We start from the raw sequence: 108,305 nt of genomic DNA on the forward strand, positions 1-108,305 counted from the left end.
GTATTAGCGTTGATTACAATTCTGATTTTATTTATTTATTTATTATCCAAGATGAAGATTTGATGATGCTGGCATGTTTTAGATCAGAGGCAAAAATGACCCTCCACACTCTCATAGACAAACATGTTGGAATGAATAGGAAACATAAGTTAGTTTATGCTTGTGTTTCTGCGAAGAAACTGAATTGCTCTGCTTTGTTCGTTAGTTTGATTAAACAGACCTATTTAGGTGCTGTAGTTACATGAGTCCAGGAGGAGTCTGTAACGAAAGGAAGGAAGGAAAAAGAAAGAAAGAAAGAAAGAAAGAAAGGAAGTATGTGACTTGCATTTTTTTTTTTTAATATTTTCTGTTAGATAAACAACCAAAATATGGGGGGAAAAGAGCATAATGTCCACTAGGACAGTAAAAAAAAAAACACAATGCAAATATGCAGACATTTTTTTATTTAATCTAATAAATGTGCAATCCTTTTGTTGAATACAGTCTTTTAATATGTGACAGATTATTTTCTTTGTTCTTTTTTTTAAACATGTGTGGACAGAGCCATAAAATTAATACTGAAATTTGTGCTTAATGTGGTTTGGCAATTTTGGTCATTCAGGAGGGTCAGGTAAACAAGGCTTTCAGACTACTGGTTTGCAAACCCTGTATATCCTTTAACAATAATTTGGCATTTACTTAAGTCCATCTTAAATGAGCTTAACTTTTTTTTCTTTAACTTGCATTTGTTGATGCAGCAGCAAACTTTGTTCACCTTCAATGGTTGTGACAAGTGTTCCTGAGCCCATGCAATGACTTCCGTCACATAACTGTGTCTGTTTCCCATGCAGTGCCACCCTAAGGCCCCACAATCTATTCAGCATTCATGTTCAGCTTTCTCCCTTACATCCAAATATCCAGCCTTATTTGTATTCCAGGACAAGACTTTCGGACGATAGCAAAAGCACTCTTCTACAGCCAGCCATGTCCCCGTTTTACTCCTTTTTTTCAGTCCCTTTATCTTTCCTTACCATGCTCACTCCACACTGCATGACAATAATGGCTCAACAAGCACATCTCCACCTTCTTCCTAAATCCTGCTTTCTCTCTTTCCCATTGTCTCTCAGTCCCACTTCCAACATTGTTGGCATATGACCTATTGCTCCTGCCATCAGGGAAGTGTGGGTGTATGACTTATTGAGCGTGGTTGTGTGCATGTGAGTGTGGATGGTCATTTAGGGTTGTGACCCTCCAGCTGGATTCTGTCTCTGCTGCTAAACAGTGACTCCCCCCCTCCTGTTCTCTCTCTCTGCTCTGCCTGCACAGACAGCAGGGCGTGCTGTAGCATACCGATGAGCAGACAAATGAAGAGGAAAGAAGTAAAAGAAGGGATGGGTGGTGTAGAAATTAACGGTGGAGGTAAGGATGGGTGGGACCTAGCAAAAGGCCAGAAGGAACACGCAAAAGCAACACGGAGAAAGAACAATAGGGCAATATAATGCATAAAAAGAAAGCTACAACAGCAGAGCAACTGCAGGAAAAGGACACGCATACTGTGAAATGTCAGGGCTATTTAATTCATTAGGAGACAATGATTATGGTGCAATTCTGAATGTCATCTCCTGGGTTAAACCTGCCTTACCAGCCAAATGCTGGATATAGTGTTTACTGACTGGCAATATGGAAACATTTTTGAGAAAACAGAGTAGGAGAAGCAGGGAAAGAGAAAAAGAAACTCATCAACCAGCCAGAGCAAACACAATTTATGGGACCTCCTGGTGGATAATTCTCAGAATATGTTGAAGAAATTGCAAAATTGTTAAGTTTAAAAAAAAAAAGTGGTAAGGTGCTCTCATTCGTCTATTATTGTTGTTTACTCTTCTTCTGAGTCACATGGGGATAAAGACTTTTGTGCACTAATAAAAAGAAAGCTAGTCCATCATGTATCAACACCAGGCATGCAGCTGTAATCTTCTAGCTCACTTGATCAGCATATGTTTAGATACAGAGGGTTGGTGTGGGTGGGAGGACCAGGACAGAGCCTAAAAAGAAACGTATGCAAAAGAAATCATCCACATCAAAAATCATATCTTTAAAAACCAAAGAAGTGTAACAGATAAGAGTAGTAATGAATTATTCTGGTATTTTACATCTCTTTAGTTATTGATGTTTCTAATTCTGATGTTTCTTTAGCTCATTTCTATTTTATATAAATGTACTATATACATCTATTCTGGATTTAGGCTAGTATACTCTTGCAAATGACATTAGAAATCTCAAGAGTCCAGTTTCCTTGGTTGAATGATGACTAAATAAAAGCTTTTGCCTCATGCTAATTGAATCCTTACCTGAAACTGTCAAACCAAATAAAAATAAGTTCTCTCAGAAAGGGGAGAGGCAGTGTAAGATTTGAAACTGAAGTCAGATTAAATCTTTTCCAAGTGAAGCAACATCATATATGCTTATAGAAGATATTCTCTCACCTGCTATTGTCACAGTTGAATAGGCTTTTTTCCAAAGTGATTAAAAAATATTTGCAATATTGGAGTCCTGTTTAGAGGTCCTTCGTAAACATGACATATGTATCAAAATGATGCATGTGGAAAACAGGTTTGTTGTGAGAAAGGCCTGTGGATGAAAACTGATGTGGATTTGCTAAAAAAAAAAAAAAATTAGATGAAGGTTATATGACTTAACCTACAAATACAGGACCCTGAGAAGACGTTTACTAAGTCAAAAACAGTGAAAAAAGAAGGATAAGTAAACTGTAGGTTTTTAAGATTTTTGTTGTGTCACTGATTGAAAAATATAAAACTTAAGCTGGTTAATAATTTGTTCTGCGGTGAGGTGAGAGTTGTGAAGCTGCTAACTCCTGTATTCTTCTTCTGTAATTCATTTTTAATCAGTAAAATTGTGTTTCTTGGCAAAGTTCAAACAATTATTTTTCATAAGTGTCTAAATACTAAATCAAATGTATGCATTACTGTTAGACTACCAGGACAAAAGCAATTCATTCTCCATCATACATCAAATGTAAGTCGCTTTGGATAAAAGTGTCTGCTAAATGACTGTAGAATAGAATAGAATAGTAGAATAGGATATGTTTCAGCAGGATTTTTTTCTAATCAAAAATGGGGACTAGAGGATCTATTTATAACAAAACTGGTCAGAGATGGTTTTGTTTCTCTGAAGTAAATACTCATTGCTGTCTAATTGCTGTGTCGTTAAGATATAACATAGTGTAAGCATTTGGCAATAGAAATTTTAAGAGCTACAGCCATAATTCATTTTCACTGCAGAGTGCAATCTCCAGGCCCTATCCTCTGAAAATAAGATTCCTTCTTTCTGAGATTCTCTTCACTGGAAAAACAAAAAACCTCTCAGGCCATGACAGTGAAAAGACGTACTTGGTGGACATGCCAGTCTAGAAGATGTGAGCTAGATGATGAGGAGCCAGAGAGACAAGTGCAGAAAATGAGATTCTGTGCCACAGTGGGATGAGAGATATGGATAGGAATACTCGTCCAGGTCTTTGACACAATGAGTAGAGCCCTGTATGACTGACTCTACTAACGATGTTCCCACCTTCATTTGACTTTTGTGCTGTAGGTCCTAAAGGGTGAGTGATTAGTATGTGTACCATATGCATGTGTGTGAATGTAGCAGTTATTGTATTTTACATGGTGCGTTAGGATAGACAGACAACACAAAAGAAAAAAGATGCAACGTTAACTAAAGACATAAGAAATACAAGAATTCGGATAGATGACAGGTGTCTATTCAATTACCAAGGAGGGATTAAAAAAGATAGAAAGCAAAATGAGAAGCAAGACTGTCTGATGTGAGGGCTGCATGAAAGTCAGACAGGAAATTAGGGTGGAAGAACTGAAGGAAAGTGAGGCAGAGCAAGTGACAAAGAGAGCTGGAGCACGAAAGAAAACAGGGTGCAAAGGGGGATATCGAGGTGTCAGGAACTGATGGCCGGTCATTGCATGTCATTGAGAAAGAGACAGAGAGGTAATGAGAGCTGTGGTGGAGTGGAGAGAGGCCAGAGGGTTGAACGCAAAGGCCAAGTGAGAAATTGAGAGGTTGAGCGTGGAGGGGAGGGGGAGATGGATAGGCGTGAGAGATGACACTGCAGATGGGTGAGGAGGGAGAGGAGCACGAAGGAATGTATGTGAGTGCCTCTCCATCATGTGGAGTAGCTGAGTCTGATGGCTTGGTGTCATGGCCCAGACGGGCTCTCACACAGCTGCGCGCAGACAAAGTGCATACTTTCAGATCACACATCAGCCAGAGCCCAGATGACTATCTGATGACAGGTAGCTGGGCTTTAAGTCTCACTGGTGGCAGGCAGGAGTCCTGATGATCACTACATAGTGGAAGAAAAAAAGAGAAAAGAAGGAGAAAAAGAAAGAAAGAAAAACAAGCTGTGAAAGAGGAGGTATGTCAGTCTGAAAGGAAAGGAAGAGAGATGCATAAATAGAGAAGTTAAAAAGATCTAAAAAGTATTTGGATGACAGCACTCAGGGAAAAAGAGACAAAGGGGAGAAGAAGGGCTTTAAAAAGACAACACAATAAACACACTGTACAGCAGGAGCATATACAGTAACCCACAGCCTGCCAATGGACAATGATGAAAAGCTAGTAACGCTTAGATAGAAGCTTTGACAGCAACACTGATGGCTCAAATAAAATCATGTCATTTCTCTCTTTTTTTTTTTTTTTTTTTTGGTAATTTTACTTAGTTTTATTGCATCCAACTCCAGGAATGCTTGAGTATGACAGTAACTGCTGCATGGAAATCTGGGTCAAACATGACATTTAATAACCAGGGAACAAGCTGATAGTGTTTGATCACATCAGCCTATTGTTCTGCCACAGATTATAGAGACAAATTGTGGCATGAATGAAATTTAAAAAAAAAATTCTTCCTAAATGTCTGTAAAACAATGTGCACCGGTGAAATAAAACTCCAGTATCTTACGCTGTTCTTGTTGCTTTTTTCTGTCTGATCACTCTTGCACACACTCTTTTTCTTTCTACAAATAAACACTTTTTTTTTAACAGATGCTCACACACACACACACACACACCTGTGCTGTGCTTGAGCCCATACATATCACTGAGCTGTACCTCTACTGCCATCTAGAGGTTATACGTGGATTACAGGCTGCATTCCACCACAGTGTGATGCAGTGATGACAAACTGTGCTTGAAGAAAGACCATTTCCTCTAAGGCTATTTCTGTGAGTGGCGACAATAACTGGAAAATCCAAAGATGTTTTTTTTTTTTAAATGTTATCTGCACATAACAAATGACATGCCATTTGTTTACCCTAATGTGCTTGTCAGAAATGTGTTGCAAACCAGTATTGCAGCAGTTTTGAGACATTTTGAAAAAAAAATATGTGCACAAGGAACAGGAACCAATTAGAAATTAACATTTGTTTTCATATTTGTGTGTATGCCTTACTTTTTGTTTCTATGCCTGCATGAAACTTCAGTGAGCTTTTTACAACTTTATCCTCATAAGATCTGAAACATGTGAGGGCTTAGTTAAGTATCAGTGGAGCCATTGCCGAGACACAGACTAAAACTGTATAGAATACCTTCCTGTCCCAAGGACACAGCTCCTAAACCAAATCTGAACCCACGTCACAGAAGGCTTTAGCTTATAGTATAGCTTAGATTAATGTTAAGACTGGAAGCAGGTGGAAACAGCTTACCTGGCTGTCTTTTAAGTTGTGAAATCTGTCTGCTAGTTTCTCAAAAGCTCACAAGTTTACACACTGCACCTTCTTGTTTAATCTTTCCACAAATAGAGAAATAAAAACTGTAACTTTTTACCCCAAGCAGGAAGTACAGTGTTTCTGCTTCCAAAGGCGATGGAGGAGAGTCAGTTAGTGTGGACGTTGGGAACTTGTTTGGTCAAAGCTCCAGTGGAAAGTATTGAAATATATTCTTTTGACCATCTCACAACTGTTCACTGATCATGTTTGCTTGGACTGTAGTGCACATCATTTGAGGCCATACCCAGATAAATGTCACAGACCAAGTGAAAACCAAATATGCCAACCTTGACTGCTGTAGGTCTAAACAAAAAAAAACATGACAGTTTTACCACCCCATATGCTGCACTTCCCCCAGGCTGCCAGTTGTTGGCTCAATCAGCCAATAAATTTGAGTTCCTAAATCCTACCAAATGAAGTTTAAATATAAGTTCAATATAGAACAGCTGTTCCCTCACATGTGCCCTTATTCCTTGATATTTGGGCTTTCTATCCTGCTTTGCCTTGTCACTTCCATCTTTCCACATTGCCTCAGCACTGTTATCACTACACTGACTCAATAGGTTTCTTCCTTGCTATGTTTCCATTCAACCCATTCTTTTAAACTAGCCTCTGTCACTGGCCCTCAAGGCAGATTTACATGCATCCCTCCTGAAAAGCTTCAGCAGAAGTCTCTGCCACCTGCTAACTCTGCTCATCTAAGACTAACATTTAGATTCCAGAGGGTCCTATCCCATCCCCTTCCTTAAGTTATTCCACTCTGTAGTTGCACATCACAAAAATGTCAAACCATTAGGCACCAATATTCACTGTTGGTTTTGAGGGTAAATAATATATCATAGTCAATAAGTAATTTCTTTTACCACCTCCAAGGTGCTACTCATGGCATCTTCCTTTCCCACCTCCCCTTTGTCAAACACTAAAGTCTTAGCTACAGCTGTATGATGTGAAATGGCATTTAATTAGCTTTGTTGATTTGTTCATTCATCAACCCAGACGGTAAACATTCCTGCTTTTTATCTTCCCCTGCATCAGGCGACACTACCCGCTAATGTTGATTATTTATGGATTAATTGCCATCTAAACACAAATCTGTCACTGTTCATGAAGACAGGCAAAAAGGCACCAGGGGAGGCTCAGAAGCATGCATTTTTCCTTTATCATCTAAATTTGTCATCAAGATTTACATTCTGAAGCATCTGCACATACTGTAAAGAGCATACATGCATACACAGGCACAGCACTCGGGGTGGACAGTTTCTGTCATCGCAGCACTTCCCCAAACAGGCTCTGATTAAACAGCAGCTTAGAGTGCTTTAATTTCATGGAAGAACAGACAGCAAGGAAGGTAGTGATGGAGGGAGGCAGAGGGAGTGTTTGAGTGAGAGAAGGCAACAGATGTGCGGACAGGGTGTGGGAAAAAGGTGGAGGTGGGGTACCGATAGGAACAGAGAAAATGAAACAAGCTGCAGCATGAGTGGAGATTGAAATGATGGATGGGAGATGAGGGAGAAAGAGTGTGACAGTAAAGAGGGGAGATTACTTAAGCAATGGAAAACAGCAGTGATGGACAAGGTATGGGGTAGAGGGGAAGGACATGGTCAGGTGAAAGGAGATAAAAGAAAAAGAAAGTAAGAAAGTGTGCGTTAAATAAAGAGAAAGATCTGAAAGCCTGTCCAGAATGTAAAAAAAAACCCTTGAACAGGAGAAGAGGTGAAGCCAGAGAATATATAAGCTGCAGGCAGGTGGAGAGCTTCAATATTTCAGTCACATAAAAAATTTAAATCCCAGCTAAAATCTGTGAACACGGCATATTTGTGATTGGTCTTATGTTCCGTCACCAACATGTTCTCTCATTTTATCTTCATCCCCACGCAAACACACAGCCTATAATACTTTCATGACACACACATGCTTCCAGTTAACGGCTGAATGGAAAGTGGAGGGAGATTATTAGGGGGGAATCAGCAATGGGGATGCAACCACAGGTCCAAACTGTCACACCCTGTTCTGAGCAAACACAAAGTGAGCATTTGTGTCGTGAAAGCCTAGAATAAATGAAAGGAGTTAAGCCTGCAGCAGTTTAAATGTGCACAAGTGTGTGCTCATGTGAGCATTCCTCTAATTTAAAATGTATTATTCTATAGGTTTTCACACTATGGCAGTTCAAAGGGATTTAGCATTCAGAAAAGACAATATAGTCTCCAAGTGCACATGCACAGGCTACTGAACAGGGCTTTATGATATGTGTAAAAAGCACTTACAAATCCTTTTGAAGAGCTCACTGTGACCTGGTGGAGAACTGAGCAAGCTGTGAAACCAGAGGAGTGCTAATATATGAATATTAATGTCACACTATTTTGAACAGCCCATACTGCAGATGGACTTTACAGTTAAATGATTACCATTTGAGTGTGGACACTTGAGCTGCATACACACTGCTTTTCACCTTTACACTGTTGGACTTGACAGAATTAATATCACAGAGATGTTTCAGTGAACTGAACGTGGACATCAACATCAAACACCATAGCTTCCAGGCTCTCGATCTGTAGTGTTTGTAACTTTGAATCTTTTATATTTTTGATCTTCTACAACCGCCGAGGCCAATTTAGCAATTGCACCAACAGAAAAGAGGTTTGAAAATGTTTCCGCATGTTAAATAAGAAGCACAACGCTATGTCTTGTGAAGAGACAGCAGCAAAGAGGAAAATTCAGCAAAATACCAAATGAGAACTGGATATTAGATTACTGGCATCCGCAGATCAGTGTGGAGGGTATTAACTTCAGCTAAAATGATCAAGCCTAAATAAAAAAATTAATAAATAAAATAAAAAAAAACACTTTCAAAAACTTTCTGAATAAAGAGTGTGAATGTGTCATAGACTCATTCACACTATTGAGTTCCTGTTGCAAACCTTCAGCGCTTAACTCCTCTCGTACCATTTGCGCCACTGTGGTCGTTCAGGTTTCAAAACGTTCGGCTTGTTTTGTAAATGTGTGCCTTGTCTTTTGCCATTTCAAACTTTTATACTTCTTGAGTTATTTAGCATTTTGTAAAAAGATATACAGCTAGACTTCTCATTGCCCCCTTCTAGTCAAATGCTGCATTAACCTCACCCACTGCCAAAATTTCTCCTCATCTGCTTATGTACCAGGGTGGCCTTTTGGTTAAACCAGTAGGGTTTGGTTCGTCACAGGTTTAAAACCACCGCAATAATGTCCTGCCGTGTTTACTTTCAGCCCTTTTAAACTAACTAATTGTGCTTATTGCCCTGAGGTGGGAGCAATCATTGGACAAGTCTGCAGAAATAAGACAAAGTGTTTGTAGTCAGAAGAGGGCTCATTCAATCAAATGGCTAAAACAAAAAAAGTTAGAAATAAAAGAATAAAAATAATAAACTCACGTACTACCCTTAACCTGGATTTCATGTGGTGTCTGTGTAAGGTTGATTACGACGTAGCTGATGTTGGTGAAGTGTGCTCTCGCACTTAAGCATAGGGGGTACGTGTAATTTTTTGTGTGTAATCCTGAACTGACCAGTCGCAAAAGAGTACTTCACATGACCGTCTGCATAGTCGGGATGCACGTCAGCTTTGGAAGATGTGCATGTCGAGCCCGCAGACCTAAGTGGCACCTACAGATGTCGTAACTAACCTTACACAGATGCCGTGCGAGTATAAATCCATCTTAAAGTTGGACGCCCCGCAAGTATGAATCTAGCTTTAAGCTGGATTTATACCCGTGCAGTGTTTACCTAAGGTTGGCTATGGCGTCACCATCGTAGGTGCTGCGTAGGTCCATGGAAGCTTAACGCGCACCTCTTCCATAGAACATGCCCCATTTAACAGAAAGTACACTATATTGTAAACATTACAGAATGAGTCAGTAGAAAGTTTGTTAACATCAAAAACTGCCATACTGTTTTATAGCCCAGTTCACTGGGGGCACTGATTTGGCGTGGGCTAATAAACAAGACTGACCTTAGTCCTTTTTGACTTTGAGGTAGTTTAGGATTTTGATGATAATGTTAGATTGTTTCTGAATTAAAATCCAGGCCATCCATTCTGTTGCAGTGGCAAGCTTTTGTTTCAGCACCACCGGCAGCAGAATTGTTGTGTGCCATGAGTTTTTTTAAGCAGTGACCACATCATTTATGGGGTTGTTTAGTGTGGTGGGTAAAACTAGTTTTTTAAACCCTTATACAATTTCATTTTTATGTTGTGATCCACAAGTAAAAATTAAATATCAAGAAAATTAGTGATAATAGCATTAAACAGCAAAGAAACATGATTTAAAGGACTGTTATGATGTTGTTATCATCCCTATATGACATCATACAGATTGTACCAGCTAATTACAGTAGTAACAAAATATTTTTGTTATTAACCCTGTGTTTGATTGTGCTGCTATGCATATATATTTTATCTGTGTGCACATGACTTAGGAAGGACTTAAGAAGGTGCCCCCAGACGCCTCAGTGTAATTTGAACCCTGGTCCTGATGTATTTGGCCAGTGACACTTTTTAAAAAAGAAAGAAAAAAAAAAAAAGAAAAAGAAAAGAAAAAAAAAAGTTTAGTAGTTAAATACAACTTTTTAATTCCTTGACTTTTCCAAGAACTTTAAATGATCTTTGGATATTGTGTTGGGAAATACCTCATTTCTCAAATTTAACCAAAGAGTTTGACAGATCTTCGGACATTGTGTTGGAAAACATCTAATGAAAAAAAACAAATCAATGAAAAAAATCAATGAAAAAAAATTAAATATGTATAGTGACATTGTTTTTCTGTAAAGAATTTTGTAATGTTTTAAAACCTTATTTGCACTGATGCATAAATAACATTGTACTTGATGGCAAATGTAATTATTTTTCTCTGTGGTTCCTGTAGTTTTCTAAAGGAACAACTAACTTAAACTCTTGTTCTTCATCAAAACTACAAATATCATAAATAGGACACGGTAAAAATATAGTTGAAGACTATGGGGAGTGTTAAGAGCTAATTTAGTTATTAATGTCCAATGACTTTTTCAAAGGACAATTTATATTCAATAAAACTATTCATAAAAGCAAATTCAGGTGCACCACAGGGAACCCCCCCCCCCAGAAAAAAAAAAATTTAATGAATAAAATAAAATAAAAAACAAATCTTCATGGGTCTTTTGGTCTGAACTTGTAAATCTGGGACAGATAATACGCACACAGAGCAGACAATGAAGTAAATCTGAGCAGTGACCTTCCTAATCAGCAATTATAATAAGATAATTATAATAAGTCACAAGATGGTCATGGTTGCCAAAGGAACAGTGAGGCCACAAAGCTGCCGGCGATGGCATAAAAATGGCAGGGTCACAAGATGGCCACTGTTGCCATAGGTACAGTGAGATCAATAGGATCTGTTGCCATTAGAATATATGGGCTGTGTTTATTGTAAATAAGCAATAGACAGGTTGGCTAATGCTGTGCTAATGCTAGTGTAATGCTAATGCCTGGTGTGTCTTTGTTACCAAAGTCCTGAGGAAATAGTTTGGTCCTTCAACTCACTTTCATTATACTTAATATTCTTGCACTATAAATGTGACTTTTCTTATTTTAAAAATAATGTGAAGAATGTAAATGAAGCACAGCCTTTCCACCATATGACTAGGTACCATATCCTTGACGAGATGCAACACAATCCATGACCTCTTTCCATCGGGCCCTTTCTCATCATACAGGATACACTATGAAAATGATCCCACTGATGTTGGTTGTTTCTTAGCACGGGTTTATGAGCTTTTGCTGTCTTGTACATCTCATGGAGACCAGTATTTCTCCCACTTGCCAGGATGCCTGTGTATGACGTGTCGAAATAAATTGATTGTTTTGGTAGAAACCACCTATAAACTAATTTGGTAACATGTTACTTGTTCTGAGTGGTGTGGTTCTGAGGTGGTAAAACAGAATCAGCTCTAAATAACAGATGCCTTTTGGAAATTAAACATTCCTCTCTGGCTTTAAGCTTTGTTTTACATATGTAACCAAGTGCTATTTAACCCAGGAAAACACCAGAATAAAATCATTTAAAATCTTTAATAGTCTAGATGTTGGACATATAAAGAGCATGCAGTATTTCTGTACTGATAGACTTTAGACCAAAGAAATGGACCAAAAAAATAAACAAAATAAGACAATACAATATTGTTGGGGAGGCTCAATTAGGGCAGTGTTACAAACCAAACTACCATACATGGAATTAAAAACCAAATGAACATGCAAAAACCACTCTGCCTTTAAACCCCTCCCCGTGACTATATAGGGGATCTCTATGATACAATCCAATGTCTAAACAAAAACAAAATCAACCCATCCAATGGATCAGCTGAACAAATATAGAGGGGAACTAAAGGCCCATTTATGCTCGACGCAGAAGATGGATACGCAGAAAGTGGAACAGTTTCATCCATCTTCTGCATCAGTTCACTCGTAATTTGGTCCGTCTTTTAGGGAGCTTAGTTATCCGTCGCTTGACACAGAAAACGGAGCAATACCACCAGAAGTCAAGGGGGCAGTTTTCGTGGTTTTTGTGCTAATTTAAGAGCAGTTAAAACAGACCGGTCAATTTTGACCCAGAACACTAAAGTAAGGGGCGGGAGGGTTAAAGGGCCAGTGAAGGCAACTATGGATTTGGATCTTAATCCTCTCATTGTTAAATACATATTAATTGTATTTTATCCGTACTTGACAGCACCCCCAATTGGTGGGTCTAACACCTGAGTTATTACATGATAGCTCAGGTCAAGAGTTCTCTATAACAGCTGGTTCCATGTCTTTAGACCCTTTTGTTGTTAAATTATAAGCTTTCAAATATGCACTGATGTCAAGATTCAAAGGTCAGTTTTTAAAAAAAAAGAAGTCAAGTAGAGTGTTCATATTGACATAAGCTATTCTCCAGATGAAAACCCTTCAAGTTATGCATTCGATTCAGTGAAAGCCAAAATTGTATTCTTCTCATTTCATTGATCGAGATCTTCAAAGACTCAGTTTCCGACACCACTTGCAAAATCTAGTATAAAAAAATTAAGCTTCATATATATATATATATATATATATATATATATATATATATATATATATATATATATATATATATATACACACACATTTCTTGGGAAGTATTTTCTGAAAGGAGTAACCTTTAGATTTATAGTATTATTCACAACCTGAGACGTTCATATAAGCTCAAATGTGAAAGAAGACTTAAAATATTGGATTTGGGGTTGGCCCCCAGTCTATGACTCAGAGTCAGGGTTAGATCACAACCACATATGCACACATGCATAGGCTTCTATTTCCATAACCCTTGAGAAATAATATGAAAAAAAAAAGAAATTAAATGTTTTATTGAAGTGAAATTGGAATGTAAGTGCATTTTCAGTGAGAAAGAAAGTTAAAAAAAAAAAAAAAAAACTACTACAACATTAAAGTTTTTCTCTGGGATAGATGAAGTATTTTTCATTTAATTTTTATTTACAGAAGGCAAAAGCATATAGTTTTTAAACTGGACAAAAAATTGCTTTCATAATGAAATAATGCACTGCTGGGATTATAATACAATGGAGTCCAATTTGATTAAATAAATGGAATTAAAGCAGGGTTTAATGAGAGATGTGATCCTGAAAAACCCAGAATAACCCCATGTTGATCATGTTTTTAATAATAATAGTTCAAGATTTAATCTGTACATACACACACACACACATACACACATATCCTTGTAGGTACAGTAAGTATAATTTCAAGTCGCCCTTGTGACATAAAAACCAAGCCAAAATATTAAGAAATAAGAAAAAAAGAGCAGAAAACTTCCTCTATATTCCTGAAATATATCTAAAATAGACATAGACAAAGCCCATAAAACTCCTAATATTGCTGGCTGACAGTAATTTGAAATGGAACTGTAAGGTTTTACTCCCTCAAAGTTGCAGAATGCCGACATCCACCGAGGTAAAGCACCAGAAAAAAGGGGAAAAAACACATCAAACTCCAATCTTGACTGAGCTCAGGGTTTTTACTCACATGTCACATACATCCAGCATCCACTTCTCCATTTTCTTTCTAAATATATAAAGGCCAAGGCCTAAACCATTTAGTTACAAACAGGAGTGTATTCACAATTGAGACCCATAAAAACATTCACTACAAACTAACTTACACCACATCCCCAAAAAATACACAATTACATTCCTCTTAAACCATTTATTTAAACCAACAAAACCACTTAAACTAACAAAGCAAAAATTAAAATAAATTACTACTGCCCCGACCTCCCCGCTCTCCTCTGGCCACTTGGTTAGTGCCATCCAAGCCAATTAAGCACACCAGGCCCTGGTTAACAACACTCATGGGTGCGCCTCCATGATATTGCTGATCTCCAAATCACCTCAGAGAGGGAGAGAGCGAGATTAGAGACAAACCAACACATATACTGAAAATAAACCAAATTAATGTATTAACCAACCAAATAGGATAAATCTTTAGTGGATCAACACATTAACAAAAACCAAAGAAACACAAATTTATGGCATCAAGGTGCATGTAGTGTATGCATGTGTGCAACCACATACAGAGCACCTGCTTAGTGAAGGGTTGTCTGTAGCTCCCCTCACAGGAACGCATCCCATTGACGGCAGACAGCCCAACACAGAGTTACAAAGCTCATAGAAGCATCATAGCAACCACGTTAGCAACAATCTCACGAGACCTGAGAGAATCTTTGTGTAAAAAAAAAAAAATCTAATTAATAATCTAATTTGTTTCAGGTCCAGTGGTAACGAAAAGTTGCTATTTAGTTGTTCTTTTGCTCATAGTCACAATTTAAATGTCTTCCTGAAAATGTGCCATAATGCTGAGGATTTGAGGTCTGCTGGCAGAAGGATTCCCATCTGACAGGACCGGGTGTCTTGCTTTATCAGTGCAGCTGATCAGCGATATGGAAAAATGATAACGGCCCACTGTCCCGTATGAATGGGGTGATAAGGTCAATTCTGCCAGGTGAGAATGTCTAATTCAGGAGCCAATTCAATGCAAGCGCCTCATTGGTAGTTCAATATCCTACTATACTTCATGTTATTAACAATATTAGCAATAAAATGATCATAAGAGCATAAAAATTTTTTCAGTCATGTATGTGAAACCATCCAAGAGTCTGTGGGTTTCATTTAAATAAATAAACACACACACACACACACACACACACACACACACACACACACACACACACACACAAATGATGTTATTAGAGAAAAAAACTTTCATAGTGTACCATAGATGATTCAGTGAAATTAGGATTATTAAAAACTTTTTGTTTGTTGTTTTAGAACCAGAAGTCTTGCAGACAACACAACGGATCAACACCAGTGACTTGGACATTGATTGGCTCAGAATTATGAACTAATAATTGTGCATTATTTTTTGTAGTAAATCATACAAACCATTTGTGAGAGCAGCCTGAGTACAGATATTTAAATTGATGACTAGATTTTTTAGAAGCTGACTTAAGGCATTTCTGCTTGAAACATGGCAGTGAATAAAATCATTTAATAGCAGCTACTGTGTATGAGGTTCAAGTCACCTCACTGCCTCAACCTTTCTTCACTTACTCCCTGTCTGGTGGCTGTGTATCCACAATTTCTCTTTCATTCATCTCCATCTAACCTCTGCCCTCTCACATCTACTTTCCCACTGCATTTCGCCCTTTTTCTATTCACCACTGACCCCTAGTCCTTTCCCTCTTTTTATCTACTGATCCTGTCAGTTCTTCTCATCTTGCCTTCAGTTCCTCTCATGTTTGCCCTTTTTTCCACTTGTTTCCCTCTTTTTGCTCAGTCCGCATATGTCGCCTCAACAACTTGCCTTCATCTTACTCTCTCTAATCCATTCCCTTTTTCTCATTTGGACAGATGAGGAGAGATAAAGTAAAGATACCTGTTTTGACTTGCAAATGTATCACTATTTACAACCAAAGTTTGTGTGTACCCCCTGATCAGAAGCTCAGGGAAGCAGCACACAGTGTCAAAGTGGATTTATTGCAACCTTCTCAGCATTAAAACTCTTTAAAACTGCTGCTTTACATTCAGATAGCATGCAAGTTCCTGCTCAAATGTTCTCACACTACTTTAGTCCAGATATCAGCAGATGAACAGAAATGCAAGTATGGAGAGAAAATGCTTATAGTCTGCTCCTTTGAACTGTGTTTTATGGCATACTGATTAATGGTTTTCATCTCAATCTTAATTTTTGTGCTCCTGTCTCAAGTACAGCTCTGCACAAACTTACTGCACTAAAAATAATACAAGACTTGACACACTGACCAGACCTCCCCACAGTTTTTTTCCCCTCGAGGGGACAATAAGACAGCACATCAACCTAATTTGAATAATGGTCTTTCATTATGCTCTTGTATATGACACGCTACAGTGGGCTGAAAAGCCTGTAAAATGCTAAAAACTTTACACTTTTCCCTTGTCGCCCTGCCTCTCATAAAAGATGTAATACCCAGCCATTTCCATCTTTACAAGCGCTGCAGCAATCATCATGCAATTAAAAACGCATTCAGGCAACATCCCCATTAAATATAATGTTGTGAAAAACAAAAACTCAGTAGATAGAAAAAGAGGCAGGAGTCAGAGTCGTAGCCTTTTTGGTGTAGACTTAGCTTGAAAATGCTGAAAAACAAATTTTTCAGTCTTAAATATGCATTTGTGCATTTGGGCTTATTTCTCTAAATTTAATCCAATAATGACGATGACCTCGTGGTCAGCTTACACTACTCGATTGGAAACCTCGGGATTGGCTGAACTGGTCTTTCTCCAAAAGGCACATTGAAATACATTTTCATTTGTATTCCTACATTACTTCACAGCTGAGAAGCTGTCAGTTTGTATCTGTAGATGGATTTCTCCCATCAGTATGTGACTTAATCACCTTATTGTCTGCTTCATTAACAGGTACTTTGATTATGTGATTAGATCAGTTAATTACTTCCCCGAGTTCTGAAAGCAATTAAAAAATTTGAAACAACAAAGGCATTTCAAAAGACATTAGGCTGGTGCACCAGTGTAACTTTTAGTTTAACTAATATACTGATGGCAGATGATGAGGTTACAGTGATGTCTTTTTACCTGCAGGTAAAAAGTAAAGATAGGACCACAATACAGCAGAATATGTCAGACACGCACAAAACAATTTCACTCATGAAGCCTAACAATAGAATAAGTATAGACATGAAAAGTCTCTAAATATTCTTAGTAAAAGGACAGCACCACATTTGGTCAAACCAAACATTGAATAAGAACAACAATCATCAATGTGATGACTAGTCAGTGTCTTGTTGCCGAAAGTCCTGGACTCCTTGTAGCTGTTGATTCGATCATGAGCTCATTGTGCTAAGCCATCTACCTGACAGCTGAAGCTTGGCCAAATATGTGTTACACAACAGCACAATGATTATACCAGCAAATCCACACCAGAATGGCTATGGAAAAAAAAAAAAAAACTTTAGACAAAGTCCAGACCAAAACATGATTGAAATCCTGAGCTGCTCATGAACAAATGATCAACCTCAATGAAGCCACATTTTAAAGAGAAGTAGGTCAAAATCCCTTTAAAACAATGTGAGACACTGAAAACATTATACAGATTACAGACAACAATTACTTACTTGAGCAGGTATGGCAGAAAAACGTGGTTATTCCAGCTATTGATTCATGGGGTGTAGTTTAGCTTTTTTTTCTTTGTAATAAACCATGTTTTGTTCTTATCATCTAAGGATTTATTTACCGAATTTGAAAACCTAATAAAGGGCTACACCATCCATTCTACGTTGGTCATCTCCAGTACTTGGACTGTGCTCAATGCTCAGGTCTACAGTCATAGCTGACTTTAACAATAGATTTTAAAACTCTGATTCTCTTTTCAAATACACAAAATTGTGGGTTTGTTTAGCAGGAATTTGAATTTAATAAACAGGCTGCTGGTAAAAAGTCCAAATCTTAACATAAGTTTTAGTTAAGGAGCTGGCTTCACTTGTAGCAACTAAATCTTTCATTTTATATGATTCACCTCTGCAGAGAAAATGAAAGTGTTTGCTAGAATTATCCAAACACATCAGACACTTAATGATCAATGTAATACTAATGAAAGCCTTGTGCATTACCTCAAATTTTCCAATATTTTTGACCAGCGGCAGTTATTTAGAGATGATGTTTATTCATAACCTTTAAATAATTACCCACCTGCCTTCCACTGGCTTTATTTTTGGCTCCACTTTTAAACGTTGGTTAGGCTGCTTAATTATGATTCCAAATGTTTCTGGACAGCAGGTGATTACTGATGGCACAGGAGAATTTACATACATCTATTTACATGTTTAATATGCAATATTTTTCATGCATTTGAGAAAAACTACAATCTTTTAAAAAAAAGACAAACAAATATGGAAAAACATCAGATTCTGCAGCGGCATTGTAACATCTGTCCAACAGATCCCTTCGTGCAAACCATCTATCTTAACAAAGCCCCCAAGAGTTGCTCTCAGTAAACTAGCTTTTAATTACACTAGAACATGTAAAGGAGTGAGTGGTTGTAGGAGCAAAGGTTGATGCTAGATCCAAATTGTTAAATGTTCAGAAACATAGTCAAGGTGCCATATTATATCCTGTAGATCATGTGTGGGTTGTATGTGTGTTCCAGTTATTAATCCACATGACAATAAATCTTATTTGCAGTGGCCACTAAAATTAACCAGGCAATGCCAAGATGGAAACTAAATTACGTGACAAATGTAAATTTGATTTATGGTAATTATGCTGCAATCAGGCAGCCTGGGCTGCAATGTGCATGCAGACTAATTCACCTGCCACCAAACTCATACATACCAATGAAGCTATCTTAAAAATATATAAACAGAGATTTATGCACCAATGAAACAGATATGGCAATATTGCAAGCCTGGGTGCTTCAGGCCCATTATGTGCATTGCATGCGTGTACATTCATATATATGCACTTCCATAAACAATGTACTGTGTGTTTGCAATAACTGTAACCTCGGTTATGAGTTAAAATTACCAATAAGTAAAGTTAATTTTCTGAAGGCAATATGCAAGGGATTATACTGTAGAATTGAGATTTAATGGTTTTGCAAATTACTTTGTCCATAAATTTGTGTATATATACAGTCATAAACGTGCAGCATGACTAAAGGAATTGTGTGTGTGTGCTGTGCGTGTGCATGGAAGAATGTCACAACTTGAATGTCACTTTAAAATCTAACCAAATGACTCAAACTACTAAATTAAAATAAAGTGAGGCAAGCAAATTATGCAAGCACACAAACACACACCAGATAAGAAAGCTGCAACAAGAGACCCATATAGCAGTACTGTTTAATCGTAGAATTCATATTATTCCCCTTCCCTCTTTTTCTTATCACGGGCTTGGTTCTTATTCATTTTCATAAGAAAACAGAGGAAGAAGACCAAGCCTCTCTAATAGCTCAGTGATTTACATGATGAAGTGTTTGGCCCTGAAGACACACTCTAGAAAAGGGGATTGGAGATGGCACATACAGGTACTGAACTTTCACATAATTATTCAAACCCAAACACACACACAGGAACGTGATTTGTTTTTATATTATTAAGGCAAACAAATCACAAGCAAACACAAACACATACACTGATCACCAAACACCAACATATAGAGAACAAACAAGGCAGGTCCTGTAATAAACAGATGAGTTAGCACTTGTGTACTGCTTTGCTTGTTTGGCATGCAACTCAATTTGAAATGCTAACACTGCGATGCGCTCAGGGGTGTGCAGCGGCAGGGCAGCATCATCAGCCCACTTCCTCGTAATTTAACTCCCCTCTTTTAACACAGCATCGCTGAGCAGTGGCCCCATATTTTACACACACCGAATAAAATTAATTGGGAATTTTCTGGGCACACATTTTTTTGCATGCTGGACTTACTTTGAATTGTAGATGATGAGAAGCAAGAAGTGGAGTAGTTGTAATGCACTGCAGTATATTACAATCTGTTCATCTTTCTGTTTCTATTTAAGACGAATGCATGTGAGCGTATGTTTCGTAGAGATGCACAAGAAACTAATATTGCACATCAAACATTAAATAAATTTAGATAAACACAATTCCACACAAGGATGTTTTATTACAGACAGACATGCATGTATGCCTGAAGAAATACACTATAGTTAAACAGTAAGGAGTGAATACAGGCTGTGCATAATTCCTAAAATGCATGTCACTAAGTACCACCTATAACCATCTTGCATTAAAACTGTTCATCCAATTTATTAGAGGAGCTTGGAGGGGGAATTGGTGATTAGGCCACAGGACTAACAGCCCGGCATTTATGCTTACTGGCTGTTCACAATAACAGGTGGAACTCACAGTGAGAGCTCCAATTAAAATCAAAATCAACCTGCCTGCTTGTAATTGCTTTTCCACCAGCACATTATATGTGTGTTTGTGGGAAGATGGTGCTAAATTTAATGACATCTAAATTTCAAGAGTGGTTTGGCTATTAGGCATGTTGCCAGCATTCACTCTTTTAATCTACGTTGTTATGATTTCAACTGATCTTTATGGCTGTGCAAGCACACAAAGAATAAATCCTGTACTTGCCTCTGCAAGCATGTGTGTCACAAGCCAGAGTGTGTGTGTGCCTTTTCTCTTTCTCTCCCCCTCCCTTGGATGCCAGAGTACTTTGTGCTTCTGCAGAGATTAGACTCAGCGCCCAGACCCATCAATATCTGTGAATCCTGTACTGCTCACAAACACACACATGCAGTGATGGAGTGCGTGGAACAGACCTGACACTCTCACTCACTGGTGAATGGCTGCACTGATGGGCGGAGGCTATACACACACACACACACAGCTGTTGATGGAGCAAAGTCATTCCCTCTCCTCACCTCATGCCCAGTAGCTGGCCAGAAGCCCAGTCAATACTTGCCAATTGGCCCCTCTACCAAAGCAGCCAACAAACTTTTTGTCATAAGTTCAGTATGGTATGCACACTCTTTCTCACACAAACACACACAATCAATATAGATCCCCTCCATAGAGAATTAGTGGGCAATTTCCCTAAAATTCAGTTTTTATGAGCTTCAGAAGTTGGTTGTTCCTCACAAATGTTCAGTGCTTTGTCATTTAACTTGTCCTTGGACTTACAAAGACACTTAAATTTCCTTTTCTTCACATCTATCATTTTCATTATTCTCCTTAAACTAAACTTTCATTATTCTCCTTAAATATACATCACCCGTCTGATTACTTATGTTTAAATGATAATGTAATGATTTTTCTTAATTATTGTCTTTTTCATTTCTTGCTTAATTTGACTCTCTTCAAGTCAAACAGAGGTTTCAATGATATCCATTCTCTCTCACAGACTTTATATACTTCATACAGAGCTTTCATGGGGCACACTGTTGCTGTCTGCTTCCTTTCTTGACTTAAAAATGAACATCCATCACAATTTTGTCTCAAAATTCTGACTGATTTCAGTCTTTTTAATGTGTATCCATACACCTTTTCCCCCCTCATGATTGCATTTTTTTTTTATTATAACTGAATTCAAGATTGTAAAACAATCAATCTGCTACAAGATGTAGTCCTTAAATGGCTGTAAAAAGACTAAGTCTGCAGTGGTAAATAACAGAGCCCTTGATTCCAATGATCAATATCCCAATGGACTTTTTCTGGACACAGGATTACTGCAAGTGCTCACGCATGGAACGTTGCTCAAAGATGTTGAATTTCTGATGTTAAGATGTCACCCATATTATTTAATTACTATTAATTTGTTATAACAACCAGATTTTAGTCCTAATGTAACTGGTGACTTCAAATAAAAAGACTATTTCCATGTCCAAAGCAAGAAACACAATGGACAATGAACTGTTGCCAGAATTAAAGTCTTAAAATCAGGCACTGGCTCTAATTCTTAATTTACTCTCCAATTGCTCCTCTAATTAACCATGATATATGAGATGCATAATCTGGAACTCTAGTCCATTTACGTTTATATTTCCCCAGTTATTTTTGGCTTATTGCAAATACCGATACTGATATATGTACATACATTTTCTACCTAATTACTGAAAGCATCCAATGTCCAATGGAATTAAAACATGGTAAAGATTGTTCATGTGATGACCCATTAGCATGTTTAGTCATCCAGCCTGATAAGATTTTAATTCTTAGAAGACATAATAAGCCTCAGAAGCAAACGTGCATCCTTGATTGGTTTTGGATTAACTGGTTACATTTGTTTGCTCAAAAAAGAAACTGACAGCTTAAGGAGCCGCAATAATCCTTTTGCTATTAAGTTTTTACAGTCAGTCATGTTCATCAAATAATATTATCCCTTTAAGTGAACACAATCAAACCCTCATTTAAAATTATTTACGCACACTATGCTTCAACAGTAAATTCATCAAATACTATGATGTGGACAAGAGGAGAAGGAGTGTTCTGTGCCAAACATGAGTGCAGATAACAAAGAAAGCCAATAAAATGTGAAAGAGAAAGCAGAAGACAGTATTAAGACAAATGGACTTCTAAACTATCAGACACACTGAGGATGGCTACTATTATCTGCTGTCTTTTGTCAATTACTACTTGACTGTGTCTCTTCTGTCCTCTGAGCAGCCTCCTTATAGCTGAGAGAACTGTCCACACAAAGACCAATCGCTACTGTCTGGTATACTACTAAAAGAAGACGCATGAGCAAAAGCAATCAGCAAAACCTTTGTTTATTAATTATAAAGTTAACTGTCTTTTGAGTTTAAAATCTATACAATGGTTAATAAATGGGACTTCACAACATTAAAAATAGGCAAAAATACTGCAGAGATCTCTGATTTTCAGAACCGCAGTCTTACAGGTTTTAAATGCTTCTCTGCATGGATCCAATGGCTTGTTGTTAAGTTCTCCACAACAGCCCATTAATTTGGGTCAGGTAAGCTGGAACAAGGAAAAATTTAAAACCTGCAGGACGAGTAGAGCAGCGATGTCAACTCAAGGTCCAGAGTTTGACACCCCTGCTCTAATCCAACAGAAAAATGTCTTTTCTTTCTTAGCAGGAAAAATAGACAGAATTAGACAATTTTAAGCATCTCAGAAGTTAAATATGAGTCATACATAATTCTTTCGAGCCTTTAAGAAAACACCATAAATACACAAAACACTGTCCAGAGGCAAAGAAATAAAATATGAAAAAGCAGAAGTTCTATAAATCAAGTCTTGCTTACTTGGCGCTCTTCTTCTTCTTCTCTTTTTTTTTTTTTTTTTTGCTTATTGCAACCGTTATTGCTTTGGAAACAACATTTTGAGTATGCTTTGTAGTTTTCACCTTTAAAAATTGCAAACTTAAAATGTTTGCAAAAGGTAAGCTTAATAATAACAAATTCATTTTGATCATGGACAGGCTGTTCATTCTCTGGGATCACAACTTAAAACCTTTTTTGTATTATAGATGCCCCACAGCAACGTTTTAATTAGCAGACTACTCTCTACAATGAATGCTTTATGAAAGGAACTTGAAAAATCCATTTTTAAAGCATTTTTTTTAACCTGACCCCTATTCCCTTGTGCTGCCAAGTATTAGAATCATAAAAGAAAATTTACCAACTGTTTCATTCTGAAGCACAGCGGGAAAATAAAGATAAAAGAAAAAGATTAATATTAAGTGTTCGCTTCTGTCTCCGTCCCAGGGTCCTCATCCTCACTTTAAATTCCCACCCCCTCCTTTACATTTTTTTTATCATCCATCTTCTCCTTTTAAAAATGCTGTAAATCACTAAGTGATGAATGTGAATTAAAAAGAGCTTGTAAAAATGGGTTGCTGCTACGTCCCAACCTCCTTTTCTTGTCCTGGGTCATTATTAGGCTCAGAATACTAAAGGTCATCCTTTCCCGAGTGTCTCCTTGACCTCTGTAGTTACTCTGGTTCCAGCCTGGTTTGTCTCCAAGCTCCAAATGTCATCCTATGGATGAGGAAGATGAACAGTTGAAGAAGCAAGTTCCTTATGACTTCCAAAATTTGTGCTCTAAACTAATAGATGAGATTATTATGACCTATGTGAACCTGCAAGATAATTTCAATAAGATTCAACACTCCAATTAAATTGTAGCAAAAAGCTCTAATATTAAAAACAGTCTGTGTTTTCTCCTTGCTCCTAAACATTTAAATAATTAACAATGTATCACTGGATAACAAAGGATGAATATTTTTACAGTCTTTCTTTAGCAGAATTGCTCTCCTGGTAACCATTTTCCAAAAGTATAATAAAAGAAAGTAATTAAATACAGCTTAAAACCTATGCATTTGATGCAAGTAAAAACCTTTGTATAATGTATTGTATTGCACATAGATGCACATGTATTATTCCTATATATGGTTTTCCTGTTTTGCATTTTGGTAAGTTTGTATGAATTAATTTGTGTCACTACCTTTATGTGAGAGTGCATGTGTGTTTTGGCCTGAGGCTAAATTAAATGAAGCAACTGTCAGCAGTCAATGCCCTGGGCTAACTTTATAAGGTCCTCCTTTGACAAGAAAAAAAAAAAAACATAAACATGCTGCACCATGGCTTGACACTGGGTTCACATTCATTTCATCAGCTGGGTTCTACCACCCACCAGCATGCTGCAGAGTGGGAGGCTTGGGTTTATCAAAGGTGGCCTGCATCATAGTACTGCTGAACTTTGAGGATCAAAGGCTGACATCTTTCTTGCGTGGTTCTGAAAAACCTCTTTATACAAATGACGATTCATTTCAAACACAGAAGTTGTTTCATATAGGTTACTGCAGTGCATGGAGATGAGCCACGAGTGTTAAGTTACCTGTCCACAAAGGCCGACAGTCTCTCCTAGCAGGTAGCTAAGAGCCACACTGCAGTCTGATGATGATGACAGGAGGAGGAGTCTATCACCATGTGTGCAGATCTCCAAGTGAGTCACATGATCAAGGTGCGGGCGGAAACTATGTAGTAGTTTTGGTGGATTTTCATTCACTTCTTCATCTGACTTGAGGCAATATTGCTAATGGACAGAGAAGCAGACATTAATCCCGGCAGCAGGAAGAAAATTTCCATTTATGGACATATAAACTTCGAGCTTTCATATCCGAAATTCTGCAGAAAATAACTTGCCCTTAGGCAGCAGTGGACCTTTAACCAAGAAGATGATCCAAAACATACAGCCAAATAAATGGTATACAGAAAACATTTTCAACATTTCAGAGTGGGCCAGCCAGAGTCCTGACCTCAATCCCATCCAGAATCTGTGGATGCAACTAAAGGCCAGAGTGAAAGCAATGAAGACTTCCAAGCTTAAAAACCTGGAGGGTTTTTTCAAGTGCTTCAAAATCACAGCCGAAACATGCACAAAGCTTTTATAACACAGTAAGAATTATTTTGCTGATGACATCTTTGTTTTCTTCTTAAATGTAAAATATAAAAGAAAATAAAGTTGCAGATCTATCATGTTGGGTTACCATTTTTGTCGCTTACAGGCAGAGGAACCACACTGGTTAAATAAAAACTCACTATAAATCTGACATAGGTATGAAAAATTTTAGGGCCTAACTGTAGTGTTTGTATACACAAACAACATGGTGCATTATTGCAGAGTAAAGACGTGTGCCTGAATTGAGAAGCCCTGCTTCTTAGCACACAAAAACGTACTCTATGCAATCATGCTAGTCATCCATCCAATTTAAAAGCATGCTCCAGACTTGCCGAGGGACACGATTTCTTACCAGAGCACTGAGCTTGCCCAATTTCTTCAACTCTGCTACATATATACATAAATCTCCATAAATTAAACTGGAAGCCAAATGAGACGTAGCCATCTGAATTCATCCCCTCTTATAAACTGTGACAGAGAGCCGAGCTCTGAATTTTGTGGCAATAATACCCAAGAGGGTGTTCTTTTACAGCAATTATGAGCATGACGGTGATGCAGCTACACCTCATACCAATGGTACAGTCCAAGTCTTCATAATCCGGGTCAAAAAGTCAAAAGGTGTCTCTGAAGTACCAGTAACTTCTCATTTTCTAAATATGAGATGTGTTCATCATGCTTCTGTCCATTAACATTATTTGTCAGTGTGTGTTCTTAATCAAAAATTAGAGAATTCAAAATGCAAACACTGCAACCTCTGATGTTCAAGCTCTGCAGTGGCAGTGTGAACAAAATGCATGACGTCATGGCAACACCAAGGCTGCACCTATAATAGCTCTTGTCTTCATCCCTCTCTATGTCTAACTCAGTGTTTCCCAAACTTGGGGCCTAAGGTTCCTAAGATAGGGCCTAGATTTATGTAGGTGGGGGGCCAGCTAGGCTAAATAAAACATATAATTTTTGCCCTACTATTTGTTAAAGTATCAATGTGCAAAAAAATGATGAATAACAACAGACATTTTAGCAACCAAATAAAAGGCCAAAAAAACAAACAAACAAACAAAAAAAAAACATGTGAATACATATCTTGCCTTGAGCTTGACCAGGTAATGGTAATGGTTAACACCCTTCATATGATTTAGCATGAAGCCAAACAAATTATGCCACTTGGAGACTTCTCATCCTGATTACCAAGAAAAGTAATTTGATTATTTTAGAAATAAACTACTCAACTGTCATTAATAATAAAGTTGTTTTTAACTAAAGCAGCATCCTTTCTGTCAAATGCTCAACTTACCTCATATAAAGTAGTGAGCAGAGTTTCTCGTTCTATAGCCTCACACTATAGTGGAGAAACTGATAAAACCATATCAGTGGTGGAAGGAATTAACTATGATTAATGAAGTATAGCAGCCAATAAACCAAAGATACCAGATTATTTTTCTGCTAAGCAATCCTATTTCATGGCTCTTTTTTTTTTTTTACTAGTGTTGTTATGGTGTTGGGATGGGGGGGCTTGACATTGATGTTATCAACGGTGTCCTGAAGAAAAAGTTTGGGAATCATTGGTCTAACCAGTCTATTATTTTCCCAGCCTTTGTCACTTTTTTGTCTTTTTAGAAGATATACAAATGCAATGGTGGTATTAAAAATGCAGATTTATTGTCAATACATGCAGTGTCAACTTAAAAAAAACATACCTCTATGTCCCACGTCTTGATTGTTCCTTCTCTATTAGCTGTAACTAAATATTTCCCACAGGGGCTGACCGTCATAACAATAGATCCCAGGTCCCTGCTGTAAGCTGTGAACCGTCCCACCAGACGACTGTGCTGGATGTTCCAGAGTCTGACCCTACCCAAACCATCGCAGGACACCAAATCTGCACCACCTGATGAAAATGCAGGAATAGTCATGAAGGGAAAACTGCCCTTGAATAAATATTGGATGGATCTGTTTGGTAGAACACAGTATTGTAGAAGTCAAAGATGTATTGATTTTGGAAGCAGCTGATGTTTCATATTTCCCCTGTATCATTAATAGTAAATAGATCAATATTGTTTTTAAGAGGGAACTGGCCCTCAGGCCCATCTCCTGCATCTTTGGGATATAACTAGCATCTTTAAACCTTTCTACTGGTATTTCATTTGAGTGCAAAAAAGTGTATGTGCTTCATTACATTTGGGAGACTGTTCCAACAATTTTATAGTGGATCTAAAAACATTTTTTTAAATCCATAAAAAAGAAAGTTGACCTTCTGAAATAAGTAAATATTCAAAGAATAAAAATTATTTCTTTGAAATCTCTGCTATTGTTATGAGAAAATCCTGAAGTCTCAATTCAAGTATCAGTTCTGTATGATTTAGTGACACCTAGTGGTGAAGCTGCAGATTACAGCCAAATGAATATCCCTTGTTTTTTCAACAGCCAATAAAATTTTGAAAAACTGCCTCCTTGAAGCAATTTCTAACTGGGTTCTGTAGAAACATAGCAGTTTAACATGGAACCTTTAATAGAGGATAGCATGTGCTGCCTATAGAGATGACTCATTCTAAAATAACAGCAAATTAATATTTTTACATTATTCTGCAAAAATGAAAACATTGCCATACAAATTAGATTGCATATCCAAATGCAACATTATTTAAATGTAAGACTACATCTACTGAAGGTAATAGTGTTGATTTGTGTTTTATGTTTTGCTTTTTTTTTACCTGTAACTGTACTAACAGACGTACGTCCTGGTATGAAAAACAGTTTGGTGATGGCAGTGCAGTTCTCTGAGTCCATCCAAATCAATTTAAGCAATGAGGAAATGAAGAGAGAAAAAAAAAATATTATAAACAGATAAAGGCATAAAAACAAGACATTTCAGAATTAGCAGGACTCATCGTAAGATTATTCATTTTGATTGAGAAGATGGAGAACAAATGAAAACACATAAATGTAGAATAAAACACTGAATTGTCTAAATGAGACCTTGCTGCTTTTTACAGTCTTTGTGGTTTGTGTCTTGCTGCAGTTTCTTTAAAGCTTTTTCTGAGTTGCTGTTCCACACTATAATCTCTCCGTCGACGCTTCCTGCACACACCAGAAAAGACAGAAACAAAAGATGACAACTCATCAAGAACTGCCTTAATATAATCAATTTAAAAAAATTTAAACACAAATGATGCCCAAGTTAGTATGTTTGCTCACTGCCCTCACAGGCATGCTAAGCATCCTACTGTCACTTTCTCCACACACAACAATCTTGTTGCTGAATCATGCAAACCAGTCTCTAAAACCACTTTAAAACATCAACATCTGTCCCTAGCTGCCATCTGCTTCACCACAGAACACTTAGGAAAAGTGCTTTTTAATTATATATATTTAAGAAAAACTGTGCATATCTGTGTGTTTATCAAGTGAGGCAGGAATGTCATCAGCTGTTTCCACAGTCAAGCAGCAGAAGTTAATGAGATGTGTGAGGAGTGTTGGCTATGGGAGGTGAGTATGGGGGGAACAAGAGGAGGTGTAAGGTTTATGAGACTGTGGGTCACTTGCATTATTCCTGCAGTCCAGGGGCAGCATCTGTATTTCAGGTGACATTTATTGTATCCTGAAAGTGTGTGTGGATGTGCATGACAGCGATGGACAGAAAGGGTATATATGCCTGCATCATCTACACAAGGTTAAGCTTTAAGATGCAAATGAGTTAATCTCCCTCATTAACTCTCAAAAATGCCCTGATGCAACAAGCCCAGGCAATTTTGACAACACATAAACAGTGAATGCTATCGTGCACAGTCCTATTAAACAAAGAATATGAACATTAAAATCAATGTTACACAAATTTTTATGCCACACGTGATCTCTCTTTATAGCCTTGTTTTTTTACATTACCAACAACACAAATAAAAAAAAAATGACATTTCTGAGATTTGGAAAGACATGATATGACATTATTTCCAATTATATCAACTCAATGAATATATCTGATCTCATTCTTCTTCCTCTTTCACCGCATTAGTTATTGAGCAAATTTTCTCCACTCGCATTGATACTACAACAAAAATATATGCATCAGCTGCTCACTAAAAGAAAGTCATTGTTGTACAAATACACTGATTTCTGCACCAGCAATTTCATTTGTGAAACATTTTGGTCATCAATCAAAGTTCAGATGAGTTGGTATTTTTTCACTTGGAAGTTATTCAGTCACAGAGGATTAAGGGATCCAAAGAAAGAAAAAGGAGCGAGGAGTTGGGCTGTGACTGACGGAGGTACACAGGACCCCTGTGTACATGTAGCCTGCTGTGTAGCTGTGTGTGCGTGTGAGGCAGTGTCTGTGTGTGAGAAGTGAAGCAGAACCTTTGCAAAGACTCTGAATATGAATGAGGAAGCTTTAGTCCCAAATCAACCAAATGTTCCTGCTTCAAGCTAAGACGCTACCAAACAGATGCATGTACACGCAGTCATAAAAATGCACAGATGCATGCAGACGGTCCTCCAGAGCATGAGCACTAGAGTCCAAACAGAACTTCAAATTGACTTTTGTTACTGGTTGCTAAGATGCCACCACTGCTTTCACTTGGCAGCACTAGCACAACTAACACTAACTTGGCGCCACACTTGCTTTGATGAAAATACAAAACAATATTACTCTCTGCAACCCTGAAGAAATGTGCTGCCAAGTCTTACTAACGTGTTTTCGCTTTTAGATGCAGTAGTCACGTTTAGTGGATTTGTGAGGCAACAATCTGCAAAAATAAATCATGTGAAAAGTAACACAGAAAGCTCACATGCACTTTTTTACTTGAAAGTGTGAGTAAATAAGTGTGGACGTCCAAGAAATGCAGATTTGGGGTTGAGTCAAGCTATTCTTGAATATGAAAGATATAAACAGGAGGAATGAATGAAAGCATTAAAGGCAACCCATTTTTTGCCTTTAACATCAGTAGCATTGTAATATAAGATTTTATTTATAAGATAAACAGTCAGGTTACAATGACCTGCAGAGCGAGGAATAGAAATTAAAAGCTGAAAACATACTAACTCATATATAATAATGTCAACATATGCAAATCTGACCTTGGAGTTTAACAACATGCACAAACAAGGGCACACATAATGCTGGAAAGGCTAAAAGTACTTCATCTCATTTTCCCTTATTCCCACTCAGAGAGCTCTAATAAGCATCTTTTAAATTGGGCATTTGGATTAAATTGGTGCTGGATGGCGCAGCGGGGGAACTGTGTGTATCTGTGTGTAGATGGAGAAATAAATGCAGCAAACTAAACTAGGAAGATGAGGTTAAAGAAAAAAAAAAAGAAAAAAGCAAAAGTGAAAGAAGTGTGCCAGTTAGAGGCTGGGGGGAGGAAGAAAAGCATGATGGCAGAAAGAGCACTGAAAACACTGACACAGAAACTTTGAAGAAGTTTCAGAGTTCTCAAAGTAGCTCCTGAATTGTGCTTTTGTTCCAGCTCCAACTATTCATTTCCTTGCAAACCATTTCTCCCTTCAACTTTGAGAACACTCCTCTTACCAGCTTTTCCACCTCCATCCTCCACTTTATCGCTGTCAGTGCTTATCATCTGTGAGGCTGATCTGTCATTAAAAAGCCGGAAAAGGTCTATAGTTTATGTGTCGCCTTTACTCTCACTTAGTGGCAGAATGAATCTGAACTTTCAATATGTGAGCCAAAGTGGAACGACTATACAAACTGAAAAGCGTGCTGGAGCAAATTGGGTGCAGAGTGTTTGCACTTTGATGGTAATAGAAGTGGACCACTGACTGGGGGATTGCCAGTTCAATCCCACAGGCAAAAAAGACTAAAGATGTGAAGACCGCTGATGGGCCTTGCTAGCATTTTAATGTAATATGTCTTCACATGGCACGAACTATAACACAGCCACTAATTCTGTAGATATTTGAGATGCCAAGTTGTTGTTTTTTTTTTTGTTGTTGTTGTTGTTTGTTTGTTTTTTTACATACTGGACAAGATTTTTATTTTATAGTGGTGACTGACAGTATTGTATGCGATGGCTTGGCAGGTGGAATCAAGAGCAGGAGGGTTGACTTTCAGGGACCAGAAGGCCCATAAAGATAATATGAAATATCTTAAAAATTAGGTAGACATACTTTGGATGCCTAAGTTTGCACAAACTTAGAGAAATAAAATCAGGAAGAAAGTGACTGGAAGAGAAAGTGGCTCTAGGGGTGCCCAGTGTCTCTGCATTTTAATATGTGCTGATGTGAGCTGATGTGAAGGTCTCTGATTTCTAAGGTGGGAATCATTAAATTTCATGCTATGCAAACACATACTGATCAGCTACATAAGCCATGTGATTTTAACTAGACAAACTTAGTTTGGTGTCCAAACTCTACTTAAAAAAGAAATACTCAGCGTGAAGTTCAGACCTCTCTATTCTGTAAAGCTTTAGTTTTGTGCACAAACAAACCGAATATCGATCTTTAGATCGTATTAGATCTATTAATGTAATGCCTTTATTAGCCATTTAACTAAAAATCTTGTTTGAAATGTGTTAACAGGTTCTCACTTGTGGAGACAAATGTCAACAGAAAAAGCATTTTCAGAGGACTAAATTATCAATTTGTCTAAAAAAGAGCTACTAAGAAACTTGTAATTCTACTTGTAATCTAAGACAGGGAAACAGGAAAGAACATCTTGTCTTGTTTTTCTGATGAACGATATAAAACTAATTCCCAGAAAAGTTGCGTCATTTTCTAAAATGTTACCACACTGTAATCTATACATTTTTTTATAATGCTTGGATATTTATTTAATATGTACAAGAACAGTGACAGTGCTGTGTTCTCAGTGTCTTCACTTGTCAGCTTTATTGCAGTTATGAAATATAAATAAATGTAGAATTAGCCTGTAAGATACTGTAAGAAAAGACTGGGCATGTTTAACCATTGTTTTTATCACCTTTCCTTTTAAACATACTTTTTAATTGTTTGGACTCTGCTAACTGATGTTAATTGCTACAATTTGCTTGACAGGCCATGATTATTATTATCTGAATTTCTTCTTTATAATGCATGATTGCATCTTTCTCTCTTGCTCTTTATCTTTTCCTTATTTAAGGAATTTTGGCAAGAATTTAAAAACTGATTTACAGGGAAAAGAGCAGTGGTAGGAGTGAAGCTTGAATTAGCAAAAAGTGTATTTTTAAATAATTTTGCATGGTGAAAAAAGTTAATTTTCCTCTGGGCTGATGTGCAGACCCAATCAACAGTTGTCCCCTTTTTTGCTCTATTTGATATTCACACAGAGACTAAAAGCAAAGGTTCACATACAGGTGTAATCTCATTTGCTTTACTGGGTTCTCTTTATCTTCCTTTAAGACCTGTATGGAAATCAGATGATCTAAGTTAAACATAAAAGATTAAATATACTTTATTGTCCAGAAATATTTTTTTCTATGGATAAGAAGCGTTTGTATTATACAGATCATATTCCTGCATAAACAGAGAAAATTACAAACAGTTCATAGGCTTTTGAGCATGCCAGTGATAACAAGTTACACAGAGCTGTAGAGGTGTATTCTGAAATATATTTAGTTTCTTTCTGCCTACATGCTTGCACTTACACACATAAAACAGAGTTATTTCCAGCTGAGAGACAAGTGAGGAGCTTGAGTCCTTTGATAACAACACCGCTTACTATAATCAGCGTATAACTGCTTCCAGTTATTTTTTCATGTCACTGAAGTTTCTTTTCAAAGTTCTCTTTAATTTCCAAGCCTTTGTTTTTCCCCATCATTCTCCTTCTTCTGCATGAGATCTCTGCTCATGCTTAATCTGAACTGTGAGAGTGTGATTTATAAAAGAAAGCAGAGTGCATAAAACTACAGGCATGAACATGCAAGGTTACGAATTTTTGCACACTCCAGTGAGAATGCAAGTTCAGAGAGAACACCCAATGCTAGTTAGTTAATAAATGTCAGGTTTCTATTTTTAGTTCTTCAGCCAAAAAAAAAACACTGCTGGTGTACACAAAAACACACACCTGTGACAAGAGTCTGTGGAGGCTGGAACGCAGCACAGAGGATGCTGCCACGATGCTGAACACCCCCATTCCATTCGAAAGGTTCAACAATGGACCGTGAGAAGGAATGCATGTGGAAAACTGTTAACATCCTGCGGAGACAAACACAAAGAGGATGAGGTGGTGAGAAGTGTCACAAAATGTGTTACATGCTTGAATCAAACACAAATTCAATATAAGCTCATGCATCCTTACTCAACAGTGCTGGAGCAGTATTCACATACTTTGCATAGCATACATCTGAATACCATTACTGTGGAGAGCAACCCACTAGAACTAAAAAGACTTATATAAATAAAATTATACAAGATTGATCTTTACAGAATGAACTTAGCTTGACTTTTACCAGTAAAACTGATGCTTTTGGGTTATTTTACAGCTGGTGTATACTTTCTCTAACACTATATAGCTGTACATTTTTAGGGCAGAGTCCAATTTAAATACTTTATTAAATGTTGTTTAGCTAAATGTGAATATACATTAACCTGCAATGGTACATAAACATAGCAGATTAATCTTCATTCATCTCAGCAGATATAAACCCACATTTGCAGTGGAAGAAATTGTATTAAGGGAAGTAAAAGAAATCATAGTGGTAGAGGGGGATAATTTAGGACTGGAAATAGGGAAACAAAAAAGAAAAATATTATTTTAAACCGGTGATGTCAACAAGTGGTTATTGGTACACTTTAAAGAACAAAGATTGGCAGATGATTTCCAGTTTGTCAAAATGCATCAGAAAATGATTGAAATGTTCATATTGTATTTTAAGAGATTTCCACATTTCTCCTTCTATAGTGCAGAGTACCATGAAAGGATCCAAGGAAATTTCAGAGATCAAAGAATAACTTTGTTTGCATTTTTTCTAATTAATCTGGCTGCTATGTTCTCCACCCATGTGGAGGAATCGGAAGAATTGGGGGGAAGACACATCCATCACTTCAGCAGAGCTTTCCCAATTGGTAAAAAGTTCCCTGGTAACAGAGTGCAAGGGGATGATAAGATTCAACCTGAGATGCTGAAGGCTCTGGAAATTGTGGGGCTGTTTTGAATTACATGCCTCTTCAATGTTTCCATGGGACAAGAGTGGCAGATTGCAGGAGTGCAGGATGCCAGACTCGCTGTTGCAGGTTATTAAATCTAAAGCAAGAGTTCCATCTGAATTTGGCATAAAGTTTAACTTGTTCAAGGTGTGTGTTTGACTCCACTAAGGCTGCCCCTTGTAACCAATTCCATTTGTTTTGTTCATGGATGGAATCTCAAGGTGAACTCGGGGAGAGGATGGTGTCTTTGGGAACCTCAGTGTTCCATCCGTGCTTTTTGCAGATGATGTGGTTCTGTTTGCTTCTTCAAACTAAAATAAACCAACCAATAAAGGGTGCAGTACTCCCTCCAGGGAGGATATGTGCCTTGAGTTTAAGTATGGAATCTTGTTCACAAGTGATGGTAGGATAGAATGAGGTCTGGAGAGATGGGATGGGGCTTTGTCAGCAGTAATGAGGCTGTGTTGCCGTGAAGAGTGGAAAGGCAAAAACCTTAGATTTACCAGTTTGTCTACATTCAAACACTTACCTATGGGCATAAGGTTTGGTTTATGACTGAAAGAATTAAATCATGGATAGTGGCTGAAATGAACTTCCTTTGGAAAGTGAAAGATCAGGTAGGGAGCCCATACATCTGGAGAGAGCTCTGGTTGGAGCTGCTGCTCCTCAATAGGAAGTCAGCTGAGGTGGTTCTGGCAACAGGATGCTGGCTGGTCGCATTTCCTTGGAGGTTTTCTGGACATATTAGACAAAGAGGAGACCCCAGGACCTCCATACTGCCCCCTCAGACAAGCTGAAGAAAATGGACGGATGAAAGCATTGATGGGTATTTACAAATTAAATAATATAAGACAAAACCAACATTACTGCAGTTACTGGAATTACTGCATTTTTCCCCTATGATTCCATGTTTTTCTAAATTGAAAAAAAAACTAAAGCAAAAGTAGCAGTAGTTGTGATCCTTGTGGTTGTTACAACAGCACCACAGCTGTGAAATTACCCAGAGTACAATATGCGTGCAGCAAGATTTTAACCGGATTCTGGACTGGTGACCTTCAAAAAAGAAAAGTAGCATTTTGTCGCAGTCTGGACCAGGTGTACATGAGACAGCTTAGTTCATAGAGACCCACTGTCGTATTTTCTCTGCACCGCATTTAAACTTTGCTTTCCAAATGTAATGCATAATGACAGCGTCCCCTCATACCCCACTGCAACAGTGGGTGTAATGAATATGCATCACTTTGATATTCATTACCTCAGGGGGGTCTTTTTCAGTACCTGCAAAAATTTCCTCTTATGTGAACTTTTGTTCTTTGTCACACATCACTTCTGTTATTTTTATTTTTTAGAGGTACAGTAGCCCATATAAAATGAAATAATGATGCACTATGGCTTCAAGCTGAGGTGTTTGTCTGCCAGTGGGATGTGGATATTTCAGCCTGCATGAGATTGTTGGAGCTGCAGAAGGCAATAGGTCTTTGAATCTGATGCCATGCGACACATCGCTGTATGGATTAAACTATGGGTAGGTTGATGTGAAGAAGCAGGAAATTATATGAGTGATGAAAGTCATAACGACACTATTTTCATTTACTGCAGTTGATCTGTCGCCTCTGTTCTTTTTACCACTGTGACACCCCAGAGAGCAAGAATGTATGTGTAGGTATTGCTCATGTTGTGGGGACCTACATCTGTTTACACAGGGACTAACCATTATTATGGGATGGAAAAACAAGTTTAACTAACAATAATGTCATGCTGTAGGGTTAATGTACGACTGGGTTTATGTCATTGTTAGGATTAGGAAAGTAACAGATCTGGTAAAGATTTAAGTAAATCTAAAAGAAATTATTGCCTGTCCTCTGAAGTCATGGAAACACATCCGTGTGTGTGCCGTGTGTGCGCATGTGTGGAGATGAGAGAGAAAGACGGAGAGAGTGGAAGTCGTAGAACTTGATGATAGCACACTGCTGAGTTCAGCTCACTGGGTGTGAAATGATGATGATGATGAAGAGCAGATGTGATGTGAGTATACAAATGACACATCCACACACATTCACACAAATATGAGGTAGTGATAGTAAAGCGAATGTGTGCGCCTTGGAGCGTATATGACTTGTTAGGGTCCAGATGTCTGGTTGGCTCTGAGTTGTTGGCAGGCACTCACAGCAGGAAAGGACAGATAGAAACACACACACACACATTTGTACTTCTATATTTGTAAGGATACTCTGGCATAGTGTTGTTTTTTTGCACCCTGACCACATTAAACCAGATATGCTTAAACCTCGCCTTAGCACCTTAAACATCTTCTGAAAACAGTGTAACATACAAATAAATACATATATAAACTTTTTCACATGGGAATGAAAAAATGACATTTACAAATACACAGCTGTAGCACCTTTTCCAGCCCATCACCAGTATGCTTCTTCGCAGCAGCAAAACCTGCGAGATGTCCACAGCCCGACCCAGGCCGGCGTTCATTCTATGCAGGCAGTGGCCACTAAAGTCCCATACCTGAATGACACACACACTAATGTGCTTAAATTAGAACACAGTTGCCAAGACAACAAAACATGATAATGTGTGTTTCTAAAACAATGTGCCAACATGACATTCCAACTTTATTTTCTTGCCAGAAAAAGCAATTAAAAATACCTATTAGCATTTTCTGTTTGATTTACAATTAAAAGAAGTGAAGCTGTATCTTTTTTCTTTTTTTTTTTTTAAGGATGAAGGGGGAGTTTGATGCTCCTATCCACATTGACAGCTCAGTTAATATCTCATACTGTCTCACACAAATTTTGTATGATAGCACAGTTTTTGTTTGTGCCATTCGACAAAGAAACACTGATTGGCTCAATGGGGACACTGTAATTAAAAGGTCAAAATTTTAAATTCTGAATGGCATTAACTGCTACGCCGCAGGTTCAATGCTGATGAAAATTGAAGAGATGATGCTTCTTGCTACTAATTGGCCCAATGGGTTCCTACTTTTTCTGCTGAGAGTGACGAGTGCAGCGGTTTCAAACAGCAGAGCAAATATATGTTGATGCGCATGGCTGCACTCGCATAAGAGCTCATGGGGTCAAAAGCTGATGTGGGTGATTAAATTGATTGATTAGAAAATGCCTAATTATTCTATTTATTTGTTGTTTATTTGCCTGGAGTTATTATGCAGTGCTGAAATTTGCGAAACTACAGTCACAAAACGCCTCATGCTTAAACTAATAAAATTAAAATCAGAGGAACAAGAGGTTGTGCAAAATATAATTTTGCCTGCATGACACACACATACATACACACACATACAGCATGAAGAGTATAAAAACTTTAAGATAGAATTGTCACATTAAGTAAAATCAAATCAAATTGTTTTCATAAAACCGTTTTGATGCTAAAAGCAGCACAAAGTCCTTCACATAATAAAAAAAAACATATTTGCGTATTCATTATAAACAAGTCTGAACTCAAATGCCTCAGATCTAAGAACCAAGATCATTACTGAGGATGTTTCCTTCCTAATGATAATTTGTTGCTAGATTGGGTTGAGATCAAGAGAACATTTCAGAATAATCCCCTTCTCTTTTTTTCCTAAGCTCCTGGGTTGCTTTCACAGTATGATTTGGGTTATCAATCATTTCCTCTGCATGCACAGTGGTGTGGTGGTTAGCACCATCACCTCACAGCAAGAACCTTCCTGATTGAATCACAACCAGGATCTGTCTGTGTGGAGGTTGCAAGCTCTCCTCATGGGTTCTTCCCTGGTACTCCAGCTTTCTCTCACAGTGCAAAAACATTCATTGGTGACTACACTAATTGAGGAGTGAACGTGATCATGCATGGTTGTGTATCTCTGTGTTGTGCCTGCAATGGACCGTCGACCTGTCCAGTGTGAACCCCACCACTTGCCTGCTAGCAGTTGGGATAGGCCCCAGCTCCTTTGCTACACTGAATTGGGTTAAGTGAGTATAGAAAATGGACAGATTGATCATCTGCATTGTTAAATGCAGTTCAATCAAGACAGCTGAATCTAAGCAGACACTACTTCTCTATACATTTTACAATTCACCCAGCTGCTTTTCATTTTTGAAGGGTAATCAATAAACACTTGAGACTTTTGTTCTTGAGGCCTTTAAATGGGTTGTACCTTGTTTAACCTTAAAAGAAAAAAGTATTTTCCTTATGGTACTCCCAACACCCAACAAGCTTATGTGAATACACTCAAATTAAATCGGAGAGTTTGAACTTTAAGTTCATATTAATTATATAACAGACTCTTTAATTTGCTTTTGGTAATACCTAAAGAAATCCTCAGTGTCCAAATACAGTATTTCCAGACCATTCTGCTTGTTTGTTTGCTTGTTCATCATATCTGTCTATCGTTTTATATGGGCCTTCTCAGTTTGTCAGTGCCTTGAGCAAATGCAGTAAAGTAATAATTCAACTGCAACTTTATTTATAATGCACTTTAAAAACAACAAAGTTGGACATGCTGCTAAAATGTACACAACACATTAACAATATTGAAATAAATAGCATATGAAAGACATGAAACACTTTTAATGTGTACATTTTCCTTATTGTGATTGCAAATTCCTTGCAGAACTAATATATCTGTCTGCTGCGTCATTTTCAAATCTCTGTATCTTCGCATCTGAGATGATTTCTCTAGAAGCAGTAGTCTGCAGTTGTATGATTTATAGCTGAGCCAAAGTATGTGTGTGTGTGTGTGTGTTTTGTTTATGTATGTGTGAGGGTCCACCAACTTTGACCTCTCCATCAGCGCCTGCAGTAAATAGTCGGGTCTGAGTACCATCCAAGGCCATTGTGGAGAGTGGCCTGTGTCAGCCAGCCAGCAGATCACAGAGGAGGCAGAGTCGCTGCTGACCACCTGCAGAAACACCAAAAAACACCAAAAGATCTGTTTAATGCTACAAGAAGATTGCACTGATGTTTCCTTGGTGTACAACTACTTATAGTGAAAAGTTACCGATAACCCAAACTCTGCTGCTGAGAGTAAACATTTACATTTATTTTTGTTTCAAATGAGAAGTAATAAAATGATAAAATGATAAAATGTCTACCTTTTTGCATTATGTGAAACTAACATGCATGCTCAAAAAAAACCCAAAAAAGTGTAACAATTTCACATTTTTAATTTTGTTTAATTATTACAAACGTGACATTGCACAAATATGTAATATTAAAAATATTCTATAAGGAGACTAGTACTGGAAAGCATCACAATCTACATAAATGTTCAAAAGTAGTGTATTTTTATTTCCAATACATACCTGTCTAAACAGACTGTTATACAGTACGCATGTAACAGGATGTTCATGGCTGCTGGTCTTCTTCTCCACCTTCAAGGTCTCCAGCAATAGAAGCTGGCTGTTGAACGAAAGCAGGAGGTGCTGGTGCTCCTCTTGAAGAAACACGACTACGTGTGTGTTCTCCTGTGTTTTGGGGAAGACACCAGCAAGACGGTGAATGCACACTTGGCTGGACAAGTCCCACTGGCAGAGCACCTGGAAAGATGATAAGTAAAGAGCTTTTCAATATGTTAGAAGGGCAGATACATCCATGGTGATCCACATACTGCCAACCTCTGAGGCTATGACTAATGACTAAAAGCCAATTAGTGGCACAGCAATAGCATCAGCAGTATCAGTAGTTACCAAACAAATACATTAATTTCCAGGAAAAGTGGCTTTTCCAGATATGCCTCTCCTAGACATTAGATAAGCACTTAGTAAGAAGGACCTTGCCATATTGCTTTACGGTACAAAACAAGAGAGCTGCTGCTGTTTCAGGAACTCTTCCAAAGATAACTGAGGTAAAGCCTTCAGTGTTTTTTCCTTTGGCAGATGGTGTTTGAGCAGAGGGCAGATGGAGCATAAATCATCGCTAACATATTCATTTTCCTCAGAAAGCTAAAGAGATGGCAAGAATTTAGAGTGCAACAACAGGGAGAGCAGAGGCAGCAAAGGCATCAACATCCTTTTCACATCAGAGAAAAAATGGCTCTCAATGAAATATGGTCTTCCCTCTGAGAAACACCAGCTCTTTGTAAAGCAGGCTACAGGTGTAGCTTGCTTATTTCACAGTTACAAGGCTCTTAAGCTTTACATTATCTGTTCTAGCAGTGCTGTTCACGCAGAGACACACTCCTACCTTGTCTTTGGAGAAGCTGAGCAGTTGCTGCTTGGTCTGTGTGAAGTTAACAGCGGTGACTGGGCTTGAGTGACCAATGAGCACAAACAGTGGCCCAGATATCACATAAGGGTTCCACAACAGGACCTGATGATCCACGCCTGCAGTGGCTACAACCAATAAGAATGACAAATTAGCCGCAACTAATTGCTAGAAACCATACTGTTTTTTAAACCCCATACAACCAATTCAGAGCTCAATGAGGCATTTGACAGTTTTGATGAAGTGTTTGTGTGTTTAATTTGACTGATTGTGAACAGTAGTGGCTCTTAAGTGGAAAACAAAATAGCATTTCTTACAAAAATACTCACACAATCCTCATAGAAAACCTGTCTGCTTTTATATTTAGCTATTTTAACTGCCCACAATGGTACATAACACATATTGCATAACATTTTCCCTTTTTTCAGTCATTCAAATAAGTGCCTGAGGAGAAACTGTCACATAGAGTTGAGAGTGAAACCTTTAAAAAGAGGTTTGTTATTTAAAGCAAAACAAATAAAACTGACTTTAAAAGACAAGCTGGGGGCACACAATATTCATTCGTACATCATATGTATTATCTAACACAAATTTACCTATCAGACTGAGTTCACAGTGGTAATCCACATCCCACACACCCCTCTTTGTAGCATAGGAAATGGCTCGCAGACTCCGGCTTTCCTTTTCCCTCCAGCCAATCACCATGCTGCTTTCTGGCTTGGTGCTGCATGACACAATGGCCTCAAGTGAGCCCAGGTAACGCACTGCAGGAGCCAAGAAAGAACCACAACGTCAACAAAAAGGTGTGGTGTATAACCTAGAAGAATAAGCTGGTACATGATGAAGTGAGTTTAAATCATGATGTGAAGACTATATATATATATATATATATATATATATATATATGTAAATTTAGTTAAGTGCTCTAAGTTAAAGTACCTTTGGCAAAAATTGTATGTTTGTTGCATCTAATTGTCCATTGTCCATCTAAAGTGTTTAACGTTTTTTACCCAGTTCACAAAACAATGCTACCATCACTGTGTGTGTCTTATGGCATCTTATGGTGATATTCAGTGCTTACCTCTTCCATGCATGCTGTTGACAATGTAATTGATGCTAAAATGTTATATTTTTGCATGATCAGAGGATTTTACTTGTCAAACTGAGGATTGGTCAGGTGTGTGTTGGTAAATTTAGAAAAGTCTGCCTTGTGCCTTTTAACAATGAATAAGTTGCTGCAGGCCACTCATCCATGAGGCCCAATCAGTGGAAAACTGCACTAGAAGTCCCATTCACTGTAATTGGCTTATTGGTTGTCTGTCTGAATCCTGATAAATAGGTTTGATGCTCCTGTGTTACATTTGAGGCTAATGCATCCACCTTCCATCCTGTCTCTTCTCTGAGCTCTCTCCAGCCATTAAAAGTTGGTCCAGTGTTGATTTGTCTTAACTGTTGCTCTATCACTCTCTTTTTTTCTTTATTGCCTCCTCCGATGATGTTCTCTTGGATTTCTTTACTAAATGGTGCACATCCAAAACAGCCAATGTGTTGATATCCATTTGCTGGTGTGGGATATGGAGCTATAAGTAAAACACAGCTGTCACATGATGCTCTGGGCAAAAACACAAAGTTGTGAAGTGCGATTCCTCAGCCTCGAGATGCTGCAGGGCAATAAAGGCCCCATATGTGCATTATAAATGTCAGTGTGCTGTCAAAACGAGTCAGGAGGTTAGAAAGTTATGTGGTGTTGCTTCTTTATTTAATATTTATAAGAGTCGTACAAGGGGGGCATTCACTTCCAAGCATCACCCCTCTGTAAGGGAAGTAGAAAAATAGTAGAAGCAAAATTAATATATATATTTTTTAGCCCGAAACAAAAATAACAAAATTTACTAATTCAACTAAATCCATTACTACAAAATGTTTGGTTGATGATACACTGTTCATTTTATTATCTACCTGCTTATGCAGAAAATGAAAGGAAGATGGATATCTAGCCTCTGAAATGGTTGTGCTAAGTGTGGAATGACCGCAGCCCTGCTTTAGGGTAAACCAACCAATTCACAGCCACTTGGCACAGTGTGGAATTAGGCTGGTTTTATTTGCTCACTGGTGTTACAGAAAATGAAATAGCTCTTGCATCACTATCTATCTCAATTAACACGCTGACTGAGAAGAGCTAAATTGGATGCCACGTGTCTCTATTAGAATCTGCTTGGCATTCAAAGGCTGCATGAATAAGAGCTGTGTGTGAGATGGCATGTGACAGTCAGGTCAGGGATGGGCTGCATTTCTAGGGTAAATAATTATGTCTGATTGCCCTTCATACATCACGTCTTTTCTCCTCTTTGTGAATCAAAAGAACAGTGGAATTTAGATGGATTTGATAATGAGACTTTTTCACTGACACATAAATCAAACTGCAATGCAGACAGATACATAACATCTGTGTGAACCTCCTCCTTTAGCAGGTGTCAGAGCTAATCTAATTTTTTTTTTTGTTTGTTTGTTTGTTTTTTATGAGTTTATATTATAGAAGCTGTAGGATTCACTTTTTATTTACATCAAAGCAAACCTCGCTGATTCTGTAATAAACGTCTGAGATTGTATGCTACCTTCACACTTAAACTCAGTTTGTTTTTACATCTTTGGTCACAACATTACAAAGATATGTTAAAACTGGCCTCAAATAAACCAACATTCCTACATCTCTTCTTCCTTGTCTTTGCAATCCTGTGTCCACCCCAATTTCCCCCTAATTTCTTTTCATTTACCCCTATGTACCACCACTCCTCCCTCCCTCCTCTCTCAGGTGGCCCGTGAGCCCCACAGTTTGGAGGTCTGGATAACCAGGCGTGTCTAATGGTACACAACCCACTCATACTGCAGGGCAGGAAACTTCAAAAGAGAAGCCCCAGGACCCCAGAGGTACTGTATGCAAACACACACACACACTCAGCTTCTTCCTTTCCTTTCTCACACTACGAAAACACCACATACACATATACCACTCTGACATATACTTGCCTTTTCTAGTGCAAACTCATAGCCTTAAAAATTTCATTCAACCCACGCTTTGTTTTGCAGTTGTCTCCTCTGTTTCCCCTTTATTGTTATCCCTTTGTTTCCCTATTTTTTGTGCTTATTTACAGAGCATGAATTTTATTATTTTTTCCCTTTTATTACTATTCCCTTTTCAGCCAAGCCAGTCTCAAAACGCTGCCTCTGTTGAATCATTATGCAGTAGCCCATAACTCTTCAGAAAGGCTCTGTCTGAATGATGCAGTCAAGATAAACTGAGTGTCCTCTTTGTTCCCCCAAACTGAAGTTGAAGTGGGGATTTTCTACGGGCCAGATTTCACACTTAGAACTTACTACACAAGCATGTTAGCATACAGTAAGTGACTAGGACTCAACTAAGCATTTTTCCATGCTGTTGCGTAAGCAGGCCAGTGGCTCTCATCCTAGGTGTGAAGGTGAAAGTGTGTGGTTAAGTACCCTGAAACCCATTGTCATCTCAGCCACTTTTTTGCCTGCTCTGGGGAAAGGCATTTTTTTAACCTGAGGTTTCAGGTGAATGTTGCTTATGCACAGTAATGACAAACGGCTGCAGCCATTGGTCAACGTGAAATGCCAGCTAACAGCAATCGTTAGAGCAATCTGGCTGTTCAGCTTCTACTTATCCTAATGGAGCAGAGCTATTAATGGAACCTGTTTCTGTTCATTTGCATGGGTGTGTTAACAAAGAATCAAGCCAAAGATTAGAACCAGCATTGGAACATTAGGCTGTCATTAAAGTGGGAGGCTTTAAGTTATGCTTTATGACTGTGTTGGTTTATTTCCTACCTTTTCTGACCCATGAAGGTGCGTGTGCTGTATGCGTCACGATATAGCAGGAGCAATATTTGCCTTTGACCAGCTCATCCCACTGGATAGCATCTGCTGAGTCAGACTCTGTCTTTGAACTGAGTCTTTCAAACAGTGAGATCTGAGCTGAAGTGAAATATAAAGCACTGACCTGGGAAAACACACACAGCAAAGCTGTTAAGTAATGGACCACTTCCTCATTCACTCTTCTCCATCCTCTTTCTTTACTTGTGCATTACCTGTCCCCCAATGTCTCCTATGGTAAGGACTGCCTGGTTGGGGTGAAAAGGGTCTACCCAGTAGTCTAAACACCAGGGAGAAAACATCAAACCCTGAAGATTTTAAGAAATGATAAGAAATTACACATGAAGCCATGCATACTGAAACGTCTCCAGTTAGAGTGCATGTATTCTAAATGCTTAATGTCCAAACATGAAGAGGAAAAGCTGGCAATATGACAGAAACACTAAAATGAACAGACCCCAAAAATGTATTCTTGTCATTTTTTTGAGAAGTGTTACAGCTATACAGCCGTTACCTGAATTTTATAATTGCAGCTGAAGTCCTGTTTGGACAGTGTGTCATAAAAACACACCTGTTTACATGTAAAAGACACAGCTATCTGAAAACAAGAACCACACTGATTAGGAGAACAGTGAAAGATGCTTACATAACACTGATATAATCATTGTCTCACACTGATGATCAGTGTAGGATTTTATTGTATTTCATGTATATTATTATCCAGCACAATTAAATAAATTTATTGATCAACAATTAATCAATCCAGTGATAATTGGCTGTCTTTAAATTAGTATCTGCTCTTGTAACTGAGACATTAACACTTTACAATACGGGCCACAAAATGTGTTTTGTTTTCTTGGTGATTCAGATTAACCAGCTGGATAATGGTACCAAATCTGTAGCAACTCCTTTCTACTATAGCTTAAAGACTTATCTTGAAAACTTTTACTGAGTACTGAATGAGTATTGAATAATTAATAATAATTATCATTAACTTACCATTTGTTAACCTTTTTGAGGACTTGATTGAAGTACTTCAGGCGCCACAAAAAGGTTAACTAAAGGTAAGTTAATGATTTGCTAATTGACCATTAAGTAATCATTAGTTAGTTTATCCAGTTTTAAAGGAATCATTAGTCCCTGATTAGGTTGCTATTAATTTTATGACTAACTGAATATTAAGTAATCATTCAGTAATTCATTCGTTCCTTATTAGTTACTGAGCAACTAAGCTAATTTTGTGACCCCTATTGTAAAGTTTTACCACTGACACTCATCATTAATTTATTTAAATAAAAATGAATAAAGGGACAAGTTACAAGCGGCAGAATGTTTCCACAAGGTATGCAATGACAATGAAAAAAAAAAAGTTGTTGGCTTCTGATCATTTAGAAAGCAATCACTTAACCATGTGCACGTTTTGCAGAAGCACCATGTCGGTGACCCAGAGGTCTTTAGGTGTGACGCTGCTGTTTTGCAGACGATGAGTCTGCAAAATGGACATGTCTTCTCCATCCCGCTGCACCACAGTTCCTCTTTTACTCACAGTGAGATACTGACCTGAACTCTGCAGGTACAACACCTGGGGAGACCAGAGGTTATCAAAAAATTGGGGCAGATGTACAGATTGGCTAGAGAACACAAAGACTCCCTTTTTTTTTTTACCTCATACTGCCATTATAGCAGCTTGCACAACAGCTTTAATAAAGCATTTTAACTTTTTACATTAAAGTGTGGGGTTAATTAGTTAAACTGAGGCTTTTAAAAAAGATTTTAAAACATTTATTACATCATTTACTTCCTCTTTGCGCTGGCTATTCTATACCAATAAAACTATGCTTGGATTTGTCCATTAAACATGTACTCTTCCCTAAATCTTCCTCTTATTGGGTGCAAGTGAATAAAATTGAGCGAGCCTTATTCTCTGCTGCAGCCAATAAAACAAAAAAGAACTAATGAATTGCCGGATTTTATTGGCTGAAGTGCAAGAACAAAACAGCTCTGCAAAAGAAAAAAGAAAGGCTGGAGATGATTGCATCCAAACAATATTTCTAATGAAAGAAAGTTTTATTATACCTTTTGGAACAGAAGTCAGAGTTGTGATCTTCTACCACTCTTGTTACTGCAGTTTTCCCCACAGTCAACAGAACATTTCACATGAACATTCGGACTGACATGTCATGCATTTATCTCAAATTATTCTAACTGTATATTTTAAAAAACAGAAAGGGAGTCACTTAAACAATATGTTTGTTTGGCTTAGCTTCAAATTGACACAACAGACACTGGCATCTAGTTTAAAATATGTGTTGTGTCCTCTGACATACCACTGAAGTTGAAATATAGAAGAGCAACTGAAAGCAAGGCACTATATGTGGGCAGCATCTGGTGAGCTATGGTGAGTGTCTACTTTCAAAGCTCAACTGAGGGGTAAACCATGACCTGGAGAATGTGCTGGAACATCTATTCCAATTCACAAATTGAAGGACTTATGATTTTTATACTTTTATACCTGATAGCACAGTGGACCTTCTACACCTTTGCTGCAGGCAAAGAGTCACATGTCGAATGTAAGACTACAGCTTACTAGGTTCTAACTCCATTTTCATTTTCACCAATTCCCGAAAGAAATTTCTGATCCGTGTGCAGCAAAACATTCTGTATTTCGAGCTTCTCGGTGTGTTTCAGTAAAAATAGCTGCTCCATGCAGCAGACATAAAACCAAAATATTTAAATTTCCCTAGAAATAAAAAAATAGCTGAATTATACTAAAAGAACAGACTAAAACAGAGTCGTTTACAGAATTTAATTAAGTGACAATATTCTGTCGGCGTTTTTATAGGGTCAAAACCTTCCAGCCATGTAAAAAACAACTGACACAACACTGACATTCAGACATCCTCAGGATTCAAAGATTAAAGTAGAAAGCCTTCACTTTATCCACAGCAGTAGGCACTTTATACTGGCTCCTTCATTTGCATATTAATTGATAAATGTTAAGGCAGTCTGCAGCCATTTATCTCAAAAGAGGTGTGTCATTTTGATGAGCAGGCCCCTAATACTTTGAAACGTTTCCTAGCACAATGTTTAATAATGTGGATTTCCCTCCAGTCAGCAGAGTTTTGCATTCTTTACTTGGCAAATGTGAAAATGTTTCTTTTAGATAACTTGCTGCACTGTGTCAAAGGTTCAAAATGGGTGACATGTTCAAACCATAAAGTCTGGGAGAGGTCAATGGCCTTTTCACCTTTTGAATAGGGTCTCGATGTGGACAGATTAAAGTGAGCGGCGGCTTCCAGCGAGGCACGCTAATGGCTCTCCGGTTCTTTACTTTCTCAGACAGCTCCAGCATCAGAAATGAGCACAACCCTCCCCAGTCAACACGTCCTTCTTCCACACCATCACTGCCCAGGAGGAGGCTGTGATGCACCTGAGTGGCAACCACACTGTCAAACAGGAGCCCATATTCCTCCTTGGACCCACAGCCAACTGATGTCCAAGCAAGATTGACGAATTCATCTCTGGACAAGGAGCAAGGTATACCTGAGGAATCCTGCACATGAGATAAACAGGATTGTTCAGGTACTGTGCAATGCACAGTGCAGTGTGTTCCCTCCAAACCCTCTTATTTAAGTGTTATGTACATAAATCTAAGTTACTATAACATGAAGCTGTTAAAAAACTGACTCCAGACTCACAAGGAAAAGGCTCTGTAATTTCTTATAATCCTCAGTGTTCAACCTGCTTTCAAGCTGTGCCACCTCCATCCTCGTCCCCATGGTTACAGCTCAGACCTGCCAATCAATCAACATACCAGACAAGGTCACAGACATAAAGTATGTGTATGATTTGCAGAGAAGTCTCAGTCAAATAATCTATCCTGCAGCATTTCTAGGGGTAACATGACAAAACAGGATGTCCCCAGTTTGAGTAATCCCTTCGTAACCTTCAAAATCTATTTCACAGCAAGCTGTCGTGTCATAATGGTCAGAAAGCGGGATCACAGTAGCAGACTTTTTCCTTTTTTTGTTGGCTCTTTTCACTCATTCCAAACAGGCCTGTGTTGAACAGCATGCAGAGGTCTTTCATTTCCCCCCAGCTCGATGGCTTTTGAAGGTGACTGAATAGGTCTCCGAATTATGTCTCAGAAATAGTTTGAGCACACAGCAGGTTGCTAAGGCATGTCAAGCCTCTGTTATGTCAGTTAGTGTCAAAGAAACTGGAGTCAAATTGACGACAGCCATAATAGCTGTACGTATGAAAGGTAGGATTTCTTAAATTAGCCTCTGCTGCAAGTAAAGAGATATTTAAATTTTATGAAAGAGATGTAAGATGATTACATTTCTTTTCAGCATTCTGAAAAACACTTCAAAGGGCAGCAGAGGACAGCGAGCACAATCAGTGTAATATTTAGCCTGAAGCAAGCATTTATGAGACAAACTCATTGGAAGCAGCACAACTGAACAGAGATTTAAATGACAGTGTGTGTAATGAAAGCAAAAATCAATGCGTCGCTGCATCTATTGTTGTTTTTTATGAACGTGACTAACTGCACTGTAATCTTGATGTGATACTTTTATTTTCATCTTTGACAATAATAAGAATACTGCAACAAATGTGCACCCGCAGCTGTAATAAATTAAAAGAATTGCGATACTTTGGTAGAAATTTTTCATGTTTTGATTATGAGTAAGACAACTTTTAATCAACCACATCCTGAGTATAGCATTAGTCTGGATGGGACTGTGCAGGTAGCATATATATTTATTTGTTGTTTTTTGAGCTGATGGTCCACCCTGACGGACTTTTGAATAAAGGCAAAACATGTGAGATTTCACATCTTAATGTGACTGTCACTACGGGACCTCCTATCAGTCATACAAATAATCTGTATGAAAATCTGGTAATAAAGCCCACTCACCAGAGTTGCCTCTTTTATTCTAGAGCAGACATTTCAGGTTTGGTCTGTCCTCTCCAAACGGTGTTAATGTATTGAGGTATTTGCAGGATTTTCAATTAAACATCACATAAAGAACAGCAAAGCTCAAGGCTGCAAAGGCACAATAACACATGCATATATAATTTATCCAAAACAGTTTTAATCATAAAGTTCTAACAGAGTTGAACAGACTCATAATTAAGAAAAATCCACACTCACCAAGCCGACCACTTTAATCTTATCGTCCACAGTAAACTGTGCTCCAACATGTAAAATCACATGGGTATGACTATCCTGAAAAAATAAACTAATTAAAAAAAAACTACGTGTGTTTCTTGGCCTTATCAGTTGGAAATTTAGCCAATTTCAGCCTGAGCTTTGTGTCCTTACAGAGGTTTGTCTAAGCCAGCTATGTCTAAGAGGCAATCAACAATTACAACCCTGGCTGTAGCATGCATACTCCCACAGAGAGTGGCATGAGCCACACACACACACACACATACACACACACACACACACACACACACACACTTACAAATTTACACACACAATTCTTTATTATCTCTCACTCTTTTGGACTCAGGCTAAGTTTCCTGGCAACCAAGTAGTCAAAAAGAGTTGTGTTTGTGAGTCCAGGCGCTTTCATTGTATGTATCCCGACATGAGTGTGTGTTATTTCTATTCAGAGACTAGGCACAAAAGAGAACATAATCTGTGTGAGGTACAATAACGCCCCAGCACAACCTGCATGTACACAAAATCTAGAGGGCAACAACACAGTTCACAAGAACTCATAAAAGTGTTCACGCATTGAAACCCCTGAAAAGTACTGATGTCAACTTGAACCTTAATAAAAATAAAATACGCTTTACTGCGCCATTCACATGCCTTTGAGATGGCCACCTGGGGGGTCACTTGCTGCAATGCACATACACAACAAGAGGGCTGGGGAAAAAAAAGTAACTTAAGGGCTTGTTAAACTTAAACAAATAGACAATGAGCATGAATGCACAGAAAACTACACATTCAACATTAATACTCACATTCCCTTCTATCCTCCTGCCTCAGTGGCCATGACCAATCTCCATGTGTGAATTAATGGTCTGGAATAACTTGAATTATATGATTATGGCAATCGTCAACAGTGACAGGATCAGAAAATTAGGTCTCAGCAATTTCAATAATAACGCTTTAAAAATTAACACTATCACAATTGGATTACAGCAGTGCATGCAGGAACCAGTGCAGAACCCAAAATAGCCCAGCATAAATCCACCATGGAAAATCCACTATTATACAGGGAGAAGAATGAAGTTGCTAGAATGGGGGAAAAATTGGTACGGATCTTAGCATTTGAAGGAAAGAGGTGCAGTCGAAGAAAAGAGAATGCAAGGGCAACTAAGCGTAAATGAAGCACTTTCCTTCAACAATGCAAATCTGAGGGGAGACCCACTTCTGAAAATCCTTTTCAGAACTCTTTTATTTGGTGATAAAGTGTTTTCACTTTCCATGACTCTTTTCTAAGAGTTCAAGGAATTCCACATCTTCCTTTATTCATGTTTGGTTGAAAATATGACAGTTAATCAAAAACATTTGTTTGATTATAGGAAGTGTGAAACAATGATTTATTTCAGTTTTGCTGCTCACACATTTCCTAGTTCCTGGATGAAAACAATGCGTGCCTGCTAGCCTAATCTACCAGATATTTAAAACAGTGTTTCTCAGTTCAGGACCCATTGCCCTGCACGTCTTAAACATGTTCCTCACCTTCAGTACCTCATTGTTGTTTTCATAATGAAATACTTTTGGAGCAGTGTGCATGGCCCCTCTGGTGTGGCCCAAAGATGCAAACTCTGGTCAGCTTGAAAACTGTGTGTCTCATTTTGCTTGCAATTGTATCCTGGAGTGGTTAACTTGCAGTGTGAAAGCAAACGGATCATCCAACAAACCAAAGTGAGGAAGTGACGTAAACACATCGTAGTGCAACATGTCGACTAACAAGCAGCTTCTCCTGCTGTTCATGGACACATTCAGGGAAAAACCACTTTAGGCTGGAACACCAAAATAAAAACAGAAACCCCAAGACTGCATAAATGAATCGTTTTCAATCCTGGCCAATCAATGTTTTAGATTTTCTTCTTTCTTGTTGGTCAGTGATCCTTTTGAGGAATATTTTCCTTTGCTGAGCAGTTATAACCGGCGGTTTGGTTCAATTTCTCGCCCACCAAAATAAGTCTCTCTGACTAATGTGCCCTTAAAGAAAGGGGTCTCTGGTTTTTAAGATTTTCATGACAGGTTAAAACCTAAATTAAGTCTGAGGATATATTTTCCTCTTACATTGTATAATTGGCACTTTTTCCTCAAAACAACCTAATGAAGAGTTATGATGAAGATAATATTTTGGGTTTCTAGAAATAAAGCTGGAACAAAACTGACAAAACAAACTTCCTAATAAGCTTCCATCAGTTAATAAACTTAAAATTTTGGATCTTTCACTACCTATTGTTTATATTAAAAAGTGAAGTTCTTTCATAGAACCTGGTCAAATGTTAGGAATTCAATCCAACTAGCTCATAACTGAAGTCAGTAGAAAAACAGCACAGATGCTGACTTCTTGCTCCCTTGAGCGGTTGGTGCTTATGATGCACCTGGATGAAACAGCGAAGGCCAACAGCAGCACAGGATAAATAAAGTGAACACAGTCTGCATTTCTAATACCCAAATGCTTTACTTTTCAGACTCGATTTCTCCACATTTTTTTAACCCATCTTCTATTGACAATAATGTGTCCTGACAGGTGCAAGTTGGAATGACATAAACAATAACAAGGAAAAAAAAGTTTCTAACCAAACAATGCCAGTTCTCAAATGAAAGTCTTTACTCTTTGTCTAAATAATCAATGATTGATTAACACTACATTTAGACTCTGACAGAGTAACTTTAAAAAGTAAAATATTTCAGGCAATTCCAGCCATTCAGTCTGAAACAAATGCCCTGCTCTTATCAAATCCATAGAATAATAAACTTGCTAGGACAAAAATGCAATAATGCTTAATTTTGTCTCATTTCTGATTTAAAAAATAAAGTGTGTATGAGTATGTCTTCCCAGGAAGCCTGAAAACAGTAATGAAGGCCTGCTGTATCATGTTGGTCTGGTGGGTAAGCCGGTCGACACTGAAACACATTTATCACTCCGGAAACAACCGTGACAGAGACACAAGGACACACGTGTCAATCACACAGCAAAGGAACCATGGCAACAACATTAGGATTGATCCAGGAAATACTTTGATCTGGCTGGAATGGAGAATGTCAGGCTTCAGAGAATACAAGCCTGCATGAATCCACAGGAAATGGGTCAAGGGAATTATTGGTGGATTTGATAGAAGAGGCGCCTGTGATCAAACAACGAGCATTTACATGGTGCTGACAGTGTTATTCTGGTGTGTGAGCGTACAACCTTTAGATGTGTTGGCGGCACATGTGTACAAAAAAAAGGATGAACAAGTGATTTAGAAGACAGAAGAGGTGAAAATGAAATAAAACAGACAATAAACTAGAAAAAGTGTCACATGTTCCATCTTTAAGGCAGGTTTTGAGTCGGTCACTGAAGTTCTTTGAGTCTTTCAGAGACTTTCTCCTGCTCTTCCAGTGTTTAACCAATAAATACAGACAGCCTTTCAGTTCCACTTATTTCACAGAGACTGATTTTGTCGTAGGCATGTTTTTTTCTTCCTAATGTATCCACTTACCCTTCTGTTCTCATACTGGTATTTCCTGAAGATAGTATTAACTGTGCCTAGCAGCTCCTTGATAACTCCGGTGATGTTTCTGTGGATGACACACAAGTAGGTGAAAAAGAAAAAAAAAAACACTCTTAGAATCTGTTTTTGTCAGGCGGTGATACCCTGAAACTATAGTCCTTTAATCTTTTCTTCCTCTTTTTTTACAAACATGCCTTCACCTTCAACCCTATGCATTTGAGACCTGCAGTTACATAACTTTAATTTCTCAGCCTTCCCTTTGAATTGATTTGGTCTCTAAGCCCTCCGCTGGGTAAGTAACTTAAGCAGTGACTCACTGAAAGTATTGAATTGGATCAAAATGATGGCAATGTGGGCCAAGTAGATGAGACGTTTTTTACTTTCTGTTTGTAACGTATGTGCTTGTGTGTGTAGAGATGTGGAGAGGGATTTTAAATTGCACATGTGGACGCCATCTCCTCCATATAAATCTAACATTTCAACAACTTTTAAGGTCAACAGTTAAGTCGCTATTTGTGTAGGTTTGTGGTGAAAATTTCAAAGTTTAGCACAACTGTTTACCACATGTTTGGGGATGTTATTTTCATACAGTTAATTAATAATACAGAAGATGAACTGATATGTTTTAATAAGCTTTTTTTTTTTTCCAACAAGCATGCAAAAGTTTCTGAATAACTTTTATCTTTTAACTAAACCTTAATAAATTTGTCAGGGTTAACATTTTTAGGTAAAAGTCACATTTCAAGACTTCAAAAATACTCCGACTCCTCAATTCCCACCCCAACTTTCATTAGCTATAGATTGGCAGCTGTATAATGCTAAACAAAAAACAAGAAAATTTAAATAAAGCAGAAGATGGTTACCTTTACAGATGGCAAAAAAGAAAAAAAAAAGTCAATTAACAGGGACAGTTGAGGTCAAGTTAAGATCTGAAAGACTGAGAATTGCTCATGTGATTGTAAGGAAGCTGAAATCTAAATCCCTGCTTGACCTTAAAAGACCTTCAGGAAGATTGTGCAGACTCTGGGAGGGAGTGCACCGTTCTACTCTGCAGCTACTCTTGCAGAAGTATGAGCACAGCTGAAGAAGCTTCCAAAAAAATCTCTTTTTTTTTTGTATCCTCACCCCAAAATTCTAAATTAAATATTGTTTGATTTACTTTAAGTATTGGTTTTTAGCAGTCATGAGAACTTGTATGTTTGAAACAAAATGAAGCTGCAAGATTTAATGAAAAGTACAGCTTTCAAACTATTAATCAGAGGAGTAAAATAGACATGTTTAAATCTTGTGTGGCACAAGCAATGTTTTGCCTCTAGACTGAAAAATGAATCTTGTTACATATCAGCTGAGATGACACTGAAAGTTTATAGATGGACTTATATTGTGCTACTATTAAAAAGTAACAACAAAAAAATTATTTAACATAATCCATGCATTTTAAAGACAATAATGACACATACAAATAAAAAATAATTTGAGCACAGTTACTAACATTGGTGAGTTCCACTTTCCCATTTTGGTCTTCAGTAAAGAAATTTAGACTGAAACTTTGATGCAGAATTTAATCTGATTCATCTTTTCAGGACACATACTATTCACACAAAAAGATCTCTAACTTCACGGCCTGTATAGAATCTGCTCTATCACTGATTTCATCTGCTAGCATGCTGAGGGTGTGTTTCAGAGCCCTTCTACAGCTCCTGGAGCTCAGGCTCTCAAGAGGAAAAGAAAAATACTAATCTTAAACTCCTCAGTGATGAGCACATCGACAGTCATGCAAATGGCTCCATGGGACTGAAACAGAGGCAATCAATAACGGTGGCATGTGTGAAAAGCAAATGTCTTCATCACAAATGTAGAAAATGCACAGACTGATTACGTGTGTGTGAATGTGTATGCACACACTTTAACGTAACTGTAGAGTTTGTTAAGCGAAGATTAAGGCAGAACTTGGGATGCGCCATGCTGGAGATACATTTAATATTCAGCCAAACTGTGTATGTGTGTAGGTGTGTGTGTGTGTGTGTGTGTGTGTGTGAATTCATTACTACCATCAATCACTGTACTCGGCAAAAGGAATTCAATTACATAAAAAAGCAAAGGATTTCTGAAAACAGGAATGAGATGATTTGTGGGGAAACAGCTCCCCCTAGTGGCTAATTGGGCTAATAGAATATGGAATATGGGCAGAGGCGTCACAGAAACTGAAGTGAAAACAGGTTGGTAATCCACCATAAAATTCTTCTTTCCTCTTTAAATTCACAATTATTGGGTATCATACCTTCCATATTACCGACTCACAATAGCTTATTTTTAACTTCTTTCATAATGGTGCACTAAGTCAAACCTGAGTTCTCCTTCTGAGTTCTGCCATGAGAATCACAAGCATACAGCCAAACAGAGGACTCACTGTCAGCTTTCATGTTTCGGGGACGGCACTTATCAAAACTAGTGTACATTCACTGAGGTGCTTCATCTCACAAATTAAAAAAGTAAATATAACATTGAGAGTTGTCACAAGAAAGATGGCAGCCTGTACAAAACATAAAAGACTAAAAGGGAACTTTACCTTTATAAAAGCTGCTTCCAAGGTGTGTACCACAGATAAATTGACTCCTAGCCGAAAGCTTTAATGCACAAACAAACATAAGCCTGCAGCCCAGCACACAGCCCTCACAGCTTAGTGCATATCAGGGTCTTGCATCCATCTCAAAAGGAGCATATAATCCTACCACATCAAAGATGGATGCTAAAGTATTGTATTGTGAAGAGCTGTGTCAAGTTTTTTCAGCTCCATTCTCCTTGTAAACTTCATGGGAGCTGAAGTCTACTTCCTTTCAGATGGTATTTTGGTAGTAGCCTCCTCCTCTATAGCTCAGCTTTAAAGTTCTGCTTGTCAGTTTTTCACTCTGTGATGTGAGATCACATTTAATGATCAACTTTATACAGCAACATAACAAGAATAATAAAATAAATAAATACAAACAACTGTGGAAATCCTAAAATAACTCTGGGGACAAACACTGTATATTATGGAAACAGAAAATATTATTCTTATTTGCACTTTGTTTCCTTTAGGATAAGCTTATTTAAAATAAGATGCATGCAATTTAGATACAAAATGTTGGGACAGATGGTGAAAAATTACCCACTCATTTAGGTTAACTGGAAGCAAATCACTTATGATGTTGTTAATCAGATTCCAAAGTCTTTCAGAAGAAAAGATGGGGAGCTGTATGTGTAAATACTTTAAAAAGAGCAGTATCGCTGCAAAGGTTGAATAAACACACCCTGATCTGGTTCAACATTAGAAGTTAATCCTCTCTTATTCAGGCCATGCTTAACCTCTGATAAAAAAAAATTGAATTCAAAGCTGTCCATACTTTTTGGAGAAATCCTTCTAACAAACACGCAATTAAACCAAAGCAAATACAAACTTTCCTTGATGGAGGGAAGAGTAATATAAGTTGGTGTTATCTTTAAGCCCTCCAGCTGCACTGGATTAAAAAGAAACCAAAATATTTATGTAGATCATTGCATGGCCCATGAACACTTGAAAACCATTCTTAGTAAACGCAGCTGAGACTGGACCAAAAGGAAAAAAGATGCCATAAAAAACAAACACACCGGCTGCTGCATGTGTGACTGTCATGTCTATGAAGGCACCATTAATGCTGAAAATGCAAGAGGAGGCTCTTGTCTGCTGAGTATCTGAAATCTTATATCAAGAAAGAATACTGAACCCTTTACTACCAAAACTCCAACAACTGCCCTATCTATTCAAGACAACATTAAATACAGAATTTACTCTCCTTTTTTTATTCAGGAAAGATGTGGGCTCACATAGTGAAAAATCCTTGAGTCATAATTCCTCATTTCTCTTCTGGTACATCACAAAAAGTAACAAACAGACACTTCAGTCAAGCATTTAACTTTCATTACATCCTCCATCTTTTGTATTCTTTCCTTCCTTCCTTCTTATATCAAACACTGACCATGTTTACTAAATTATTTACCCATTCATTTTTTGCCCACGGAAACTCTACCTGCCTTACCGGGTTAAAGACAGGATACAACACTGTGAACAGAGCCATGAAAACCACTGAGGCGGTGTCAGCTTCATTCTTCACTTGTTCCACGGTCATCCTTGACTAATCGATGGCCTTTGGTGCATGTGCTTGTCCACCGGTGCCAGTTTCACTGCAATCAATCACTCATGGAGACTGACAGAATGGGGCGGACAAGGATGTGAAGAAGAAGACAGCAACACAGGTAAACAAGAAGCAGGCAGAGACAGATAGTAGTAGAGGGAAGTTACGTTACACAGCAGCCACATTGCTATATAGTCAGTGTGTACACAGTTCTACATGGTACAGTGGTGACAAAACTGGCAGCAGTCATACCTGACAAAACAACACACGCTCTTAAACTGCTGCAATGAAAATATCACTGTAGTGTTTTTATACTGCATATTACACCAAGTCTTTGTTTTACAAAAACTAAGCCAAATCAGTGCCCATCCATGTGAAAAAGTTAAGAGTCCACAGTGAGACAGATTACTCACAAGTGGAAATCATTCTAAAAAAAGGCTGCCAATATTCCCAGGAGTGAACGTCCCAGCAGGCTTACCCCAAGGTCAGAGAGCTACATCTTCAGACTCCACAAGGCTTAGTTAGCATGCTAAATGTTCATTTTCACAACAGTAGAAAACCTGTTCACTCTTAAAACCAGACGGCTGATGAAAGCTGAAGTGACAAAACCAACATGGATGTTTGGTCATAACTTGCAGCATATGAGCACAATCACCTCTTAGCAAGTCTCACACACAGAAGTGGAGGGGTGATGATTTGAGCTTGTTTTGCCGCCACAGGACAAGAACACTTTGCAGCGATTAAGTTATCCATGAACTCCTCTGTATCACAAAGTCAAATGTGAAGTCAAAACCTTGGTTAAAATTACTCCATGCAGCCGGACTGTGATCCCAGACACAGCGACAACTGTACAAAAGAGATGCTGAAAAAAAACTAATCAAGATGCTGTAATAATCCGATCATAGATCAAACCTTAATCTGACTGAAATACAGCACTGGGTCCTTCAAAGAACTGTTCATAACTGAATGCAAGTGAACCTTAAAAAAATAAAGCAATGTTACAAAACGTAGGTCAAAGTTTATTCAAAGAAATGTGAGAGCCTGATAACATAACTGAAGTACAATTACTTCAAGTTATTGCTGCTGAAGGTGGTTCAACAAGCTTCTCATGCAGTTTCTCACACAAGGTTTTTGCATTTTGGCTTTCAAAATATCGATGTATAAAAACATATAACAGTTATGTGTTGTTGTTCAGCTGAGATTGTTACCTTATGTCATGTTGATCCTAAAAACAGAATTGATAAAGGTTGGGCTTTTTTCACAACTCTATTCTTTGTATTCTTTAGTACAACTAAAAAGGAATAAATCCATACAAGCAAATGACTATTTGAAAGAATGAAAATGAGTAGAAAAAAATATATAAATAGTATCTAATATATTTTTAAAGAAAAACAGCTGGCATATGAAAATATAACAAAACCTGAGTATTATACCTGAGCAAAAGCAACAGTGCTTCATTCTTTGAAAAACAGCCCCTCACTGATGCAGGAATAACAAGAGTAGGAATTTCATGTACTGATGTGGTGGCCAATCAGCATTTGGCCAGTTAGAGGTGACAGCAACTGACTTGACCACAGTCGGTTCAATCAGTGGCAGAGCGTAGGAGACGCACAACACTAAGGACATTCATGTGGGAGGGCGTCAGTACGTACAGGTGAAACAGGAAGTAGGCGTACCCCTGCTGTTAGAGGATGGAAAGCAAAAACAGCTAAGGCAAAAAGCAATAGAAAAAAAGCAGTAGAGCATAAAAGATAAACATTGGTAAAGTTTTTACAAATTGACATTATATGACATCTAAAAAACTCATATGGGGGTAAAAGTCATTTGTACAACACCTAAATGTAATTAGATTTTTGTAGAATGAATGCAGGACGATTAAATCACAGGCCAATAATTTCCTACGATAAATATTGGGGGAGTGTCAGTAACTGTTCTAAATAATTGAACGTCGGTCTCTGACCCTACGTTGAAATTAATTTCAGCTATCCCCTTAATTAAATTTATACATAATAGAAAAAAACACTTCAACTAATTGCTAGTTGACAAGCTTCTGAAAATGATGGAAGAAAATGCATATGTCGCTTACTTAGCTAGACTAAAACTTGATTTTTAAAAAAATAAATAAATACACAAATAGATTCTTACGTTATTTGCTTCTCATGTGTTACTGTGTCAGATAGCACGTTTTGTGCCTGACTAATTGTCGCTAAAAGCCGGCTTGGCTCAAGAGTGTTTGTAGTCCTTGATTTCAGTTAAGTCAGAGAAAGGACACCTAGAGAGACTACAAATCCCAGAAACAGGATGTAGCCTACGGGGCTTTAGGTCTTAAAACGTTTCTGTCTATTAACAGACTTTAAAACAGGTATTTTGCTTATTAATTTAGGAAAGCGCACAACAGACAATTCAAGGAGAAGAGCTCATGTTTGAAATTAACTTTTTTTTTTTTAGGAAGCACCGACCCTCTGCTTTTACACACGTCAAGAAAGTTCAGTACTACTTCAAATTAAAATTATCATAAGGTGCGTTAACATTATTCAAGATGCATCGTCTCGTGTTTTTTGCGTTGGATAATTTAACTATGCAAACCGCTGTAGTTGCCTAAGTTAAATACGGAAAGTTAAATAAGTATAAAATATACATATATATACGGGCACGACTGCTCTCGCTTTCCGTACAAAACATATTCCGGGCCACATAGCTTACGTTATATAAATGTGTCATTTATTTAATCCTTAACACAAGAGTCTTAGACAAACCATGAAGCCACCTTTAAAAAGATTTAAATGCATTAAGATTAATGCAGTTTGTGTAAACTGGTAAAATAAGTTTATTAATTACATAGGCAAATGTAGAAACGGAAAACCGTGACTTATTTTATCTCAAGTTTCTACTCTTTGGCTGACTCTAATTGGACCAATCGGCGCGAAGGGGGCGGGGCCTGCGACAAATTAACAAGCAGTGAACTGCGGATGGGAGCAGCAGAGAAACAACGCTTCTCCATCCATCCATTCATCCCAACCTTACACCTTTTATCGGTAAGAGCCGTTTTATCCATCATTATCGTGGTGGTTCAAGTAGAACGTCTGTACCCATTTATCCAACTGACATGACAGAATAACAACCTTATAGCTTTTGATTGACAAAAAAAAGGAGGATTTCATAGACGGAGTTTTTCCCGTGAAGGTGTATGAATGTGTAGGTGTGATGTGGCATTTAATGATTTAGAATTAAGGTATTACAATGTCGTATTCAACACGTGTGGGTTTTAATTAAGAGGGCAAGAAAAAACGCAAAGGCAAATGCATTAAAAGCACACCGATTAAAGCCATTGTCCATGTGTCCACCACCCAATGCTGTTTGATTTATGTCGCGATTTGCATTGCTTTTCCTGTTTTTCTCCCACTGAAATCAGTTTAGTCGTTGCGATGAGCCTCTTGTCCTTGAAATGCAGGCAAAGGCGCATTAATAGAATATGCGTGTAAACTAACGAGGCAGGTTGTTGTACCCTGGTCCTACTTTATCCCCACCCCACACTAGCCTACACACAAATACATAAAAACATTACTTGTTATTCGTGCAGGTGTTTTCACCGTGGTTTGGAGTAAAATGTTGATGTATGATGCAGCTCATGAGCTCAGAAATTCAGATGGTTTTCTACTAAAATTAAGACAATAGTCAATCTAAACACATTATCCCACTTGTTTTCATTCTCCAGCAAAAGGCTATTTTTTCATTTGGTATTTGTTATATAATTAGATGGTCTTGTATGTGATATTGGTCATGCAAAACATGCAGCTCAGATCAATGTTCTTCATGTCTCATGATCTCAATCCACCTCTGTTTATCTCTACTCACCTAGATAATGACGTTTTAAATCCTTATTTAGGCTTATGGCTGCTATTGCGTATTCAGGAGGAAAGAATATCCTTTTAAGTCATAATCCCAAAGAATTAATCGCATATGCATCTGAATCTACTTAATCTCTGCTGATAGCCAGCTGTTTGCTCCCTGCCAGCCTACAGTGTGAGCGCCTGTTACTGTGTAAATGTGTGTGTGTGTGTGTGTTATGCCTTTTCCCACAGCATGCTGCATTAATTGCATTTCAATAATTAAATGTCTTCCAAATCATCCAAGCAAAACCAAATGAGCTGGGAAGGAAGAAGCAACCGCCTGGGTGTAAACGTGCCGCACCAAGGATTTGTGTAAATCTATGTGTTGCAGGATTAACACAGAAAGTTTAAATGCTTTGTTCTAAAATGGTTTATATTATCGCTTTTTTTTAAATGGTTACTGAATGGATTGAAAACACTGAAAAAAATTACTTCTTATTTAAGGAATATTTTCCACATGCATGATAAACATGCTGTAATAGGATAGTCACCATTTACATTAAATTAATTCCAAGAAAAAGTTGAAAGAAAGCAAAAGAAATTGAGATAAATTACTTATTTTCTGTCCATTTATTCTCTTTCTAGCTGTTTTCACATGGTAGGTAAACCCACAGAGAGAAGCATACCACCTGCACATGCAAGCAGCTGGTTTGTCCCCAATACATTCTGCTGTAGCAGAGACTCTGGGGATTTGTTCATACATGGCTAGATAGGAGGATAAGAGTACAGAGAGTTTCATGGAGAATAAGGCCGGTTTACACATAGAAACAGAATAAAGCTGAAGGAGATTATATATTTGTCTGTCAATGCATAATCAGAAAAAATGACATCTTAACCTTTGACATTATTATCTTTTAAAATTTGAAAATGATAATATTGAAACAAATACAAATAGCACTGTTACCCCTCAAAGGCATTCTGGTTTTGCTGGGGACCTCTCTGTGTAGAGTTTGAATTTTCTCCCTGTGCCCTTGTTTGGTTTTCTCCCACAATCCAAAGACATGCATGTTAGGTTAATTGGAAAGTTTATTTTAGTGCTGTTATGGCAGCATATCCAGTGGGAACTCTGCCTCGTGCCTGTTGTTTGCTGGAATAGATTTGCAAGTTGTGGATGTTGCACATCCCTGCAGAACTTCAGTCAAAATTGTACTAATTTAATATGCAGTGCATGCACTAATAAAGCTTTGCATGCAGTCCGGAATCGATATGTAGATTGACTGTTGACTTTGAAGGGCGAGTGTCGAGAGAGCAACGAGAGCGGCAGAGAAAGATCTGTGTTTGGAAGACAAGTGAAATGGTTCATTTTTCATACAATCAATGTGCAAAACAAACACACTTCTGTTTACAAAACAAATCAATATTTTCTGTTACAGAAAACAATAAATTCATCTATTTTGAATATTTCTGTTTAGTCCTATGCTTTTTCCATTATAACATACCTTCATCGCTTCTCTGAAAAAGCGGTCCATACTCAGATTTTCCTCTTCCTCAGGCCTTTTCTTTTGTAGTCAAATAGCTCACACACATACTCTTGCTCTCCTGTAATTGTTATTTTTAAACAATCCATGTCCTGAAGCAAGCAGCTGAAGCCAGAGAAGTTGATTATCTCCCTAATATCTTCCTCCTGTTTCCATCCCACCCGTCTCACCTGGCTTTTTATTCAGAATCACCTTTCTGAACTTCCTGTTTAAACTCTGATACTCTCAAACAATAAAGAGACACACATAGATCTCCATCTTGTTATTGTATCTTTTGCTACATTTGTAATGAATATTCTCCTGTTTTTTTGTTGACCTTTATGTCTGCTCATCTTTTAGTCTTGTCTCTGTCTCTCTCTTTCTCCCTCTGGGTGTACCAGTAATTAATATGGGGGTTGTTAACCACTGTTTGCCCTCTCTGGAGCTCACAGCGAGCCTATCTTGGGACTTAAGTCGAGTTCTATGGGACATTGCCCTTATTTATCAGTGATTTGGATAAGTTCTGAGGATGGGCTGTACAAAGGTTATTTTCTCTGTAACAAGAATAGTGCAAGAATAGGCTTTAATAGCAAAAATGGCTAATAGAGAACTACTGAAGAGCAGTTCTTATTTTTAAATGTAGATAGAATCTTCTAACAGTCTCCAGTAAAGTAAATAAGCTCATTCGGCTTTGTTTTAGTCTCTAAATAATGATTGCTAATGCAAATCCACAGCAAGATTCTGAGGCACTTGCAATACGTCAGGGTTTCTCTCTTCACAAACGGCCTTGTGTATGCCGGCACAAAGTGCATGCTGACTTCTCAATTACTTTAACACTTGATTAAGATTTCCTTTTATGATATAATTAATGGAATTGCCCAAATACAAGCTGTAAACAAGCTCAGTAGAGTCTAAGTTTCTATTTCTATATGGTGTAATTTTGTGCATCTTTGTCTACATATAAAAAGACTAAACAATTAACTCTTCCATCCTTTGAATTAATCTAATCTTCCTGCATCCTGATGTGTTTGAACTGAAACAAGTAAGGATCATTTTTTACTGTGTGAATTATTTGCAGCCAGCAGCTTATGTAGGGAAAGCTGCTAAGCTTTATACATCTTTTGGCAGAACGTCCACTGATGCAATTTGTACCTTCGACAACTGGTCATGATCTGTTTTCAAATAGGACTATATTCAGTGAAAAAGTAACAGTTAATTAAAATGCTATTAGTTATCGATAGCTGAATTCTGGTTTGTAGCTTCAGTTTCATCTCTCTGGTCTCTGAGACTGACAACATGAGTGGCATGACACTATACCATGTTGTATTCCATACCAAAACCTTTGGCTAGAAATTTTGACTAGACATGTATAAGTAAAACAAAATACTGTTTATATTCACAAGAGATCACATTCTCCTGTTGGACTAGATCAGTGGTTCTCAAATTTTTTCTGCAGTGCCCCCCTTTGGAGGACTAAACATTCCCAGCGTTTGGCAAAAATTAATTGATGTATTACTGCCACTGAGTGGTCTGGAGTGTGGACCAGAATGTTTCCAAGAGCTCAGGTTGTCAAAACAGTAGTTTGTCTGCTACATTTTCCCAACCCCATCTCTTGACATATCCCCCCCGGGGGGCCCGCCCCCAGTTTGAGAACCACTGTACTAGATAAACAAACCATTTTCAACAATTGTTTAACCATGCATTGCAACCACACACCTCCACTTTGTTAGTTAGCCATGTGCAACAACTTGCGCAAACTAGCAGAAAAAGCCTCATTTAAAAACTGGATCCATTTTATTATGTGATGTAATGAAAATTCCCACTACCCTATGAAGGTAATTCCTCCTTCTTCCTCACGGGGTTCAAGTTTCTGAACTTTATTGTAGCTAGTGTAAATATTCTTTTCCTCTTTTTGTGTTTTAAACCTCAGTGAGAGACAGGTATGTTATCAAAAACCACCACAAAAAATAAGTAAGAAAATGTGTGACTTGTCTGTTATTTTTTGGTTGTAACAATGCTTTTTGGTAATAAATAAAAAAAAAAAAAAAATCTTAAACTGTTAGAAAGCTTGTTTATTTCCCTTTTTTTAAATGGCACTGCATTTGTAAGGAAATTGCATTTGTGGGGAGATCAGTATAGTTGAATAGTTGGACTTTGCCGATGGAAAAACTAATCAAATTTTTACTGCTAATGCCAAACAGCTTATTCTGTTATTGACTCTTGTTTGGTGTTGTTTCCTGAATTATTGAAGTTTAAAGAAACATGACATATTGCTAATTATAGAAATTATTCAGTTAACAAACCAAGGCCTCAGCGGCATGTTTCAATGAATGTCTTTTTTTCTTAAGACTTCATTTATTCAATCCAATGGGCAACAACAAACGAAACAAGAGTCAATAGCAGAATAAGCTGTTTGGCTTTGGCAGAGAAGAATTGGCATTTTTCCATGGGTGAAACTCAAAACTCAAAACTCAGCTCTGCTGGCCATCCCACAAATGCAATTTCTTGACTAACGTGGCACCGTTTAAAAGGGAATTAAACACTCTTTCCAGTGGTATTAGATTTATTTCCAACTGCATTGCAACGAAAAAATAATCCACCAAACACATTTATTAATTTTTGTGCTATAATGGAGACTGACACAGATGTTTAGGGAAATATGTCTAATTAAGTTAACAGCCCTCATAGACATTAGTGATTTAAGATTGATTATGTGGTTTTTATGTAAGTTTAATCACTTTTAGTCTGTGTATGCATGTGTCTTCTTGCATTTGACTCAGTTAAAGTTTAAATTTGAAGTAGCCCCATATGGCATCTCTAAAGATAACTCATGAATGATAATCACAATCCATTATCTCTGTACTGCAAAGCTCTTCATAAGTTAAACATTCACAGTGAAATCATACTAAGATTACTCTGCCGTTTTATGAAGAGTACCCATTGCAGAAATTCAAGGTTTTTCTAGGTCAGTCATGATCATAGACATCATTCTCAGCAGTGTATCCCCAGAGGAAACGTCCTTGATGAAATAGGATGTTAGCATTTCAGCATTTGTCAAAGCCTCAGCATTTTGGAAGTGTGAGCACCAAAAAAAAATGGTTTGTGATTGGGCCGAAAGAGGAAAATGCTGTCTTCTTGTTTAAGAGAAGAGAAGAAGCAGGCAGGAGGTGTATCCTGTTTTTGCACAACTCCAAATGTAGTCCCAACTGTGCATCTTGAGAGTGTGTGTATTTACAAAGGTTGTTAAGTTAGAAAGCTAAAACTGACGTGCACAAATCTGGCAAGCTGAGAAGTTATTGGAGATGGAAAATGCTGAGTATATATGAAAAGAGAAAATAGTTTATTGTCCTGTGTGGGAGGAGTGTGATATGTTTTAAGGGGTTAAAAGTCTTCCTGTCAGCTTGGCAAAATTTAAAAATGCCTGTCACTTCTTGTTGCCTTGGTAACCGCAGTTTGCAAGTCTATGCAGAAACTTCAAAGTGTTGGTGTGTTGGAGCGTACCTGTGGATTTGAAACATGAATGAGGGTCTTCATGTGTAGTGTATTCCCCTGGCCCCAGAGGCATGCTGCTTGACGGTGTCGAGTTTAAATGGCAGTAAGGATTATGTACATCCTGCGGCTTTGGATGACGTCATGTTTTAATTGTCGAAATGTCAACTGCCGATCTATTCTGTCTGAGAATTAGGATTACAGAGAGACATTAAAGCCTGCTTTTAAAGGCCAGCGGGTTCAATCGTATGGAATTAACCAAGCTGTCATGATTAAACTCTTCTAAATTAAACTGCGAGAGATTTTCTGACATATTCCGTCCTTTTAGTCACGGGAGGTGTTAGATTTCCACGTTTACCTGGGAGGTATGCTGGGAAACCCACCTGAGTAGGCTGGAGCCAAAGTTGCGCTAATAGTCCCCAATGGCCAAGCTGGCAAAGCGGGACCCTCCTGCAGACAGCGTGCCACAACTCCAAAGGTCAGAATGGTGTCAGCATTACAAGTAAAAGCCAGCCACCCATGGTGCTGCTATCCACTCACACATGCACACTTGCACACACACGCAATTGTGCTTTAAAACACTCTCCCCGGCTCAGCTGCATTGGTGAGGCTTTCCTTACAGAAAACAGGAGCGACTGTCTCTGGAAAGTTCAGTTCCCACAGCTCAGAAGGTCAGAAACATTACCTGCATTTACATCTCTGCCAGCCTCCTCCTCTGTGGTTCCCTCTCCCCATTCGTACAATGTCTGACTAACAACATGACATTTGAGAACAGGCGAAGGTACATGACTTACAGGAATACATATGATTTTGAGTAGAATCCTTTTTGTTTGTTTGTTTGTTTGTTTTTTAAGTCTTTGTGAAGTTGCTCTAATTGTGTAGCAAGGCTATTTCCAAATATAACCTTTACATAACACATAATGAAGGAATGCATCGAAGGATTAGACTGAAGTCTATGCTTGCTGTCAACAAATCCCATGAAAAAACCAAAACAACTAATATAACAGTACATAAGTACTTTAATTTTTACTGGACAGTTGATTATTGTATTTATTTATCAAACACTTAAGCTAATTTTTATTGACTTTTTTAAAGCAAATGCAGCTCAAATAGAACAAAATCACAATTAGCAGGGGACTATTTTATGAGACAAATCTCAGTGGGTCTTTTCAGATTTTGGCTGCACACGTGGCATATTGAATGCTTGTCTAATGAATTAGTTGTTAACAGTACTGAAGTCACATTTTTTCCACTTGTATTTAAGATGTGCAACACAAAGTGGAAATCTGATCACAAGGCAAATGGCCACACAGAAACGCGTGCACAAGGAAGGCTGACGTGTTCTACTGTGTCACTATTTGACTTTGTAAAGTTTATTAAATTTTCATCAAGCTGACTTCAACAGATGCAAATCCTGCTGGCAGTTTTCATCACCTTGTCAAAAGCACACTGTCAGGACACTAATAGATGGAACGCTAATAAGGTATTCCACTTTGTTGATTTATCCAGGCATTATTAATTTAAGTAAGCCAAGTATTTGTCTCTCTCGTTATTTCCTGACTTTCCTTGCTTTCCTGAAAGTGGTTTGGAACTGCTTTTTTAGCCATTTCCAAAACCTTCAACTGTTTTGAAGGTGTAAGTCTTTCAAAAGAATTTGCATTTATCTGGCCCCTGCAGCCTTTGCAAACAGTAGAGAAACTGGATAATTCAGTAATTGTTTGAAAGTATATTTAGTTGTGCTCTAGTGAGGTCTGCACTCCAGAAGGACAGTGTTTTGCAGCTAGAGTCGCCGAGTCTTGTGGCACAGCGATCTGCATCGGGCTTTTGATAAACACACAATGCACCTTAATGAATAGTTTTGTTATGGGATTTGTGGACAATAGGAAAATTGTAGCAGATTTGAAAATGATGCATCTCTCTGCAGTATAGTGGGTAGACTGGGTCAGTTTGGGAAGGGAAGTTGTTTGTCACATGCCAGAGCAGAGGAAAGGACAGGACAGAACAGGATGGGGCACTAGTTTTCTGCCTGTTTCCCATTGTTAACGTTGTTGACAGTTCGGTCACCTGCCATCTCACACATACAGCATCAGCCAGCAGATTCCAGGCCTGCTAATTGGATCCTTTTTTACAAGCTACTATTCCAGCAGCAGAGAAACAAACAGCAAAATTAATGTTATTGTTGTGTCTTTATCACTGGATCCGTACTCAGTATTTTTCTCCATGTGTTTTGCCATTTATCACTGACTTTTTTTTTTTTTTTTTTTTTTGTCTGCTCGGCCAGCAGAAAACAAAGTTGCTTGGCAACAACAGCACCAAAGACATGGCAGAGTGTGTGTTTATTCCTTGTAAGTGTAGGAAGGTAAAGAGGCAGAGAAGGTAGGTAAGGAGAGATAAAACAAAGAGCACGGACGGAGGAGGCAAGTGTAGATAGATAAAATGCAGATAACAGGAAAACAGAAGGAAAAAACTAAAGATGGTTGGAGGTTGAGGTCTTTATAAATCAGTGTTTCATTTTAGAGTCTCCTCCATTTATGATGAAAGCTTTCAGCACACACATATGTAGGAAAAGGTTGGCACACATTTTATCTACAAACTGCCATCCTCAACCTATGGTGTCTTTGCCATTTATGTTCTTTCTTACAAAAGTTAACAAGTAAAAAAAATCATCATAAACTGTTATTTTTCAGGTTAAATTGGCACAATGATTGACGGATATTTTTTTTGTTTTCTTCCCTTTTACATTCCACATCCCTGCTCTCTTTCATTCTTCTGTCTCCTCCAAAAATTCTCTTCATCTCCTGTACTTTATTCTCTCTTGTGCAATAATCATCACTGTCTTCATTTCTTTGTCTCCCATTTCCTGTTGTCCCTTCTCCTGAATGCAATCCCATTCTCTCTACTTACTGACTGTCCCCTCTACCAATCATGTCCTGTCGTCACATCTCTTCCCTGATCCCTCTGGTTTTCTTCCTCTTTTTCCTGAACCCTGTACCTCATCCATCCATCTTTGCTTTCTATTTTTCTTCCACACATGTATTCCCATCCTTTCTTTTTCTCCTTTTTTTGTACACTTTTCACCTGCATATTGCATTTTTCCTTCTGTTTTATTCACTCCAATAATCCCTCTTTCACTCAGCTTTTGTGGTCTGTGCTGCAATGTTGATCCTGGACGTTTTGTCCCCGCTCCTCCTCCTCCTTTCCATCCTGTTGCCGGGCTACGGTTGCCGGGCGGCGGACATTCCAGAGGACACTACATCAGAGTTCTCCGTCAGACTGTACCACCGGCTGCAGGCAGCGGGGGGTCAGGAAAACATCATTTTTTCCCCACTGAGTGTGGCCATTGCCCTGGGCATGGTGGAGCTGGGAGCCAGGGGGGATTCACTGGAGGAGATTCGACAGACTGTTGGATTTAGCCACCTGCTGCCAGGTAAACACAGGTTCACAACCACAGGTGGGAATAGAGAAGGAATTCAGATTATGAAAAAGATACGTCTGGCTTATTTTAACTAAATTTATGTCAGGCTTGAACCCTCTTGAGGAGTTTTTCCCCATCTAAAATAGATGTATCAGTATGTCTTCTGTAGTTCTGAAGGCAGTTTTCCCAAGTTAAAGTCTTGAGGTTATTTTCAGTTCAGCAAAAAATAATAATTGTTTTGTGTCTAATACTTCAGATAAAACCATTTTATCTGTCATGTTTATGTCCACTACTTGTAAAGACATTTAAATCAACCAAACCCCTAAAAACAGAAAATGTTTATAAAATTCTGAATAAAGATGCCAGTGAGACCCCAGCTGTCCATATTTTCTTCAGTATGATATTAGAAAAATATTGTACTTTTTCATTTCTTATCCAACAGCCATTTTAATTAGTCACTTGAATATGTATGACTTTCAAGCACTAACTAAAAAATCTAGAGAAAATGATCATTGATAATACTTCAACTAATTCAAGTACAGATGAAATGATTTATCCATCAATAAGTTTAATAACTGCCAGAACATTTCTTAAGATTATTTTATTGTGTTCCTGGGATGGAATTTCTGAACATTTTAGGCATTTTTAGAAAATCTACTTGAGGTTTGCAAATGTTTCTGCACATTTCTGCACACTGTATGAATGTGTGTCTCTGTTTTCCAGGCGTGGAGTTTTCTTTGCTCCAGAACCTGACTGAGGCTATTTCGGATGATGATGCCCACTACGTCATCCGATTTGCTAACAGCCTTTTCCTTCAGGAAGGCGTCACCTTTAATCCCGAGTTTCTGCACATGATGAGGAAATACTTTCGAGCTGAAGTGGAAACGGTGGACTTCAGCGAGTCATCAGCTGTTGCTGAGCAGATCAACAACTGGGTGGAGAACCATACAGAGAGTGAGTCTGAGAGAGAGGAACAAAGACAAGAACGGGAATAATACTGTGTCAGTGCCGCCTTACATTTATGTTCCCCATGTATCTTGTCAGAGAAGATACGTCAGCACTTGTTTAATCACATTCTTCAACATTTAAATTCACAAATCTGTCTTTGCTCTAATTTCAAAAGCTGCACCTATGTTGATGCAAAGAAACCAAATGTAGATTCTGATGCTGTTTACAAATCGCTCTGTGCAGGTAAGATCCGAGCTCTGCTGTCAGCTGAGGACTTCAATAGTGTGACCCGCCTGACCTTGGTGAACGCTGTCTATTTCCGAGGCTCCTGGAAAAACCAGTTCAGGCCAGAGAACACCAGGACATTTTCCTTCAGCAGAGATGACGGCTCTGAGGTTCAGACCCTCATGATGTATCAGCAGGGAGACTTCTACTATGGTAAGTGTGTGTCTGTGTGTGCATGCTTTTGTAGGGTTTTACTTTTTACTCTATGTGGATCAATTGATTTAAAGCTCTGAGGGTATCTGAAATGATATTTTTTAATCTAAAATAATTATGTAAAATTTTCATCACTTGTAAACATGCAGAGCATCTTTTTTTTAAGTAGCTTGAAAATAATTTGACAAAATACATCAGACATATTGCTGTGTTTATATTTTGCATGAAACTATTTCTACTTATAATTAAAACGCTATTCATGTTTTTGTTTGTGTCTGTCTAAAAAAGTGTTATTATGGAGGGTTATGATATTCTTGCTGCTGCTAAAGTTGGTATGTTTCAGATATTTTGTGACCATCTGTAAGACGGCAACAACATTGCACATTTGCATACTTGCATACACCTACACACCACACTGTGGATCAAGAGGATGTGTGTTTAGTGTGCTGTATATGTGAAATTATATATTAATTTATATTAATATTAATATTATTAATATTATATATGTATATGTGAAAGATAAGGAAAGATGATAATTGCCGTTTTTGTCATTTTTCTTAACAATCCTCATCTCAAGCTGCAAAATCTGAGTGTAATAATCCTTGGTTTGGATTCAAAGTCTAGCTGGATTCTTTTAGGTTTTGCTTAATTAGATACAAGAGCACAAGTATGGATGCACCTCAGGGTTGTAAAATCCCTTTATAGTTGCACTCAAAGACACAATCCTTCCCTGGTTAGCTGGAATTTTTGGGGGGATTTTAACAGAGTACTGTCAACACTAGGCGACTACATGAAGTGTGTATGTATGCAATCAGTTTCCTACCAATTGTAACCAAAACCCTGGAGTTTAAACTCAAGTGTTTTTTAATTAAAGCATCAGGGAAATGACCACACTGGAATCAATACAGTTAATCAGTGTACCACAGTATACCACAGTTTGTGGATGTTCCTCCTGAATGATGGTCACAAACCCATTACCAGAGGCAAATGTGTGTATCCTTGGCTTCACACAAGTACATATTTTTCAGTCCAGTTCTTTCTCTTAATCAGGCGAATTCAGCGATGGCTCTCAGGAAGCTGGTGGTGTGTATCAGGTTCTGGAGATACCTTATGAGGGAGAGGACATGTCCATGATGATCATCCTGCCTCGACAGGAGGTACCGCTGGCTTCCCTGGAGCCCATCATCAAAGCACCACTGCTGGAGGAGTGGGCTAACAATGTTAAACAACAGAAAGTGGAAGTATACCTTCCCAGGTGAGAAGTGAAACACATAAAAACTTGCAAATATTTGTTTAAATATTGCGCTTATATCCATGCTGGATTGATGCCATTTAGGCTGTGGTATCTTTGCATGAATCAAATACATAATTAAATGAAAATACTTAATTAATTCCAGAGGGGAATTGCAATGTTGTAATAGGGCTTATTTTTTGTTTTTTGGGTTTTTTTGTGTGTGTGTGTGAGATGTTGAAGACTCTTTTATGTTGCATACAAACATATAGCCTTCAAAATTATTCCTTCTACATAGAATTTGTAAAAAGCGCATTTAAAGATGTTGCTCCCTCTCCTTCTATTTTCCAGATTAATAAAAAGGATTAGAAACAGGACACATTCATTAACTCATGGGAGCAAAGCCATAAACAGCTGTCAAATCTTAATTATTAGATAATTCAATGCACAACTTTATGAACTTATCTGTTGGTCACATTTATGTTGTCTTGCACAGAAACAATTATACGCACAATATTTTAAATATATATTTAGTAAATCACACAGCAAAGAGTTTCTCTTCTAGCTATTTATTCTGTTGCTGTTTTTTTATGATTTATATTTTCCTCCATATCCCAGATCTCTAATGACCACACCTAACTGATGTCACTGTTCAGGTTTAAGGTGGAGCAGAAGATTGATCTGAGGAGCACCCTACAGGAGCTGGGAATTAAGAACATCTTCACCAATGATGCTGATCTCTCTGCCATGACAGGTGACGTATGATCTATACAGGCATTTACACACTTCTGAACACAATAGCAAAATGCTGATGTACTGACAATAATATGTACATACAGATAGAAGTAAAATAGCTAAAAAGATTCAGTATAACATTTATTTAATCACCATCTTGGCAACAAGAAGTAGCCTTCAGTAGAGGCATGTTTCTAAGGTAACCAAGATAACCAGCTCTCTGTGGGCAGGTCAGCGCTGTCACATCATCTATTAGAAATAGAAAGAGCCACATGTATAATCTTATATAGCAAATTAGTTATGGTTAAACTGTCAAAGATAACTATTAGAAGCAGTGGAAATCAGTTTATTCTGACCAGATCAAGACAGGTTTACCTTGTGAAACAAAAAAAAACAGGGCCTGAGCATGTCTTGTACCAGCTAAAACACACTCAGTTCATGATTTAAGCAAAGGATGAAGTCTGTTTTGCAGGGAGGTAGATAAAAGAGGGGAGGTGAAAACGATTCCCATCAGTGGGGAAATAATTGTGCAAAGAAATTCTGTTTCTAAGCAGACATCATGTGTTATGAAGGTGCTGCTTGGTGTGATCCAGCATGTTCTCCTCTTATCACTATTTATACAATTTAGAGTCAACATTGTCACTTTTCTCTTATTTTTGATCAACTGTGTGAGCTGTGGGCATTTATCTGTGTTTTCTAGATGGCAAAGATCTGTACATTGGGAAGGCAGTGCAGAAGGCCTACCTGGAGGTGACAGAGGAGGGGGCTGAGGGAGCTGTTGGGTCAGGTATGCTATTATTTTTCTCTCTCTCTCTAAAAAGTCTTTACAAATTCCACACTATTTGTTTGATTTGAATGGCTCTCATGTGGCTAAATTAGCTTCTAGTTCACAAAATACTCTCACTGAGTAACAATTATGCAACTCTCTCTACCTTTCTTCCTGTAAGGAATGATTGCCCTGACCAGGACTCTGGTGCTGTACCCACAAGTCATGGCAGATCACCCATTCTTCTTTGTCATCAGAAACAGAAGGACAGGTGTGTTTACCTGTAAATGTTAAAGTAAAATTATAGTAGAATGAAATCAGCATTGCTATTAGTGTACATCAGGGGTGCCCAAAGTCTGTCCTCGAGGGCCGCTGTCATGCAGATTTTCCAATGTTTCCTGCTTTAACACACCTGACTCAAATTAAAAAGATCCAACAGCCTGTTAAGTTTTGCACAATGACTCATCAGTTTGGTCAGGTGGTTTTGGAGCAGGGACACATCAAAAACCTGCAGGATTGTGTGCCCTGAGGACCGGACCTGGACACCCCTGTTGTACATTGTAGAAACTTCCAGATGAGGTGGGTGTTTGTGGTGAACCTAAACTCTCCTTGACCCCTCAGTCCACTAAGTGTAAATCCAATTCTCGGTTTATTTGTAAATCTCCTGTGGTGCCGCTTTTCAGCTTTACTCTTCACAAAATTCATCTTTTACTGTTTTTTACACATTTCTGTAACAAAAGCAGAGTTGTTAGCTAATTAGTTGTCAGATACAGTTGGTACAGATACAGATGGCATGGTTGGAGTTTGAAGCTATTACATTATAGTAGGCTTATTTATATCATTACAGTTTTGGGGTTTTAGTACAGAGACTGTTTAACAGCTCAAATCCTCAGTGCATCCATCCTCATTCTTTTAGCATATCATCGGTTTCCCCAGAAATCTCAGAATTTGCTTTATTCAGGCGTTAAGTGGTTTTGTACATGTTTATGCTTTTCTCATTAGCAATACTTTCCTTTGATAAACATGTTTGTGTGTGTATATCTGTTCTCTCCATCCAGGGTCCATCCTCTTTATGGGCAGAGTCATGACCCCTGAAGTGGTCGACCCCAGCGACCATGACTTTGATTCCATGTAACCGGATAGTCTCAACCAATCAGATCTTGACATTATAAATGCTACCTATTCTCTATCACCATTTCCAGCTGGGTTTTATACTCTTAATGAAAAAAATATATATTAACCGAATATTATATGATATATTATATACCAAAACATGACATACAACATGTGAAGTGACTGTGTTTTTATACTGGAAGCTTTAAACTCTTGGATACAGACATGCAGACAGAGGAAATTGTAAATATTCTCTAGTAAAGTTTGCTTTGTATCAGCGAGAGGAACACACGGTATGTAATCCACGCACAGCCCCTTTAAGTTCAGCAGCTTCTTACTCTCTTGCACCCATACATGCAGCACAAAAAAAGGAAAACTGATCCTCTTCCAAAGTAGTCTCACCCTCTTCTTTCTTAGTATGTAGTCCATGTACGTTCCAAACATTAATTACATCCCTGTACATTCAGCATTGTGTTCTATATATACAAATATATGCTCAGTATTAATTACAGGATAAATATGTGCACACATTTCATCATAACACAAGAAATCTTAGTAATATATCTGTTCCACACAGTCTTGAGACATTTTTATGCTGTAGGCACATGACTTATTTGCTGATGAATTATTATGGCTTATCACATTCAATCTGTTAATTAAACGCAAGCTGGGCATCTTACAGGTGAGTAGAAGGGACTGCAGAACTAGGGCAGGTTGCTATAGTGATGGACCAGAGCATTCAGGCACACAGGAGAAGATCTGCAGCCTTGTTGTGGATGTACATACGGGAAGAAACAGTAACACCAGCTGTACTGATTCTGTTATTTAATAAAACATGAATGTGTTCCCATTAAAAAACATATAACCTTCTTTGGGTGTAAAGTCTTTTTTTTATGTTAAAGAACACTGCTTCTTCTTCTGGCTTTAAACGACGTCACTGCCACTATTTCAAAAGCTATAAAATTTCAACCCAACTTTCCAACTTCTGCTTGGTTTACACCAGCTTCTTCAAATGAAAGTTTAGAATGAGAAACATATGAGGTTTCGCTATTAAACCGTCAGTTCCTGAATAATAAAAGAAGGGAGCTCAGCAGGAGTTGTCTGTTCAGCCGGAATGCATTGTCCCATGGCAGATAGCATCCTGCCAAGGGTTCTTGGAGTAAATTCAGGCCTGTATCACCTACAGTAACACAACACACATACAAACACACTCACACAGCAGGAAACAAATCGTGTTTGTGGTTTAAGCAAGAACAGTCATGACTGTAAGCATGGAGAGATGCCTGAATACTGATTTCTACTTTCTTTTAAAACTGGTGCAAAAAAATAAACTGATACACAAACACAGATTTTAAATCGGTTTTACAGTACAACCAGATTCAGTAGGCTAGTAAACAAGGTAGATAATATTACCATGTTCAAAATTGTACAGATGCATTTAGATTTTCTATTTTATGTGTAATAACATTTTATTTTGCCACATGAAAGTAAACAGGCAACTGTAATAAATACTTAAAAGGATTTGACAGACATACATAATTTTTACTTTAGATGACGAGTCTTGAAAGAACCAATCAAACCAATAAATGTAAGAACATATTTCCTGCTGCTCAGAATGCATTTGAATCCCCTGTAACTTCAAAGTTTTAATTCATCCAGTATAAATTATAAATAATTTTAATTTTTTTCATGCCTGCAGCATGTAGTGTGATGTAAAAAATAGCTGTGCTATTTGTGCTAGGAATGCCAGCTCATGGTGTAAAAAGTCATTTAAAATCTAAATTATTGTCAACAGCTGGTACAACATAGATGCCATTTATTGTGTGCACCCTCCTTAAGCCTGCTCCTACCCAAGAAAACATACAGAAACTAGAGATGAGGGACTTTCCTAAAGGTATGATTTCAAATGACAGCTTGAGCATATTGTTAGATTAAAAAGTCACTAATGGGCATTTACGCAAACCCTGCTTTAGAGATATTTGTGTAATTATAATGGTTTAGTCCGTTGTTTCAGCTCACTTCCTTCATGTTTACCTTTCTCTGTGTGCTGTGCCTCTAGATTGTAAGATGTGGCAAAAAGGTCATAAGCTGGCCTTAATCTAAATGTCAATTTAGATTTGAAGGAAACTTGATTAATCTGAGTTTGGTCTGACACTTTTCCTATAGTGAACACCATAATTCAAGGTGAAAAGTCAGGTTTAAAAAAGTTGTAAATGGGTCACTTGGGCCAAGCATTCTCTGTAACCAGGGATTTAATTACTGCATTCATAACAATGATCCTTCCTTTTCTGTGCAGTATTAGAGAGTTTCGGATTAACAAATCCCTTCAAGTAATAAGTAGGTTACATAACGAGTAAAACAATGAGCTTACTGCATTATATGGTTTTAGTATCAAGTTCAGATGCTCTAAAAACAAGTTTACATAAAACACAAAACCTGACCCCGGAGCATTTAAGCACGTCTTTTGTACTCACACAAAGCAAGAAAAGTCTGCTTTGTTTAAGGTTATCAAGTTGTCATTGTTTCTTTGAAAGTTGAATATGAATTTCGAGAGCGGCCCGTGCAGCAATGACCCGCAACAGTACACCTGAACCCTGTTGCCAGGCAACCGGCGGCTTGGCGATCAGTCGGCGTCCTGCAGCAGCAGCGGCAGCGTCTCATTCACCCAAAGGAGCCGGTGTCAGTCTCTCGGGCCAAAGTCGGCGAGCCAACAGGACGGTTTCTCTCTGTGAATACTAACAAAGCCAGCGGGCTCCATGGGTAACAGCTGCCGGGCGACTAGGCTGAACCGAGCCATTCATAATGTGTTAGCAAAGGCCAGGAGGACTTATCACAAGCCGACTGGGACATGTCAGAAAGGTAAGCTAAACCAATTGCATATTCTGTGATTTTTGCTTGTTTAATAAGCTACAGTTACCATTTAAAAATGTAATTTTTATTATTTTAAAAATGGTCTAATTCTTATGTTTGGTCCCTCTTAAAAGGCCACTGAAGAACATGCAGTGTGAATTATACAGACACTAGGATCAAAACTATTCCCTGCATACAACAACGATTAGAAGCTCATAGCACCTGCTCAGGTGTCCATGGCTGCTATGGTAACGGGTCCTAATCTGCATTGTCAGGCCCAGTTCACTGTAACTCTAACCACTCGGCCGGTGGTCAGGGTTTCAGCACACACAGGGCTTACGTTACGAAGACACTGCCAACAGTTTCCCTTTATACAGGCAGCAGCAACAGGATAATCTGTCATGGAGACCTCATCTTTCTGTTTTCTTATTCTTCGTTCATCGGTTTTCTCTCTCCATCAGTTCTTCAGGTGTGAACACTCTCAGTGGCAGTTTTCCTAAATCCCACTCTTCCCAGTATTCAGACATCGGAGTTACACACACGCCTCTCTCTGTGGACCACAGTCCTGATTCTGGACTGGTGTCTACACCTGTGAGTGAGACAAGCACACACACACACACACACACATGCACAATAATCTATTCTGGTTCCCTTCAGGTATTAGATCTCCCATCCTATCTATATTTTTCAGCCTTCACTGTTTTTAGTGCTCAGCCAAATAGTTTCAGTTTATTCCCTGCTCTTCTACCCCTCAAGCCACAGGCCTCCCACCTAAACTTCCCTCCTAAATGATTTTTCAGCCACCTCACCAAGAGAATTCAGACAACTGATAAAGGGTTTTTATCTAATCCTCTCTGGGATCCATGCAGAGGAAGGAATTGTGGTTAATTAAGCCCTGGAATCCTGTAGACAAAACTAAAGAAATGCCTGCTGTTATATGTTCATTTTTATTTTGTGTGTATGAGGGATGCTTCTGTTTTACTAGAATATAAACTTTGAACAATAATAAAGGAAACTTTTTATTAGAGTACTTACTTGGACATATTCCCTCATTGCTCAATGCATTTTTTGTCTCCTTGTTTGTATTGTAAACTGTGTCACCCGTTTTTCAGCATCATCAGATCATTTATGTTTTTATTTGACATATTAAATCCACTTTACTCTCTGTCTTAGCTTGTTAGTGTTTTTAAGCCATCTTAAATTATGTGAATGTCTAGATTAACAGAAAAAGGTGTGATTTACACAGAGGCAAAATCCAGGCAAACAGGGTGATGGTAACTTTGTTAAAAATATCAGATAAAGAGAGAAAAAGTTCTGCCTTGGATTATCAATAACAGCTTAAAACAAAGAAAAAAAACAACACTTTTTTAATGCCTGTCATTCTGACAATCACTAGGTTAAAGTGGTGGCTTGATCTGCTGTTTAATCATGTACCATGTGATGTGATACATGCAGAGACAGATGGATGCTCTGATGCAGAATAAAAAGAGATAAGGAATAATGTACATGACAGACAATGTGTCATCAACAGATAATAAAATATTAGCGACGTTTGTCAGCCCTCGAGAAAAGCTAAGTGTGTCTGTTAACACATGCTGCAGTATTGGTTAATGGTCTCAGTAATGACCCTATGATTTTGCCATACTGTAGAGCTAGACTGATGGGAAGCGATGGTAGATTAAACATAAGTGTGTCTCCTGTTCTCCTCAGTCTTTCGCACAAATCTCTCTACTTTTGCTCAGCAACTGTGCTGAATTCCAGCTGAATGAATTTGACTATTAATGAGTGACATTTGATTAAACTTGGGGGAAGGATATGAGTCATTACTAGTGTTTTCTTCAGTCAAAGCACACTCAGAATGCTGTACAAGCCCCAGTACATTTGTATAGTGAGTGTATGTGTCATGCCTGATAACAGAGTGGCTGTCAAACTTGGTGATCGCACATGAAAACCTATTTTCTTTTCCTTCCTGTTAGCTTCCATCAAGTCGCTTTCAGTTCGTTTCTTGGCATTGCCTGGAGCAGAGTGATGTCACAGGTGACCAGCTGGCCTGCCCCCGGGTTAGAGAAGGTGTGTGATTATTATAATACAACTCTGTGTGACTTTTGCATTTAGACTGGCAAAAATATTTGCAGCTGCTGCAGAGGATTTTTTTTTTTTTTTCATTATCATTATTATTTTCTATGACAGTGTTTGCAGACTTTTTTTCTTTGTGTTTGACAACCTAAACAAAAAGGGCCATCAGAGGAGGAGCTGTGTCTAAGAGAGAGAGGTGACATCTGTTTGGAGAGAGGAAGGAGGAGGAGAGAGGAGGAGGGACAAAGATGGGAGGAGAGACTGCAGGAGAATTGGGAAAACTGCCTTGTAAGTGAACATGACGGTGTGTGTATATGTTCCTAAAAATATACAAAACAGGAGAAGCAAGCATGAAAGAGTGAGAGGAGGTAGATGAAGTGATGGTTCTGCCACCTGTCTCTTCTCAGGAGATAAATTTGTCCTACCAAGACTTAGGTGATCTCTACCAGCGGGAGAATTTTTTCCGGATCCTCCGCCGGTTGATTCGTGTGGAGAAACTACAGCTGATTGACAACTCTCTCACCAACCTGAGTTCTGTACGTTTGCCAAGGTAAAAGAAAGGAAAAGAAAGAAAGAAAGAAAGAAAGAAAGAAAGAAAGAAAGAAAGAAAGAAAGAAAGAAAGAAAAACTTTTCTGCTGGCAAAGTGGAAGCAGTACTGTTAGTGCATATTATTGTCCCTTTTCTATCTCTGCAAGCTTAAGGCCATAATAGGTGGCACTGATCACTAAAAGTGATAGTTTTTGTTTCCTTTGCGTAGGTGCAGAATGCTAAATCTGCACCATAACCACCTGGTGTGTCTGCGTCAGCTGCCAAAGCTCCCAACAGTGGAGCACCTTTTTCTGTCGGAGAACGCCATCAGGTCCCTGGAGGGTCTGGGAGCTCTGCAGAACAGCCCGCTGCGCTCCCTCAACCTAGCCCGCAACCCAGTGACCTTCACTCAGGACTACCGAGCACGGTGAGAAGACAGGACGTGTAGATGTGTGAAGGAGGATAAGTCATTTTACTTTAACTTCATTCTGTCTTTTTGCTTCCTGTGTGTGTGCAGTGTTTTTTCTTGTTTGCCAAATCTCGAGGTTTTGGATGGAATTCCCAAGCTGCCAGAAGACTCGCTGCCTCTCAGATTAAAGAACCCAGAAACCACCAGGATGTGTTACATTTTATGACGCTTCCATAGCTGGATGCACGCAGACTGACTTTTTTGGTTATTAACCTCAGCAAGTGCTCCACACTTTGAAGCCAGACTGATCATTTCATAGTTCTGCTGAGAGGAAAGTCAGCAGTAACAGTATTTTACATAAACTGTGACAACTGTTGCCGAAGAACTCTTTCAAGGCCACACACACAAAATAGTAGCAGCATTTTATGATAATGTGCAAGTTTCTTTTAATTTCAGGTACCAATATTATTGGTTATATTTTTAAAGTGAGATTATTTTGTCTACATTCAAGATATTTTGGTAATAAATTTTAGAAAATACTGTTCAGTGTTCCGTTTTTAACTGTGTGTAGTGTACTGCAGAATGAAATCCATGTTGAATGATTGACGCACTTGGGCTAGATGAGAGGAAAAGCTTGACGTCTCCTAGGACTCAGCTGAGTTGGCACTCTCACACTTCCCACTGCAGCAGACTGCACCAAATGTGCAGGAGAGAATCTTGTTAGTTCCATGAAACAAAGAGAGACTCACCTGAAAAGTCAGACTCAAACTAGCGCCATCTCCTAATTAAGCCTCAAGTCGTTCCACAAATGCAGCTCAGCCATTTTTAATGCAGACTGATTCCAGAAAGACTTGCACAGTCTCACTTTGTGCAGAATGTGTAACAAGACAAAATGAATGGATGAATTAAAAGTGGATGAAATAAGTGAGATTAAAGGCAAAGTGTCAGAGCACCGTTCTTGTCATCAGCATATCAAACGCAGCTGATAGATCTGTAAGAAGAATGTAAACATATTTTTACCAAAAAAAAAAAAAAAAAAGCAGCAAAACTGCAACTATTAACAGAACCACACACGTTGGTCATGTAGGTTTTCCACTGTCAGATTTGTTCCACTTTCGATATTCTCATGGGAGCGGTAGAGCAGTGTTTATGGAGATCGCTTTGGGCTTGATAGATTAGGGTTTAAGCTCACTGCCTGGCGATTATTAATTGGAATTTGAATTGATGACAGCATTAATTATTGTTCTTTGATCCTAAGAAATTCTTTAAATTCTATATTTAATGTTTTACATAAATATCTTTATCCCATATTTCCAGTTTACTGAAGAATAAACTTTAAAAGTGACTATTTTAACATTAGTCTGACCACATAATAACTACATTTTAGTAAGTTGGTTAGTTCTACTTAGTTAAGTCTAAGTGAACCCCACTGACCTAGTAACCATTGAGTTAAATAAATATCCGTTCATAAAATTGAATTCAATGAAAGATACTACAAGTAATACTTTATATCAAGATAATATCTTTACTATTATATCTGAACAAAAATAACGCGAGTGGGCAATGATAAATGTGCCAGTAAGTGAAAGTAAAATATAAATATTTCCCATTAGGATAAGTAGCTTATAGTCAATTTGATCATCACAATAATCTTCAAAATGCAGAAATGTACAAATAAAAAGACCCAGCTGCTGCTACTATGCTACTACATACCACTGTGGTTTCTAAATCAGGGTTGTAAATGATGTAGTTAGAGTTTTTTTTTCTTAAATATGTTGCAACCCATTGCATATAATGTTTTACTTCTGCAATATTATGGTCTTTTTTATTTTAGAAACAGTGAAAACACAGTTATGTCATTTTAATAGATTATTACATGATGTAAGCAGCATAAGTGTGGACTTTATCTGTTGGAAGGATTTTTTTGGGAGTCCCATTTCGACCAGTTGGACATTCTTTGAAGCAAGACTTAAGTTTGGCAATTTGCCTGGTCTAGAGCAGACTTGTTCAACAGCATTGTTACCATGGTAACTAAGCCAGGACTTATTTAAACCACATTGATGAAAAAGAATAATCATTTTGATGAGGTCAACTCGTCAAAATAAGCAAAGCTTTCTTTAATCCTGCTTCATAAAATACCTCTCAGGTCCTGTAGCTGAAAAACAAGCCAAAATCATCACTACTCCACCACCATGCTTGAAAGTGGTTATGAGGTAATTGTGCTTATATGCTCCATTTGTTTTTGTTTTTGTTTTTTTTTTTTTTGTTTGTTTTGTTTTTGTTTTGTTTTTTTCAAACATGGTGTTATTGTGTATTATGACTAAACATCTCCACTTTGGTCATTTCCTAAGTCTTGTGGTTTGTTCCAGTATCTAAGCTGAGCTGCATAAGGCTTTTCCTTCCTCACAATCCTTCTAAACAAGTCATACTTGTTTTCCTTATTGTGTTGTTATGGACAAACACAAATCCCTCGATGCTCCAGACCAGCAAGCTGTTAAAACTCTGGTTTTTATAGCAGTACTCGTCCAGCATCAGTTAATCAAGTCAATTTTATTAGCAACACCTGGCTGCTTACTGCCTCTACAGGAATTAGTTTTCACGCACATTGCGTCTGCATTTTGGATTAGTTTTTAACACATAATGACAGTGTGTATTTATAGGGTGTATTTACCTAATTTGCAGACCTGGTTAGACCTACATGATTTTATAAATATGCCCTGAATTGTAAAACCTTAGAATTTTAAACAGACGTACTTTCTTTTTGTTATGACAGTATTGGATATAAAGAGGACATCCATTTTTGAGACTTATTAAATATTTAAGGTTCAGACTCGTTTGGATAATGGCCTCTTGTGTCTTCCCACTGACTGGGTAATGACCCATGAGCTTGCAGTGAGTCACACAGACACCCACACATATACACACTCATGCAAAACATGTAAACAAAGAGTAATCCCTGATTAATTTCTAAGCATTTGCAGTGGCAGAATTTATGTGTGCACACATACAATTTTATACATAGTACTGCAGTGGTTACATTCTAGGTGTACTGAGAAGGAGCTCTCATGTTGATGGGTTACACAACGTGCCCCTTCCCACTGTTGATTTATTCATACATCGCAGGAGTGTACTCTGCTTTAATAATGGTTTCATTTTCAGGATCCTCCTGCAACATAAACACACTTTGTAAGGTTACATTACAGAGCGTGAACATGAATACTGTCACACAAGCAGCTCAGCAACTACTTAAGCATTTAAACATCCGTTATGGTTTGCGGCACACATACATATATAAACTGCACTTACATCTACTTTGCTCACAGCGATGCAGAGGAATGCAATTTAGGCAGCAATAGCTCTCTAACAAGTATACAGCCTGGCATAAACTACCAGTTACATGGCTCTTTGGGATTTATTGAAGTGTGGAAGACTGTTTGTGCTTTGTTATGTTCAACAGGCTAAGTCTCCATTGATGGATGAGAGATGCTGCAGAGAGACAGGATAATAAGCCCTATACTGCAAACAGGATCCAGATCAAGATGAGCGCCTGGTCTTTGTATGTGATGACTCTATGCTGTTAATTCTCCTGCTTGTTTTGTTACAAAGACTTTTTCCTGTTTTGCTGTACATTAGAATGGTTTAAGAAAAGTGGGTTGGAATAAAATATATATGATTCAGTAGCTTGGAGCTTCAGCTTTAAATAAATCTTGCAGTGGTGTTAAATGGAAGGTTTGAACATCAGTAGCAATCATGTGGGCATTCGTCTCAAGATAGATCTGGGCTCTGGGCTATCAACACATTAGATTTTCCATGCCTGCTAATCCATCCGTGAAATGACAGAGAGTGGTGCAAGAATGTGAGGAATGTGGAGGAGTGATCATCTCTGCCATTGCATGTCACTGTAAAATCATATGTGTGCATATGTCTCCCTGTGGCCTGCTATTAGCACAGTAATGAGACACCTGTTGCTGTAACAGTCCTTCAGCATCTCACCGTCCCTCTGGGGGAGAGCAATCAGCAATCTCACAATAGCATAGGGGATGCTGATGACAGGAAAGTGGGAAAGAGAGAGACAGAGAGAGAGGGGGGAAGGAGGGCATGGCAGGAGGCAGAGTAGGAAGAAATAAGGAGCTCAAGGATGATGACAGGAACTGAGAGGTAGAGCAAAAACTGAGGCGATGAGCTGACTGAGTGTGTTTGCTGGGGGTAAATGTTGTTTATTAGAGTTATGTGCATTTTTCAGTCATCTGTCTCTTATTTGATCATTACTCATCCTGATTTAGCTGTTCGTGTCATGTATGAGTGCATTCTCACTTCTCTCTTCTCACCCAGAAAATGATAGGGTTAGATTGGGAACTTTTGGAGCTACTGTGCACCTGACACAGGAAAATAAACATAATGAATATGTTAGATTATTAGTAAGAATGATTTTGCTTCAGTTTAAAGGTAGACTTGCCAGTTTATGGGTGTACAGTAAGGAAAAATGCATCAATTTATCAGGTGCCAAAGAAGTCATCTGATGTAAAAACAAACAGCCAATGAAATTTTTCTTCAGTAATTGTTTACTCAGGAAGATCCTACATTGTGTGGATTACCATTGCTGTACAAATACATCGCCCTTTAATGCTGTATGTATAATATTTAATACATACAGTTTCTGAGATCTTTTGCATCACTTTGGTAACAACTTTGCTCAAAACCCTGTTGTACACAATCTCATACTTGTCATCTGCCCCCTAGTGGATACCTTTTGCAATACAATAAGGTTGACATATCACACGGTAATAAACGGTAAATATACAAAAATCATTTTGTTATAGGGCCAAAAAAAAGACTTTAAATAATAATAATAGTAAAAAAAAGTAGAATTCACCCCCGCCCCCATTTTTTTCTTGGGCCAAGCTTTAAAGTGTTAATTGTTGACTACAAAATCTTACACTGAACCAAATTATTCTGCAAAGTTTCATCAGTTTTTCTTCAGTATTAGTGGCAGTTTAACTTTACACAGTCGTCATATTTGGTGGCTTAATCATTTTTACATCCTTTTTATAAAAATATAAAAAGCTTGGATAAGCATATATCACCAACATATGATTTTGGTGAGATGATGTATAAATAAAATTATAATCAAGAACAGCATAATGCTGATGTAGAGCAAAATATAGAAGCATATTACATCCCGAATTCACTTGTACTTGGGCATTTTAATTTAAACAAAGCCTGGATTTGATTGTCGACTCTTGGGGGGATCAGTCAAATTTTAAGGGTGGGCAATGGTTCAAAAACCTCTTGGTTTGGTTAAAAGAATTAAAAGGAAGCATAGACTTTGATTTGTTTCAGGGCATTTGCCTGCTGATTGGGCACACATCGCATGAGCTGGTAGCTCGTAACACCAAGACTGCACTGGTTATTTATTCCTGTCAACATTAAATGGTTTCCTGCAAGTACAGAAAATGACTGCACAATGCTTGTCTGATACCCTTTGACATCTTTATTACACACAACACCTAGATGACAAACATGGTTCAATACAACCACAATCCATCCTTTTGTATAAAAAAAAAAAAAGAAACAGGTGTACAAATTTACAAACATTTGACTGTACATCGTACAGTACATTTAAGACACTTAGTAAACTGCATTGGGTTTGTGAATTTAATTCACGCAGGCAGCTCATTTAAAATAGTCACACACTCACAAACCCAGGCTTACCCCTCTTCTGTCCTATTAAATGGCTTTTCTAATGGAAAATGACTAAGATCTAGCAGAGGTTTTTTTTTAGAATGGAAAGGCACATGTCAGCATAACACTGTGTAGAGCAGCTTCACCAGAAATGTCCTTTTTGATTGGCATTTGCTGAAATATCCAGTGAAATTGTTCCTGTGTCAGCCTTTAACTGGTTAAAGCCTTTGCATCCAACTACTTCCATCAGGGGAAGAAAAAGAGAAGTGCTGCACATTTTTTGATTGTCAGAGTTGCTTCCACCAGCAATAAATAACAGAAATGCCACAAGTGATTGGAATGCAAGACGTAAACTTTGGGTCTGCATTAAACAAACAACAGAGTCTGAACATGAGGACAAAATTATGGCATAATTTATCTGCTTTCTTTACAAATAATCAAAAGGCAGCAAATTGATAAAAAATACATTCTCTGAACCAGATAGACAAGCAGGCAGACATGCGAGTAGACAGAAAAACAAATAAAAATACAAATAGAAATACAGTTTATAGGCCATTCACGCCCTACAAATTGTGTCCATTTCCACAGTGTACAGTGTTTGCATCCCTGCCCATCTTCCAGGCATAATTTCCAGACTTTCCTAAGTGGAATTCTGAATGAATGGATGGTTTTATTCCTTTAGGAACTTACAGAAAGGCCCAAATGGCTCAACAAGAAGCCAAAAAAAAAGGCACTGGAGCTGATGTTTGTGCTCATCCTACATTTCTGCCCTCCGATTCTTTCTCTTGTCTCGACCAGCTGCATCTTCATCTACCTCTTCTTCCTCCTCCTCATAATTCTCTTCCTCATTATCCTTTGCTCTGGTTCGGTGATTCCCCTCTTTTCTTGGTTGATCCTGGGTTTTTGCTCCAACCTTCAGAAAATGACAAGCACACCGAATGACTTAATGGCCGTTAAACAATCTTGTGTAAACACTCAATTTCTACTAAAATGCTGAACGTTATTGTCTCAGACATTTATGGGTATTTAACTTCAAGCAGAACACTATGAGAGCCTTTCATAAACAACACGCTGAAAATTAGTTTGTGTTTTCCTATAAGGTCAGAGGTGAGGTTTTAGTACAGGAAGTAGTAAGGAGTTTAACGTGTTCCTTAAGGACATATGAGCACTGTGAACTGCAATATAAAAAAACACAAGTAACTCTTTCTGAGTAATATGTAACCAAGAGGCAGCCCTTTTATAACTTCCAGTCACATCGATTTCTTTTAAGAACAAAATAAATAAACCAAGCTCAGGTGAAAACCTGACACCCTGACAAACTCAGCACCTGACTGCTCTCATTTATCACAACTTGCACAAGCCCGGTTCAAGTTACAAGGACACAAAACAGGCATGCACAAAAACACACACACATACGCGCGCACGAATCCATGCAGCATTTCTCCATTTTTACTTATAATGTCGGTGTACCCTTGTTGGTGGCTTGTGGAGGAAGCTGATTAATTAATTTGAAAGCTGGTTCTCTCCTACCTGTTCTACATTCTCTTCATTATATGGATCCTCTCCTTCCTCTTCAACTCCCTCCTCTTCCTCCTCATCTCTCTTTTGCCCACCGTTAATGTCCTCCTGCGCCTTTAAAGCAGCAAAAAAAAAAAAAAAAAACGGAAAATTTTACTTTATTAAAAGCAGTTCTGTTGTTATTGTATAACACAAACCTTTAAAATTCTGGATCAACTAACTGAAAATAAATATACTGGTTTTATTATCTTGGTGTTTTGGGACATAAAATACTTGTTACCTCGTCTTCTACTTCTTCCTGGTACTGGTCATCCAGTGTGTCTTCCTGTTGATCTGGGTTTCCAGCCATCTGAGAGCCAAGAAATAACACACACATACACACACACACACACACACACACACACACACACACACACACACACACACACACACACACACAGTTGTCAGTGTCTTCCTACCATGCTGAGCCTCTGCTTGAGTTTCAATGTCTGTAGTTTCTTGCTTGGAACTCACTCCCAACCTTTCCCAAATTTTGTACAAGTTTTTTTGGGAAGATAATCTTTGTAGCTTTTGATTATTTGTCTTTTTTCTTGTATGGATCTCTGTGCCCTGACTCACCACTAATTCCTCCTCCACAGCAGGATGTTCAGGGCCTGGGTGAGTTTTTATGTGTGTTGCCGGCTCCTCTTCTTCCTCTTCAGCAGCCCTGCGCGGTGCCTGGTCTTCTTCAGCTTCCTCAAACTCATCCTCTCCCTGGTTGTTGGGGTCGTCTTCGGGGTCAACATCACCATCAACAGCACCCTGCAAAAGACCAGATGAGGTCATAACAAAAAATAAATAAATAAAAAAAAGTACATTAAAGTAAGGACTAGAAAAGTGTCCTGACAAGAAAAACATGACGGTGCTTTAAATACGGAATAAGTCCTGGATAATGGATTCCAGCATGATCAAACTGTAGCATTGAGGACTGAAAACTAGATATAATTTTGTAAATCGATGCATGACACATAGCAGACTTTTGTTACTTGAGTTAGTGAATGAGCTGTGAGGACATGTTCTAACAGACGTGTGAGCAGAATGGAAAGATAAAATAAAAATCACCTGATGCTGTGGCACTCTGTGATCCACTTCTTGTTTTTCTTCCTCATCCTCGTGTAACATATTGCCATCTCTCTCTGTTAACGCACCAACTGTCGACAAAACCATTACACCAAGCACTTGTCATTATATTCTTTTTTTAAAAGGCATGAGAAACTATTACTTGAGCCAACATTTTACACTATATTTCTACCAAGATTAAATAAAATGTTATTAGAACTTAAAAAACTGGCTTTGTGGGAAGCTTTCTATGGCCATGTGTCCTCACCTCAAACTATTCTAAACTAAAACCATCCCCTCTTTATTTTACCTTCCCAATTCTAAGTGTGACTGTTGTACTTAACAGTGGAATATTCCCAATTTCATTCAGGATCCACTCGCTGTGCTGACACACTGAAGTGAGTTTAAACAAATGCACACAGATGATATGAGGCTTTGGTGTGACTACTTAGCACTTTGCTAATACTCCACTTAGTTAAATAAACCACATTCTCAGTAACTGGACTTGACACGTTACCCTGTTTGTTATATATGAAGACATAGCAGTATGAATCTGTGGTTTTAAGACACACTGCAGCTCCAAAACCACCATATCAATGTTTGTATCCGTTATAAGTCCAGCATAAAAAAATAATAATACTGAATGTAAATACTTAACAGCTGGTAAGGGTCAAAGGATCTTTTGCTCTCACCTTCTTCATTGTCATTATGATGGTTTTCTTCCCCTGGACCCATATCATTGTCCATGTTTTCATACTGGGTCCTCTTCCTTTTGACAATAAGTGGCAGTTAGAAAGGTATAAGCCACATTAAAACACATCCATCAAGCTGGGAAAAAATGTAACCAAACTACACTTTTTCAACATCTGAGCCTTAGCCACAGCCTTTGTTTCACAGTTGTCACTGGCTGGATATGATCTGTGTGTAAGATTTGCTTGATTTGTCCTTAAGGGGGGAAAAAAAAAACTTTAAGGGATTTCTAGTCTGGTTTGGAAGCTAACCTTAGGTGCTCCTGTCTCAGCAGCTGCTCCCGTCTGTCGGCCTCCCTGTGCTGCTGCACCTCTCTCTTCTGCTCCTCCTTTAGCCGCTGCTCCCTCTCCTTCAGCACCTTCTGCCTCTGGGCCTGCATAGCCTGCTGTCGCATCTGGAGCTGCCTCCACTCCTCGGCCCTCTGAGCCTCCAGGCGCTGCTGCTCCTGCTGCTGCTCGTAGGCTGACTTCACATGCTGCACCTGGGCTGGTGCCTGGCGCTGCAGCTGGGCCTCCTGATGCAGCACTTCGTGGGCATCCTGAGAGATTATAAAAAAGAAGGAGAGGGAACAACATGTAAAACCAGGACAAAATTTTTTTATAAGTCTAACACATTCAGTTGGTGCCACAATAATTTGACACACAGTGTAGTACAAGTGATCCTTTATGAGATAGAAATTACTGCATGATACAATAATACACATTGTACAAGCTGAGTGGGATCTGATTTGATCATTAGAGATGCCCTTAACATGACAAGAATACAGTTACTAATCTATAATAAGCTATTCTGTGTAAATGTAACTGATACTGTATGGATCTTAGATAACTTTGCAGTCTTTTTAACCCTCTTTAGATAAGTTGTTAAAACCAGTCCCGACCGGCTGAGGATGGCGTCTCTGTCGGTCCAAAACATTCTCATCTGGCTTCTCTTGCTCTGGTTCCTCCTCTTCCTCATCCTGAGGCTGGTCCGGGTCCTCCTCCAGCTTCTGAGGCTGCCCCGCTTGGGCCATCTCCTCCTCAGCCAGCTCCCTCCTCCTCTCCGCCTCTCCCTCTCCATCATCCTCTCTCTCAGAAAAGGTGTTCTGGGACACAGCGGGGTGAGAAATGATCTCAGACCGGGCATTCACCTTCTCCTTCTGATGGTCCAACTTGGAATAAGAGTCACAAGGAAAAAAAAATTAAGTCCTTGTGTTTTGGTATCTACAACTGTATTTTAGATTGATTTTATAATTATACGTTCTTACAAATATTTTTATTACCATTGACTCAGTGTCCCAGTGAGCCTGGGGATCTTCCTGAACATGCTCTTCTTTATGAGACTGCACCAGTGTAGCACCTGGATGGGCTTCATGGACATGAGACACGGCTGTTACGGTGGCTGCCTGCGTCTGCTGAGGAAAGGGTTTTCGCTCTTGCTGTGGCTGGTTGGGTACTCTGTTTAGTGAATCCTTGATCTGCTTGTACTGGTCAACCTGAGCCTAAAAATACACAATGATGGAGAAGAGTAAGCTAAATCTTATGGAAACTGAGTTATGGTACCATTTGAAAAAGGTAGTTTTCTCTGAGATTTTGGTAAGTTAAAATATAAAATTACTACAAGCAGTTGAATGTAAGAACACTTTAACACTACAGCTAATAAAGAAAGCTCAAACTGATCATGTAGTTTTGGCTAACAAGCCATTATCTGTGCACACACACACACACACACCAACACAGACATTCTGTGACTAGGCTGGTGAGATAAATAAGAAAAATTCTTCCCAAATTCCCCCCCTGTTGCTTCATCTCAGCTCAGTCCCTCCATTATAGCTTTCTGGCTGATTGGCTGCAGTGTGTTTTAGATGTACTGCTCTGACAGCCCTGACTAAAACCAACCCCCTGTGGTGAAGCAAAGAGCGTGTGTGTCCGACCAGAGGCACTGATGGAAAGCGGGACAGGCTTTAAAACCAATTAGCAAATGCAGGCAGACAGAGCAGGAAAGAGAGAGAGGAGAGTGAGTGATCACTGCAGAAGGAAAGGAAACCAGCAGACCATTGAATAAAACCATTCAAGCATTTTAAAAGGTCATTCTCAAGAAGAAACAGAAACATCTAATCTAATTAACAAAAAAAGAAAAACAAAAAAAAACAAGCAACACCTTTGGGATCTCTTTCTATTGAGGATTATACAGTCTTCAGAAGTACACATTTTATTCTCTACTGTGAAGATTAATGCTGCAAAGATGAATTAGTTGAACTAGATTTCATAAACAATTCACTGAAACAGCATAAGGAATTTTAAATCATTTCTGGGAAATAAAATCCTCTGTAACCAAGCCATTTTACTCCATTTATACGTTCTATCTCCATTACTGCCACGGATAAACACAGACACTCTGCATCAATCAGTCACAGTGTTCAGCGACTGCAGTAAACAATTTTATTGCATCTCAGTGCTGTTTTCCCACCTGAGCTGCAGCCAGCGCACTCTTGTGGTCCTCCAGTGTCAGTGCGAGCTGGTCGTGGGCTGTCTTCAGATCCTGATGCTGGATCTAAAACATGCAGAAAAGATGGGTGGCATTCACCACCTTGTCTTGTAAACCTTTCATTTAAAGTAGAGTTTAAGATGAGATAAGGTGTTTTTGTTTTGTTGTTTCACTACTTCAAAAACACATGACAAAGACCAGATAAACCTGTTTGAGCTGGTTCTTACCTGTGCATCCTGTAGCTGTGTGTGAATGTCATGGTGCGCTTTCCTTAATTGTTTATTTTCCTCTCTTAGATTATACACACTGTCTGTCATAAAAGGCACACACATTAACAGAAATGTTACATTTAGAAAAACATATGAAACACAACATTTGGCTAGGAAACATTTAGAACAAAGTGGTGTGTTACTATAGTATCCCTGGAGGGACAAACAAACTCTGGCTTAGAGGGAGCCTCTCACATTCCTTAGTAGCCACTGCAGTTTGAGGATCGGTGAGTTAATTAGGCTGCGTGCAATTTGTTATTTGAGCCACTAGATGTCACTTAGTGCTTCAAATTGGGCCTCTAAGTCAGATGATGGTTGGGTGATGACTAATTAAAGCCATGCTTTTTTTATGCTCAAATATAATATACTATGCATTTAATGATGTAATCAACACAAACTCAGCTAATTCAAGCAGAGGTTGGTCTGTATCTTAACATAAAAATGATCCACCCAGGACCATTGTACCTTTGAGTTGGGAGATTTCCCCCTCTTTGGTTTGATGAAGTTTATCGTAGCGCTCCCTGTGTTCATCCAGCAGTCGGCTGTGGTCCTCGCCCTGCACTTGGTGCTGCTCCTGCAGCTCGGAGTACTGCCTCTTCAGGTCCTCATGCTGATTCTAAAAGTTACACAAAGTTTGTTACAACATGGCCTCTCTACATAACACTAACTGTACATCAAAAACCAAATAGAGGAAGGATGTGTGGTAACAGCAGGGATAGTTTGCAAGTCTAAATGAGGGAAGGAAAGAGGAGTAGATAAGCAGATGTCTGTGTAAACACAAAGAGGAAAGTAGTTTACAGGGTGAGAATGGATGCATTCATACCTTTAACATCTGATGCTGCACTTGATAAGAGTTTAACCTGCTGTTTGCCTCCTGCTGTTTGAAAACAAGAAGCAACATAAAAATAAATCTTAAAATCCACTGTGTTTGTAGTCCACACTGTTGTTGTAACAACTGCAGTGAGGACTAAGCCTGAATAAGTGTGAAAACTATCTTTGTCTACTCTATGCAGAAAAAAAACATACCTTTTCCTTGTTCAGAGATTGTTGTGACTCCTGTTTATAAACCAGAAAATCTGGAAAATTCCAAGTTTATTTTAATAAAGGTAAAAAGAAAATATGCATTAACTAGAATCAAATGCATTCAATGTTTTTGTTCTCACCTTCTTTGGCCTTTTTGTGCTCTAACCTCTCCTTCTGAAGAGATTTCTCCAGCCGGGAGCGATGCTCATAAACCACTGAACATCAGAAACATGGAAAAGAAAAGAGTACATAAACAAGAAGGGGAAAAAAAATTTAAACACAGAGATTTGGGCTGTGTTTTCAACTCAGTTTGGACCAGGAGAGAGAAACAAACCAAACAAAGAGCTGCAGTACAAATATGTACACTTTAACAAGCATATCGGCTCAGAGAGACTTAAACATTACTTTTAAAGAAACAGGTGGAGAGAAGATGTGCAATTTATAGCTGACATGAGAGTGAGGGTGTGATATTTATTTAACCAGACTGATCTCAGTGGGTCTCTCCTCCAAAGGAATACCACACTTTTCTGCTGATGGAGGAGTTTTGTATAGAAGGTTTGTATAGGCTGAAGGTATTTTGGAGGACACTTGAAATGTCATAGTTTCAAGTTTGTTCTGTACCTGGTGCTGCTTTTACTTTCCTCTTAGCACCACCTCAACAGATTCCTGTTTAACTGGCACCAGTGATCATTTCATATGGAGATGCGGATAGAAAATCAGCGATAAAAACGGAAAGTGAAGTAAGGCTGGATGAGACAAGCACAAATAGGGTCAATATAACATCCAAAGCAACTTAAAATAAACATCCACGCTTCAGAACCGTAAGAAACTCTGGTGTAAGCATACTGTGCAACATCCATTTAAAGGGCAAAGCAGAGCAGGTTAGATAAAGGTTGCAAAGGGGAGGGAAATCTCCAGTAAATTTCTGCTAAATTTCCAGAAACATTCCATGGGTAGTTAAGCTGGGGAATTTTGGAAATATTTGTTTTGAGCCTTCAGAAAATTTTTATGTATTTTTTTATATGTTTGTATGTCTTTGCCCAACATTTACACACATACAAAGCCTTTCATTCAACATTAGTTTGTGTGAAACGCCTCCACACATCGGATGGCAAACGGGACATTTTTCTGTAAAATAAGATAACAAAAAAGCTTTTATAAACACTACACGGCATGAACAGATATATAGTTAACAACTGGAGTTTTCTTCAAAATATTTTACAATTTATGTATAAAACAAATTTACCCCATAATATTATGAAAACATAGTAGCAAGCTCAAGAGTGGCCTCAGTACTCCGGGGTTGAAGAAATCACCAGTTCGTGTGATGGGGGAATGCACAGTGCATGTAGGGGGTTTGGCCTCAAAAACCCTGCACTAAGCAGTGCTGTGTGCATGTGGTTAAATGGATAGATATTCAACTGTGCTTGCATTAAATCAGGTTGTTTTAGCCAAGATTATGCTACAATATATTTTCCTCAACTATATTTAAGTTCCCTGTTAAGTAAATAAACCTAAATTTAGTAAATTTCCTATTAATTCCCATATATTCCCGTTAATTCCCATCAAAGGTTTCCAACTTTGAAAATTCCTGGAATTTTGCAACCCTGGTTAAGATACAACTAAAGTATGAGTTTTAGAGAAGAGGGTGTAAATGTTTAACCTCTTGACAAAACCAAAGAGGTCATGACATTAAAATTCCCCCCCATTCCAGGGCGAATCCAAGCTTACATGCCTTTACATCCTAATGTAGCTAAAAAGAGTTGTTTTCAACTCAGTATACTTCATATTTTGTAGGATAAAGTGAGAAGAACTGATGCAATCCCTTGCTTTTCTCTGCTGGACAACTTTATGTATTGATATAATTAAGTGCTTTAACATAATAAGTATTCCCTTACAGTGAACTGGACTGCATTAGACTGAATCTTTAAAAGCACATTGAGGCAACTTTTGTCATGAATTTATTTATGGTCATAGATGAACACCATTCTACATTTCGTGGAAAGCTTTTCAGATTAGTTGAAGCCTTTATAGCTGCAAAGGATGGGCAAACTCTATGCTAAACCCTACGGAATAAGAGTGGGATGTCATTAAAGTTCATGAGTGTGTAAAGGCAGACGTCCTGATACTTTAGCAGTATGGTGTGTGTGGTATTTTTCTCCCCAAGTTATGCCCTGTCATATGAAGAAAGACTATTTTTCAGTGCCTCCTAACATATTTTGTACCCATTTCCATTTAAATCATTCATGATGCACCACCTAAATGTTTCTTATACTCTGTGCAAGAAGGGTTAACAATGTTTTAAAACAACCCTTACTCACACACTAGCCATGTTTACATGGACACAAGTAATCAGATTAAAAGCCTGACTGAAATAAAAATGCTTCACGCAAACATAACCATCAAGAGATTCTGATCCAGTCACACTCATTGATGGATCAACATTTTATTCTGATCGAGACAAGCGAGTAAGGTCAAGTTTGTGGAAAAGTCTGACAATTCTGCACGTCATAATGATTTAATCTGTTCAAACACATGATGCACGTCATAATCTAAGTTTTTCAGGGTCCATGTAAACAGTACAGTTGCAACCTGACTGATAAAATTTTGCACATGTAAACATGGATACTGATCTATTTTACACTTGCCTGATCACTTTGCTCTTTGTCCAAACAAAACAAGCTTGCTCATACGCTGTATCTGCAGAGCGAGAACAGGGAAGCTCGAAATTCTGGGAAACTTCTGCTGGTTTGCATTGCATTGATGGAATTTGGCTCATGGTGCTGGCAGTGAAGCAGAGACTGTGATGCATACTGTTAACATCCTTGTTAAATTAGGAGGAAGTGAGGCTCAATACAAACTTCTTTTGCATAGTCATGGCATAAATCTGACTGCAACATACACTAAAATGTTTTTGAGTATTGTAACTGATGCCCTCAATTAAGTTACATCCATCTTTCCTAACAGCTGCAAGTATGGGAAACGTGTGCACTAACATGCATGCACTAAAATATCTTGCAGGATCAAACTTCCTGTTGTTGTGGTAACTGGAACAGCTTTCTTTCAACCATGTAGCAGTAAGCATTTCCCACATAAGTACCTCAAAAACCAGGATTCACGCAATCTAAATACAATCTAAACAAGACCAAAAAATTGTGTAATCATTCATGCCTTTTTGTCGTTCTGAATTTTGACTCGTAACCTGAATCATCTAAGACAAGCTATAAAAATGCAAGAAAGTTATGCACCAAATAAAACACTGTAGCTCAAGATGAAGGGTGGTGGACATTTTGGATACTCCTAGCAACCCAGTGAGAGAAGATGTGTGTGTTACTGCTGGTCCCACTGAGGCCACTGATCTAATTTAAGTAGTTTGGTTTATTTGATTAAAGCTAAAAAAAGGAAGAATGTAACAATAAGGTCTGCGAGGGAGCGAACGGGTGTGAAATCAGAGTGGCACATTTGACAGAGTGCATGCATAACCACAACGCGCCAGCTGATCCTTTTAAATCACAAACAATTGCCAGCTTGAGGTTACACAGGCTAACAGCAAATCAATATGGCGGGCTCGGAGCCCCCGAGCTATGGCCAACCTCTAAATATAGGGCAGAATAGCAATCAACAGCTGGCTGTGGGTATATCAAGTGGTTGAATGATCCACGGTTTAACAATAAAAGATATGGGTGTGGTTCACACGTTGAGCCAAACAAAGATAAATATATATAATCTCATTCAATCTACTTTTCTGTAGCTGTGGAAAATGAAAAAAAGCCATTAATTTAACACTGACCTGAAAAGTGCAGTAACAATCATTTCAGGTTGACTTTTACATAAAGTGACACCAGCTGTTACTTTAGCATGGGAAACAAGCTAAAGAAACATGTCGGTACTAACATACTAACAAATATGCAAATATTCTTATAAGCAGGGCAAGTGTTACAGCAGCTCCATGGTGTATCTGCTAAACAAAACAGGAGAGATGGCTGCTAGTGAGGCGGATAAAAGGTTGCAGAGTGTGGGTTAAAACCTCCCAAACACTCCTGATGTAGTCTTAAACTTCACTGTGTGAAGATGTGTAGGAGAAGGTTCTTCACCCAGCTGGTGATTTCAAACTCAGGGCATAACGACATGAGACAAAATATTACACCCCGTGAGCACAGTGGAGAGTGTTTACAGTACAAGCTACTGCTGCAAAAAGGGCTGTTTTAACTTCTCAAAAGTTGTGAGAAGAAAGAAGTTCCTCTAGACATAACGTAGTCCGGCTAACAGAAGCACATCAACATGTATCTTTACATGATGAGAACAGATTACTGCATTTCTACTGAGTTAACAGCATTCCCAGTTTTTTTTTTTTTTTGGCTGCTGAAAAATCTTTGTTAAATTTTTCCTCTTGATGAATATGTGTTTTACCCAGAAGTAAAACGTCAATATAAACAGATCTGGAACTGGAAATAACCCCAATTCTAAGCCACTTTTAAAAAAAACTGCACTGAACATCCAACATAATGTATATCGATTACATCATGCTTTAATGGACTGAATGCCAATATACCATACGGTTTCCAAGATAGTTGGGGAAATATGCTAACTCTAAATAAAAACTGACTTTGAAATTATTCTAAGCCTATACTTGTACAAAGACAAAATATAAAACATTGAAACTGAATTTTTTTTTCTCTTTTCAAATTTTTGATGAAGTTGAATTGGACTTAAGTGGTTGTGTCATAAAAGCTGAGGAAGAGAGTTTCATATTATATCCAGTGAAATGGGGTTTAATAGTTTGCAAACAACTGTGCTGTGTTTATCTGATACATTTTACCAGCAATAACTGAAACTGTAATTCACTAAAAAGGCATTGCATTTTAACGCCACTAATAAGACTGCCTTGTTTTGCCCTCTGATAGCATGCCAGCATTGCAGAATAAAAACCCTAGGCATGTGACATAACAGTGCTGGTCTCAACACACACACACACACATCGGATGAAGATATAACATTCATGGATTAATGCATTAGACTGAAAATTGCTGCTCTGCAGAAAGCTGTTTTCCGATAAGGTCTAAAGATGGTTCATTTCCAGCATCATCCATGGGGGTGTGGCGGTATCAGCCAATTAATCGTCTATTGGATTTTTCTGCCTCCGACCACTGTTACTATAAAAGCATTTACAAATTCACTAACAGGCGACCTCTTGTACACATCATCAATGTGGGGCACCCTGCCAGCTGATCTATTTAAAGATTCGACTAGAGGCACTTTGGTTGCCCTTTAGCACAATCTGATGATAGAACATGTTTGCTCAAAGTAAGAAGGGTTCAATAAGAGAATTCTGAGTAAAGTTTTAAAAGAAAAGTCTGATTTACTTCATTAAAATACATATTTATGCAGCATGCAAAACAAATAAAACTCCTTTACAATGGCATTGCGCAGCATAAATTCACAGTTATCTTTTGCTCTTAGGTTATTGTGCTTGCAGGAAAAATGAGTTTCCTACTCAACAATTTAATTTAAAAAGTTAGACGTTACAGAGATGCCAGGGAAAGATATGTCTTCCCATCAAACAATGTGGTTAATTCAAACAAAATCCTGTTTTCATAGTGAGGTGACTGTGCTCCTCCCTGCTCTGTTCCAGCTGTTTGTAGCAGCAGCAGATGTTTTAGCTGCCACTGGCTGTTAGATTTAGTGCTAAGGTGAGCATTAAGACATGGAGACTACAGCCAGGTGTCTGTGCAACTCTAGCCAGCTATTCTAGGAAGTGTGGGGTCTGATTTCACTTTTGAAGTATATGCACGTGCATGAGGCAGCCCTGTCCAACTAAGAAGGGGTTTATAGCTCTGTGGTGGCTAACCTGGGATTAGAAAGTCAACTCTGGTCAAAGCTAGTTGGCTACAGTGTATTTACAGTCCACTCAGGGCATTCTGGGCTGTAACACTGGACAGTCTTTGTAAGGCGGCAGACTTGTTGGCAGTGGATTTGCTCTTATATTTGACATGTCAACTTCCAGCTGAAGCTGAATTTCACATTACTGAGGCTTCAACTAAGTATGTGTGGTATTACTGATTCATCATCGTCTGCCAGATTACCTTTCAGGAAATACAGAGATTAAAAAAGATAGTCACAAGTTTGTTTTTTTGGCTTTAAAACTTTACGTGCATGTCGGTCAAGATGACATAAGGGAGTTTTTGTTTTGTTTTTTTTTTACTTTCTCTGATGGTTTAAGATTAAATTTGAATGCCGAAATATCAATAAGTAACCAATTAACCTAATTAAGCCCTAGACTTTGTTTTGATGTGTGATCGCGTCTATCAGCAAACACGAACGCAATAAAACTGCTGTTTTGTCAATGGAGTCAATCAGAGGGCAAGCCAGAGCACATCAGCTGTGAGCACCACCGCCAGTGTGTTTACCTTGGAGCTGAGCCGAGAGTGACTCCTGATGTTGCTGATACTTCAGGGAGATCGCCTCTGTCCTCTTGAGTTGTTTATGCATCTCGTAGGATATCATCCCCCCGTACATCACCCCGCAGACCACGGTGACTAACAGGAGATACTGGAAGATCTTCCGCTGCCTCCGGGAGCGCACCCCGTTTCCCATGTTGGACCCGCAGCTCTCTCCACTCTCAGCACGAGAAAGCCCCAGCTATGCTGCTGTAAACTTCCGACTCAACTTTCTCCCCTTCCCCCCCTCCTTTCCCCTTACTCCCCGAGCATTTCCACACCGAAACTATAAGTTAGACTCTAATATCTGCTCTTCTGTGCATTATTTTTACGCGGCCACATCCACTCAAGACTCTCCGTGGCGACTTCAGAGTATCCGCTCAGATTTTTCGGCTACAAGTCAAAGCCCTGCTGTCCCTTGTTTCTAAATGCAAAAACAAACCAAAGGCTGACGATTTCTTCTCCTGCTTCCTGACTTCAGCGTTTCCGACGCAGTTTGGATAAGCCTGAGCAAAAGTTCAAATTTGAAGACCAGGACGAGGCCTCCAAAACACCTTTAAGTTTAGTTACGTGTCAGCCGAGCAACGGCTGTCTGCCACCCAACTGCAACTCTGGAGGAAGTCCCTCCTCCAAAGGAGAAACTCACTATTTTTCCTACTCCCGCCCTCATACATTTAACAATTGGTCGCCACAGAGCTCGATCAAAAGGCAGGGAGGAACGTGAGAGTGGACAAACAGGAATAGTTTCACCTTTACATGGAATGAGTCGCCAAGTTTGTTACAAAAGCTGCAAAATAACTAATGGACCGAGTTGTATTGTTGGGAAAGTCCAGTTCTCTCTAGAACACGGCTCTCTCAAAATAGAGAATCATTATTTCAATAAATCTCAGTACAGTTTCATCATTGAGAACTGAACAGCATATTTCAATCCTTAAAAATGACTCAAATAGTTATTATGCAAGTCTTATTAAAGTGTAAGTCAATGTTTTGGTTTCCTTCTCATCAGAATAATGACATATACTCTAACTTAAGGTGCAATAAAGTTTATCCAACCTTTTAAAAGGAAATGCTCTGAGACTAGAATAATATCTGGCTATGGACACTTGTTCGTCCATTCAGGGGCAAGGCAAATTTATTTGTATAGCACATTTCATAGACAAGGTGCTTTACATAAAATATAAAAAGCATTACAGCAGGGTAATGCTTTAAAAGAAATAAAATAAAAACGCAAAGAAAAAAAATCTAAAATAAAATAGAAAAAAAGCAAAAAATAAAAGTTCCCTGTTTGAGGAATTAGCAATTGTTTTGATAAAATGCAGCAAGTAGAAAAGTTTTTAACTCTGATTTAAAACATCTGAGAGTTTTAGCAGACCTGCAGTTTTCTGGGAGTTTGTTCCACATGTGAGGAACATAAAAGCTGAACGCTGACTCTCCATGTTTAGTTTTGACTCTGGGAACAGAAAGTAGACCTGCCCCTGATGACCTGAGGGATCTGGTTGGTTCAGAACGAACCAGAAAATTCTGAATGTATTCTGGTCCTAAATCATTCAGGTGTTTGTAAACTAACAGCAGGATTTGAAGTCAATTCTTAGACATGAAGTCAGTGTAAAGATCTGAGGACTAGAGTTATAGGATGTACTTTCTTAGTCTTAAATACACCATAGTAAAAATGGTTGCACAAATATGGCAGCTGCCATGTATGTGGAACATGGCAAGTAGATATAAATGGCTCATTCTAAGAGAATAAAAACATTTATATTAATAAAGTGATTACATATAATAGAAAAATGCTGCACCTTTAAAGACCAGAGATGTTTTAAATAGTTTTTTTTTCCATTGTGTGGAAAGCAGTTTTCAAAGAAAGCATATTTATGCTCCAGGTAAACAACTTTTCATACTTACTGGAAAGCCAAACTCACATATCAGTGAGGCAGAGAAACCTGTATGTCTTCATTTCCACGGCGTTGGTTTCACACAAGTGATCAAGCTAAACACCACCAGTGCCAAGACTAAGTAAAAATAACTTCTGCCACCATAATGATGGGCTATGAGAGCTCTTACTTATCTACATAAGAATTTATTTTTACAAAATAACTTATGAAAATCAGCTGTTAATCCACAAGATTAATTAATGATGTGCTTGATGTCTTTGAGATTGTTTTTTGTCTACTGTTTAGTCTTGAAGCAGTCATAAAGATGCATTCATAAGAAGTAGTTTAGTTATGAAAGAAAATCCTCTATTACAGTTAATTACGAATTAGTAATAAATGGGAGAATTTTGAACGCTGTTTTATTACTTTATTAATTACATCTTATTAGATTCCAGAGCTTAGAGTGCGCATTGTACAATTAAAAGTCTCAATTGGGTTGAAAGAAAAAAATGTTAAAGTCTCTGAAACATCTCTGTCGAGAGCTGTCAGTAAAGTTAACATCTTTCAAGAGGGATACATTATATATTAAGGGATGATTTAATAAAGCAATATTCCAGTTCCAATGTAGAAAGAGTATGTCATTTCTTGATCAGTTAAAAAAACTGAGACTTAAACATTTTCAGTAAGATAATTTCCTGCAAGCCACAATCAACACTAGAAAAGACAGCTAAGAAAAACAAACCCTACTCTTGCTTTGCAACGTATGAAAGCACTGAAAAAATCTCTGCGTACAACCATGCATTCTTCTATAACACCTGCCCTAGCAAGTTTTAATGGCAGCTCTTACCCTGTCAGAAATATGTAAATATAACAGGCAGTTCATTCCTCTATAAAGCTCGCTTTTATGAAACATCTGGTGTTAGATTTCCTCCTCTGGGTGCACAGACTCTCCAGTGGCATATAAAAACAGTTATTCCACCTAAAATAATGAAAAAAATGCATAAAAAATAAGTGTGCATGACAAGAAATGAACTCAAATACCGCATAGAGAACAATCACTGCCTGGAGACAAACAGTGGAGACACTTCTAAACAGGCGACTTAAATGTAATTTCCAGCTTTAAAGATGGTAGTAACCTCGTCTTTGTTGTAGCTTTTCATGCCTCATTACCACCCTGAACTACAAAAGAGTTTCTCATCACATTTGTCTCCTGGCCTCAACAATATCAGACAATAAAGCTCCACTTAAACAAACAATAACTACCTTTATATCTTCTATAATGTTTCTGCAATGAGTCAGACCAGAGAAGCTGCAGTTTGATCAAAAACAGTCCCTGGCCGATTTGGCTGTGCATGCCATAGTTGGATCTTATTTCTGAAATCTCACAACGAAAAGGTTCCATCTCTGGGACAGTACGTCGTACACTCCTTTAGGCGAGGCATTATGAACTAGGTCATCAGCTGACAATATCAAAGTTTAAATAGACAAAGAAAAGTAAGTCAACCTTCAGCATTGTTTCAAATATACTGTGCAAGGATGTTACTAGCAAGTTTGGTACCTAATGTGATCCAACTCCCAAGCTGCTAATGAGCCAGGCCAGATGTTTGGTAATAACGATGAGAATGATGCTTAACCCATGTGTTCCGTTAGCCACCACAGCCAGGACAGACAGCAAGAAATGACTTCTGTAGACTGGAGCTGGAACTGTGATGGACTGAATACTGAATTAAAAGGCAATTGTGAGCAAAGAAGCAGCACTGGGATTAAGGAATTAGTCATTTTGTCAACAGGTATGACTTTCTTCCTTTTGCACCGTGCTAACCACAAACCAGATTTCTGTTTCACTTCAGAGAACCTGAACAAGTTAGTCTGGTTAGATTTGATTATTTTGTTGCAACCATCAAATCCCGTGAAGAGATGAGGACCAACAATGACTTAATTCCACTAACAAACATGGTGTCATTCAGCACAAACAGCAGAATGCATGTTTTCTGTCAGTGTATATGAAATCACTGCAATGAAACAGGAGAGACAGCATCTATCTAATATCATAAAACCATGGAAATGTTCTCACCTTGAATAAATAGTGGGGATTAATACTCTGCCTCGGCTCCTCTTTTCATTTCGTCATCAAACATGTCCTTGCCAACACAGTGTGAATACCCTTTAGATTCTTCCCTGAGCTGCGTAGCCAACTCAATAAAAGAACAATAGTTTTAGAAAAAAAGCAATACAGAAAAAAATGAAAAGATCACACATTAAACACACACACATCCTGTTAGTGATTTACAATAATCAGTGGGGTTGCATTTTGTGCCCAGATGTTTCTCCAGCACTGGCAGCCCACAGAGACCATCCCCTTGGGTGATTTATAGTTGCATTTGTGCCAGGATGTTTCCTTTTGCACAACAGCACTATTGTTTCAATGCCTGGTTCTCATTTGTGTACAAAAACACATAAATGTCCCCTCCCTGTTCAAATACACGCACACGCAATCCCTGTTTATAACTCACAAACCCAATAGGGTCAGCTTTCTATCAACCTCCTGGAGGTTAGATGCTCAGAAAACTACAAAAATTTACATAATCATATTTTTTTCATGATAATAAACATGGAAATTAACGTTTTTACAGACAAAGCTGAGCTCAATATTTCTCAAGATTTAACATTGGCTAAAATGTCATTTAATCTGAATAATCAATCATGTACATTGACCAAATGTTGTTTACCATCAGTCATTACAGCAGTGTATTAAAAAATACATAATAAATATTTTAACAATAAAACATAAAGAAAAAGACAAATCATAGAAGTATAAAATTTAAGTTAAAAGTAAAAATGTGGCATACCAAGTTGAAAGACGTAAAAAGTGAACATAAGAAAGAAAGTGTGGTACTTACAACCAGTTCACCTCGGTGTAGGTTGAACATAAATTCCAGGTTTCTGAACCAATTTGATCTGTTTTCTATCAGTTATCCATCAGTTATCGAAGAATGACCTTACAGTATACCCATGTAGCTGTAAAAAGCTGTCCATGATCAGCTCTGCTGTAGATTGGAAAGGATTTAATAAGGCCCAACACAAACCGCCGGATTACTGGAAGGATTGGAAATCAATGCTTTGTATCTGTAGCAGACATCTTTGTATACTGCTGAGGTTGTGGGTGTATGTTTTTCATTTTCAGGAGTTTATAACCAGTCTATATGTGCAGCAAATTGTTTTATCACAACTAAACTGTAGTCAAAAAAGTGTTCCAACAAGCTGAAGAGACTCAACTCCAGTTTGTTTTGTTTAAATGGGAACCCCTTTTATATTTCAGAGCTGTTTAGACCCATTAATTTGATTCTCAGTTCTACATTTCCACTTGATTTGCGTCACTTCATGATGTGTTATGCGACACATATTTAATGTGCTGCTATGTAACACGATGGAGGATGCTTATAATCAGTTTCATGTGGCTTGTGTTGTCATCATAAATCTGTAGCACTGCTACTGCTTTTCCTGGACAAAAGTTGGCTGATCTCTAGAACTAAATGTCCTCCACACATTTCAGGGTACCAGGGTAATTCCAATTCAGTTCCAATTCACACACACACACACACATTTGGTTCACATCGGTGAAATGTGGAGAGATATTGAGAAGTCCGTCCAAAGAAGAAACATCTGTCTGTTTTGCCATTGTAATTTTAGTCTATTATTAATTTCTTATTCCTCTTAAATGTTATTAATTCCACTCCTTTATTTTGAGCATAAGTTGACATCCCAGGAGTACAGCATGTATCTTTCAGCTTAATTTTCTTTGGGGGTGGATGAGTGGGGAAGTATCGCCATCTATTGATCATATAAAGCAAGGGTTGCACCAACAATGACCTTTGGTGAAAAAAGGAGAAAAAAAAGGAGAACCGTAACTTTCTAAGCTGCACTTTCTCTACATTACCTTTTTTATTATTAAAACAATTCCTTTAAACAATAATTCTGCAAAGACTGACATTAACACCACCTCTACTGATAATTACACTGACTTCAACTAATATTATCATTACATGTAAATTCTGGCCCACACCAAAAAGTTTAACTGATAACTGTATCAGGGAAATTCATTGATCTTCTGCACTCTTACACAGCTTTGTCAGATTTACTGAAACATTTAGATGAAGTTTAAAGGAGAAATATTAGGAGTGCCTGTTTTGGAATGCAACTGTGAAGCCTTATAGCCTAAATTAATTTAGTTTCTACACTGTAATTAAGCACTTCCCAGTGGTTCTTGGATTAATTTGTTAGTGAGATCACATTTGCTCAATTATCTGTTTAAAAAACAAAGTTGCCCAGCCAACACAGCTCACTGCAGTGGAAAATGAAATGCAAAGTAAATCAAGACTGATTGCAGAAATTATGTCTGTTCTATGGTTGGTTGTGATGTTAATGTTAAGGGGTTTTTCTTAAGTACAAGGGTACTGCATCATCTCACCAACTCCTTAAGTGATATTTGTTTAAACAAACGGTTTACAGTTTCTGTAGACAATGTTAAAGAAAATAAACAAACATGAAACCACCAAACATAATGACTGTGCAAAGTTAAATAGCCAATAATGCTGATAAACATAGATAAAACATGTAATTTAGCTAAAACAATACAATTTAAGATGATCCTAAATAAACAATTGTTGATGACAAATATCATTGGCTGTTTTCTTTGTCAAATATCTTACTTTTGTAAGACATGGCCACATTATTTGTAATAATCAGTTAACTGTTTCATTAAAAGGAAAAAAAAAAGTTTTATTTACATGTACCAGCTTTTTCCTGCACTCCTGCCTGGCCCCCTCATCAAAAACTTTCTAGACCTACCCCTGTTTAAGAAACGTTACCACATCGTGAGATTTTACATGAACGCCGCATCCCCATCCGCCTTTCCACCTGTTGCGCTGCGCTCTCCAATCAGCCGCGCGATGGCGCGCTTTCCAAGTCTGAGCCGACGAGGACGACTACAAGGGCTGCTCTGTCGGGGGAATCCGACGCCGTGTGTTGTGTTGCTGTGTGTCGCTTTGGAGCGCGGTGTAAAGGTACTCAACGACGCTGCGCATACATTCACTGCCAGTGTGTATCCGACGTCCTGCATGGAGCAGGTAAGCTGCCCGACGCTGCAGGTGTACAGAAACGAAGCAGGTTCAGTTTTTGTTGGCGTGTGGCATGTTGTCTTTAGATAAAAGAGCGCTGCTGGGAGAAATGCACAAATGCCTCCAGCATTAGTACTTGATGTCGGGAAAGTTGAAAGGATGATGTGAAATGAATAGCCAAAGCGCAGAAGGGCCACCGTCTTAACGTTTGTGCTTTTAGGAGGTGAAGATAGACGACAGAAGAGCGCAATGTTGGAGAGGCGCTTTGCCAACAATGAGCTGGACGTAACAAGGTTAAATAGTTGATAATTAATGACAAGGTACAGTAGAAACACTTACTTTGCTTTATACTGAGTACACCTGTGTTTTTCTGGAGGGATCTTAGGCTACATATGTGCACCTGACTTACACGCACGCACACACGCACTCGCTAAGTGTTTCGGTGTAAATACATGTGGAATGTGTTCTGGGATCTTGAAAGGCAAGTTGAGTCGCATTGCTCACATTCAATCTTTAAATTTCTCTTATGAATGTTCAGTTTAAGTCGAAATCTGTGACTCCAAACAGTGTGTGACTACATGTTGGGCTGAGTGAGGAGGAGGAGGAGGAGCGGGGTGGGGGTGACTCTTCAAGGTCACAGACTTCCAAAATAGACAGATGTTGGTGTTCCTAAAAGGAAATCTCCAGTTGTGTGTGTTATTTCTGTTAAACATAATGAATTCTTCTTTTGTGTGTGCTGTGATTATGTTGCCAGTGTTGTTTGAATAACACTTGTTTTCATTTATTTAGTATTCCAGCATAATGCATCAAGATCATCAGTGGAAACTGGCAAATAATGTCAATTTGCCTGAGATTTTACATGTCATATACTCAGTTTTTGTTTTGATTACTTGAGTGCAGGATAGCCCATTTTGGTTTATTTGCAATTATGCACATGTCCTTGTGTAATTTTAGAAAACAACTCCATGAATTTTGGACCATTTGATGAACACTTACCAACTGAAACTTATGATTCATCGCTTATTTCTGCCATTCATACCACTTACTCACTCAGGAAACAGGAAACCTAGATAAAATTCAAGATGCAAGTTATTAAAAGATTTCTAAGCCTTTAACCAAGCACTGGGGGTATCAGGAAGCATTTGGGGGCCCTAATATTTTCTGCACTAAAAAGTAGTCCTTTAATCAGTCTATACTCCTGGGTCATACTCACATGCTGGAACCAGAACATGCTTCCGTTCAGACTCGGTTTAGGCTGAGGGCCAACGGGGAGAGTAATGAATAATGAATGGTTTAGAAAATGTGCGTGAATGTTAGTTGGCCGAATATGGCAGTTTAGCACTATTCCAACAGCATGGTTCTCCTCTCTGTCATGGAAATCCTCTCAGCAATAAGGAGTCTCAAAAAGCACAGCAGAGCCAAAGAATTTAAA

The 108,305-nt window shown here is 38.3% G+C and overlaps 4 protein-coding genes across 5 annotated transcripts; 2 read left to right on the forward strand and 2 right to left on the reverse strand.

The window, feature by feature from the left end:
• Nucleotides 1-22,619: 22,619 nt before the first annotated feature.
• On the reverse strand, nucleotides 22,620-57,389 carry LOC121645450 (WD repeat-containing protein 49-like). The gene is given in 19 exon segments (XM_041993908.1): nucleotides 22,620-23,831; nucleotides 24,691-24,888; nucleotides 26,952-27,142; nucleotides 28,231-28,332; nucleotides 33,269-33,399; nucleotides 36,755-36,870; nucleotides 39,123-39,190; nucleotides 39,193-39,247; nucleotides 39,651-39,884; nucleotides 40,531-40,679; nucleotides 41,148-41,315; nucleotides 44,398-44,569; nucleotides 44,658-44,750; nucleotides 44,957-45,040; nucleotides 45,851-46,024; nucleotides 47,690-47,995; nucleotides 48,141-48,236; nucleotides 53,134-53,212; nucleotides 57,201-57,389. Coding segments are annotated over 17 exon segments (2,403 nt in total). The 5' UTR covers nucleotides 48,222-48,236; nucleotides 53,134-53,212; nucleotides 57,201-57,389; the 3' UTR covers nucleotides 22,620-23,750.
• A 2,871-nt stretch (nucleotides 57,390-60,260) lies between these two features.
• On the forward strand, nucleotides 60,261-75,648 carry serpini1 (serpin peptidase inhibitor, clade I (neuroserpin), member 1). The gene is made up of 9 exons (XM_041995639.1): nucleotides 60,261-60,331; nucleotides 69,269-69,559; nucleotides 70,271-70,501; nucleotides 70,739-70,933; nucleotides 71,984-72,188; nucleotides 72,821-72,918; nucleotides 73,600-73,686; nucleotides 73,847-73,936; nucleotides 74,724-75,648. Exons 2-9 carry the CDS (start codon nucleotides 69,289-69,291, stop codon nucleotides 74,798-74,800), a joined length of 1,254 nt encoding a protein of 417 aa, XP_041851573.1. The 5' UTR covers nucleotides 60,261-60,331; nucleotides 69,269-69,288; the 3' UTR covers nucleotides 74,801-75,648.
• Nucleotides 75,649-77,432: 1,784 nt separating this feature from the next.
• On the forward strand, nucleotides 77,433-81,126 carry LOC121646369. Its single transcript, XM_041995294.1, has 7 exons — nucleotides 77,433-77,637; nucleotides 78,090-78,219; nucleotides 79,605-79,698; nucleotides 79,865-79,992; nucleotides 80,112-80,254; nucleotides 80,463-80,660; nucleotides 80,751-81,126. Exons 1-7 carry the CDS (start codon nucleotides 77,627-77,629, stop codon nucleotides 80,866-80,868), a joined length of 822 nt encoding a protein of 273 aa, XP_041851228.1. The 5' UTR covers nucleotides 77,433-77,626; the 3' UTR covers nucleotides 80,869-81,126.
• Nucleotides 81,127-86,118: 4,992 nt separating this feature from the next.
• golim4a (golgi integral membrane protein 4a) lies at nucleotides 86,119-100,489 on the reverse strand. 2 transcript variants are annotated; one of them, XM_041994670.1, is made up of 16 exons: nucleotides 99,856-100,489; nucleotides 93,589-93,663; nucleotides 93,452-93,501; nucleotides 93,249-93,302; nucleotides 92,891-93,041; nucleotides 92,384-92,466; nucleotides 92,139-92,222; nucleotides 90,952-91,170; nucleotides 90,571-90,840; nucleotides 89,942-90,228; nucleotides 89,633-89,709; nucleotides 88,944-89,032; nucleotides 88,461-88,643; nucleotides 88,123-88,191; nucleotides 87,855-87,956; nucleotides 86,119-87,237 (listed from the first exon to the last, which is right to left on the reverse strand). In XM_041994670.1, exons 1-16 carry the CDS (start codon nucleotides 100,040-100,042, stop codon nucleotides 87,082-87,084), a joined length of 2,136 nt encoding a protein of 711 aa, XP_041850604.1. In that variant the 5' UTR covers nucleotides 100,043-100,489; the 3' UTR covers nucleotides 86,119-87,081. The 2 variants fall into 2 exon arrangements, with proteins under 2 accessions (XP_041850604.1, XP_041850603.1); XM_041994669.1 differs by having other exon boundaries at nucleotides 90,937-91,170.
• Nucleotides 100,490-108,305: the final 7,816 nt, after the last annotated feature.

The sequence above is a fragment of the Melanotaenia boesemani genome, chromosome 9 (genome assembly GCF_017639745.1).
Source record: "Melanotaenia boesemani isolate fMelBoe1 chromosome 9, fMelBoe1.pri, whole genome shotgun sequence".
NCBI classification, from domain to species: domain Eukaryota; kingdom Metazoa; phylum Chordata; class Actinopteri; order Atheriniformes; family Melanotaeniidae; genus Melanotaenia; species Melanotaenia boesemani.

Bases quoted from the DNA above. Each gene is read 5' to 3' on its own strand.
- LOC121646369 (XM_041995294.1), top strand. The intron at 78,220-79,604 runs GTGAGTGAGACA...CCTTCCTGTTAG, and splicing joins CTGGACTGGTGTCTACACCT to CTTCCATCAAGTCGCTTTCA. The intron at 80,255-80,462 runs GTAAAAGAAAGG...TCCTTTGCGTAG, and splicing joins AGTTCTGTACGTTTGCCAAG to GTGCAGAATGCTAAATCTGC.
- serpini1 (XM_041995639.1), top strand. From the start codon at position 69,289: ATGTTGATCCTGGACGTTTTGTCCCCGCTCCTCCTCCTCCTTTCCATC. The intron at 69,560-70,270 runs GTAAACACAGGT...TCTGTTTTCCAG, and splicing joins ATTTAGCCACCTGCTGCCAG to GCGTGGAGTTTTCTTTGCTC. The intron at 70,934-71,983 runs GTAAGTGTGTGT...TCTCTTAATCAG, and splicing joins GCAGGGAGACTTCTACTATG to GCGAATTCAGCGATGGCTCT.
- golim4a (XM_041994669.1), bottom strand. From the start codon at position 100,042: ATGGGAAACGGGGTGCGCTCCCGGAGGCAGCGGAAGATCTTCCAGTAT. The intron at 91,171-92,138 runs GTGGGAAAACAG...GTGTATTTTTAG, and splicing joins GTGCGCTGGCTGCAGCTCAG to GCTCAGGTTGACCAGTACAA. The intron at 87,238-87,854 runs GTAGGAGAGAAC...CATTTTCTGAAG, and splicing joins ATGAAGAGAATGTAGAACAG to GTTGGAGCAAAAACCCAGGA.